Source organism: Hevea brasiliensis, chromosome 13, assembly GCF_030052815.1.
Source record: "Hevea brasiliensis isolate MT/VB/25A 57/8 chromosome 13, ASM3005281v1, whole genome shotgun sequence".
NCBI lineage: Eukaryota > Viridiplantae > Streptophyta > Magnoliopsida > Malpighiales > Euphorbiaceae > Hevea > Hevea brasiliensis.
This window is the reverse complement of record NC_079505.1, coordinates 74,942,051-75,086,229: the sequence shown is the minus strand read 5'-3', so window position 1 is coordinate 75,086,229 and position 144,179 is coordinate 74,942,051. Positions and strand designations below refer to the sequence as shown.

The window sequence follows — 144,179 nt, the reverse complement described above, 5'->3', positions numbered from 1 at the left end:
CACTTTAAATTTTCCCTTTGAAACCAATTTGAGCCTTCATTTATACCACTTATTTCTTCAGTACCCATAATCTACCTAGCCATAAACCTAAACACTTACCTACCATTTATGAGAATAATTTGTTTAAGTGATAGATACTTAAAAAAAAAAAAAGGAGAAAAAGTATAATAATTAAATGGGAGAAGTACTAATGTAAAATTGGCTAGCAATCATATCATGTTGCGAAAAACAAATTATTTACCACCCAAATATATAAAGAAATGAGTTTGGGGATGGATTAAAAAGGGACAATTGCAATGCAAAATTTAATATTATTTATGCAGTCCCTAAAAGAGTTGCAAAAATTATATGCTAGCATTGGTAAATTATTGTAAAGTTCTTCCTCCCATTTGATTCTTAAAAAATAAAAATAAAAAAAATAAATAAATAAAAAATTAAAAAAAAAAGTGTATCTTGATCTTTTTAACAATTTAATTATTCTCATGTTTTGCTTCCCTTTTGCCTTTTCTTTGTTAGCCACATTATTACCCCTTAGCCCCATTACAACCATTAAAAGTCCTTTTGATCTCTTGATTGTGTTTTGCTACATTAGTGGAGATTGGAATAGTTAGTTTGCCTATGGGATTGGCACATTATTCATCCATTTAAACTATTTCCATCATCATTTGAGACGCTTTAGTTTATGGATTGTTTTAGAGCCTCTTTTAGCACGATTTCTCTATGTAATTGATTGGTTTGGGTTTGATGGAATGAATAATTGACCCAAGGCTAAGCAGTGATAACTTTAGTGAGAATTGAATTCCTTACACCTTGAAGGTGGGTATATGATTTGTTGGTGGCTAGAGGTAAGTTTGAAAGATTGAATAAGTGATTTTCATGGATCTAAGAAAAAGGGACCCCAATTGCATATAATTGTTTTTAATTTGCTTGAGGACAAACAAAGATTTGAGTTTGGGAGAATTTAATAAACCCATTTTATATAGATATTTTAGGGTAGTTTTGCATCCATTTTGCTTTTTTTAGTTTACTAATTTTATGCTTTTAATGCTTATTTTAGTTAATTTTAGTTTCATTATATTTGATTTTTGGAATTTTAATGTTTTTGATAGATTTTAATAAGGTTTAAAGGCAAAAAGGTCCATATAGAAGAAATTCAAAGTGATTTGGAAGCTTAAAGTAGAGTGAAAAGTGAAGAAAATTTGCTTAAAGGAGCAGACCAGCCGAGACTTTCAAGGACCTCCACATGCCCCGTGTTGAAGGTTGTGTGAAGATAAGAGTTACGCAGCAGAAATCAACATGAGGCATGTAAATTCACACTGTGTTGTGTAAACAGAGACTTCAGAACAAAACACGCCGAAAGTTTCATGAGCCTCCACATGCCTCGTGTGGCAGGTCGTGTAAACAGAGATTTTGGAGAAAATACGCAGAGACTTTCAGGGACTCCCACATGCCCCGTGTAGCTGGTCGTGCAGAATCTAAAGGTTCCTCCTCTGAATCAACATGAGGCATGTGGAAAACAGCAGAAATCAACATGAGGCATGTGGGATGGCGTTGGCAAATTTGCTGACATAGAAAAATTTTCTCTTTTCACACTTTTTACACCTTTTGTCCTTATCCCTTTAGAGATTATTATTAGGGCAACCCTTGAGGGGATATAAAAGGATCATATTCTCATTTTTACAATAAGGAGAAAGAAAGAGAAAAATCAAAAGAAAGAGGAAGAGGGAATCACACCATTTTTGGAGGAAGAACATCTGCAGAGTGACGTTTTCCAGCTTCCATTTTCAGAGATTTGGATCTTCTTCTTCTGCGTTCTTTTATTTTTAGTTTTATTTTCATGTTTTCTTGCTCTATTTCATATTTTCTACTTGTAAATATAAGCATGAGTGAGTAGATACTTAAGATTTCAGAGTTGGTTGTAATGATTTAAGTTTTATTTGTGGATTTGGACTGGTTTTAATCAGATTTTAGTATATATAAGCTTTGATTCTTATCTTGTGTGCTTATTTACATACCCATTGTTGGTACCCTTTGGGTTTTGTTCTTAATCTTAGATTGAAAGACTGAGAGGTGAAAATCTATGATAGATAATCAAGATAATGAACTTAATCACCTAGTGTTAGAAAAAAACTAGTGGGTTAAGAGGAATTTCAAGTTGATTAAATGCTTAAAGGGTTTTGGGTAATTAAACATCGCATGAGAATGGGATTTAGTTTCCTTTAAACACTCTTTAGTTTGCTTGAAAGAGAAATTAAAGGAAATCAAAATCAACTTCCTTCAAACTTGTATTTCCCTTAATCTTTGCTTTGCCTATCCAAATCCCAATGAAATTTACTTTATGAACCTCAGCTCTAGAATCAATTTTTACCATTAATTAATTAACTCTTTTGTCACGTACTGAAATTTTAGTAAATTAGTATAGTGCTTAGAATTTTAATTGCTTAATTCATTATAATTTCCTTATTTTCCCAATTTAATTTGCTGTACCTCTTACTTTATTTTTGGCACAAATTATCGATAGTCCAAATAATCGTGACTTTTATAGTTTGGTACTCAAATAACAATTCTCTGTGGGACGATGTCTTTTCTTTACTACTTGAACGACCCGTATACTTGCAGAGTACGCAACCATCAACCAATTATAATTTGAGTTTTTGCTTTTAGAGAGGTTGTATGTGTGTATAGGACACTAGACATAATTTCTAGTAGTTTTAATTCAAAGGAATTTGGGCAATTCTCTTTGAATTGATGAGAAAAGATGAAGAAGAGAGGGGAGAGAGGTGTGCCGCAACCTTTAGACAAGAGAGTGTTCTATTTTATTCTTCTTTCTTTTCCCTTTTATAATTAGGTCATTAAGTCACTTAAACCCTTTGTCACATGTCACTACCACATTATATCTTATTTTTAATTGACTTAATCACATTAAGCCAAGTATCAAAACTATACTTAATCTTGACTTTGATCACCTTGCATGATAAAAAGGCAAATGACAAACTTATATGATACCATGTGTCACCATCTCATAGTGCCACATGTCACCATCTCATAGTGCCCCATGTCACCATGTGAAATGACCAAATTACCCTTATTTTGTAATTTTGAGTTCTCAATCCAAAATCATTATTTTTCCTCTTCTAATCAATTTATATCAAATATAAATTAATTAATCTCTATTAATTAATTTCTCATAATTAAATTCATATTTAAATACTTTAAATATAAATTTAACTTATATTATACATCCAATAACCTAGATTTGATTTCAAGTCATGCTAGGGACTTTGCAATCTTATTACAAATCAAACCTATTTAATTAATCAATTAAACTCTTTAATTAATCAATTAAATCATATTTAACTTGGTGATTAACTTGTGTATGTATGTGACTCACTAGGCTCATCACTAATTGACAATGAGATATGATATCAACTCTTAATATCATCAAAACTCTTTCTTACCATGAATGATTTCTCTAAATCATTGTAGACATCTCATAGACCATGGTTGACACCTAGCATAGCGTGCCATGGCCACCCAATCAGTAATAAGGAATACCTTAAATGAACCTTTAATCATATGCTACCATGCACTAAAATCTCTCTATTACAAAATCCCAATTCGAGCTAGAGTCATGGTTTATGTCAAACCCTATTTGCTATGAATATTATATTCTCTTTTAATTCCAGTTCTTGATTAATTAGATTTTCTTGTTAGAAACTCTTTTCTGACTAAATCTATCTGTCCTTGTAACACCCTAGGCAAATCCCACATCGGCAAAACACGGGAGAGATGCTGGGTTTATAAGTTGGCGGTTCGTAACCCCCAATGACGCGTTTTAAAACCGTGAGGGCTTCGGCCCAGAGCAGACAATATCACTAGTGGGCCAAGCCGTTACATTTGTGGTATCAGAGCTGGTCTCCCTCTAGTACAATGTGTGGTGCGAGGACGCACCAAGCGAAAGTTGGTGGGCTTGTCACGACCCAGGGATGGGGTTGGGACGTGCTTGTTCAAGCAGCTACGCATTGGAGTGAGCTTCGTGTCCCACATCGGAAATGGGAAGAAAAGATTTGGGCCATATATGTGGGAGCCTTCCTCACCTGGTCAGCGCGCTTTTGGGAATGAAATCTCCCAAGGGACAAATCCGTGAGGCCTATGGGCCAAAGTGGACAATGCTAATTGGAGAAGGATCAGGCTGTTACAATTTGGTATTAGAGCTACTCCGCGTGCAACCTTGAGTGATGGTGGGGCAAACCTCAGCGAGGACGCTGAGTCCCATAAGGGGGGTGGATTGTAACACCCTAGGCAAATCCCACATCGGCAAAACACGAGAGAGATGCTGGGTTTATAAGTTGGCAGTTCGTAACCCCCAGTGACGCGTTTTAAAACCGTGAGGGCTTCGGCCCAGAGCGAACAATATCAAAGGTCCCTTAGGTAAATCCCATATCGGCAAAGCACGGAGATGGTCTTGGGTTCAAAAAGTAATGATATATAAAATGGGAGAACTAATCACTAGAGGCGCCTTTTGGTGGAATGGCCTGGAGAGTTGAAAGAACTCCAGGGTTAAGCGTGCTCGCTTGTGAGAAATCCTAGGATGGGTGACCTCCTGGGAAGTTCTCCATTCCACCTATGGGACAAAACCGTGAGGCTTAAGGCCAAAGCGGACAATTCCTCTAGTGGTTAGAGCCCGATCGTTACAATTGGTATCAGAGTCGTTCGCGTGTCCTCTTGGGCGATGGTGGGGCAAACCTCAGCGAGGACGCTGAGTCCCGAAAGGGGGGAGAAAGGTCCCTTAGGCAAATCCCACATCGGCAAAGCACGGAGATGGTCTTGGGTTCAAAAAGTAATGATATATAAAATGAGGGAACTAATCACTAGAGGCGCCTTTTGGTGGAATGGCCTGGAGAGTTGGAAGAACTCCAGGGTTAAGCGTGCTCGCTTGAGAGAAATCCTAGGATGGGTGACCTCCTGGGAAGTTCTCCATTCCACCTATGGGACAAAACCGTGAGGCTTAAGGCCAAAGCGGACAATTCCTCTAGTGGTTAGAGCCCGATCGTTATAGTCCTGGCCAGGAACTTGAAACATTAAGAATAATTAAATGAACATAGGATTTTATCTCTATTTAATTAGGGTAATAGATTCTATCTTGATCAACACCTATCTCCATATATAACTAGTAGGAGCCAACACATGCCTATATACCCATACACAGTACAAGTATGAAAGCAGTATCAAACTCAAACCACCTATATACAAGATAATTATGTTATCTCAGGTCTAAAGATTATAGATATGACATATGACAATGCATTAACAAGAGTAAACTCCATGTGCTTGTCATATGCGTCACTGGTTCGGATACTTATCATGTATAAGTGCCTATCATGTTTGTTGTATGGCATGAAACTCACCATTCCATCTTATTTATATCTCACATAAATACCTTGGGAACAAACATGAATACAATCTTTCTGGATAAGTCATGTCTTGTGTGAAGTATCCTCGATTGTGAACCAATTTATGATACTTTGTGCTAGAAATATTATCACTCATATTCTTAACAACTTAAGAATAGAATTTCTAACAAAATATCAATGGATCTTTTCTATTACACATAAATATATTATGTAAATGGAAAAGTGAAATTGCCTTTTATTAATAAAATATGTACAAAATACATACAAAATGATATGCTCTAAGGCATACTACTAATAATCTCCCACTAGCACTAGAGTTATTCATTATAGTATCTCAGACCCTGTAACACCCTCACTGTAGCCATTCCGTACATTCTACTGTTCCGGTGATCGGTGTCAGTCCGGACAGCTAGAATGTCTGAAACTATATCTAGACTAGAGTTAGGAGTCATAAATAACTCAAATAATTGTAAGAAAAATCTAAAAAAAAATTTAAAAATAAAATACAACCAAGTTAAATGAGCCGGTGCCCTAGCGATGGGTAACTTAGTGGGAAGTTGCGGTCCTCGCAGCTAGGAGCCCTAAACCTGGGAGAAAATTCATGAAAAAATTTTTGGGACTCTAGAGAAGAGTCATTGAGGTTTCGATGGCATTAGAATGCTAAGAAAATGCTTAGAAAAATTTTTAGATTGGTAAAGACAGTTTTGGCTCCTTAAGCCAAATTGAGGGCATTTTGGTCATTTTGTCTTCAAATATGAGTTTTGACTAACTTGTCTAATTAAGTAAATAAATTATATGACATAAAATATGAATAAATATTGCTAAAACTTTAATTAAAAATGAGTATAAATGAAAAGGAAAGAAAATGAATTAAATTAGAATTTTGACATCACTATGATGTCATTAAAACACTTTCACCCAATCACATTGTGACACATGTTTATGAACCCAATTAAAAGAGTAAAATAGGCAGAAAATTGAAAAGAAAAACTGCACTCTTCTTCCTCCCATAGCCCAGCCGAAATCCCTCTCCAACCCTAAACCACCAATAAAGCTTCATTAAGCTTTCAACCCCACTCCAATTCACCTTAAAATCTCATCCTCTCTTCATAAAAATTTATCCCTACCACTAGAGCAAGCTTGAGGCAGTAATTAGAAGAAGAAAAAGTGAGGTTTAGCAAGCTTAGAAGTGACTCCATTCAAGGTTAATGTCATTTAACCCTTTAAAATTTTGTGTAGGCATCATTAGGAGTGTAAATTGAGTATGAATTTGAGAAAAATTAAACAAATTGTGCATGTTTGAAATCCTTCAAATTTCGGCAGCCTTGAGATACCATAGGGTTTCAATGATTCAAGTGAATTATAATTGTAAATTGATGCCATTGAACATGAATTTGATGATTAGAACACTTGATTGTATGTTGTTTGAGCAAATTGGAATTGTGGAGTGAGGGTTTCGAGAAAACCTAGGGTTTTGCTCATGTATTAGTGAATGGAAGTTCTAATGGTCAATTAGTGACCATTTGGCTGTGTATGATGAGGAATTGAAGTGAATTATGTCTTTGGATTTGAGGTTGGGTATGCTACCTCATAGGACTTGCAGGGCTGGATGTGAGTCCAGTAAGTTTGGGTAACTTTAACTTGAGTTGTGTAGGTTCAATTGGTGCAAAGCTAATTGGACATGGAATTAGACACATAATGGCACAACTTTGATGAAGGAACCCTGTCCAGAAAACAAATTTAGGATGTCCTAAAAATTGACCAAATCCGGGTAACACACATTCTGCCTGGGTAAAATGACCAAATGAACAGTGTTCATTCATTTGGTCATAATGTTAGTAGTATGCCCTAGAGCATATCATTTAGTATGTATCTTGTACATATTTTATTAATAAAAGGCATTTTCACTTTTTCGTTTACATAATATATTTATGTGTAATAGAAAATGTCCATTGATATTTTGTTACAAATTCTATTCTTAAGTTGTTAAGAATATGAGTGACAATATTTCTAGCACAAAGTATCATAAATTGGTTCACAATCGAGGATACTTCGCACAGGACATGACTTATCCAGAAAGATTGTATTCATGTTTGTTCCCAATGTATTTATATGAGATATAAATAAGATGGAATGGTGAGTCTCATGCCATATAACAAACATGATAGGCACTTATGCATGATAAGTAGGTTGAACCATTGACATTTATGACAAGCACATGGAGTTTACTCTTGTCAATGTATTGTCATAAATTATGTTAGTGCATATAATCTTTAGACCTGAGAAAGCACAATTATCTTGTATATAGGTGGTTTGAGTTTGATACTGCTTTCATACTTGTGCTGTGTATGGGTATATGGGCATTTGTTGGCTCCTACTAGTTATATATGGAGGTAGGTGTTGATCAAGATGGAATCTATTACCCTAAGTAAATAGGGATAAAATCCTATGTTCATTTAATTGTTCTTGATGTTTCAAGTTCCTGGCCATGACAGATAGATTTAATCAGAAAAGAGTTTCTAATGAGAAAATCTTTTAATCAAGAACCGGAATTAAAAGAGAACATAACATTCATAGCAAATGGGGTTTGACATAAACTATGACTCCAGCTCGAATTGAGATTTTGTAACCGAGAGATTTTAGTACATGGTAACATATGATTATAGGTTCATTTAAGGTAAACCTTATTACTAATTGGGTGGCCATGGCATGCTATACTAGGTGTTAACTATGGTCTCTAAGGTACATAAAATGATTTAGAGAAATCATTTATGATAAGAAAGAGTTCTGATGATATTAAGAGTTGATATCATGTCTCATAGTCAATTAAAGATGAGCCTAGTGAGTCACACACATACACAAGTAATCACCAAATTAAATATGATTTAATTAATTAATTAAAGAGTTTAATTGATTAATTAAATAGGTTTAGTTTGCAATTAGATTGCAAAGTCCCTAGCATGGCTTGAAACCAAATCTAGGTTATTGGATGTATAGTATAATTTAAATTTATATTTAAAGTTTTTAAATATGAATTTAATTATGAGAAATTAATTAATTAATTTATATTTGATATAAATTGATTAGAAGAAGAGAAATAATTATTTTGAGTTGAGAACTCAAAATTAAGACACAAGGGTATTTTGGTCATTTCACAAAGTGCCATGTGGCACCATGAGATGGTGACACATGGCACTACACATAAGCTTGCCAATTGTCTTTTAATCATGTAAGATGATCAAAGACAAGATTAAATTTTAGTTTGACACTTGGCACAATGTGATTGGGTCAATTAAACTAAGAGCCAATCAAAAGGTGACATATGGCAAGGGTTTTAAGTGATGACCTAGCTATATAATGTGTTATGAAAGAGTAAAAGAACAAGGCTGTTGTTCTTCTTTGGTGCCGCCACCCAAAGGAGCCTCTCCTTCTCTTCTTCTACATCTCTCACCAATTCAAAGAGAATTGCCAACATTCTCTTGAATTAAAATTGCTAAAAATCGTTTCTAATGTCCTATATACATTTGTAATCTCTCAAAAAGCAAAACCTGAATTTCTAATTGATTGGACAGGCTTAAGAAGCTATTAAAGGGGCTGCTATTGGTGATCTTGGTGTGGACAAGCTAGAGGGACAACATCTGGTGTCCTAGGCGCATCCCAAAGGTGCCAAACACACTACAGTGCATAAAAAAAGTTAGTGCACTTGTTCTTGATCTAATCTAGGATTTTAATGAATTAATCTGTTAATTCTAAAATCTTAAATGGCAAATGTAGATCCTAAAACATATTAAAAGAGTTTTAATATGCTATTTATCATTGAAATCAAATAGATAAAAATGAATCTTGCATGATGCATGTGACCTTAGATGAAAAATTTTTGAATTCAATGATCTAAACTTATGTTTTTCATGCTTCCGCTCCTTCACATAACTCAGTGTAGAATTGTCCAATTAACCTTAAATTTATATCAATAAAAAGCTTAGACAATTTAGAATAACTTTCATGTAGAACACAAACTCAAATTATGGACTTAACCAAATGAAATTGATAGCCAAAATTGAGCTACCAAATCTGGCAGAATGGGATTCTGCCCAGAAATTCTGGGCAGATACCAATCCGGCCATCCTTATTCAAATTAGCATATCTTGAGCTAGAAAACTCTAAATGGAGTGATTCCAAAAAGGTAAATGTAGCTAGACACAATAAGGAACAACTTTGATTAAGAACATTTGGCTAAATTCTCACTGTAGAATTGCCTAATGGAACAATGAACTCTAGCACCAAAAACTGAAATTTTTGATTTATTTCCTATTAGTTGATTGGCAACTAATGCCAACACTTTTGGGAACCAAAATGTGGTAATTTCATGTGATTAGAACTCATGTAACTATTATGTATGGGAAAGTCAATATTTTGACTTAAATGATAAAATGAATAGTAACCTTACATGTTAAACACAAAAATTAATCAAGAACTTTGTAATATGCCCTAGTAGACCTAGTAAGATTGGATTGGATAGGTTGGCATGCTAATAGGGTTCTGATAATAGTACTGCATATGGCATCACGCTATTCTGTAATTTATGGCTAAGTGACCATTCGGTGATTTTATGGCTTTTAGTCATTCTGATATTATTGTGATACTTAGCAATTGTGCCTAATATTTATTACAGTTCATTAGCTATTCTGTTGCACACCGGGAGACACCTTGTGACCGATGGTATGACGGCCCAAGGTACTTGGTACCTAGTGCCAGTTTACTTGTTTATCCAGTCCAGTCATCCAGTATAGGTTACTTGGACAACCAAAAATGGAAGTTGAAAATTTTAATTAAATAATTGATATAAATAGTAACAAATTAATAATACTACAAATAAGTAACAGAAATTGTCCATATGAAAAACCTGTATACACTCTGCATGCTTGTTTCATTTTAGTTTTTTTTATGTTATTATTGGCACCACTAAGCAGTATTGCTTAGCGCGTTGCTTTTGCCACTCATAGGTTCTGGAGAGACTGATAGAGAGCCCAGCAGACTACAGATTGGGTGAGGCCACAGATCTGCATAGAGTCAGAGTCACCTCTCAGGCTACAGTGCATTGGTAGGACACTAGGTCTCATTTTGTATTTTGTGATTTTTGTAAGTTTTGTAATTAAACTCTTATTTTATCATGTATATTTGAAACCTACGTAATATAATTTTGTATTAATATAAATATTTGTAACCTTGTGTTTATAAATAACATATAAGTATTTATTTATGATTTGAGCATGATGATAATGTGAAATGAATGAATGACAAATGGAGGAATTATTAAGAAATTGTTGAAAATTAATGTGATAATTGGAGTTGTGATTTGAAAAACTATTAGAAGTGTTTTCTACATGTTCCAAGGAACTGTTTTCTCCATTTTTAGCAGGCACTCTGCCAGATTTTCTATAAAATTTTCATAACTGCAAATTAATTTATAATTTCAATAAATGATCTAAACAAGATCAATTTCACAAATTTCACTTAATAACTGTAAATAAATAAATTAAGAACGGATAAATATCAATGGGATAAGTTATGGTGTTCCGGCATACTGTGTGGCATATCTTGCTTGGCTACACTGTAGATGGGTAAGGGGTGTCACATTTAGTGGTATCAGAGCATGGTTTAGTGTGTTTCTGGGTCCAGATAGAGTCCATACCATGCATTGCATTTGTAAGAGTCAAGGTGACACTAATGCAGATCTATTTGTTTTTCTTATTTTGATTAGGATATGGACCCTACGTCATAGAGAGTAGTAGATGAGGAAGTGGAGAGTCATGCTCCACCTGCAGGTGAGATTGGAGGCAAGGGAGAACCTGCTCCACCAGCACCAGAAGTGCTTGCACAGCCTCCGCCGGCTATGTTTCAGCACATGGCGAATTTCTTCAGACAAATGGTTGGGGTTATGCCACCACTACCACCTCCACAGAAGAAATCTCACCTGGAAAAACTGAGGAAATTCGGAGCTATGTACTTTTCGGGTAAGAGAGAAGAAGACTCAGTAGTAGCTGAAAATTGGTTAGACAAAACCATCCGGGTATTGAAGCAACTGCATTGCACCCCAGAGCAGAACTTGGAGGGTGCGGTGTCTCTGCTGCGAGACAATGCTTATTAGTGGTGGGACACTGTATCTAGTGAAGTTCGGCCAGAACTGGTAACTTGGGATTTCTTCCTCATTGAGTTTAGGAAGAAGTATGTAGGAAGTGTGTATCTGGAAGATAGAAGAAGAGAGTTTATCAGCTTGAGGCAGAGACAGCTGACTGTAGCAGAATATGAACTGGAATTTGTAAGACTAAGTAGGTATGGGAGAGAGATAGTCCCCACAGAAGCAGAGAGGTGCAGAAGGTTTGAAGAGGGGCTAAGTGACAATATCAAAATAATGATCATTGCCTTGGGGATTACAGACTTCACTAATTTAGTTGAAGCAACATTAAAAGTTGAGAAAGTCAGAATAAATGAGCAGAACAGAAGGGAGAGACAGCAGAAGAGAGGTCCAGGTCAGTCCAGTTCATCCTCTGCACCTGGAAAGAAATTTAAAGGTCCACCTACTCAAAGTTCGGGTTAGCCTCAAGGTCAGGGTTAGTCCCAGGGGCCCAGACCACAGTTCACACCTAGGAGAGGCCAGTCCACACCATCAGTGGGCAGCTCTCCAGGGATGGTACTCAAGGGACCAACCCGGCATCTTACCTTCGCTGCACACCGAAGTGGCATAAGGGGGAGTGTTGGAGAGTGACGGGTGCTTGTCTAAGGTGTGAGTCTACAGAGCATCAGCTAAGAAACTGTCCACACATAACTACTACAGCTACTCCAGCACAAGCAGACAGGCCTACCCCTGCACCTCAAAGGGGTAGAAGGCCCAGTAAATCTGAAACAGCTGGTCCATCACAGAGACCTACATCTGAGATAGCCGGGAAGCCAGAGGTCAGAGTACCTGCCAGGGATTATGCCATGAGAGCTCATGAGGAGCAAGATGCCCCAGATGTCATCAGGGGTACGTTTTCCCTCTACAACATCTCTGTACATGCATTGGTGGATCCAGGATCTACCCATTCATATATCTGCATCAACCTACCCATAGAAAGGGGGATATTAGCAGAGGAGAGTGATCAAGACATTTTGGTCACTAATCCATTAGGCCACAGTGTGGTGGTGAATAAGATATATAAAGGTTGCCCGTTAAGGATTCAGGGGTACGAATTCTCAGCAGACTTGATCAAATTGTCTTTCCACGAGTTTAACGTGATTTTGGGAATGGACTGGTTGTCACGTCATCAGGCAATGGTTGACTGTAAACTGAAGAGGATTTCTTTAAGAACTCCTAAGGGAAATGAGATTACAGTTGTGGGGGAAAGGACAGATTTCTTGTCTAATGTCATCTTAGCTACTACTGCAAAAAAACTGATGAAAAAGGGCTGTGAAGCCAACCTAGCACACGTGGTTGATACTAGGTAGGCTAAGCCAGATCTGTGTGATATACCCACAGTAAGAGACTTCCAGATGTGTTCCTTGAAGAATTGCCTAGGTTACCACCAGAAAGGGAAGTCGAATTTGCTATTGAGGTACTACCAGGTACAACACCAGTTTCCATTACTCCGTATAGGATGGCACCTACGAAATTAAAGGAGCTGAAAATCCAGTTGCAAGAGTTACTGGACAAGGGGTTTATATGCCCTAGTGTGTTACCATGGGGAGCTCCAGTGCTATTTGTAAAGAAGAAGGATGGGACTTTAAGGCTATGCATTAATTACCGGCAGTTAGATAAAGTGACTGTGAAGAATAAGTATCCGTTGCCTAGAATTGATTATCTGTTTGATCAGTTGAAAGGAGTAGGAGTATTTTCCAAAATTGATCTTAGATCAGAGTATCATCAGCTGAGGGTAAAGGATGCAGATATGCCAAAGACTGCATTCAGGACCTGGTATGGGCATTATGAGTTTCTAGTGATGCCCTTTGGCCTAACAAATGCACCAGCAGCATTCATGGACCTTATGAACCGTATCTTTCATCCATATCTAGATTGGTTTGTAGTGGTCTTTATTGATGAAATTCTTGTGTATTCCAAGACCAGGGCAGAACATGATGAGCATTTAGGATTATTTTGCAAACCCTGAGAGAAAAGAAGCTATATGCTAAGCTATCCAAGTGTGACTTCTGGTTGGGTGAAATTGCATTCCTTAGACACATAGTATTAGCTGATGGGATTAGAGTGGATCCCAAGAAGATAGAAGCAGTAATGGAATGGAAGCCTCCTAGAAATACAACTGAGGTCAGAAGTTTCTTGGGGCTAGCTGGTTACTATAGAAGATTTGTGAAGGGATTTTCTCTTATAGCTGCTCCAATGACCAAGTTGTTACACAAGAATGTTAGATTTGACTGGAATAACAAGTGTCAAGCCGGTTTTGAGAGGCTGAAGGCTATGTTAATAGAGGCACCAGTATTAACACAGCCAGTGTCGCGAAAGGACTTTGTGGTCTATAGTGATGCCTTACATAATGGGTTAGGGTATGTATTGATGCAAGAGGGGAAGGTGGTCGCCTGTGCTTCTAAGCAGCTGAGGCCACATGAACAGAACTACCCCATCCATGATCTGGAACTTGTAGCGATCATCTTCGCATTGAAGATATGGAGGCACTACTTGTATGGTGAAAAGTGTTATATATACACGGACCACAAAAGTCTGAAATATTTGTTAACCCAGAAGGAGATCAACCTTAGACAAAGGTGATGGATTGAGTTCCTGAAAGATTATGACTGTGTAATAGATTATCATCTTGGGAAGGCAAATGTAGTTGCTGATGCCTTGAGCAGAAAGTCCATCACAGCTTTGAAATCAATGAATGCCCATCTATCCTTAGCTCGAGATGGAGCTATTTTGGCTGAGTTACAGGTGAAGCCAAACCTGCTACAGCAGATTCTATATAGGCAAAAGGTAGTTGAGAAGCTAATGGCTATTATGGGCAAAATCCCAGAAGGGAAGGAAATTGACTATCTGATAAAAAGCAAACGGGTGCCTCTACTACAAAGGAAGAGTATGTGTACCAGATGATGGGGAATTAAAAGCCAGTATTCTGAAAGAGGCACACACTATCGTTTATGCTATGCACCCAAGAAGCATAAAAATGTATCATGACTTGAAACTTCATTATTGGTGGCCTGGTATGAAGAAGGACATAGCTAATTATGTGACTAAATGCCTGACAAGTCAGCAAGTCAAGGCAGAATATCAAGTTCCATCGAGTTTGCTACAGCCTATAAGCATACTTGAATGGAAATGGGACCGGGTCACTATGGATTTTGTAAGTGCTCTACCTCTCACCCAGAAAAAACATGATGCAGTATGGGTGATAGTGGATAGATTAACAAAGTCAGCACACTTTCTGCCAGTTAGGACTGACTACTCACTGGAGAAGCTAGCAGAATTGTACATCAGTGAGATAGTTAGACTGCATGAAATTCCACTTTCCATCATATCTGATCGAGAACCAAGATTTACATCGAGATTTTGGAAAAAGTTGCAAGAATCCTTGGGCACACAACTCTACTTTAGTACAACTTTCCATCCTCAGACGGATGGGCAATCAGAAAAAGTAATCCAGGTAAACATTGAAACTTATTGAATTAGTACAAATATTAAACTAAAATGATAATAATAACATGAAACATATGATAGGTCCTTGAGGATATGCTGAGGAGTTGTATCATTGAGTTTGAGGGAAGTTGGGATAGATACATTCCACTGGCAGAATTTGCATATAACAATAGCTATCAATAGGGGTGGCCATGGTCCGATTTTGAACCGGAACTGGTTTGGTCAAAACCGGACCAAAACCGATCAAAACCGAATCAAGCCGACCTGAAACCGTCATGCGGTTTAGTTCAGGTTCATATTTTTTAAGAACCATGAACCGGCGGTTCTAAATCGGATTGAACCGACGATTTCGAACCGGATTAAATCGGCGATTTAAATATAAAAAAATTCAATAAATATGTTACCTCACTCCTAATTCATTTATATATATCATTAATTCTCTACACAATTATTCTCTGCATTTTCTTCAATTCTTAATATTTTTTCAATTTTTTTCAAATTCTCTAAATAATTATTTTCTACACTCATTTTAATTTCCAATACTCTCTCAATTTTCCTACTTTATTATTTTATATACTTACTGAAATTTTCAATACTATCTCAATTACTTTGTTATTACTTTAAATCCTCAATAAAATTTTCAATACCCTCTATTTTAATTTTTTTTCTCTTTTATACTTCTTAATTATCAATTATTATATAATATAAAAAAAAGGCAAGTAATAGAACTAGAAATTTTTATTCCTCTAAATCCTAAAGGGATATTTAGGCAAAATTAAGTTCATACACTTTTTACTAATTTCTTTAAAAAAAAATTAATTTCATCTCTAGTTTTTTAATCAGGTTCAATGCTTTATTTATTAAATTTTTCTTAAAGATAAATTATTTTCTTTCTTTTTTTTTTCTTATTTTATTTTGATTGAAAGATTTCTAAGAAAAATTACAATATTTTTATAAATATAACTTAAATTTTGAATCAATAAAATTTTTCTCTAATTTTTTTGTCTAAGCTACCCTTAAACCATCTCTAAACCGCTTCCAAACTGTCTTCCAAACTTTCTTGAACCGTTCTTTTTTGAACCACCCTTCAAACCGTTTTAAATCGGAGCTCAAATCGGAACCGGCGGTTCAGGAACCGTCTTCTAAACCGTCCCCTGGCAGTTTTGTTCAAGTTCATGATTTCATTGAACCTAAACTGGCGGTTCAGGAACCGTAACTGGCGGTTCCTAAACCGTGGCCACCCCTAGCTATCAAGCTAGCATCCAAATGGCCCCGTTTGAAGCACTGTATGGAAGGAAATGTAGAACCCCAGTGTGTTGGACTGAATTAGGCAAAGCTAACTTGGTAGGGCTAGACCTGGTGAAACAAATTGAGGAGAAAGTAAAGTTAATCAAAGTTAATCTGAAGGTTGCCTCAGACAGACAAAAATCCTATGTCGACTTGAAGAGAAAAGAGATAGAATATGCAGTTGGCAATAAAGTATTCCTCAAGGTGTCACCGTGGAAGAAGGTACTGAGGCTTGGTAGAAAGGGTAAGTTGAGCCCTAGGTTCATTGGCCCATATGAAGTCATTGAGCGTGTGGGTCCAGTGGCCTACAGGCTAGCTTTACCACCAGAGCTGGATAAGATCCACAATGTGTTTCATGTATCTATGCTAAGAATATACATATCAGATCCTTCACATGTCATCTACATGGAAGAAATTGAAATTCAACCAGAATTGACATATGAAGAAGAACCAATACAGATCCTGGCTCAAGAAGTGATAGAACTGAGAAACAAGCAAATTCCACTGGTGAAAGTACTTCGGAGGCACCACAACACTGAGGAGGCAACTTGGGAAAGCGAAGAGACGATGAGGCAATAGTTCCCTCAACTGTTTGCATCAGGTAAATTTCGAGGACGAAATTAAAATTAAAGGGGAAGAATTGTAACACCCTCACTGTAGCCATTATATACATTCTACTATTTCGGTGATCGGTGTCCGTCCAGACAGCCAGAATGTGTGGAACTATATCTAAACTAGAGTAAGGAGTCATAAATAACTCAAATGATAGTAAGAAAAATCTAAGAAAAATTTTAGAAATAAAATACAACCAAGTTAAATGAGCCGATGCCCTAGCGATGGGTAACCCAGTAGAAAGTTGCGGTACTCATAGCTAGGAGCCCTAAACCAGGGAGAAAATTCACGAAAAAAGTTTTTTGGACTCTAGAGAAGAGTCATTGAGGTTTTGATGGCATTAGAATGCCAAGAAAATGCTTAGAAAAATTTTTAGATCAGTACAGACAGTTTTGACTCCTTAAGCCAAACGGAGGGCATTTTGATCATTTCGTCTTCAGAAATGAGTTTTGACCAACTTGTTGTTCAATTAAGTAAATAAATTATATGACATAAAATATGAATAAATATTTCTAAAAATTTAATTGAAAACGAGTAAAAAAGAAAAGGAAAGAAAATGAATTAAATTAGAATTTTGACATCACTATGATGTCATTAAAACACTTCCACCCAATCACATTGTGACACATGTTTGTAAACCTAATTAAAATAGTAAAATGGGCAGAAAATTGAAAAGAAAAACTGCACTCTTCTTCCTCCCATAGCCCAGTCGAAATCCCTCCCCAACCCCAATCCACCATTAAAGCTTCATTAAGCTTTCAACCCCACTCCAATTCACCTTAAAATCTCATCATCTCTTCACAAAAATTTATCCCTACCACTAGAGTAAGCTTGAGGCAGCAATTAGAAGAAGAAAAAGTGAGGTTTAGCAAGCTTAGAAGTGACTCCATTCAAGGTTAGTGTCAATTAACCCTTTAAAATTTTGTGTAGGCATCATTAAAAGTGTAAATTGAGTATGAATTTGACAAAAATTAAACAAATTGTGCATGTTTGAAATCCTTCAAATTTCGGCAGCCTTCAGATACCATAGGGTTTCAATGATTCAAGTGAATTATAATTGTGAATTGATGCCATTGAACATGAATTTGATGATTAGAACACTTGATTGTATGTTATTTGAGCAAATTGGAATTGTGGAGTTAGGGTTTAGAGAAAACCTAGGGTTTTGCTCATGTGTTGGTGAATGAAAGTTCTAATGGTCAATTAGTGACCATTTGGCTATGTATGATGAGGAATTGAAGTGAATTATGGCTTTGGATTTGAGGTTAGGTATGCTACCTCGTAGGACCTACAGGGCTGGATGTGAGTCCAACAAGTTTGGGCAGCTATAACTTGAGTTGTATAGGTTCAATTGATGCAAGGTTAATTGGACATGGAATTAGACATATAATGGCACAACTTTGATGGGGGAACCCTATCCAGAAAACAAACTTAGGATGTCCTAAAAATTGACCAAATCCGGGTAACACACATTCTACCTGGACAAAATGATCAAATGAACAGTGTTTATTCATTTAGTCATAACTCAGTGTAGAAGGGTCCAATTGACCTGAAATTTATATCAATGAAAAGCTTAGACAATTTAGAACAACTTTCATGTAGAACACAAACTCAAATTATGGATTTAACCAAATGAAATTGGTAGCCAAAATTGAGCTATCAAATCTGGCAAAATAGGATTCTGCCCAAAAATTCTAGGCAAATACCAATCCGGCCAGCCTTATTCAAATTAGCATATCTTGAGCTAGAAAACTCTAAATGGAGTGATTCAAAAAGGGAAAAGTAGCTAGACACAATAAGGAACAACTTTGATTTAGAATATTTGACCAAATTCTCACTGTAGAATTGCCTAATGGAACAGTGAACTCTAGCATCTAAAACTGAAATTTTTTATTTATCTCCTATTAGTTTGAAGTATTGATTAGCAACTAATGCCAACACTTTTAAGAACCAAAATGTGGCAATTTCATGTGATTAGAACTCATGTAACTATTATGTATGGGAAAGTCAATATTTTGACTTAAATGATCAAATGAATAGTAACCTTACATGTTAAACACAAAAATTTAATCAAGAACTTTGTAATATGCACTAGTAGACCTAGTAAGATTAGGTTAGATAGGTTGGTATGCCAATAGAGTTCTGATAGCAGTACTGCATATGGCATCACACTATTCTATGATTTATGGCTTAAGTGGCCATTCGGTGATTTTATGGCTTTTAGCCATTCTGATATTATTGTGATACTTGGCCTTGTACCTAATATTTATTACAGCTCATTAGTTGTTCTGTTGCACACCAGGAGGCACCTTGTGACTGATGGTGTGATGGCCCGAGGTACTTGGTACCCAATGCCAGTTTACCCGTTTATCCAGTCCAGTCATCCAGAATAGGTTACTTGGGCAACCAAAAATGGAAGTGGATAAATTTAATTAAATAATTGATATAAATAGTAACAAATTAATAATACTACAAATAAGTACCAGAAATTGTCCGTATGGAAAACCTGCATACACTCTGCATGCTTGTTTCATTTTAGTTCTTTTTATGTTATTATTGGCACCACTAAGCAGTATTGCTTAGCACGTTGCTTTTGTCACTTCTGGAGAGATTGATAGAGAGCCCAGCAAACCACAGACTGGGTGAGGTCACAGATCTGCATAGAGTCAGAGTCACCTCTCAGGCTACAGTGCATTGGTAGGACATTAGGTCCCATTTTGTATTTTGTAATTTTTATAAGTTTTGTAATTAAACTCTTATTTTATCATGTATATTTGAAACCTATGTAATATAATTTTATACTAATGTAAGTATTTATAACCTTGTGTTTATAAATAACATATGAGTATTTATTTATGATTTGAGCATGATGATAATGTGAAATGAATGAATGACAAATGGAGGAATTATTGAGAAATTGTTGAAAATTGATGTGATAATTGGAGTTGTGATTTAAACAACTATTGGAAGTATTTTCTACAGGTTCCGAAGAACCATTTTTTCCATTTTTAGCCGGTACTCTGCCGAATTTTCTATAAAATTTTCGGAATTACAAATTAATTTATAATTTCAATAAATGATCTAAACGAGATCAATTTCATAAATTTCACTTAATAACTATAAATAATTAAATTAAGAATGGATAAATATCAATGGGATAAGTTATAGTGTTCCGATATACTGTGTGGCATATCTTGCTCGGCTACACTATAGACGGGTAAGGGGTGTTACAGACCCATCTTCTCAAGATGTCGATCTAACTGAGCTTGTGACATAGCCTTAGTGAATGGATCAGCTGGATTTTCAGCTGATGCTATATCTGTATGGCTACATCACCTCGCCCAACTATCTCTCTAATAATATGGTAGTGCCTTTCTATGTGTTTGGTTTTCTGGTGAGACCGGAGTTCTGTGACGAACTTCTTTATCCAAACAGCCTCTTTTGTAGCATCTGATGCAAAAATATACTCGGCCTTTGTAGTGGAATCAGCAGTTGTACTTTGTTTGAAACTCTTCCAACTAACTGCACCTCCATTACAAATGAACACAAACCCAGAGATAGACTTTCTATCATCGATATCTGATTGGAAATTAGAATCAGTATAACCATCCAATTGCAAGTCACCACCTCCATAAATCAAGAATAAATCCTTAGTTCTTCTCAAGTACTTAAGGATATTCTTGACAGCTATCCAGTATTTCAAACCTGGATTAGACTGAAACTTGCTAGTCAAACTAACAGCATGTGTGATGTTCGGGCTAGTACATATCATTGCATACATCGAACTTCCAATAACTGAAGCATATGGAATCTTGTCCATTTTATCTCTTTCTTCAGGTGTCTTTGGACACATCTCTTTAGAAAGATGTATACCATGTCTCATTGGTAACAATCCTCTCTTGGAATCAAGCATGTTAAACCTCTTCAACACCTTTTCCAAGTATAGACTTTGGGATAAACCAATTATTCTTTTCACTTTATCTCTATAGATGCGAATTCCAAGAATATAGGTTACCTCCCCTAAGTCTTTCATGGAGAATGTATTTGACAACCATACCTTGACAGTTGTTAACATACCTATGTCATTACCTATTAACAGAATGTCATCCACATATAAGATAAGGAAAGTGATAGCACTATCACTAACCTTCTTATATACACATGGTTCATTCACATTTTTTATAAAACCAAATGATTTAATGGCTTCATCAAAACGGATGCTCCAACTCCTCGAAGCTTATTTCAACTCATAAATGGATCACTTTAGCTTGCATATGTTAGAACCATATTGGGATTCAAAACCCCTATGTTGTTCCATGAAAATGTTTTTCTTCAATGTATCCATTGAGAAAAGCTATTTTGACATCCATCTGCTAAATCTCATAATCATAGTATGCAGCTATTGTTAATAGAATCCTTGTCACACCTTACCCCTCTGTAAGGCATAACATGATCCCGTAGAATACCTAATGAACTACCGAACTTCACCTATCGATAACTCATTAAGTACCCTACAAGGGATTTTAAAATAATTTTCTTATTTTTTGATAAGTGGAGAGCATTTTCTAATAAGTACTTAAAACATTTAGTTAAAATTAAAACTAGTTAATATTTTTGGCCCATTTTATTTTTACGCAAATTTTATAAAAATTTTGACAGAGTTCCCTCTGTATTTTGAGAAAATAGTTCTTCAAATACCTGTAAAAAGCACTTCTAAAAATTTTTCTCAACCACTACTTCAATTTCACAATTAAACTCAATCAATTTCACAATCATTTCAATAAATTTCTCAAATTCAAAATTCAATAATCCTCAGCATACTAGCGATACATTTCATTTAAATTAAATAAAATAGTTGTACTCATATTTCATTAGAGACAAAATAATTTATATACATTCTTACAAAATTTACATAAAAAAAAAACAAACTAAACTTTATTATAAACTTCATACAAATTTTTGTACAAGCTGCTCAAGACCCATTTGCATGTCCATACATTTATATGCAATACATACATGAAAAGGAATATTTACAATTAGGGTATAAATTATACCCGATGACTTTAAGCTGATAGCTCTTCACCTCAGCAGCTCAGTCTGCTGCTCCTCTAGTCTCTGTATCTGCGACAGCAATAGAAGCCATCGCTGAGTACTAGGACTCAGTGGTGCACAACATACTAAAATAATCTTTATGCAGAATATAATCACATTTATTCAAAAATTTGACTAAACATAATCATTAAACACAAAACATGAATTATGAAATTTTAATGCAAAGCAAGTTCATTTCGAAGTATCAAAACACATTTCATAAAACCCACAGTTAGATCATGCCATTCGAAACAAATAGAATCTCAATAGCCAGAGGCTAAAGAGAAATCACATCACAAGGCTAGCTAGCTCAAAAATATGGATATCCATTCACATCCTCTTCTACTGGCACACCTCAACACTTCTCCAGAGAAGGAATCAAAATTCGAAACTAATTACCCCCACTAGTCGTGCTAGTGAGGTGTTCAAATATATGGTCATGACACTGTGGTTTCAAAACTTATCTTAACAATTTGCTAAATATTGTCATTTCAATATACATAATAACTTTCAACAATTTAAATCAAAACATCATAAGAATGCCATAATTCAATATTTCACATTATTCAAAACAGTATGCAAAAGATGATTATAAAAAGTATACGTTGTGCACAAACCTCAACTTAAAGCTTCAAATCTTCAATTGTTCTCTTTCTTTCTTCCTTCTTTCTTGTTCTTAAGTTGAGATGGCAAGGTCTAGTGAGGTTTTTAGGGGAGTTATATAAATTGGGTGAAGAAATTTAAGCTTAGATGCAAGCTTAGATGAAGAATTCTCATGGGAGTTATGGAGGAAGATGGGGCGGCAAGATAGAAGGAAGAAGAAGACCTTTTTGTTTTCTTTTTTTTTTCTTTTCTTTTATCTTTATCCCTTTTAGAAGACCAAAAATCCAATTTAGTAAATAATTTAATTAATTTGTTATGGCATCATGCATGAGGTCATGCATGATGTCATCACCTTTTTACTTTTTGATTTTCCTCTTTTTTTTTCTATTAATTCCTTAATTTAATTCCCGACTCTGAAATTTTCTTTTCTCCGATTTTATTTGACAGTTAGGTCAGGAGTCAGCTCTCGGGGTCAATTGACCAAATTGCCCCTCGCCGGTTCACCCCGGTTTGCAATTAATTCTATATTTCTTCTGGCTCCCTGACCTAATTATTTGACTGGCTTAACAGTTCTTTTTCGTGATTTTCTCTTTTCCACTATGTTTATAAGGGTCCTAAGGACCGCAGCGTCACTTTTTATGGTTTGAAATTTGAGTTTAAAATGACTTCGCAGTCATTCCCGAGAAGGTCACCCATCGCTGTGACTCTCGGCTCGTTTAACTTCTTCTGTTTTGTTTTTCTCATTTATACTTAACTAATTGAACACTACTAATTATTTGTTTTTTTGGCTTCTCTAGTTGTCTTAAGTGTGGTTCTAATCTCCTTAATTGTCCGGACCGACACCGGTCACCGGAACAGTGAAATCTACCAGGCTATGCAAACGGGGGTGTTACAATCCTAACTGATTTAAGCATGGCAACAGGTGACAAAGTCTCCTCATAGTTGATTCCTTGCCTTTGGCGAAATCCTTTCGCTATTAGCCTTGCTTTATAGGTCTCTACCTTTCCATCAGAACCAATTTTCTTTTTGAAAATCTATTTATTCCCCATAGGTACAATACCTTCAGGTGGGTCAACAAGATCCCAAACTTGATTCTTATACATGAAATCAATTTCGGATTTCATAGCTTCAATCCATTTTTAAAGAGTCTATATTTAATATAGCTTCTTCATAGGTAAGTGGATCATCTCCATGATCTACTTCTTCATGAGTAAACAACTCCCGTTCATCTTCATGAAGAAAACCATATCTCACTAGTGGGTGAGATATCCTGGTTGACTTGCTAGGAATTACTGTAGATGTTTCATCAATAGGTGTAGGTTGACTAGATGAACCTATATCCATTTGATCTGTTGGTTGGTCAGAATTCTCCAATTCTAACTCTATTTGCCTTTCTTTGCCACCTTCTTGAATAAACTGTTGTTCAAGAAATATGGCATCTCTGCTTACCACAACCTTTTGTGATGTAGGCAAATAAAAATAATATCCAAAACTTTCTTTTGGATATCCAACAAATCGACTTTTTCTGATCTGATTTCCAATTTATCAGTGTTCAGCTTTTTGATATAAGCTGGACAATCCCAAATCTTAACATGCTTAAGACTTAGTTTTCTTCCATGCCATATCTCATAAGGTGTGGAAAATAATGATTTTGATGGAATCCTATTCAGAATATGCAAAGCTGATTCTAATGCAAATCCCCAAAAGAAGATTGGCATATCAGTATAGCTCATCATACTACGTACCATATCTAATAGGGTACAATTTCTCCTTTCAGATACACCATTCAGCTGTGGCGTTCTTGGAGTAGTCAGCTGGGAAACAATACCATGCTCTTTCAAGTATTCATTAAATTCAGTACTTAAGTATTCACCTCTACAATCTGATCAAAGAGTTTTAATACTTTTTCTGTTTGATTTTCTACTTCAGATTTAAATTCTTTGAACTTTTCAAAGGATTCATGTTTGTATTTCATCAAATACAAATACCCAAATCTTGATTTTCATCAGTAAAGGTAATAAAGTAATGAAAACCGCCTCTAGCCATTTCCTTAAATGGACCACATACATCACTATGTATTAGCTCCAAAATATTTTCAGCTCTTAGTCCTTGTCCAACAAAGGGTGATCTAGTCATTTTGCCCTAAAGGCAGGATTCACAAGTTGGATTAGGTTCAGAACATAATGAGGATAAAATCTCCATTTTCTCCAGCTTTGCAATCCTATCTTCTACAACATGACCTAATCTTAAGTGCCAAAAATGTTTTAAACTAGATTTGATTTTCATAATGGAATTACATTCATTTAGATTGCTTGCATTCAATTTGTATTTATCATTATTATCCAAATAATAAAGACCATCATGCATATAACCCGAGCCAACATATTTATTTCCAAAATAAATATTGCAAACATCATTTGTGAACTGAAATTCATAACCATTTCTAGTCAAACTAGATATAGAAATGATGTTCTTAAAAGCATCAGGTACATACAAAATATTATTTAAACACAAAACATGTCCACACATGTAAAAAGATTTAGATCCTATGGCTAAAGCTTCAAAAGTTGAGCCATCGCCAATCTGGAGTCTAACATCTCGAGCATGTAAGCTGCTACTGTTTGCTAGTTCCTGCATATCATAAGAAATGTGAGAACTTGCACCAGTATCTAAAACCCAAGCTGTAGATGAACTATGAGCATCATCAGCATCTAAATAACAAGATATAGACATACCTTCTGAAAGTGTGTCCTTCTTGTCCTTCAGAGAAGCAAGATACTCTAGGCAGTTCCTTTTCTAGTGCCCATCCTTCTGGCAGTGGAAACACTTTCCTTTGCCTCCATCAGCTTTGGTCTTCTCTTTCTGTTCGGTTATCTTCTTGGAAGGTCCTAGAACTTGAGGTTTCTTTTTCTTATTGTCCTTCTTCTTGTTGGACTTTCCAGTAGAAGAAGATGCAATCAAAGCTACCTCTTTTCCTTTATTGCTGGCATATTCTTTTGGGCAATAACAAGCATGTTAAGTAAACCATCCAAGGTGTATTCCTACTTAGTCATATGGAAATTTGTCACAAAATTCCCAAATGACTCAGGTAGGGACTGAAGGATCAAATCTGTCTACAATTGAAAATCCATGTTAAAGTCAAGATGTTCCAGTTGCTCTATAAGTCGAAGAATCTTATGGACATGATCCCCAACATTCTGTCCCTCAGACATCCTCATTCGAAATAGCTGCCTAGATATCTCATATCTAGCATTCCTGCTATGCTCACCATACAACTCTTGCAGGTGAAGGAGGATCTCACTTGCACTTTGCATATTTTCATACTGCTTTTGTAACTCATTACTCATAGAAGCAAGCATGTAATATTGGGCTCTTATATCATGCTCTTTCCACTTGTCCAAAGTTTCATGTTCCTCTTGAGTGGCCTCTGGAGGTAAGGGACTAGGAACCTTTGAGTCTAAAACATATCCAATACGTTCTAGGTTCAGGACAAGTTTTAAATTTCTTAGCCAATCAGAAAGATTAGGTCCCGTTAACCTATTGTGATCAAGTATGCTCGCAAGGATATTGGATGGTGGTGGTTGTTGTGTACTCATTATTATCAGAAAATTAACTGCAGAAAATAACTAGATTAATTAGTAAATATATCAAGTAATTAACCAAAATGATCATGGACTTTTAATCAAATTGGTCCTCCCACTAACTTGGCAAATCCTACACTTCCAAAGTAGGAAACGGAAATTCTAATTGGATGGATTTCTAGTGGGTGATTGAATTCTTATAGTCTTATTGATCACCCTCAGGCACATCCAATATTGGAATTACAATAAACTATAAGTGAGCAACTCCTTGCCCATCATATCTTATGTGAGGTTCAATCATTTATCTAGCCCCTAATGCTCAAAATCTCAGGCACATCCATTATTGATTCATCTTGCATTAGTTAAGTTGATCCCATTAAGCCAGTAAACATGCAAATAATTTTAATATCCTCAAGCACATCCATTATTGGCCATCAACTATTTACATATTTACAACATCTCATGCTTAATAATTATTCTTAAGAAAATCTCTTAAATTAAATGCATCACATGTAAGTATTTAAAATTTTTTAAAATAATTGCCTCAATGGAGGGCTCATGATATAATTACTTTAATTATACCATTTTTAACTTAGTCATTTGTTTAGAAAATTTAGTGGTTGGCTTAATTACTATTATGATCTCACTTTGCACATTATCCAATTGGCATACATATATTATATACTTGCATACATTCCCATACATATCATGCATACATAGATAAACAAATAATATGGTATGATCATGGACTTTTTAAGGGATTCAATTCTGAGCCACCAAGATTTGAATCAGGGCATTCCTAGGTGTATTTTATTCGTTCATTTTATAAGAGTTATTGAAGGAGTATATAACCAACACCTGATTTTGTTTCCTCCCACTGGTCCCACCAATGCTCTTGACCACCTTGATCTTCTTGCAATCCAATTACATTATAATCCTTGGCATACCAAGGTGAATTTACAAGAATATGGACTTTAAAATCCTCAAATAAATGAAATTACAACCCAAATTATTACAACACTTATAATACATGCCACCAAAATAAAATTAATTATTTTACAACCCAAAGAAAAATAAAAGAAATAAATCCATTCACATTGGTCTTGTATTGTCCATGATCATCCATCATGCATATTAAAATTTAACAATTAAATAAAATATACATACTAAAAATTAAATTGAATATCACATATTTAACCAAAAAATTCAGATTTGAATCTCATTCAAACAAATTTAAATTTAGAAACTCTTTCCAAATTTAACACTTTAAAAACAATTTTCAAAAAAATTAATTGTGTGATTAAAATTCTTAATTAAACAATTTAATTAGGTATGGGCCTAAGTATAGGCTTTAAAGTATACAACAATTGTATAATTAGGCCCAAAACCATGCGCCCCATCTTTACTCTCTTGATGCTGCCACCATGCTGCACTCGAACATGTATGCTGCCACACATATGGCACCCAAACAGCTTTAGATCAATTCAAATTTGATCCAATCACACAATTAAATCTCATATTCAATCCTAATGGCAAATATAGTGGCTCTGATACAAATTGTAGGAGCGAAAGCATGGTGATTAGTTCATTGGAGCATTGAATTTAAAAATTTTCTTCTAGGGTTTCATGCATCATGCCACATCTCTTATGTGCCTAATTAACTTCAATACTCAATTGTATATTAAAACACTTTTAATATGTATTAGGATCTATGTTTGTCATTCAAGATTGTGAATTAACAAATTAATTCAATTAAACCCTAGTTTAAGAGAGGAGTTTGAGCACTAACCTATTTGATGCACTATGGATGCAATTAGCACCTTTAGGAAGCACCTAGGACCCCAAGTGTTGTCCCTCTAGCTTGTCCAGACCAAGATCACCAATGGGCAACCCCCATATTAGCTTTTCAAGCCTTGCCAACCAATTATAATTTGGTTTTTGCCTTTAGAGAGGTTGTATGTGTGTATAGGACACTAGAAACAATTTCTAGCAATTTTAATTCAAAAGAATTTGGGCAATTCTCTTTGAATTGATGAGAAAAGATGAAGAGGAGAGAGGAGAGAGGTGTGCCGCCACCTTGAGACAAGAGAGTGTTCTATTTTATTCTTCTTTATTTTTCCTTTTTATAATTAGGTCATTAAGTCACTTAAACCCTTTGCCACATGTCACCACCACATTGCCTCTTATTTTTAATTGACTTAATCACATTAAGCCAAATGTCAAAGCTAGACTTAATCTTGACTTTCATCACCTTGCATGATAAGAAGACAAATGACAAACTTATATGATGCCATGTGTCACCATCTCATGGTGCCACATGTCACCATGTGAAATGACCAAATTACCCTTATGTTGTAATTTTGAGTTCTCAATCCAAAATCATTATTTCTCCTCTTCTAATCAATTTATATCAAATATAAATTAATTAATATCTATTAATTAATTTCTCACAATTAAATTTATATTTAAACACTTTAAATATAAATTTAACTTATACTATACATCCAATAACCTAGATTTGGTTTCAAGCCATGTTAGGGACTTTACAATCTTATTGCAAACTAAACCTATTTAATTAATCAATTAAACTCTTTAATTAATCAATTAAACTCTTTAATTAATCAATTAAACTACATTTAACTTGGTCATTAACTTGTATATGTATGTGACTCACTAGGCTCATCACTAATTGGCAATGAGATATGATATCAACTCTTAATATCATCAAAACTCTTTCTTACCATGAATGATTTCTCTAAATCATTTTAGGCATCTCATAGACCATGGTTGACACCTAGCATAGCGTGCCATGGCCACCCAATCAGTAATAAGGAATACCTTAAATGAACATTTAATCATATGTTACCATGCACTAGAATCTCTCTGTTACAAAATCTCAATTCGAGCTGAAGTCATGGTTTATATCAAACCCCATTTGCTATGAATATTATGTTCTCTTTTAATTCCAGTTTTTGATTAATTAGATTTTCTTGTCAGAAACTCTTTCTGACTAAATCTGTCTATCCTGGCCATGAACTTGAAACATCAAGAACAATTAAATGAACATAGGATTTCATTCCTATTTACTTAGGGTAACATATTCCATCTTGATCAATACCTATCTCCATATATAACTAGTAGGAGCCAACACATGCCCATATACCCATACACAGTACAAGTATGAAAGCAGTGTCAAACTCAAACCACCTATATACAAGATAACTGTGTTATCTCAGATCTAAAGATTATATGCAATGATATGATATATGATAATGCATTGACAAGAGTAAACTCCATGTGCTTGTCATATGCGTCACTGGTTCGGCCTACTTATCATGTATAAGTGTCTATCATGTTTGTTATATGGCATGAGACTCACCATTCCATCTTATTTATATCTCATAAAAATACCTTGGGAACAAACATGAATACAATCTTTCTGGATAAGCCATGTCCTGTGTGAAGTATCCTCAATTGTGAACCAATTTATGATACTTTGTGCTAGAAATACTGTCACTCATATTCTTAACAACTTAAGAATAGAATTTCTAACAAAATATCAATGGACCTTTTTTATTACACATAAATATATTATGTAAACGGAAAAATGAAATTACCTTTTATTAATAAAATATATACAAGATATATACAAAATGATATACTTTAGGGCATACTATTAACAATAGGTGCCCTCCTCATCAATAGGTGAGGCTTTGTATAGGTTTGTGGTTTTGGTTACAGGATGAGTGGTTTTGGTGAGGGATTCTTGTGGTCCTACGGTGTGGTTTTATGGTGGAGGAAAACATGTTTGCATGGCTCTATTTCTATTTGGTGCCAATGGTCTCAATTCATTTGAAAGGGTAGGAGATCAATTTGGGAGGAGGCTTCCAAGATGGCGTATCGAGGGTTAGAGCCGATTCTCAACAATTTCTTTGTTGGTTTTCCCATGGTTAGGATGCCATGGCCTTTGCTATCTTCTTCTTCCATGTTGATGGTCCAACGACGATCGGGTGTTCTTGATCTTGAGTATCGACGAATGCAATTTGTGTTGCTTTTAATCATTTTCTCCCTGAATTACTATACCAACTCCGGTTACTATACCAACTCCAACTATAGGAAGTCCAGCGATGCTATGTGGTGGCTATGGCGATTTCTTATTCATGTTGGTAGTATGGTTTGCAGGTTTGGGTGGTTTTGTTGAATTGTTGTTGGTAATCTAGGTTTGGGTTGGATTGCTATATGAGGGAGGTTTTGAGCTATTACTTTTTATGCTTTATGTAATTAGATGATGTTGTATCTGCCCAGTAAGCCTTGTTTAATACAGTGAGGTGCATTTTCAAAGAAAAAAAAATCCACTCAAAATTTCTAGGGTTTTCTTGTATGGGTTATGGGTTGGTTTTTATCTTTTAGGCTTTGGGTGATTTGGGTTACATAGAGGTACATTTCTATAATGAAGCCTTGGGCCTTGGACTTCTATTGCTCTTTTACTGCTTTATACTTAATGAAATCCTTTTATCTTTCAAAAAAAAAAAAAAAAAACTCATAATAATGCAAGTAACAATGCACCCAAAGTTTTGATATAAAAAAAAAAAAAAAAAAAAAAAAAAAATGCACCCAAAGCTCTAAATAATTTCTCCTCTGTAAGATTTTTTTTTTTTTAATTTTTTTCCTTTTTATTGCCTGTCCACAGTATCTGTGTTAGGCTATAAGCTTCAGCCTCCAGGAGCGGAAGGAGGGGACCAAGGCTTGGCCCAACACTGAGAAAAAAAAAAAGAAAAACTTAAATAAATATATAAAAGTCGATAGAAGAAAGACAATAAGGATTAGGAGTTGTGGCCTTTTTATAAAAATTTTAAATAAATGTAATATAGTTTATATAATTTTGTTTAATTAATTTCTAAATTTTTTTTTTGTTTTTTAACGAATTTATAATTTAATTTAATTTAAAGCATTAGATTTATTTACTTATTGATAAATGAGTACCAAACTGTAATTAAAAATTATTTATTCAAATTTTATTTCATAAATTTAAATTTTATTAGTAATTATTATTAAAAGTTAAAAATAAATTAGTTTAATAGTTTTCTGTTATACCATCTCAAATAAAATGAGATTTCTTATCTTATTTATTTAATTTATTATTTTATTAATCTCTAATTTTTTATGAATTTTTAATTTAAGTAAACAGTGATTTTTATTGTTTTAATCTTATACTATTATGCTATCTAGTCTAACCTTCTAGGATTTATATTAATTTTTTTCCTTTTGAATTTGTAAATTATATGTAAGGATTTGATGCAATACCTTGATGTCACATATATAATTTTTATTCCTTTAAATAATAATTATAATAATAAAATTTGCTTCTATTTATTATATATAAAATTTATTATAATTTTTTAAACTACCAAAAAATTTTAAACTTTAATATGTTATGTATATATATAATAACTAAATTTATAATATAAATAAATAATTTACTAATATATTTTTTTTTACCAAATTACATCAGACAAAGCATCAAAATTAATTGATTTTCAAAGAAAGCTTGTCAACTATAGCATTTGAATTAAAAAAAAAAAATCTAAAATGTTAAACAAATTTCGGAAATTCTTGTTTTGTAATTTTTATGAAAGAAAATTAACTTGAATAATAGAATGATCATAAAAAGAAGGAGAAAGCTAAATGTTCATAGAAAAGCATGCATGCAGTAACTAGAAATATTATAAGAATTGTTATGACTATTATTTTTTTTTAATCTAAAATTTTTAAATTTTTTAGCATTTTATATTAAGAAATAAATACTTAACAATTTAGATATTATTTAAAATTTATGAATCTTCTACGCATAATGTGAACCTTGTTGATATAGGAATTTCTGGCCGCCCACAGTTGGTGTTTTAAAACAAAGGAAATTAAGGTTGAAAATGTGGGATTGTCAATGTCAATAAATGGAATGGAATACACAAATAATAAATTGATATAGATAATTCAGAGTGACAATAACATATAGAACTACTGTTATTTTTCGAAAGTAAAGTATTTCTAATCAATTTTTATACATCTAGCATTTCATTATTTTGTATTGTTGAAATTCTTTCATATTTGGTCTTTGAATAAAATCATAACTGATTTGTTACTATCATATAGAGCAGATAGAATTGTCCATGTTACTGTTACTCTAGATTGTATTAATTGTCTATTGGAGTAACAAAATCATGTAAAATTTCAAAATTTAAGGAATTGTATATTATATTTTTAAGCTCAGGACAACTCTATTATAGCCATTAAAATTCATAGACTACTATTGAAATGCATCCGATTCTAGTCTCATTAATTCGATGAAAGTAAAAAGAATTAAAAATTTAAGATTTAATATATTATGTGATTTAATTATTTCAACGAATTAATTTTTTGTTCAATTTTTAAGATATATTCTATTAGATGTATTCTACTAGTCGAGAAAATGAAATGATTAATATTTAAGTAAGAGCTTGAGAGAATGCTCTAAAACTAACCAAATACAATAATTTCAAGTTCTAAAAAAATTTTTATTTATGTTTTCTTTCATTTATAATTAAATAATATAATATCAGATCCCTAAAATCATTTTATTTTCTTAAATTTACTTTCTCAAAAAGGTGATACTGTACTGTTATTTCCATAATTAAAATGTCTAAAAGCCACATCCTTCTAAATAAAATATAATTTTCTTTTTAATTTTTCGGTATTATGGCTTAATTATCCGAAAATTATTTTGTTAATCTTCCCCTGATCTCCCTTAATTCAAACAGGACGATAGTATTATTGGCAAAACTTTCTTTAAACAGGACGATAGTATTATTGGCAAAACTTTCTTTAACTCTCTCTATATAGTATGCTTGATTACTATATTAATGACAGGGCATTGTATATACTAGGCATGAATCCAAGAAACATATCAAGAAAAATACTATCATAAATGCCCTGTAATCTGTTTTTTTCTTTCTTATAAGTAAAATATATATATATATATATATATATATATATATATATATATATATATATATATATATATATAAAGTAGAGTGGTATTTCCAAAGAGATGACAACACGACATTTTTCTTAAAAAATTTGTTATGTGTGCTTTATTTTATACTAATTATTTTTTTTTGTTTCTTTTTAATTATCGTTATTATTTACAATATTATCTTAATATTTATTATTTAAATTATTATTTTCTTTAAAATTTATTTTTTAAAAATTAAGATATTTTATAATTAAATATAATATTTAAAAATTATTTATATTATTTTTTTATAAATTTATTTATGTAAAAAAATTATTTATCACATGTTATCCTCCATAATAATAATAATAATAATAATAATAGTTTAAAATAAATAAATAAATAATAAAAGGTCATTGATGGCCATTAGTTTAAAAAAAATTAACTATTAATTTGTAATATTATAATCAACTATCATATAATTTAATCAATCTTAAATTATTTCATATCTTCACTAATTAATTTTATTATATTATTATATTTTCTATTATTTTTATTATCAAATCTTTATTAAAAATTTTGAGAAATAAAATGTATAGTCTACATAAAATTATAAAAATAAAATATAAAAATTTGACATATTTATAATTGATATGTATTAATTTTTATGTTAATAATTTAATATTTTTTTTTATTTTACTTTCTTAAGATTAATTAATGACCATTTAGTTAAAATGACCATTTAATTTTACTGTTATAAAAATTGAATTTAAATACTTTTCTTACTATTTTTTAATTAAATAATATTTAATTATAAATTAATTTTTTTATTTAAATAGTTTTCATTTGTTTGTCTATACATAATATATTATATGAGACATTTAATACACATTAAGTACTCTACTCTCACCAACTATTTTCATTTCACCTAAATGCTCTCAAATCTTTTTTTGAATTGCATTATTTTTTTATTATTTTTTTCAAAAATTATTAATTATTATTCTCAAAATTTATTTATTTAAATATATTTAATTAATATTTATTTAATTATTAATTTTTTATAAATTTTTTATTTAATATTTCTCAAACTTTTGAATATTTTGTTTCTTTATAATTACATAATGAATGCAAATATAACTAATATTTTGATTATCTATATTTTATTATTATTATTATTATTATTAATTTTAAGCATAATTATTTTTAAATTTTAATTAAGTATATATATTTTTAAGCATAAATTATACATCAACAATATTTTTATATAAAATTAGAATTTCAAAGATAAATTATAAATATGATTGCATAGAAAATTTAACTACAAATAAAGATGGTTTCAAAAACTTAAAATTGCTGTATTGAAATTATAGAATCTGTCTTTTAAAAAATAATATGTATTTTTAATATTTATTATATTAATAAAAAATAATGATATTTTAAAATTTTAATATTTATGAAATGTATTTATTTTATATTATAAATTTATATAAATGATGTGTCCCAACCGCAAGTGTACGGGTCGTTCAAGTAGTATAGAAAAAGATATCGTTCCCACGAGGAGTGGTGTTAATGATTGAATTTTTTATGTAAAATAAAATATGTTAAAATTGTATTTTAATCAAATTAATAAAAGAAATTTAGAAATTTGAAGCATAAGGTATGAAAATGCAAAACTAAATTCAAACAATGACTAATTTAATAATTCGCAAAATAAAGAAATTGATGATAATGAAAATTAATAAAATGAGATTAAACTAAACACTCAAAAGTAAAATTCCAAGCAATAATTGATGAAAGACGATTCTAGAGTTAAGGGTTCATATTTAAATCATTTTGAGATTTTCCCTAGCTAGCCCAATCCATGAAATTTATGGGTTTAAAGGTGATTAATTCTAAAATCCTTTGAAAACTCTTTCGAGTGAGACAAAGAGTGCCTTAATTAACTTAATCCTACTTTCGTGAAGTTAAAATTAACCAAGACCCATTAGGTTCTTTAATCAATCTATTAAAACCCTCTTAACCCTTAGTCTATTTCTATATCTAAGTTAATTAAATCCAATTTCTTGATTAACTATCACTTGGTTTTCTCCTTTCGGTGCTTCAACCAAGGATTAAGAACATAACTTAATGGGGCCCTTCATTAAGCATGTGAATAAGCACACAAGAAATGGATTAAACCTCATAAATTCATTAAATTGGGACTAACCCAGTTCAAATCCACAAAAATAACTAAAATATTACATCCCTTACTCCAGAATCAAAGAAAACTACTCACAATCCATGTTTAACACAAGAAATTCTAAGTAAAAGAGGAAATAAATTATGAAAATAAACTAAAACTAAAGAAACCCGATACAAGAAAGATAGGAAATGTGCAATAAAGGAAAGAAAACTCCAAATCTGTTTGGAAATGGTGGGAGTGACGTTTTTAACTCTTCAGCTGCTGCCCCTTTCCTTTCCTTTTCTTCCTCTCTTTCTTCCTCTCTTTTAAAATGGGATATGGGGCTATTTATAACTTTTTCTGACACGGAGCCCTAAAATTGTGTGTTTGAGGTGAGATTTTCTGAGGGAATCTTCTGCCAGCTCATTAATGAAGTCTTTGTGGGACTACATAAGTCATGCAGTCCCTTATGCAGTTTTCGGCTGGTTTCTGGCTCTCTTATGCGAAACTGCATGACCAAGCGCATAAGTTATGCACAATTCTGTGAGGCTGCATAAGGGAGGCACGAATCTGCATAAGTTATGCGGCAACTTATGCACAATTCGGCAGGTATTGGAACAGTGTTTCTTCTCCTTATGCAGATCTGCATAACTTATGCGGCAAGTTATGCGCAATTTGGCCAATGCATACTTCAACTTTGAAACTTGTTTTTGACATCCTTGGTCAGTAAATCATTCCTCAAAAGTAAAATTTCTTTTTAGTCCTTCAAAAACACCATTTTTCCTACAAAACAAAGTAAAATTTATAAATTAATCCAAAATTGACAATTATGAAAAACTAACTAAATAACTAATGAAATTAGCTAAAAGTGACTAATAATCAAATAAAATTGCTATGAAATTAAACCTAAATGATTATGCAAAATGTATGCATCAAATACCCCCAAACTCAAGCTTTTGCTTGTCCTCAAGCAAACTTTAAAATGTGATGCAATTTTTTTTAGGGATGCCTTATCCAAAGAGCTATGAAAATCACCTATTAAAGTAACTTAACACACCTTTAGCCATATCAGCAATCCATATACCCATCCTTCAAAATGCAAAGAATCTAATACTTATCCAAGCTTTCACCGCTTAGCCATCAAGTTAATTATCATTCAAAATTCCAAAACCAACCAATCAAAAGAGAAAGTCATGCTCAAAAGGAATTCTAGGACAATCAATAGTCAAAGTGTCTTTATATAGAATGATGGAATTAAATGAATGAATGGATAATTTTCCAATCCCATAGGCAAATTCCCTACTCCTATCTCCACTAATGTAGCAAGTACTATCAAGAGATCAAAGGTCTTTTTAGGGATGTAATGGGGCTATGGGGTTCAAAATGAGGCTAAGAAGAAAAAGGGGTAAAAAGGTTTCAAAGCATGAGAATATTTTCAATTTTGAAACATAAGGTACACTTCTTATTTTATTATATTTTTTTTCTTTTTCTCTCTCTTTATATATATATATATATATATATATATATATATATATATGGAGGGGAGAAATACGTAATGAGAATTGTCAAGTACTAGCATATTTTACAAAACATATAAAAATGAGGGACATTTTGATACTTTAAACTTGTATCTTGCATTTTCTTTTGATGATTGTCCCTAAAATTGCCACCCCCAAACTCATTTCTTTTAATACTTTGGGTGGATTTCTTTCAATTTGAATGACAATAATGAAAAGTACATATACTAGCACTTTTACAAGATGACAAGCATTTCTTCTCCCTTTTATTGTATTTTTTTTTCTTTTCTTTTCTTTTTTTTTTTATGTACCTAGTGTTATAAATAATTATTCTCATGAAAAGGGTTGGAGTGTTTGGTTCATTAGCTAGGTAGCAATATTTCAAGAAAAATTATGAATAAAAAGGCTCAAAGGGGTTTGCAAGGGTCAATTTTAATTAGGAAAAGGGCCAAAGGTTTAAAATGAGAAGGTTTAAATCAAAGAATGCCTAATCATCTCTCTTTTCAAGTACAAGCTGGTATTTCGCCTTGAAAGGTTTAGAAAATTTGTTCTAGGATTGGTGAGACATCATTTGACTATCTTATATCCAATAACTCCCTCTAAACACTCCAATCTCTAAAGGACTAGTTGGGTGGCTTTTTGGCTAAGAAGATATAGGTAAGGGATAGACACTTCAAAACTTTACATCTCTTAGGAAACTTTCAATCCACAAACCCAACTAAAGGTAAGTCAAATCACTCTCATAGGCAACTACTCAAGGGATTTGGCAAAAGATTTTAATGCATGATGCATGATTCCTAAAAATGAGCAATGCATTAACTAAATGGAGGAAATCTATTTGTGTGCAATGTGTACAATTTCTAAGTGATGTATAATGTGTGTGTAAATGTGTTATGTATATGTATGTATGGATGTATATGTAAAATATTTATAATATATGTAAATGGAATGGGGTGAGATGTTCCTATACTCAAAATGTGAAAAATGTAGCAAAAATCAAAATGCACAACCCCAAACTCAAAATTAGACATTGTCCTCAATGTCTCAAGCAGTGCATTATCAAAACTCAAAGTAAAGAGGAATGACCAAGATTTGTGAAATTTAAGAGCAAAAAGAAAGAGTTACCTGGTATAGAGCATATGAGAATTCAAGAGATAATGGTGATGCATAAGAAGCTGCATAGGTTATGCATAATAAAATACTGTACAGAGTAGGTGCATAAGGAGGGTGCATAAGCTGTGCGGTTCTGCATGAGTGGCAATAAGGACTACACAAGCTATGCAGAACATTTGCATAAGGGGATTACAGCCTGTGCAGTATATTCAAAAGCTGCTGCATGATGATTAGCAATGAAAAATGTGCAAACACCAGTAGAAGCATGCAAATATATACAGTGTATGGACAACTATGCACAAAAGGGCAGTAAAGGCAATGAGAATCAATGAAAAATTAATGGAATAGCCATCCAATAAAACTTCAAGAAAAACATAATTCAAGGTAAACTAAAATTGTTTTAGCACATCCAAAAAGAAAAAAAAAACTCCTAGAAGTTTGTACAGGATCAAAATAAAAACTAATCTAATTCTATTATTTTGCCCTTGTCCAAAGATGCTGCTAAGGGACTGGTTGGAGCTGGCTGCTGTCGAAGTGATGGTTCTGGAGGAGGTGATGGAGGTGGAGGTGGCATTCCCAGAAAAACCATGAGCTGCTTCATCATCTCCTTTAATTCTTTCTGCTTATCTCTGGTTTCCATGACAAAATCAAAGAGTTGATCATGACGATCCTTAAAGGTATCAAGACCAGATTCAAGCTTTCTATCCACAAAATATATATCATCACTAAGCCTTTCAAGATAGGTGAATAAGGCTTTAGTGTTGAAGGGAGGAGGTGCTGTGAATGAAGAGGGTTCAGCTGCAGAAGGTGTAGGCTGTGCAGAATCTGGCCGATATCCTGTGCGGTGAGTGGGTGGTGTAGGTTCGGTAGAATCTTTGTTGGGTGGTGGAGACATTGTGCCTCTGGTTGTGCAGTGGGTCTTGTGTCAACTGCTGGTTGTGCAGTGTCAGAAGGTGGCAAACTGAATCCAGTTTTGGATAGGTGTGTAGCATCAAAATATAGAGTGTCCAAAGTCTTTGGTAGTGGATGCTCTTAGGATTAAAACCAAAATGCTTAGTCATGTGATTATGAGCCCACCCATTACTATATCACCTATGGATTTGGTGGCAATATGTAACACATGCTCACAAAAGAAGTAACCAGGAGAAACTTTGACTTTGTGAAAAGCACACCATAGCATGAACAATTCAGATTTGCCAACAGCACCAGAACTAGTCCCTTTGCCCAAGATAGTGCTAGTAATAAGCCTATGGATAAATCTAAGTGCAGGGTCTAGTATTTTAGAGGTCTTGGATCTGCCAGCGGAAAAAGTCTGAGGTTGGTTTGTGATAATCCTCCAAAACTGAGCAGCATTCCAAACACCTTTGTTTGCTACCTCTACCCCTGTAAAATTCCAAGCACTAATTGATGAAAGACGATTCTGGAGTTAAGGGTTCATATTTAAGTCATTTTGGGATTTTTCCTAGCTAGCCCAATCCATGAAATTTATGGGTTTAAAGGAGATTAATTCTAAAATCCTTTGAAAACTCTTTCGAGTGAGACAAAGAGTGTCTTAATTAACTTAATCCTACTTTCGTGGAGTTAAAATTAACCAAGACCCATTAGGTTCTTTAATCAATCTATTAAAACCCTCTTAACCCTTAGTCTATTTCTATATCTAAGTTAATTAAGTCCAATTTCTTGATTAACTATTACTTGGTTTTCTCCTTTCGGTGCTTCAACCAAGGATTAAGAACATAACTTAATGGGGCCCTTCATTAAGCATGTGAATAAGCACACAAGAAATGGATTAAACCTCATAAATTCATTAAATTGGGACTAACCCAGTTCAAATCCACAAAAATAACTAAAATATTACATCCCTTACTCCAGAATCAAATAAAACTACTCACAATCCATGTTTAACACAAGAAATTCTAAGTAAAAGAGGAAATAAATCATAAAAATAAACTAAAACTAAAGAAACCCGATACAAGAAAGGTAGGAAATGTGCAATAAAGGAAAGAAAACTCCAAATCTGTTTAGAAATGGTGGGAGTGACGTTTTTGACTCTTCAGCTGCTGCCCCTTTCCTTTCCTTTTCTTCCTCTCTTTCTTCCTCTCTTTTTAAAATGGGATATGGGACTATTTATAACTTTTTCTGACATAGAGCCCTAAAATGGTGTGTTTGAGGTGAGATTTTCTGAGGGAATCTTCTGCCAGCTCATTAATGAAGTCTTTGTGGGACTGCATAAGTGGACTGCATAAGTCATGCAGTCCCTTATACAGTTTTTGGCTGGTTTCTGGCTCTCTTATGCGAAACTGCATGACCAAGTGCATAAGTTATGCACAATTCTGTGAGGCTGCATAAGGGAGGCACGAATCTGCATAAGTTATGCGGCAACTTATGCACAATTCGGCAGGAATTGGAACAGTGTTTCTTCTCCTTATGCAGATCTGCATAACTTATGCAGTAAGTTATGCGCAATTTGGCCAATGCATACTTCAACTTTGAAACTTGTTTTTGACATCTTTGGCTGCAGAAATCATTCCTCAAAAGTAAAATTTCTTTTTAGTCCTTCAAAAACACCATTTTTCCTACAAAACAAAGTAAAATTTACAAATTAATCTAAAATTGACAATTATGAAAAACTAACTAAATAACTAATGAAATTAGCTAAAAGTGACTAATAATCAAATAAAATGGCTATGAAATTAAACCTAAATGATTATGCAAAATGTATGCATCAATAAATTGATAACACTTTTGTCAAAGAATTATTTTATGGAAAATATATCAAATTAATAAAAAAAATTACACTTAAACATAGTATTTTTTTAAAGATAACATAATAAAATGTTATTTTTAACTAATAAATATGTTATATATTTTCATTTTTATTAAAATTAAGTAATTCAATTCATTATTAGTAATTTAATAATTTTATTATATTAATAACAAAATATATTATATTTTTAAAATAATATTATTTTCTAATTAATCTAATGTATTTTCTATAATTTATAAAAAATAAATATTAATTTATATAAATTATGAGATAAAATATAACTATTTTATGAAATTTAAATTATTTTTTGAATAAAGTACTTTTATTACATTTTAAACAAAATAATCATGAAAATTGCTATTAATATATATATAAAAAGATTCAAATAGGTATTTTAATTAATTATATCATAAATTAATAAAAAATTTATTATTATAATAAGTAAAAATTTATTAAATTAAATAAGAGAGAAATTTTAATTTAAAATTAATTTAATAATAATAATTTACCTTATTTAAAATATAATTAAATATTAAATTAAAAAATAAAAATTATAAATTATCCATATATAACATGAGCGTTATACTAGTTATTATTATAAAATGAGAAAAATTTAGCATGTATTCAATTAAATTTGGTCAATAATCTACTCTGATACACCCCACTTAAAATATAAAATGCTAAGTGAAAAGAATAACAATAGAATATTCTATGTACTTTGTATAGATATAACATGCTATGTTAGCATATTATATGAAATGGCCCTAAAATGGCAGTAAAGAAACAAAACAATTGAAGGAAAACAAACAATTATAGACCCTTAAATAGAATTTATAAATTCTTGTAACCTAGAAAACGTTCTTAATCAATTATCAACTTACAAAAAAAAATAATAATAAATAAATATATATATATATATATATATATATATATATATATATATATATATATATATATATATAAAGCTAGAGAAAAGGTTTTTTTTTTTTTTATTCAAAAGGCTATTCCATGTGGAAAAGGCCCATGAATTCATTAAAATTATTAATAAACCTAAAATTTAGCATTTACATGATGAAAATTCAAAAGTAATAAAACAGACAAAATACACTATTTGGAGTTGTGAGTGTCCAATTAGACATATCTTTTCTTGGAATAGATTTCTTTGAAATTGAAACTCTCCCTTAACTTCTTGGAAGGCTATGGAATGTTAGAAACCTAATGAACTAAAATAATTTGATAATGATTAATTAACACAAACTAAATGAATTAAGGTACAGTTGTGCGAATGTGTGGGAAAGATTGTAAGTACAATTGGAGAGGGAAAAAATTCTAATGAGAAGCTCTCTCTCACACACTAATTATGAGCAAAAAATTAACCTAAATTTCTTTAATTTCAGCCACTTTAATCCCCTCTCTAAACCCTGATCATAATGATGAATTTTATAATAGGATTAGGTGATAAGATAAAAACTAACATAATTAAATTAAAAACAATGAATATAAATAAAATTTAAAAAATAAATAAATAAATTATATATATATATACACACACCCTTCTAAGAAACGGGGAGAAGATATGTTTGTTTTTTTTTATTTTTTTTATTTTATTTTATCTTATCTAAATAATAAAATAAAAATTAATTAAAAAAAAACTTGAATTATCCCTGGGTGGAACATGACCAAGAGATAATCTCTTTTTATTTTTTTATTTATTAAAATTCTTGAAAAAGTTGTTTAAAAAAATAATAATTAAACCCAAAAGTCCATTTAAGTTCATTTTTATTAATTTAACCAAAAATTAAAAAATAATGGGCTTGGTTTATTAATTTAACTTATTTAATTATTAAGTAGGCTCATTTGAAGTTCAGAAAATATAAAATTAAATTTAATTAAATAATACACGCTTTAGACTCTCTTTTTAAGCATAAAATTTTTTATTTTTATAAATTAAAACGAATTATTTTCTAAAAAATTATTTTATTTTATTAATTTTCTAATTTTTCCATAGTTTCTAAAATATTTCAAGATTTTTTTTCATTCAATAGTATTTCTAATATAAGGTACTCACTATATCTGCAAAGCATGCATTTATAAGGGTAAAAAATAGGTATCTACTGTTATCATATATATTGAAATTTTGAGAGAAATATTTAGGCTTGGAATTTGGAATTTGAAAGTGATAACTACCAACGGTGCTTTGGCGGTGATAGTTAGGCTTCTTACAAATCCAAAGGCCAAAGGGTAACTAACTAAAACCTGAGAAGAGTCAAACTGTCCAACCAAAACACATGCTTCCTAAAATTAGCATCTCTACATTACAATAAATAAAAGAAACTTCTTTCGTCTGTATTTAATTATATATTTTTCAATATTTAATTTTTTGTTTTTTTTTAAAAAAATATTAAAAAATACTCCCGGTACAAATAAAAATAGTATTATCTCTTTCACAGATAAGTAAATCATTCTTATAATATGAAAGGTGAGTTTCTCCATGATTAATAATTATAATTAAACTGTTGTACGTACAACAGTTACATCAAATAAAAATTTCATATAATTATGAGAAATACTATACAAGTAAATCTAATAATCCCTTTTAAAGCTTCCCTCAAATTTTTTTAACGTAAATTTCATTCATGTAATAGGAATGCTTACTCGCACCATTATACGTAATTGCGAAGTCATGGATTTAATTCCCGATTGAACTGATCAAAAAGAAAATAATATCAATAAAACATTATGAAATACACACGAAATCCTATGGTCTAGATGGGTGCATAGCAAACTTTTATTTCTCAATTTACAAATTCTACATATGCATTTTTATTCTTTTTTAATTTTTTGACATCAAATTTTATTAGATTATGCATGAAACCTAATTCCATTCAAAGAATCGCATAGCAATTATTAACCTACACATGGATGTCCAATAGAGAACACGAACATCCTTATTAGGCTGCTCAACCTTATATGATCCTTCTTCTTCATCATGATGATCAAGCTGAGAAAGGTGGGATGCTTTGTTCGTTTCTGAAGAAATTAGAAGGATCAACTTGGGTCTTGACATGGACCAACCTGTCAAAGTTACTCTTGAAATACTTGATACCCCAAATGCTTGCTTGCTTGTAACTTGTGTTTCCCTGGTTATTGATCCCAATGTCAAGATCCCTGTAGTTGATGTATGCTAATCTTGGATTTTTTGAAACATAGGGAGCCAGGAAACTGTAAAGCCTTCTGATCCAACTTATGTGCCTATTTGATTCCTCAATTCCTTCTTCATCCCAATAAGCCAAGTGCTGAATTTTGTATAAATTCCCAGCTCTATGTGGAAATGGAATGCTGGACTCTGAAATTTCACTCATTCTTCCTCCATAAGGACTAAAGATCAACTGACCTGAACCCACTTCTAATTGGAACAGACTTTCCCATATGCCTTCCAATGCAACCTCAGGCATAGGTTCCTTCACATAGTCAGATTTTGCTTTGAAAAACCTCACTGATGGTTGAGTCCTGTTAAGCAAAATCTCCAGGGATGTATTTCTTGAGAATCCAGCGAAGTAGAGGGTGGATTCGATCCAGCTCATTTCAGTGCAATCGTCTTTCGCCAAACCCAGTTCAGGAAAGCTCTCTTGCATCAGTGGAAGAAGTCTATCGACTCCACCAAGAAACAAAGAATTAAATGCGGCTCTTATTGTTGTTTTTCCTTGTTGATTGCTAGAATTAACCCTTTCTAGGATAACTCGGATGAACAAATCTTCATGAAGCTTATCTGCCACATACTGCCACCGATTGACAAGTTGGGTTGCATTCTGTTCCAAGGTTTTTTCCACTGTGAACACAGTCACGGTAGCTGGAACTGGAACCAAGTTTACTTTCCATGCAACAACAATTCCAAAGGTATTTCCTCCACCTCCTCTAATGGCCCAGAAAAGATCTTCACCCATTGAAGCTCTATCGAGGATTCTACCATTAACATCAATCAACTGGGCGTCAATTACATTATCTGCTGCAAGGCCATATTTACGCAACAACAAGCCATATCCTCCACCGCTAATGTGCCCTCCAAGACCTACGGTAGGGCAAACGCCTGCCGGAAATCCAAGAGTTCTACTTTTCTGAGCAATTGAATAGTAAAGTTTGCCATTAGTTGCACCAGCTTCAACCCATGCAGTGTTGTTGGTTGCATCAACAGTGACAGACTGAAGATTGATGAGATCAATAATGACAAATGGGAGTACAGAAACGTAGGAAAGACCTTCATAGTCATGGCCACCGCTTCGAACTCTAATGTGCATACCATGCTTCTGAGAACAAGAGACGGCAGCTTGGACGTGGGAAACATTCAAAGGGGTGACAATAACAAGAGGTTTTGGGGTTGTGGTCGTGTTGAACCTACGGTTTTGGATTGAGAACTGCAAGACAGACAAATAGGAGGAATTGATTGGAGTGTAAATGAGCTTGGAAATAGACGCAGAGTCTTCAGATTGAAGACGAAGACATTCAAGAAAATCTTCATGGGTATGAGCTGAAGTTGCCCATGAGAAAGACAACAGAAGAACAAAAAGAAATGGAAACATTGAAGGAAATCTTGAACAGGAAAAACCCATGATATCTCTCTCTAGATGATTGATTTCTTTGTGGGTGTGAGTGCTCATGGAGGGGCTCTCCCCTATTTATAGTATGTGAAGAGATGGAAGGATGGATGTGAATGCATGAAGGTAGAAAACTTTTTCATGTCCGATGGTGGGAGGGAGCAGGTCAAGCATATCTAGATGGAGTTTCTTGAAATTATGAGTTGGAGACGTAGAAAGATCAATTCAAGAAAATACGAACTAACTTACATGGCAAGAACTAGAAAATTGATGTTTCGACAAAATTTTATTAATTTCTTCATCTACATTAATTTTTATAAGCAAACGACTTTTTATCATAAAATGAATTAACTATGAATTAATTTTAGGAACATATGTAGCCCTCAAAAAAAAAAAAAAAAACGTGCTGTGAATTTGATTCCAAAATTCAGTGTTTAACCAGAATGGTTATGAGTCTAAATATATGGCTTGTCTAATAAAATATTGATGGGTTTAGAAAGTATGGAAAGTTTGGTCCAAAGTCTATTAGACCTAATTTGAAAAAAAAGTATTAGACCTAATTAAAAAAATTAATTAGATTGAGTTCCCCAGCCTTATAAAATTTTTATTTGATAGAACTGTTGTACATACAATGATTTAATAAAATCATTGATTATGGTGAGATCTACATCATAATCAATAATTACAATAAAACTATTATGCATATATTAATTTTATTGTACAATTTTTTAACAAAATGAGTGGATTGAAGCTTAAAATAGGTTTTTTTTTTTCTTATTTGTATAACTAAATTTAAGAATTAAAATATTACTTTTATAAAAAAAATTAATTTTATTTATTTAATCACTAAGTTAAATTTTCTGTTTATAATCTTTAATTTTATAGATACCGCGTTGCATAGATTTTTTTTTAATTTAATAACATAATTTATTAGTTTTATATTTCATATTTTCATAATTATATTAAGAAATATTAATAATAAAATTCTTATTTAATTATAATTTTGTTTCAATTATTAATAAATAAATAAATAAATTGATCAATATATTATTTTTAAATTATTTAATATATATCAATAAAAGAATAAATAAAGTAAAAAAAAACTCACATGACAGTGACAATTTTTTTAATATCATTATTAATATTTATAAATTTTAAATATAATAAGAAATGTTTTAAAATTAAATGCTTAAATTTTGTAAATAATCTTTTAGTGAATAGTTATTTAAATATAAATATGCATATATTAATATAATTTTTTTAAAAAAATAATTTACTCTTTCTTTAATTTAATAAAAATGTAGTTAAAATGTTAATTTTTAAAGATATTCTAATCCATAGAAATTTAAAAATTTTAAACTTTTCAAAAATATAGTAAAAAGAATTTTAAATAACTAGTAATATATTTTTGTACGAGATAAGATTTTAATAGTTGAAATTTAAAAATTTTTAGATAAAAAAAAAGTTAATTTTTAATGTGATAATTAATTATTATATAAAAAATATAAAAATAAAAATAAAAATTGTGTTATATGACAATTTTTTTAATATATTCGTATTTAATTTGGCGGCACACTCTTATAAAGTTATTTTAAAAATTAAACCAAATTAATTGGTTTGACCAATAAAACTATGAACAAATAACTAAGCTTAATTTGGACAGGCTTGCATTTGAAACTATTAGAGATTTTGAATTGTGTGAAATGATAAGTTATAAAATTTCAATAAAATACCAAATTCAAATAATCATTATTAAAATTTACACCTATACACAAGAAGCTTCTTAATATTCCAATAAAACTTAGGACAAGGTTGATCATTGATATTGTTATTTGAGCTATTATTCAAAATAGTAGTGTATATCATTAAAATTTAGTTTAAAGTGAAGTTTTATATATTTTAATTATAATAATTATAAAATAATTAAACAAAATTTTTAAATAGCATTTAAAATAGTGAACCAGAAAAACTACAACGGTTAAAATCATTTTTAAAAATAAAATGAAACAATTTTATTGATTGCTTTACCAACTTCTTACACTAACTATTAAATGTACTCTGAATATTAAAAAATAATATTTTTCCTTTCATAGAAAAATAAATTTCTTTTATGATACAAAAAATAAATCTTATATAATTATAAAAAATGATACCTATATACCTAATAACTTCTTCAACTTCTTAATGATTGTATTGATGCGTTCGAAATTGATTTTAGATTTTTGTATTGTGTCCTTAATTTTATATATTTTATTTTTTATAAATAAAATAAAATTATACTTGTGACATGCCATGATATCAAGGTGATGTCATATTTTTATCTAACCAATCGAATTGACGGGAATGATCAAAAAATCCAATTACTAAAGTCATTCAATCTGAACTTTTCTAAGTCAAGGCCTTTTTATTTGAGAATTGTACGAATAGCAATAATAATTGAAAAAAAAGGTCAATATTCCAAGTTTTTCTTAGAAATTCCTTCTATTTATATTTGTCTTGTGTTTCTGTTTATGAAAGTTGAAAAGTCAAAAAATAACGACAATTTTTCAGGTGGATTTTCATAAAAATTTTAGATGAACTCATTTTGTTAAATTCTATGTACTTCAGCACTACAATGAATTTTATTTAATTTATAAATAAATTTTATCATAAAATTTATTTATAAATAATTATATTTATTTAATATATTTTATATTAAATATAAAATTCATTTTAAATAAAATAAATTTTATGTTGAATATAAATTAAGAATTTAATTTAAAATGTTATTTTTTGTAAAATATCTTTTTTTATATATTATTACATACTTTTTCTTCTCTCTTTTTTAATTAAAAATATGACCATTTAAAATAGTTATAATGTCATTTGCTTATGATGTGTCTATTTATCTATGATTATGTTTGTGTTTATCTATGTCTATAATTATGTTTGTATCTATCTGTTTATATTTGTATATATCTACGTCAATTTATGTCTGTATCTATATTTGTGTCTGTGTCTATCTATAGATGTTTGTATGTGTCTCTCTCTCTCTTTCTCTCTCTCTATACATATATAACTATTATTGTCTATCTGTTTATGTTAACTTATATCTATGTTTGTGTTTATATTTGTGTCTGTTTCTATTTGTCTACGCCTTTATATGTCTATGTCTATATTTGTATTTGCGTCTATATTTCTGCATGTGTCAGTCAGTCTATGTCTATATATGTCTGTATCTATCTGTCTTTATATTTATTTCTATATTTATGTCTATTCATGTATGTTTGTTTATGTTTATATTTATGTTTGTGTTTATATGTGTCTATATCTATTTGTTTCTTTTTTTTTATTTATATTTGTGATGCAAGTCTATTTATGTCAGATTTGTGCTTGTCTCAGTCTGTGTTTGTTTGCATATATTTGCGTTTGTCTATGTCTGTATTTATGTTTGTCTGTCTATATTTGTGCATATTTGTGTTTATATCTATTTGTGTGTGTATTTATCTATCTATATTTGTGCATGTTTATATTTATATCTATTTGCGTCTATCTTTTTATCGATATCTATGTTTGTATTTGTTTGTCTTTATTCTTGTCACTATCTATGTCTGCTTAATTTGTGTCAATATCTATGCCTGTCTGTGTGTGTGTTTATGTATGTGCCTATTTTTGTCAAAGTCTATGTATATGTCTGTCTGTATATTTGTGTATATCTATATTTGTCTTTATGTCTATCCATATTTGTGTCCGTGATCATGTCTATATATATATATCTTTTAGTGTTTGTGCTTGTGTCTCTATGTATCCATGTTTGTATCTTTGTCTGCTTGTGTTAATGTCTATATCAACGTCTATTCAAACTAAATATGTTCTACTATATAAATAAAATGAGAGAAAGTAAATTAAAAGAAAAAATAAAATAGAATAATATCTAATAAGATAGTGTAATTTTATCATTTAAAATATACATAAATTTAAGTTTGAAATTTATTTATAAATTTTATCAATTTTAATAAAATTTAATTTATTTATAAGAAAATTTATTGAATTAATTATTAAGAATTGTAAATGAAGTTTCATTTAAATTAAATATTTTAATTTTATATTTATAAATTAATTTCACAAAATTTTATAAAATCCATTTATGCTAAACCACACCTTAATCTGGTAAATTCATTTAAAATTTGAAAATTTGGTTGCCAAGCTTTTGAGTTTGGGAATCCAATGGAAGAATTTTGATTTGGTAATAAGGAATCCAATGGAATATTGTTAACTGTAATTGGAAGTATTAAATCAATTGAAAAAAAAAAAAACTCTTTATTATTTACTTTTCATTTTCATTTGTTTTAATTTAAAAAAAAATATTTGTCTTAAATTATAGATCACTTTTTTTTTAAATAATAATTTATTTATTAACTTGTTAATATATTTCTATTTAATATGTATTTAAAAATTAAAATTTATTGACTTATATTTGGATAATAGAATTTGAAATTGTCAAGACCCAAAATTCTGTGTCGCGACCGGCGCATAATTTAAGTATTATTAAATCATGCAAGCCTTATCAGAGTATCTTAAATAAATATATTGTCACTTACTAATCCCAAAAAAATAAATAAAATCTAAATAAATAAAATACTGAATAAACATCATAAATATCCCATAAGTAAACTGCGGAGTCTCTACAGATTTTAAATGAAAACTTAAACTATTCAATAAACTAAACTAATTATTAGCTCGAAGAAACATGAATTCGGCATACCATGAGAACAAATCAAAGATTGTCTTTCTCTAGAAAATGGACTGAAAATTTGAATCAGCTACAGAATTCTACTGATCTGAAATAGATAACAAACAGAGAAAAAGTGGTTTGAGCTAATACTCAGTGAATGATAATTATAGCACACAACATAACAGGAATAGACAGACGCTTGATTAATTTCACAATAAATTTTCTATTCAATAAAATCATGCTCATTCTATCAAAATCATTAATAAAATAATTTCATAAAAAATATATATAAAAGAAATTCATTCAATAAAATTTTATGGTACAGTATACCAGGGTGATGATACCCTACATCACCAAAGGCCAGATGGTAAGCGCGTTACCAGATATTAGATACCTTTCTCCTCTTTCACAGATATCAATGCATATGATACTCATGCAAACCATAAATTGTAATGATGCATGACTCAATAATGCAACCTAATACCGTGATAGTCCACACGGTGGGCGGATAATGATATAGAATCGGGCACAAAGCCAATTCAAAATGTAAAATCAATTTGTACAAATCGATCAAAATCAACAAAAAAATTCAGAGAGCAAATAATAACTGATAGTGCAATTCCAATAGTTTATTTCAATAATTTCAGAGAGTCAATAAGATCAAATTAATCTCGAATAAATTCAATGTGACGCATCGGTAAATTTTATAGTCAGATATCAATCAATATAAAGATATAAAAGGCCTGTTTCCGGAATCCTAATGGCTCTAATGCAGAGATAATTGACAAAATCAATTATTTAATTAAATCGGAATAAAATTCAATAATAAAGTAAAACCCTAGAAAATTACATATAAAATAATTGTTAAAATATTGATTTAAAATTTCATTTAATAAAAAATTTAATGCTAAAAAATTTTAAAAGGGACTAAAACGGTGTTATGTACTATAATTACCACTCACCTGGAACCTCCAAGATAATAGTTATTTTCAATGGAAGGGAGATAATTTCAACTGACAGATTGAATATTTATATCTCCTACACACTCAAAATATTAAAGAAAATATCAAATAATAATAATAAAATAAAATAACATATATATATATATATGGACGAACAGGGACGTGGGGTTGGTTTCGGTGCATTCGGTGCGATAGGGACGTGGAGCCAACTCTTTTGTGTGTGTGTGTGTGTGTGTGTGTGTGTGTGTGTGTGTGTGTGTATTACAAGCATCAGCAAAGAGGAAACGTTTTATATATTCTTTTTTTTTTAATAAAAATAAGCTATTATTCAACAGTAATCATGATTAGCCCAATTCAATACCAATGATCAAAGAAAAAAAATGAATTTCTAGAGTAGTTGTAACAGATCAAAGAAAGAAAATAAAATCAAATTCACCCATTATTGAACAAAGAAAGAGAATTTTTACCTTGAAAATAGAATCCAAGGTGATGAATAGAGAAGTAAGAATTTATGAATTCTCTGCGCACATCAGATTATAAATTGTAAATTTTATATATATATATATATATATATATAACAATAAATAAATGATGATAAAAATATCTGTTGAGAGTATTTGGTAGAAAAATGAGGTGATAAACAGGCTTGAGAGCAAAGTTTAGCAGAAAGAGATGATTAGAGTATATATATTTGAAAAGTTCTATTAGCTATATAATGGGATAAGAATTATTATTGAACTGGGTTGTTCAGATTGCAGATATATATTTAATTTCAAAAATAATATATATATATATATGTATATATATATATATATATAAGCAGGCCATTCAATAAAATATTTTTTTTATAAATATATTAAATTATTGTTAGCTAATTAAAATAAAATAATAATAAATATATATGGGTTTCCACAAAAATATGAGATTTATATTTAATAAAATATATATTTTATTTAATTAATTAGAGCCATGAATATATATTAAAATTATAAATAAGGAAAGCATATATATATATAGATTCACTAATATCTTTTATAATGTATCTATTTATAGAAATATATATTTTTAAAGAGTGCATTTAATATAAGTTTAAACTCATATGAGAATGAGTATAATAATTATTAAATTAAATATTTATATCGGGATATATATAAAATTAATTAAAGTGTATATAAATAGTGCATGTGTCACGACCCAACCTATGGGTCAGACCGGCACTAAAACCTGGGCCAGCCTAAAGCCCCCGAGACCTGTAGTAAGCCTAACTATTCCTCAACCCAACTCTAAGGCCCATTTGGGCCTAATTTCAAGAATTCAACTGGACAGAGTCCGGCCATAACATGGACCATTTAACGGGGAGTTTTTGACTCGCCCGACCTGTAAACACAATATATATATAATAAACTGGGGAGCTCAGCTCACCCTCCACATAATCAAATGTCATTAAAATAAATGGGAGTCAGCTCCCTCATCCAATCCAACATACATGCATTTAATAAGTTTACAGGTCCAACATGGCAAATATATTACAAACCCAAATCAAATAAATATTTCTAACACATGCGGAATTCTAGGAGTAAATAAAAATTATATAATATCATAACATAAACAGGCAACCTGTGAGGGATGGGAACAGGTTAAAACTCAAAAATAAACCTCCTGCATCCTGAAAAAAATAAGTGAACAGGAGTGAGCGTTCGACTCAGAGAGTAAAATATCAATTTTTAATAATAATTTCTATAGCTATCTAAAGCTAATGCACCCTGTGAAGTGAAATGCAACATCGTCATAATTTTCAGATCATAACAACAAAAAAGTAATTTGGAGCACTCACACACCCGATAATGTCAAACAATACATATATGAGAGATGATCGCCTATACAACCCTCTTAATCCAACCTCTGCCAGCGAAGATCTCAAGCCAGACTTTCGCTTAATAAACCAAATACGGGGTCCCAGCGAATCTCTCAAGCCGTGTCTACCCCGAAGGACCGGGTCCCAGCAAGTATCCCTCAAGCCGTGTCTACCCGTCCTGTCTATATCCAACACCACCACAAGCACGCCAATGCACGCACACTGCTCCAAATTATCACAAACAACACCCATGGAAATTCATCAATTAAGAATGTAATATAAAATGTGCCTAGTGTTTAACTACATAGATATATACATATATGTCACGACCCAACCTATGGGTCGGACTGGCACTAGGACCTGGGCCAGCCTAAAGCCCCCAAGGCCCGTAGTAAGCCTAACTATTCCTCAACCCATGAGTAGGCCCATAATTTAGGCCCAATATCATATAAAATAATTTAAATTAAACTGTTATAATTTTATTTCGGGCCAACTTAGCCCAGTAATTATCAGAAACTAAAATTAGGGGAGCCCAACTCAACCCTGTTACATCATTTACAAATTATTTAAAACTCATAAAAATTTTCATTTATTAATACAAAAACTAAAATTCATGCAGTCCCTGATAGAATTAATGCTACTACTAGTACATGCGGAGTTCTAAACTACAAATTAGATAATAATAATACAATTAAGTAATCTTTTCATAACCTGCGAGGAAAGGGACAGGTTATTCTGAAAAATGTCTCCTCCTGTAACCTGGAAAAATATGGTGAACAGGAGTGAGCGTTCGACTCAGAGAGTAAAGTATCAATTTTAACCATAATCTCTATACCTATCTAAAGCTAATGCACCCTGTAGAGTGAAATGCAACATCATCATAAATTTCATACAAATCACATCAAAAAGGCAATTTGGAGCACTCACACACCCGATAAGGTCAAACAATACATATATGGGAGCTGATCCCCTATACAGCCCTCTTAATCCAACCTGTGCCAGCGAAGAACTCAAGCCGTACTTTCGCTTAATAAACCAAATCGGGGTCCCAGCGAAGAACTCAAGCCGTGTCTACCCCAAAGGACTGGGTCCCAGCGAAGATCTCAAGCCGTGTCTACCCATCCTGTCCATAGCCAACACCATACCATACGCACGCTAACTCACGCACACTGCTCCAAATTACCACAACAACATCCATGGCACTTTAACAATTATGAATGCAACATAAAACGTGTCTAGTGTTTAACTACATAAATACATATTTATAAGTGATGCATGGGCATGCTTGAACATATAATAATATCGAAATTACAATTAAAATTAATATTTTACTCACAGTACACCGAGGACTATTGTGGCTGCTGGATGGAGGAAAATAGCTGATCTCGATCACCTAATAATTAAATTATAAATTTATTAGTACTAAGTTAGAATAAAACTCTAAAGAGGCAATATACAGCCTAATTTATGCCGAAAATCCGGCAGAGTTTCCCCTATACCTGAGACCTACCCAACCTACAAAAAGATTCAAATAACACTTCTAAATTCTCAATTTCTACAATCACATCTCATCAACATCACCTGGCCCCTCCTGGGCCCTCCAAATAAGACAATAGTTATAAACTTGAAAAATTACACTTTAGTCCCTATAATTAGCCCTTTTGCAAAAACTACCAAAATGTGCTCTAAAAATTTTAAAATTTTGCCCCGCGGTCCTTAATAATATTATAAGGCTATTGCAAAATAAATTGTAATTTTCTAATCACCCATGAATATTTTATTCAAGAATTTTACTCATTTCCATAAGTTTCCAACAACTAATATATTCTTAATTTAACCCAATTCAATATTCACATATTTAAACCTCCATCCTCAAGCTTCAACCAATCATATAAAATTTAAATATCTTAATTTCAAATAATCTTATATGCCCATATGCTAAAAATCTAACTAAAATCCATCTATATTTTTCAAAAATATTCTACAATCACTCAAAAAGTCAACAAACACCATAGAATATCTCCAAATAATTTTACTTTCATCATATATTTTTCTTAGAATTTTTCTCCAATTTTTCCTGTTTAAGAAACACTGTATTTATGCTTCACAGACAGAGAAATAATGAAAATAGTCTTACCCGAAGTTTATCTGTGTCTCAAAAATTTCAAAAATTTATGAGAAAGCCTCTGGAAGTTGAATCATCTCCAAAGCCCACGAGCTATCACGGAACCATCACAGCACGGCGGTTTGGCCCCGTCGCCGGCGACATTTGTCGGATCTGATCATACCATCATGTTCCTCTCCTCTTCCTCAGTCCATAGGTGGTCTTGGATCGTCGATCCAACGGTCGAATCGTCCTAGATCTGACGAAAAAGCTTGAAAAACCCGAAATTTCTCTCCTCCATATCTCACTCATCTAACCTCCATTTGCCGCAAAATTGGTATCAAAAGAAAAGTCTCGGAACAAGCTTTCCAACGCCACCGACCGCCTCGATTGACGCTTGATGAAGCCGAATCGCACGGAAAGCCATCGCCATCAGCGGCGCGTTTTCTCTCTCTTCTCCCTCTCTTGCCACCGTTTCTGGTGTCTGGCCGTCGTCGGAGGGTCGCCGGCTAGGTGGGGAGCCACTTGGGAGGTTGCCGGCCGGTCACCGGAGAAGGAAAGAAGAAGAAGAGAGGGGAGGAGAGGAGAGAAGAGAAATTAGGGGGGGGGGGGGTCCTCCTCCTGATTTTTGACCCCCACTTTTTTTTTTTTTAAAAAAAAAAAAGCTGGCAGTGACAGTGGAAATCCACTATCACACACCAAAGTCCCATCTTTTTTTTTTCTGATTGTTACATTCTTCCCCCCTTAAGAAAAATTCGTCCTCAAATTTTCGAATAAACAAAGAAATAAGGAAAAGAAGATTATTAGAACAAGTGCAATCATTACTCCTCCAGCTATGCCGAGATTGGTAAAATATTTATTCTTCAAACTCTTCGTATATTATATATGACATTCTACCGCTCTCTGATTCTACTATAGTGTCCTATTTGTCATCATCTCTTTCTAGAGGGCTTTTATCTTGTAACTATTCATTAACCATTTTTCTAACATTTTAAGTATTCGCTATACCTCACTGTTCTTGACTTGATGTCTCATAACTTCAATCAACTTTGGTGCTTACCTCACTTTTATTACGTCCCAACATGTCTCTTGGTGACTTCAGTCCTCATTCCTTTGTTTCAATAATCTCTGTTTCCCCAATGACATAACTTATGTTCCTTATTCCATGGTATCCTATGAGTAGCTTTCCTGTAGCACCTAATCTAGGCATCTTGTTTGAGATCTTCACTCTTCTTATGACCTCAGTGGTCAATATCTATAAATCTTCTCACTCCCATGATACTTCAAATTTCTAATCTATTTGTGTCATTACTAAGGTACTTAGACTAACCTCTGTCCATCTTATGTAACTAGTTAGGTAGAGTTCCCTCTAAGGACTAAGTGTACCATTTATCAATATTAGAAAGTGAACTGGGTCTCTTCTCTTATATAACAAAAGTGTTTATATTCCCTGACAACTCAATCCATGCGACTTTATCAATTGTCACTCCTCCTCTGGAATGAGAATATCTAGACTTCTTTCTAAAGCTTCTTAGTATGTGGCCTATTTCTGACACATTGGCACTTAGATCGAGGCTCTACTACTTCTTTAATCTATCATCTCATAATAACTTGTTTTAAACATCTCTTAGTGTGTTCCTAGCATACTTATCCCTTCTTATCCTCATCATTATAACTAGCTCTACCGAGCTTTCTTCCTGTCCTTTGGATCTTATCCACTTCCTTTTTCCTATTTCTGGTATTGTTGATATCTTTTCAACCTGCTGTACTTATTCATTAATCTTAGTCCTATTTCACCCTTATACCTTTTTCCTTCAAGGATATCCATCCCATCATCAACTTTAACTTTCATTTTATTTCTTAGTCTTATCTTGATTACTAGTTCCATTACTTCGGGAATTCTAACCTTACGGTTTACTGCTACCAGTACATTCTTCACCTGTTGTAACACTTATAATTAACCATAGAAAATTCTTTTTGTATCCCCTTTCCCAACTTAACTATCAGAACATTATCATTCCCCACCAGCCTCAGTAGGAAATTGCTCATTCTGGATGGATAGGAACCCTTGAAACTATAAGTTCCATCTGAACAGAAACAAGGAGAAATGATTCAACAATTAACTTCAAGGATAGACCAGCTTGCCACTCATAACAGGATGTTGGAAAACCAAATAGCTCAACAAGCAAGCTCTTCCAGCAAAGCACAAGGAAAACTTCCAAGTCAACCAGAGAATCCTAGAGAACATTGCAAGGCAGTGATCCTAAGGAGTGGGAAAATTTTGGGAGAAAAAGAGAAAGATAAGGTAGAAGAGGAAAAGAAGAAAGAAGATGAAGACAAAAATGAATCTATTATGAATCATGATGAAGTTAATGAGGAAGCAAACAAGAAGAAGGAAATTGAAAAAGAAGAAGAGGAAAAGTATGTGCCTCCACCACCATACAAGCCACCATTGCCATATCCTCAGAGGTTTCAGAAAGCAAAGCTAGATAAGCAGTTCGGGAAATTTTTGGAAGTTTTGAAGAAGTTATACATCAACATTCCATTTACATATGCAATTTCTCAAATGCCCTCATATGCTAAATTCCTGAAAGAAATTTTATTAAACAAGAGGAGATTAGAAGATTATGAAACTGTGGCATTAACAGAGGAGTGTAGTGCTCTCTTACAAAATAAACTTCCACCAAAATTGAAGGATCCAGGGAGTTTCTCTATTCCTTGTCACATTGGGGATACTAGTATTGAAAAGGCATTGTGTGATCTTGGAGCTAGTGTAAGCTTGATGCCACTCTCCATTTGTGAAAAGCTGAAGGTAGGAGATTTGAAGCCCACCACCATTTCTTTGCAACTAGCTAATAGATCTATCAAATATCCAGTGGGAATTTTGGAGAATGTGCCATTGGAGGTTGGAAAATTTTTTATTCCTGTGGATTTTGTGGTTCTTGAAATGGAAGAGGATATTCGCATACCTCTTATTTTATCATGTATACTTGAAACCTATGTAATATAATTTTATATTAATGTAAGTATTTATAACCTTGTGTTTATAAATAACATATGAGTATTTATTTATGATTTGAGCATGATGATAATGTGAAATGAATGAATGAATGACAAATGGAGGAATTATTGAGAAATTGTTGAAAATTGATGTGATAATTGGAGTTATGATTTGAACAACTATTGGAAGTGTTTTCTACAGGTTCCGAAGAACTTTTTTCTCCATTTTTAGTCGGTACTCTGCCGGATTATCTATAAAATTTTCGGAATCGCAAATTAATTTATAATTTCAATAAATGATCTAAATGAGATCAATTTCATAAATTTCACTTAATAACTATAAATAATTAAATTAAGTATGGATAAATATCAATGGGATAAGTTATGGTGTTCCAGTATACTATGTGGCATATCTTGCTCAGCTACACTGTAGACGGGTAAGGGGTGTCACAGACCATCTTCTCAATATGTCGGTCTAACTGAGCTTGTGATAGCCTTAGTGAATGGATCAGCTGGATTTTCAGCTGATGCTATTTTCTGCATGGCTACATCGCCTCGCCCAACTATCTCTCTAATAATATGGTAGTGCCTTTCTATGTGTTTAGATTTCTGGTGAGACCGGAGTTTTGTCACGAACTTCTTTATCCAAACAGCCTCTTTTGCAGCATCTGATGCAGCAATATACTCGACCTTTATAGTGGAATCAGCAGTTGTACTCTGTTTGAAACTCTTCCAACTAACTGCACCTCCATTACAAATGAACACAAACCCAGAAATAGACTTTCTATCATCGATATTTGATTGGAAATCAAAATTAGTATAACCATCCAATTGCAAGTCACCACCTCCATAAATCAAGAATAAATCCTTATTTCTTTTCAAGTACTTAAGGATATTCTTGACAGCTATCCAGTGTTCCAAACCTGGATTAGATTGAAACTTGCTAATCAAACTAACAGCATGTGCGATGTCCGGCCTAGTACACATCATTGCATACATCAAACTTCCAATAGCCGAAGCATATGGAATCCTAGCCATTTTATCTCTTTCTTCAGGTGTCTTTGGAGACATCTCTTTAGAAAGATGTATACCATGTCTCATTGGTAACAATCCTCTCTTGTAATCAAGCATGTTAAACCTCTTTAACACCTTTTCCAAGTATAGACTTTGGAATAAACCAATTATTCTTTTCGCTCTATCTCTATAGATGCAAATTTCAAGAATATAGGTTACCTCCCCTAAGTCTTTCATGGAGAATGTATTTGACAATCATACCTTGACAGTTGTCAACATACCTATGTCATTACCTATTAACAGAATGTCATCCACATATAAGACAAGGAAAGTGATAGCACTATCACTAACCTTCTTATATACACATGGTTCATCCACATTTTTTATAAAACCAAATGATTTAATGGCTTCATCAAAACGGATGTTCCAACTTCTTGAAGCTTATTTCAACTCATAAATGGATTGCTTTAGCTTGCATACCTTAGAACCATCTTGGGATTCAAAATCCCTAGGTTGTTCCATGAAAATGTTTTCTTCAATGTATCCATTGAGAAAAGTTGTTTTGACATCTATCTGCCAAATCTCATAATCATAGTATGCAGCTATTGCTAATAGAATCCTAACTGATTTAAGCATGGCAATAGGCGAGAAAGTCTCCTCATAGTCGATTCCTTGCCTTTGGCGAAATCCTTTCGCTACTAGCCTTACTTTATAAGTCTCTACCTTTCCATCAAAACCAATTTTCTTCTTGAAAATCCATTTATTCCCTATAGGTACAATACCTTCAGGTGGGTCAACAAGATCCCAAACTTGACTCTTATACATGGAATCAATTTCGGATTTCATAGCTTCAATCCATTTTTGAAGAGTCTATATCTAATATAGCTTCTTCATAGGTAAGTGGATCATATAGCTTCTTCATAGGTAAGTGGATCATCTCCATGATCTACTTCTTCATGAGTAAACAACTCTTGTTCATCTTCATGAAGAAAACCATATCTCACTGGTGGGTGAGATATCCTGGTTGACCTGCCAGGAATTACTGTAGATGTTTCATCAATAGGTGTAGGTTGACTAAATGAATCTATATCCATTTGATCTGTTGGTTGGTCAGAATTCTCCAATTCTAACTCTATTTGCCTTCCTTTGCCACCTTCTTGAATAAACTGTTGTTCAAGAAATATGGCATCTCTGCTTACCACAACCTTTTGTGATGTAGGCAAATAAAAATAATATCTAAAACTTTCTTTTGGATATCCAACAAATCGACCTTTTTCTGATCTGATTTCCAATTTATCAGTGTTCAACTTTTTGATATAAGTTGGACAACCCTAAATCTTAATATGCTTAAGACTTGATTTTCTTCCATGCCATATCTCATAAGGTGTGGAAAATACTGATTTTGATGGAATCCTATTCAGAATATGCAAAGTCGATTCTAATGCAAATCCCCAAAAAAAGATTGGCATATCAGTATAGCTCATCATACTACGTACCATATCTAATAGGGTACGATTTCTCCTTTCAGATACACCATTCAGCTGTGGCATTCCTGGAGGAGTCAACTAGGAAACAATGCCATACTCTTTCAAGTCTTCATTAAATTTAGTACTTAAGTATTCACCTCCACAATCTGATCGAAGAGTTTTAATACTTTTTTCTGTTTGATTTTCTACTTCAGATTTAAATTCTTTGAACTTTTCAAAGGATTCATGTTTGTATTTCATCAAATACAAATACCCAAACCTTGATTTATCATCAGTAAAGGTAATAAAGTAATGAAAACCGCCTCTAGCCATTTCCCTAAATGAACCATATACATCACTATGTATTAGCTCCAAAATATTTTCAGCTCTTAGTTCTTGTCCAACAAAGGGTGATCTAGTCATTTTGCCCTGAAAGCAGGATTCACAAGTTGGATTAGGTTCAGAACCTAATGAGGATAAAATCTCTATTTTCTCCAGCTTTGCAATCCTATCTTCTGCAACATGACCTAATCTTAAGTGCCAAAGATGTTTTAAACTAGATTTGATTTTCATAATGGCATTACATTCATTTAGATTGCTTGCATTCAATTTGTGTTTATCATTATTATCCAAATAATAAAGACCATCATACATATAACCCGAGCCAACATATTTATTTCCAAAATAAATATTGCAAACATCATTTGTGAACTGAAATTCATAACCATTTTTAGTCAAAATAGATATAGAAATGATGTTCTTAAATGCATCAGGTACATACAAAATATTATTTAAACACAAAATATGTCCACACATATAAAAAGATTTAGATCCTATGGCTAAAGCTTCAAAAGTTGAGCCATCGCCAATTCGGAGTCTAACATCTCGAGCATGTAAGCTGCTACTGTTTGCTAGTTCCTGTATATCATAAGAAATGTGAGAACTTGCATCAGTATCTAAAACCCAAGCTGTAGATGAACTATGAGCATCATCAGTATCTAAATAACAAGATATAGACATACCTTCTGAAGGTGTGTCCTTCTTGTCCTTCAGAGAAGCAAGATACTCTAAGCAGTTTCTTTTCCAGTGCCCATCCTTCTAGCAGTGGAAACACTTTCCTTTGCCTCCATCAGCTTTGGTCTTCACTTTCTGTTTAGCTATCTTCTTGGAAGGTCCTGGAACTTGAGGTTTCTTTTTCTTATTGTGCTTCTTCTTGTTGGACTTTCCAGCAGAAGAAGATGCAATCAAAGTTAAATCTTTTCCTTTATTGCTGGCATATTCTTTTGGGCAATAACAAGCATGTTAAGTAAACCAGCCAAGGTGTATTCCTGCTTAGTCATATGGAAATTTGTCACAAAATTCCCAAATGACTCGTAGGATCAAGGATCAAATCATTCAGCTTAGAAATCCATGTTAAAGTCAAGATGTTCCAGCTGCTCTATAAGCCGAATCATCTTGTGGACATGATCCCCAACATTCTATCCCTCAGCCATCCTCATTCGAAATAGCTACCTAGATATCTCATACCTAGCATTCCTGCTATGCTCACCATACAACTCTTGCAGGTGAAGGAGGATCTCACTTGCACTTTGCATATTTTCATACTGCTTTTGTAACTCATTACTCATAGAAGCAAGCATGTAATATTTGGCCCTCATATCATGCTCTTTCCACTTGTCCAAAGTTTCATATTCCTCTTGAGTGGCCTCTGGAGGTAAGAGACCAGGAACCTTTGAGTCTAAAACATATCCAATACGTCTTAGGTTCAGGACAAGTTTTAAATTTCTTAGCCAATCAGAAAGATTAGGTCTCGTCAACCTATTGTGATCATGTAATGGCCCGGCCCACTAGTGATATTGTCCGCTCTGGGCCGAAGCCCTCACGGTTTTAAAACGCGTCACTAGGAGTAACAAACCAACAAATTATAAACCCAGCATCTCTCCCGTGTTTTGCCGATGTGGGATTTGCCTAGGGTGTTACAATCCACCCCCCTTATGGGACTCAGCGTCCTCACTGAGGTTTGCCCCACCATCGTTCAAGGTTGCACGCGGAGCGGCTCTGATACCACAAATGTAATGGCCCGAACCACTACTGATATTATCCGCTCTGGGCCGAAGCCCTCACGGTTTTAAAACCCGTCACTAGGAGTTACAAACCAACAACTTATAAACCCAGCATCTCTCCCGTGTTTTGCCGATGTGGGATTTGCCTAGGGTGTTACAGATCAAGTATGCTCGCAAGGATGTTGGATGGTGGTGGTTGTTATGTACTCATTATTATCAGAAAATTAACTGCAAAAAATAACTAGATTAATTAGTAAATGTATCAAGTAATTAACCAAAATGATCATGGTCTTTTAATCAAAGTGGTCCTCCCACTAACTTGGCGAATCCTACACTTCCAAAATAGGAAACGAAAATCCTAGTTGGATGGATTTCTAGTGGGTGATTGAATTCTTATAGTTTTATTGATCCTCCTCAGACACATCCATTATTGGAATTACAATAAACTATAAGTGAGCAACTCCTTGCCCATCATATCTTATGTGAGGTTCAATCATTTATCTAGCCTCTAATGCTCAAAATCTCAGGCACATCCATTATTGATTCATCTTTGCATTAGTTAAGTTGATCCTATTAAGCCAGTAAATATGCAAATAATTTTAATGTCCTCAGGCACATCCATTATTGGCCATTAACTATTTACATATTTACAACATCTCATGCTTAATAATTATTCTTAAGAAAATCTCTTAAATTAAATACATCACATGCAAGTATTTAAAATTTCTTAAAATAATTGCCTCAATGGAGGGCTCATGATATAATTACTTTAATTATACCATTTTTAACTTAATCATTTGTTTGGAAAATTTAGTGGTTGGCTTAATTACTATTATGATCTCACTTTGCACATTATCCAATTGGCATGCATATATCATATACTTGCATACATTCCCATACATATCATGCATACATAGATAAACAAATAATATGGTATGATCATGGACTTTCTAAGGGATTCAATTCTGAGCCACCAAGAATTGAATCAGGGAATTCTTAGGTGTATTTTATTCATTCATTTTACAAGAGTTGCTGAAGGAGAACATAACCAACACTTGATTTTGATTTCCTCCCACTGGTCCCACTAATGCTCTTGACCACCTAGATCTTCTTGCAATCCAATTACATTGTAATCTTTAGCATACCAAGGTAAATTTACAAGAATATGGACTTTAAAGTCCTCAAATAAATGAAATTACAACCCAAATTATTACAACATTTATAATACATGCCACCAAAAAAAAATTAATTATTTTACAACCCAAAGAAAAATAAAAGAAATAAATCCAATCACATTGGTCTTTTATTGTCTATGATCAACCATCATGCATATTAAAATTTAACAATTAAATAAAATATACATACTAAAAAATTAAATTAAATATCACATATTCAACCAAAAAATTTATATTTGAATCTCATTCAAACAAATTTAAATTTAGAAACTCTTTCCAAATTTAATACCTTAAAAACAATTTTCAGAAATTAATTGTGTGATTAAAATTCCTAATTAAAAAATTTAATTAGGTATGGACCTTAAAGTATACAACAATTGTACAATTAGGCCCAAAACCATGCGCCCCATCTTCACTCTCGTGATGCCACCACCATGGTGCACTCCAACATGTATGCCGCCACACATACGGCACCCAAACAGCTTTAGCTCAATTCAAATTTGATCCAATCAGACAATTAAATCTCATATTCAATCCTAATGGCAAATATGGTGACTCTGATACCAATTGAAGGAGCAGAAGCATGGTGATTAGTTCATTGGAGCATTGAATTTAAAATTTTTCTTTTAGGGTTACATGCATCATGCCACATCTCTTATATGCCTAATTAATTTCAATGCTTAATTGCATATTAAAATACTTTTAATATGTATTAGGATCTATGTTTGCTATTCAAGATTGTGAATTAACAAATTAATTCAATTAAACCTTAGTTTAAAAGAGGAGTTTGAGCACTAACCTCTTTGATGCACTATGGATGCAATTGGCACCTTTAGGAAGCACATAGGACCCTAAGTGTTGTCCCTCTAGCTTGTCCACACCAATATCACCAATGGGCAACCCCCAAATCAGCTTCTCAAGCCTTGCCAACCAATTATCATTTGGGTTTTTGCTTTTAGAGAGGTTGTATGTGTGTATAGGATACTGGAAACAATTTCTTGCAGTTTTAATTCAACAGAATTTGGGCAATTCTCTTTGAATTGATGAGAAAAGATGAAGAGGAGAGGGAAGAGAGGTGTGCCGCCACCTTTAGACAAGAGAGTGTTCTATTTTATTCTTCTTTATTTTCCCTTTTTATAATTAGGTCATTAAGTCACTTAAACCCTTTGCCACATGTCACCACCACATTGCATCTTATTTTTAATTGACTTAATCACATTAAGCCAAGTGTCAAAGCTAGACTTAATCTTGACTTTGATCACCTTGCATAATAAGAAGACAAATGACAAACTTATCATGTCACCATGTGAAATGATCAAATTACCCTTATGTTGTAATTTTGAGTTCTCAACCCAAAATCATTATTTCTCCTCTTCTAATCAATTTATATCAAATATAAATTAATTAATATCTATTAATTAATTTCTCACAATTAAATTCATATTTAAACACTTTAAATATAAATTTAACTTATACTATACATCCAACAACCTAGATTTGGTTTCAAGCCATGCTAGGGACTTTACAATTTTATTGCAAACTAAACATATTTAATTAATCAATTAAACTCTTTAATTAATCAATTAAATCACATTTAACTTGGTCATTAACTTGTGTATGTATGTGACTCACTAGGCTCATCACTAATTGGTAATGAGATATGATATCAACTCTTAATATCATCAAAACTCTTTCTTACTATGAATTATTTCTCTAAATCATTTTAGGCATCTCATAGACCATGGTTGACACCTAGCATAGCGTGCCATGGCCACCTAATCAGTAATAAGGAATACCTTAAATGAACCTTTAATCATATGTTACCATGCACTAGAATCTCTCTGTTACAAAATTCCAATTCAAGCTGGAGTCATGGTTTATATCAAACCCCATTTGCTATGAATATTATGTTCTCTTTTAATTCCAGTTCTTGATTAATTAGATTTTCTTGTCAGAAACTCTTTTCTGACTAAATCTGTCTATCCTGGCCATGAACTTGAAACATCAAGAACAATTAAATGAACATAGGATTTTATCCCTATTTACTTAGGGTAACAGATTCCATCTTCATCAATACCTATCTCCATATATAATTAGTAGGAGCCAACACATGCCCATATACCCATACACAGTACAAGTCTGAAAGCAGTATCAAACTCAAATCACCTATATACAAGATAACTGTGTTATCTCAGGTCTAAAGATTATATGCACTGATATGATATATGACAATGCATTGACAAGAGTAAACTCCATGTGCTTGTCATATGCGTCACTGGTTCGGCCTACTTATCATGTATAAGTGCCTATCATGTTTGTTATATGGCATGAGACTCACCATTCCATCTTATTTATATCTTATAAAAATACCTTGGGAACAAACATGAATACAATCTTTCTGGATAAGTCATGTCCTATGTGAAAGTATCCTCGATTGTGAACTAATTTATGATACTTTGTGCTAGAAATACTGTCACTCATATTCTTAATAACTTAAGAATAGAATTTCTAACAAAATATCAATGGACCTTTTTTATTACACATAAATATATTATGTAAACGGAAAAGTAAAATTACCTTTTATTAATAAAATATATACAAGATACATACAAAATGATATACTTTAGGGCATACTACTAACAATAGGTGCCCTCCTCATCAATAGGTGAGGCTTTGTATAGGTTTGTGATTTTGGTTACAGGATGAGTGGTTTTGGTGAGGGATTCTTGTGGTCCTACGATGTGGTTTTATGGTGGAGGAAAACATGTTTGCATGGCTCTATTTCTATTTGGTGCCAATGGTCTCAATTCATTTGAAAGGGTAGGTGATCAATTTGGGAGGAGGCTTCCAGGATGGCGTATCGAGGGTTAGAGCCGATTCTCAACAATTTCTTTGCTAGTTTTCCCATGGTTAGGATGCCATGGCCTTTGCTATCTTCTTCTCCCATATTGATGGTCCAACGGCGATGGGGTGTTCTTGATCTTAATTATCGACGAATGCAATTTGTGTTGCTTTTAATCATTTTCTCCCTGAATTACTATACCAACTCCGGTTACTATACCAACTCCAACTATAGGAAGTCCAGCGATGCTATGTGGTGGCTATGGCGATTTTTTATTCGTGTTGGTAGTATGGTTTGCAGGTTTGGGTGGTTTTGTTGGGTTGTTGTTGGTAATTTGGGTTTGTGTTGGATTGCTATATGAGGGAGGTTTTGAGCTATTACCTTTTATGCTTTATGTAATTAGATGATATTGTATCTGCCCAGTGGGCCTTGTTTAATACAGTGAGGTGCATTTTCAAAGAAAAAAAAATCCACTCAAAATTTCTAGGTTTTTCTTGTATGGGTTATGGGTTCGTTCTTATCTTTTAGGCTTTGGGTGATTTGAGTTACATAGGGGTACATTTCTATAATGAAGCCTTGGGCCTTGGACTTCTATTGCTCATTTACTGCTTTATACTTAATGAAATCCTTTTATCTTTCAAAAATAAAAAAAAAAAGACACTCATAATAATGCAAGTAACAATGCACCCAAAGTTTTGATATAAAAAAAAAAACACAAAAAAAACAATGCACCCAAAGCTCTAAATAATTTCTCCTCTGTAAGATTTTTTTTTTTTAATTTTTTTTTTCTTTTTATTGCCTGTCCACAGTATCTGTGTTAGGCTATAAGCTCCAGCCTCCAGGAGCGGAGGGAGGGGACCAAGGCTTAGCCCAACACTGAGAAAAAAAAAAAACTTAAATAAATATATAAAAGTCGATAGAAGAAAGACAATAAGGATTAGGAGTTGTGGCCTTTCAAATATTTATAAAAATTTTAAATAAATGTAATATAGTTTATATAATTTTGTTTAATTAATTTCTCAATTTTTTTTTTGTTTTTTAACGAATTTATAATTTAATTTAATTTAAAGCATTAGATTTATTTACTTATTGATAAATGAGTACCAAAGTGTAATTAAAATTTATTTATTCAAATTTTATTTCATAAATTGAAATTTTATTAGTAATTATTATTAAAAGTTAAAAATAAATTAGCTTAATAGTTTTCTGTTATACCATCTCAAATTAAATGAGATTTATTATCTTATTTATTTAATTTATTATTTTATTAATCTCTAATTTTCTATGAATTTTTAATTTAAGTAAACAGTGATTTTTATTGTTTTAATCTTATACTATTATGCTATCTAGTCTAACCTTCTAGGATTTATATTAATTTTTTTCCTTTTGAATTTGTAAATTATATGTAAGGATTTGATGCAATACCTTGATGTCACATATATAATTTTTATTCCTTTAAATAATTATTATAATAATAAAATTTGCTTCTATTTATTATATATAAAATTTATTATAATTTTTTAAACTAGCAAAAAATTGTATACTTTAATATGTTATGTATATATATAATAACTAAATTTATAATATAAATAAATATTTTACTAATATATTTTTTTTTACCAAATTACATCAGACAAAGCATCAAAATTAATTGATTTTCAAAGAAAGCTTATCAACTATAGCATTTGAATTAAAAAAAATAATCTAAAATGTTAAAACAAATTTCGGAAATTCTTGTTTTGTAATTTTTATGAAAGAAAATTAACTTGAATAATAGAATGATCATAAAAAGAAGGAGAAAGCTAAATGTTCATAGAAAAGCATGCATGCAGTAACTAGAAATATTATAAGAATTGTTATGATTATTATTTTTTTTTAATCTAAAATTTTTAAATTTTTTAGCATTTTATATTAAGATATAAATACTTAACAATTTAGATATTATTTAAAATTTATGAATCTTCTACGCATAATGTGAACCTTGTTGATATAGGAATTTCTGGCCGCCCACAGTTGGTGTTTTAAAACAAAGGAAATTAAGGTTGAAAATGTGGGATTGTCAATGTCAATAAATGGAATGGAATACACAAATAATAAATTGATATAGATAATTCAGAGTGATAATAATATATAGAACTACTGTTATTTTTTGAAGGCAAAGTATTTCTAATCAATTGTTATACATCTAGCATTTTATTATTTTTTTTTTTGCTGAAATTTTTTCATATTTGATATGTGAAGAAAATCATAACTGATTTGTTACTATCATATAGAGCAGATAGAATTGTCCATGTTACCGTTACTCTAGATTGTATTAACTGTCTATTGGAGTAACAAAATAATGTAAAATTTTAAAATTTAAGGAATTATATGCTATATTTTTAAGTTAAGGACAACTCTATTACAACCATTGAAATTCATAGACTACTATTGAAATTCATCCAATTCTAATCTCATTAATTCGGTGAAGTAAAAAGAATTAAAAATTTAAGATTTAATATATTATGTGATTTAATTATTTCAACGAATTAATTTTTTGTTCAATTTTTAAGATATATTCTATTAGATACATTCCACTAGTCGAGAAAATGAAATGATTAATATTTAAATAACAGCTTGAGAGAATGCTCTAAAACTAAACAAATACAATAATTTCAAGTTCTAAACAAATTTTTATTTATGTTTCTTTCATTTATAATTAAATAATATGATATCAGATCCCTCAAATCATTTTATTTTCTTAAATTTATTTTCTCAAAAAGGTGATACTGTACTGTTATTTCCATAAATAAAATGTCTAAAAGCCACATCCTGCTAAATAAAAATAATTTTTTTTTTAATTTTTTGGCATTATGGCTTAATTATCCGAAAATTATTTTGTTAATCTTCCCCTGATATCCCTTAATTCAAACAGGACGATAGTATGCTTGATTACTATATTAATGACAGGGCATTGTACATTCTAGGCATGAATCCAAGAAACATATCAAGAAAAATACTATCATAAATGCCCTGTAATCTGTTTTTTTCTTTCTTATAAGTAAAATTTTTATTATTATAAAATAGGAAAAATTTAGCACTTATTCAATAAAAATTTAGTCAGTAATTTATTCAAATACACCCAACCTAAGATATAGCATGCTAAGTGAAAAGAATAACAATAAAATATCCTATCGAAATGATATAGAATGGCATAATAATAGAATATCCTATTAACTTAGCATGGATATAACATGCTGTGTTAGCATATTACATGAAATAAAACAATAGAATGTAAGTAAATATTTATAAATACAATTACTATATATATATATTAACCGCTTATTTATCATTTCACGTAGAGAGTCTCCGTGTACTATTTTCCTAAAATGGCAGTAAAGAAACAAAACAAGCGGCTCCGATAAGAATCCAACAGGCAGCCAATATCATAAATGCCATATCATACAATTAAATATCACCAACTCAGCATAACAGATTTCGGTTGCTCCTTGCCTACAAGTACAAGTTAAAAGATGAAGTGTAAGCAGGAAGAAAATAATCATCACCCTCAAATCAAAAATGAAGGTTTCAATATGTTTTATCATTTTTATTATTTCAGTTTCTTTAGCAGCTTGCGATGATTCAACCTTGGAAAGCTTTCTCCAATGCCTTCCTACTCATGTTAACTCCTCTAACCCAATAGCTAAAGCCATACATAAGCCTTCGGATCCCTCTTTTCAGTCCACCCTAGAAGCCTATGTGAAAAACCTGAGATTTCTGACCCCTACAACCCCAAAGCCTCTTGCTATTATAGCCGCCGCACATGAATCCCATGTCCAAGCAACTGTTATTTGTGCCAAGTCTCATGGCTTGCAGATCAGGATTCGGAGTGGTGGCCATGATTTCGAGGGTCTTTCCTACACATCAAAAGTCCCATTTATCATCCTTGACATGTTCAATTTTCGCAAAATTGTTGTTCAGCCTTACCAGGAAGCTGCATGGGTTGAAGCAGGAGCAACCCTTGGTGAACTTTACTACCAGATTGCCAACCAAAGCAGCATCCATGCTTTTCCTGCTGGGATCTGCCCTACTCTAGGCACTGGAGGTCACTTTAGTGGAGGAGGATATGGGAACTTGATGAGAAAATTTGGTCTCTCTGTGGACAATATCGATGATGCACGAATAGTTGATGCCAATGGTAGAATTCTCGACAGACGAACCATGGGAGAAGATCTATTTTGGGCACTTAGAGGTGGTGGTGGAGCAAGCTTTGGGGTCATTCTTTCTTGGAGGATCAAATTGGTTAGAATTCCTGAAAAAGTAACCGTGTTCAGGGTGGGCAGGACCTTAGAACAAGGTGCAACTGACATCGTTTATCGGTGGCAGGAAGTTGCTCCTGAGCTAGATAATGATCTTTTCATAAGAGCAATGCCAACAATTGCGAACGGTACACGCAAGGGTGAGAAGACGATTCAAGTACTTTTCATTGGCATGTTTCTTGGAAAAACTGACAGACTTCTTCCATTGATAAATAAGAGCTTTCCTGAGCTGGGTTTGCAGCGAAAGGAATGCGAAGAAGTAAGCTGGATAGAATCAACACTTTTCTGGGCAGAGTTTCCCAAAGGAACACCGATTGATGTTCTGCTCCAGAGACCTAACACAACACTATTCCTTTCCAAAGCTAAGTCTGATTATGTAAAAGATGTGATTCCAAAGTCTGGTCTAGAGGCAATTTGGAAGTCGATGCTTAAAGTGGGGCGGATGTTTATGCAATTTAACCCTTACGGAGGAAGAATGAGTGAACTTGAAGAAACTAGCAGCCCATTCCCTCATAGAGCTGGATACAGGTTCTTGATTCAATATTCTACGAATTGGGAAGAAAAAGATGGGATTAATACAGAAAAGCAGGTAAATTTGTTAAGAGAAATGTATGATGCAACGGCTCCATACATGACCAAGGAACCAAGAGAGGCTTTTCTCAACTATAGAGATCTTGATATTGGTAGCAATCCAAGCAACCATACAGACTTTAAGACAGCTAAAGTTTATGGGCTCAAGTATTTCAAGAACAACTTCTTCAGGTTGACAGAGGTGAAAGCCAGAGTTGACCCTGATAATTTCTTCAGTCATGAACAAAGTATTCCACCTCGACATGCTAATCATAATTAATTGAGTAATTAACTTATTGTTATGTTCATGTATTACTTATAATGATACAATTATCAAATATATAGAATAACATCCGTTGCTTTGTTCATGAATGGCATCAATGAAAACTTTTTTACTTTCTTTTCATACAATTAACTTCTATTGAATTCGGGACTTTACAGCTTAGAAATGATTCCATAGCATTAAGTTAAGGCACAATAATCTTTTTCTTTTTTTTTTTAGGAATACAAGGTCCTATTTTTAAAACTCATTTCCTTGTTTTTTTTTTTACTTTTATATTCCATAGGTATTTATCTAGTCTAATGATCAGGACTAATTGTTAAAGTGCTCCCAATGGGTATTTTCTCCATCCACGAAAATAAAAAACTTGCCCTCGCTTAAATAATAAGAGTGTCGAACCACTCATACTAAACACCTGTTGGTTTCAAAATCCATTTTTAATAAACCATTAATTAATTTTTTTTAAATACCTAAAATTTATCATAACTAATCCAAATTAACATTTTATATTACTATGTAACATATACTTCCATATTTATAGAAATATGCATAATCTATCATATTTAAATACTCTCCACAGTTCAATTCGAGTTGAGTAATTGAGATTTTATAAAAGTTTAATTTAAATTTTCAGAAAATGATAATTTTTATTGAGAAGTGAAATCTCAATCAGTAATAATAAATTCTATAATTAAAATTATACTAATATGAGTCTTAATTTTTAATTCTCTATGTAACGTTAGTCGCATGGTAATGATTTTATTATCCCTATAAAGTCTTTATATCATCAAGTATGATAATGGCAATTTTTAATGCAAGGGGATTTTATTCTCAATTCCAATTTTAATGAAAGATTATTATATTACTGCTTGATATTTTTATGTCTCCAACAATATTATTGCATGTCTTGATGAAATGTTGATTTCTTTTTCATCTTCAGATGATATTATTTTACATTTTTAAAGTGATAATTATATATTAAAAAGTTTTTTTAATTCTCTTTTGGGTGTTTTTGTTGCATATTATAAATTTTCGTTTAGAATATAATAAGATAAACTAAAAATCTTATTTTAAGAAGTAATTCTAGCAAAATCCTATTTTATAAAAGTTTTTATTCTAAAAATAATATCTATATATGCAACTTAATTAGTTTCATGCTTATATATGCTAAATGATTTTTTTTTTATTATTAAATTTCATTCACAATAAGAAAAAAATTAATTCAAGGCATTATTCATTGACAACATTCGCTAGTTTCATGGTATTGCATGCTTTTGCAATATAACTAAATCAATGATTTTTCAAAATATAAATAAAAATATTGAAGGACAAACAATAATCTTTTAAAAAAATTATAAGAAAATTTTTAATTTTGAAAATTTTTAAGGGATAAATAATAATTTCAAAAAAAATATTAAAATTAATGAGTAAAATTTTAATTTTAAAAACTCTTGGCCCTCAAGCCTCTACCTAGTTTCACGCTTACATATGTATTAATTTTTACATAACTCAAAAAATAATAATAATTTATCCAAAAGATTTTTTTATAAATTTTTCGTCATTGTTTTCAAGAAATTATAAATCAAGGTTAATCAATAACTGCAATAAGAAATATTATTGGCACATTATTAACACAGAGCAATTACTTCATTTAATGCTTAAATGGAAATGACACTATTTATTATTAAATTTAAGAATAATTAATTGCATTCTATATTTAAAATATAATACTAAATTGATTTAGTTTCCTTGTTTGGAACTAACTTCCATGTAAAAAAGAGATTTTTAACTCTAGACAAAATCTATTATTAAACAATTTTACACTAAGTGGAATTAGTAAGTACTATTCATTATACAAGGACACCTTGTTTGGCCTTCGATCCCTCAAATGGCTACAAGAGATTGAGATTGCCAAATGAGCTTTGTCGCCTCCTTGAAGAGTCTTGAACTTAGTTTCCTTTTTGACCTTGTAGATGGCCGAGATGATGGTTGTTATTAGGGGATCTTCTTTGTTCGATTGGGCTACGATAGCTTGCGTGCTTTCTAGTGGCCAGTTTTCCTTTGCTTTGCTTCTATGATTGATGTCTTTTGGCTACTAATACCTAGGCGCTACAGGCGATTCTACATTCGTCTCTCTATTGTTTGACTTATGATACATCAGTCAAATCCACTCATATAGAGACTTTCCTCTCTCTAACTTATTTAGAGTGAGATTTTCCTTTCAAAGGTTGGGTTTTCTTAAGGGTATCAGATCTTCATTTTCTCAGTTGTTTAGTGCCATCCCTTCCCTTTTGGGGTAGGGGATGGTTTTCATCTCCTTCCTAGAGCATAGGTGAAGGAGCGGAAGCATGGTGATTAGTTCATTGGAGCATTGAATTTAAAATTTTTCTTCTAGGGTTACATGTATCATGCCACATCTCTTATGTGCCTAATTAATTTCAATATTCAATTACATATTAAAACACTTTTAATATATATTAGGATCTATGTTTGCCATTCAAGATTGTGAATTAACAAATTAATTCAATTAAACCCTAGTTTAAAAGAGGAGTTTGAGCACTAACCTCTTTGATGCACTATGAATGCAATTGGCACGTTTAGGAAGCACCTAGGACCCCAAGTGTTGTCCCTCTAGCTTGTCCACATCAAGATCACCAATAGGCAGCCCCCAAATAAGCTTCTCAAGTCTTGTCAACTGATAAACCCAATTTATATAGATATTTTAGAGTAGTTTTGCATCCATTTTGCCTTTTTAGTTTATTAATTTTATGCTTTTAATGGTTATTTTAGTTAATTTGTTAATTTTAGTTTCATTATATTTGATTTTCGAAATTTTAATGTTTTTGATAGGTTTTAATAAGGTTTAAAGGAAAAAAGGTCCATATAGAAGAAATTCAAAGTGATTTTGAAGCTTAAAGTAGAGTGAAAAGTAAAGAAAATTTGCTTAAAGGAGAAGATCAGCCGAGACTTTCAAGGACCTCCACATGCCCCGTGTTGAAGGTCATGTGAAGATAAGAGTTACCCAGCAGAAATCAACATGAGGCATGTAAATTCACATTGGGTCGTGTAAACAGAGACTTCGGAACAAAACATGCTGAAAGTTTCATGGGCCTCCACATGCCCCGTGTGGCGGGTCGTGTAAACAGAGATTTTGGAGAAAATACGCCGAGACTTTCAGGGACTCCCACATGCCCCTTGTAGCTGGTCGTACAGAATCTAAAGGCTCCTCCTCTGAATCAACATGAGGCATGTGAAAAACAACAGAAATCAACATGAGGCATGTGGGATGGCGCTGGCAGATTTGTTGATATGGAAAAATTTTCGCTTTTCACATATTTTACACCTTTTGTCCTTATCCCTTTAGAGACTATTTTTAGGGCAATCCTTGAGGGGATATAAAAGCATCATATTCTCATTTTTACCATAAGGAGAAAGAGAGAGAAAAATCAAAAGAGAGAGGAAGAGGGAATCACGCCATTTTTGGAGGAAGAACACCTGCAGAGTGACGTTTTCCAGCTTCCATTTTCAGAGATTTGGATCTTCTTCTTCTGGGTTCTTTTATTTTTAGTTTTATTTTCATGTTTTCTTGCTCTATTTCATATTTTCTACTTGTAAATATAAGCATGAGTGAGTAGATACTTAAGATTTCATAGTTGGTGTAATGATTTAAGTTTTATTTGTGGATTTGGACTGGTTTTAATCAGATTTTAGTATATATAAACTTGGATTCTTATCTTGTGTGCTTATTTACATACCCATTGTTGGTACCTTTTGGGTTTTGTTCTTAATCTTAGATTGAAAGACCGAGAGGTGAAAATCTATGATAGATAATCAAGATAATGAACTTAATCACCTAGTGTTAGAATAAACTAGTGGGTTAAGAGGAATTTCAAGTTGATTAAAATGCTTAAAGGGTTTTGGGTAATTAAACATCGCATGAGAATGGGGTTTAGTTTCCTTTAAAACACTCTTTAGTTTGCTTGAAAGAGAAATTAAAGGAAATCAGAATCAACTTCCTTCAAACTTGTATTTCCCTTAATCTTGGCTTTGCCTATCCAAATCCCAATGAAATTTACTTCATGAACCTTAACTCTGGAATCAATTTTTACCATTAATTAATTAAATCTTTTGTCACTTGCTGAAATTTTAGTAAATTAGTATAGTGCTTAGAATTTTAATTGCTTAATTCATTATAATTTCCTTATTTTTTTCAATTTAATTTGCTGCACCTCTTACTCTATTTTTGGCATAAATTATCGATAGGCCAAATAATCGTGACTTTTATAGTTTGGTACTCAAACAACAATTCTTTGTGGGATGATATATTTTCTTTACTACTTGAACGACCCGTATACTTTCGGAGTACGCAACCAAGTTTTTGGCACCGTTGCCGGGGAATTGTTTTGTTTGATATTAGACGATTGATTGTTTGGTTAATTTGGGCATTTTATTTCTTATTTTAATTTCTCTTCTTTATCATTTTACTTTGAGATTTTCTTATTTTGGTTTTTCAGGTACATATCTTTTATATGAGAAGAACAAAAAGTGCAGAAATTGATTTAATTTTTGATCCTGAGATTGAAAAGACAGCTAAAGCTTTAAGAGCAGAGTCAAAAAGAAGAAAAACTGAACTCAAAATTCAAAGATAGCAAGAGCAACATCAAAAGCAACAAGTGATAGAAGCTATGACAAACAACAACCGATAAATTAAGGATCATGCTTTTCCTAATTTTGGAGAATTTAGACCAAGTATTACAAGGCCTAGAGTGGAAGCAAACAACTTTGAGTTGAAGCTCTCACTTTGTCAAATGGTTCAACAATCACATTTTGGGGGAGGTCCTACTAAGAGTCCACATGTTCACCTTGCACATTTTCTTGAAATTAGTGACATTCTGAAGATAAATGGAGTATTAGATGATGCCATCCGACTGAGATTATTTCCTTTTTCTTTGCAGGATCGTGCTAAGGAGTGGTTGCATTCATTACCTCTGGGTTCAATAACTACTTGGGATGAATTGTCACAAGCTTTCTTTGCTCAATACTTTCCTCCTAGCAAGACTGCAAAATTGAGAAATGAATTAACTTCTTTCAGACCAAGGGATAATGAGAGTCTCTATGAAGCTTGGGAGAGATATAAGGATCTTCAAAGGAGATGTCCACATCATGGAATCCCTAGATGGATGCTGGTTCAACATTTCTACAATGGTGTTTCTCCAGCAATTAGAAGTATAATTGATGCATCTTCAGGAGGTGATCTTATGGAGAAGTCAGAAGATGAAGCCTATTCAGCATTGGATAAAATTGCTTACAACAATTATTAATGGAGCTGTGAAAGAAATGAAATGAAGAAGTCACCAGCTGGTGTATATGAATTAGATGCCATGAGTATGTTCAATGCCAAATTTGATGCTTTGACGAGAAAAATGGATAAGTTAAGCATGAAGGTTGACTCATCAATTGGAGGATCTAGTCATACAGAAGATGTTGGTACGGGAAATATGCATTGTATCAATGATTTTCCTCCCCATGGGCAAGAGATTGGAAATGAGCAAGTTAATTTTGTTGGGAATTACAATCAGAAACCAGTTGGTAATCCTTTTTCTGCTACATATAATCCAACATGGAGGAACCATCCTAATTTTTCTTGGGGAGGTCGACAAGGGCAGCAACAGAATTATCAACAACCTCCTAATTTTCAGTAACAACAGCAAAATTTTCAGCAAAACAGAGTACCACCTAGATTTCCACCACAAAGGAATCAAAATGCACCTATTCCACAACCACCAGTTCAGTCTTCAGACCAAGATTCAATTTTTAAATCTATGATGGAGAATTTCTTAATCGCCAATGAAACAAGGAGAAATGATTCAACAATTAACTTCAAGGATAGACCAGCTTGCCACTCATAACAGGATGTTGGAAAACCAAATAGCTCAACAAGCAAGCTCTTCCAGCAAAGCACAAGGAAAACTGTAACACCCTAGGCAAATCCCACATCGGCAAAACACGGGAGAGATGCTGGGTTTATAAGTTGGTGGTTCATAACCCCTAGTGACGCGTTGTAAAGCCGTGAGGGCTTCGGCTCAGAGCGGACAATATCACTAGTGGGCCGGGCCATTACATTTGTGGTATCAGAGCCGCTCCGCTTGCAACCTTGAGCGATGGTGGGGCAAACCTCAGCGGGGACGCTGAGTCCCATAAGGGGGGTGGATTGTAACACCCTAGGCAAATCCCACATAGGCAAAACACGGGAGAGATGCTGGTGTCGACACCATATTTTGGCCGATCCCCAGAATCAACAAACTTCGAAACCGATTCCTAGCACTAAGTCTCTCCTTGCCTCCTAATCGCAGTTTCGATCTCTCTTCATAGAGAGTTCAGTCAATGCTAAGCTCTCGTGTCCGTTAAAGCCTTACCGGTCTCTTAAATCATTCACCGATCTCTCAAGTCAATTGTCAAATATCCTGATCAGTTAACTATATTCCCGATCTCTCTTGTCAGAATTGAACTAACACTAGATCTTTGCTGCCAGTATTCGTGGTCGACCTCCTTTTAAAAAGTTTAGGAATAATCAAGCTAAGGTTCCAATCCGGTTTAATGAAGATCCCGATCTTAGATGTTCAAGCCAAATTTTCAATTAAGTTCCTTTTAGCGTTGGTTCCTTACCAATCTCATGCATGTTGTGTTTTCCGATCTCTCACACTTAGGATAATAATCGCTTTCATTTATTTCAATATACTCAGACAATCAAGTGCTTAGAAATTTTTCGATCACAACCATTCATTGAACAAAAGAGGCATTCCATTTCATTTCAAAATTTGTACAAGTTATTCAGCTGGAGGATCACCCCCAGCCTGATCTACATTTTGCTCACTCTCTCTCTCACCCTCGGCCTCCTCCTCACTATCCTCACCCTCGCCCCCGGGAGCCAGGTCGGCCATCCAAGAGAAGTCCTCCTCTGGGTAACGCTTCTGGAGCTCGGCTAAGAGATCCTGGTGAGCATTCACATAGGCACCGGCTATTCCCGTCACCATCTCTTCGTCTTTCGCCTTAAGCTCCTCGATAAGTTGAGCGACCTGAGCAGCTTCGTTGGCATGAAGCGCCTGGACTTCCCCGAGAGCACGATCCCTTTCAGCCAGAACATGATTCTGTTCGGCCAGCTTGTCTTCATAGAACTTCGCCCGCCCCTCAACTTGAGAGATGTAATCCTGAGTGGATAAGAGTTGGGATCGGAGGGAAGCCACTTCCTGACTCTTCTTCTCGACTTCCTTACCCAGGCGATGAGCCTTTTCCCGAACTATGGTCTGGTTCACCAGGCACTCCACGTTCAGGCTCATGGATCGAGTCAAGATGTCATCGAGGCTGTCCGGGGATAGCCTGTCCCGATCCTCTCGGAGGCAGATGGAAGACCCCAAGACTTTGGCAAAACCGGGGTTCTCCCGAACAGTCCGGTTATTCTTCAGGGAGTCGATCAGCGTTTGAGCGCCACGAGAAGAGGCCCTCCCAGAAGATTGAGAAGGACCCCTTTCTGTGCTTGGAGCAACTGAAGGAGGTGGAGGCTGCTCTTCTCGTTGAGGAGGAGATCGGACAGCTTCTGTGATCGGCGGTCCTGAAGGTCGAGGCGGGTCCCCTTGTATCTCCCCAGGTTCATGGCCGGGTGTTTGAAGTCGTGCCGAACGCTTCATCTCTTTTACTTTCCGGTAAATCTCCTTTTCCTTCTTCCGCTTTCTGGAACCCTCACCACCCGCCATACCTGCACAAAGAAGAGGTCAGTGAGATCGCTAAGGTCCTGAGATCTGAGATGTAGAAATTACCAATGCCAAGGTCAGAGAGCGGAGTTCGCGATCTTGGCCGGTGATCAGCTGTATGGTCCAATGGTGCAGCTCGGCAGTCACCGCATTTAAACAGGAGAACTTTTGAGTGGCCGCCTGACTCTTTAGTTCCATCACTATTAGGTCTTCTTCCTTGTTCAGGGTGATGCGCTTCGGAATCAAGGGTCCCTGGTGCCACCAGCTACGGGGGAAGTCCTCAAAGCAGCTCGGATCTTTGCTCCTCAGAATGAAGAAACGATTCTTCCAATTCTTAAGGGAGGAGGGCAGATCGGTAAAGAGCCCACAATGAGGCTTCGCCTGAAAGAACCAGTGTTCGTCATCCTTTCGGCGAGTTAGCCTGTGCAGTTCAGCGAACACCTTAGCAGTAGGATTGATTCCCTTAGCTCGGCACAGGCCTCGAAAAGCTACTAAGATCCGCTAGGAGTTGGGGTGAACTTGAGCAATACATACTCGGTGAAATTTCAAGACCTCCTTGAAGAAATCGTCTAGAGGGAACCGCAGACCGGCCTTTAACTGTTCCTCGTATACCATAACCCTATCATTCTCTTTAAAGAAGTAATCGGCTCGGTGATAGCCGTGACACTGGATGAGTTCATACGAATCAGGACGAATATTGTACTCCTGGCTAAACGATTGCAGATCGGATTCTCGCAAGATCGATGGCAGCTCGTCCATAGGAAGATTCTCCCTCCCTGAAGAAGGTGCATGCCTTGATGGTGCGATCCGTCCCCGAGCTGGAACGGAGACCCTAGGAGGTTCTGGTTGTGCGCTTGGCTCGACCACCTCTTCTTCGTCAGATGACCACGAGAACTGAATGAAAGGAGGGCTCGCTGCTCTCTGACCTTCGGCACCGCTCATTTTCAAAAGAAATAAAGAACTTAAACTAAAAAGAAGATCAAAGCCCTTACCGGAGTCTGATCGGCGTCGGAAGAACTTGAGAAAATGAGAGAACTTTGAAGTTGTGAGCAAGAGGTTGAAAATGACATACAGGAGCGAATGACTAACCCCCCACCCCTATTTATACTCGTCCGAGCATTTAATGCTCACGAGGTTCCAGGCAGCGCATCGGATAGCGGGACTCGCCAGCTGTTCTGACACGTCTCACGAATATTCCCAAGATTCCATAAAGAGATCGGTTAACTATAGAGCGGCGGATCCAGGTGTTTCGAACTACAGATCGGATAAGTGTCATTCAGGTAAAGAATCAGATCGGATAATTATATTAGAGCTCGAAAAATAATTAATAAGATAATAATTGACAAAATAAAATCTTTATTTCCAAAAGATCGGATTACATCATTTGGGCGATCTCAAGAGATCGGAATACATTTCCAAAAGTCAGATTACATCATTTGGGCGATCTCAAGATCGGATTACATCTGATTACATCAAAAGGCCGATCTCTAAAGACCAGCGGAACATCCTATCTAAAGAGGCCCATGTCAATAGTCAACATTGTGACTGATCCACAGGGTGTCGCCGACCGGAGCTTAACCCGCTGTCGGAACACCCAATGTGGAGGGAAACCGCTGTCGGAACACCCAATGTGGTGAGAAGCCGAATAAGCTCGGAAGAGCGATCGCCAGGGGTCGGCCGAACATTAGCAATTTGCTCAGATCGGTTCGCCATCGGCGCGATCGAGGTCCGCCATCCAGATCGGTCAATTGATTCAGTTCTCTCACCATCATCAGTTAAGGTTTTTACGATTATTCGATCACCGGGATCGTAAATTTTCAGCCGGTGGGTAAAGAAGTCCATCGGAAAGGGATCAAAAACCACAATCATGGCCGGAACGACCGCCGGAGCAGCTAGAACTGGAAAATAAGAAGGAAGAGAGGAAAATCGGGTGAAGGGAAGTCTCTTTCGTCAGGGGTATATATAGGGGAAAAATAGGGCATTTATTGTCGAAGCGTAAAGCGGGCTTTCCGGGAATCGAGGGGAAATTAATGCTTTGACCGGACCGGACCTGAGAAAGAGAAAGATCGGAATAATAGATCGGAAGATGGGAAACCAGCATGAGAGATCGGAATAGGAGCGTGGGAGAGGTCGGAAGGCAAAAAGAATAAGACAAATCCCAAATAACCGTCGTCGAATCGTAGAGGTAGTTAAAGCGTGGCGGCGAGATCTCCACCGCACGCCTAAGAATCGCCCGCAATGCTAACAGGTGCCAGGGTATGTCATGACAGTCCTGTACATCCCAATTTCCACCGTTGATTTCACTTGTAAGGACGAGCCCGGAACCCTTGGATCAAGAGAGAAGACGACAAGACCAGCGTCTTTCGCTCTTAGCCCTCAGATCGTTCCGGACAAGAAGATTTGGGACCGTCAGATTGGAGGAAGAAAAGGACAAATGTTCTGAAGAGTGATCTCCACCATTCATTTTGATTCTCTTTAGTTCCTGAACATCCGATCATGTCCTTCGAAATCTTGACCCTCCATCTCCCTCAAAATAAATCCTGACCCTTCATGGGGAGCACCCGATTCCTATAAATACCTGCATGAAAAACTGTTCAGGGGACGGGCAAAAAAAGGAGGTAGTTATTATAGCGAAAGAACTCTGAAAATTCATTCAGTTTGTTACTTTGCTACTTAGAAGGGTTGATTAGAAAGACTTTTGAAACAAGTTTTCTGAAGTGTTTTCTTGAAAAGGATTCTGAATACTGGAACTCTACATTTCCAGTTTGTTCAGTATCTGGTCATACTCTCACTTTCAGCCCTTTATCATCTCTGTTTTCATTTCTGTTGTCCAAGCTCAACTTTACTCCACTCGTTTTTTTTTTTTTATCTTAATCTGATTGCATTTTAGCTAAGCACCCTTCAGTTCACGACGAACATCAGCCCTCAGACTAATCAATCCGATGCCTTATCACTATTTGCCACCCCGTAGTTATTTCAATAGATTTGGCTCCTTACAGGTAAGAGCTCATATTGCTGTTTTATTAAGTGTTTACGTTTACTTTTCGCACTTACTTTGTTCTTCTTACGTATGCGATTTGCTCCAAGTTCATTTTGTGCAAAAGGACCCCAAAGAATGTTACTCTCGAGTTATCTCCTTAGTGATTAGTCTATCATTTTATTAATCTTCGTCATTTCTGAATGCAAGTTTTCTAGCTCCTAGCGGCGTGTGAGTGGTTGGGTAAAACGTGGGTAACTGCAACTTAAGGGTCTCTTTTAAAAAAAAAGAGAGTCTGAATGACACGTTAGGAAAATAGCCAAACTATTAGGCTGACGTAAACGGCAATTCGGCAAGATGCCATAAAGTGGAATAAAACCAAAATAAACGGAACAGAATAGATTAGACATTAATAGGTATTGGTAAGATGAATACATGGAAGGTCGGCAAATCCAGTCTAGTATTCCCCGTTTAGTCACAAGGAATCTAGAAGCCTTATCCCCAGCACCTTTGAATGCCAGAATCCTTAGCTTTAAGCTCTTGTAACATGTAGCTGAAATTAAAATTCGGGAGATTGGAAAAGTCCCTTTCAGGCTCCTGTTAATCTAAAAGAGATCGGAGGAGAGTTCTTATCCGGTCTCAACTCGAAATTTTAATAAACATTAAATAGAGATCGGAGGAGAGTTCTTATCCAGTCTCAACTCAAAATTCTAATAAACATTAAATAGAGATCGGAGGAGAGTTCTTATCCGGTCTCAACTCAAAATTTTAATAAATATTAAATAAAGATCAGAGGAGAGTTCTTATCCTATCTCAACTCAAAATTTTAATAAATATCAAATAGAGATCGGAGGAGAGTTCTTATCCGGTCTCAACTCAAATTTTAATAAATATTAAAGAGTTCGAAAAAAGGTTCTTATCCAATTCTTAAATTAAATTTTAATAAGATGTTTCTTTAAAATAAAATTAACATACAACAGTAACTCACTAAGGTTGTCTCATTTACTTATGTATCTGGGTGATCCAATTTAGTGAAAAATTAAAAATTTCCTTTTGACAAAAGGATTAACATGTCCGTTCAAGCCCTCCTAACTAATGCAAAGTTAAATCTACTTACCCTTATTAAGGGATGAGGTGGGGTGCCTAACACCTTCCCCACCCGTTTACGGACCCCGAACCTAGAATCTCTGTCTTGAAGTGGTTTCGTTTTTTAATTTATCTTCCCAAATGGTTTTCTTTAGTTTCCCTCAAAACTAAAGTGGCGACTCCTCACTCTTTTCCACTTCGGTGAGTGATCGTCCAGGCGACCGCAAAATCCCTTGCGACAGCTTGGCGACTCCACTGGGGATCTGATAAAGACTGACTTAACCCCGGTCTAGTGGTCCAAAAGTAGATTTAATTTTGTCAGATCAAATTATAGTTAGATGGGCTCATTCAGCGATGTTTTATACGTTAATTATTGTTATTGCTGCTAACTATTTTGTTTGTTTTGCCTGTTCTATTTCCTACAGTGCTCTTCATTTCAAAAAAAAGGGGAAAAAGAAAAAATGGGAAGAATAAAATCCCCCTGAATTGGGAAGAGGTAAAGGTGTCCCTTCACACACTGAACACTCACACAATGTCCTCACACACTTTGGTCCTATACCCGGGCTTTCTTACCCTTTTAGGAAAGTAGGAGGGGGTCATGTAGCGGTACCCGTGGGTTTTACCCCGTTAGTATCCGTGAAGGCTTCTGCTCAAATTGAAACTCGTTCTATTCACCGTGATACCCGTGGAATTTTCCCGACAATATCATGGCGGTAGAATGGGGCTCTACTGTTTACAGTAGGGGCAATTTGGGAACCTGTGGCTTTTAGAAAATTAGATCCTGAGCTAAACTATCACAATAGCTGAAAGCCGTAGTAAACTACCTTATAAGATAGAACTATCCAAATAGGTAGCGCTCATCCGGTATTAGGAGTCTCCCTATTATAGGACAAAAAAGGGGCATACTTACTCTTACCCTGTTCTGCTTTAATTTCCTTTTGTTCATTTTTGTGAGGGTAATCTTGAATTCTACTAAAACGCCTACACATTTTCCTACTTTGATAAATGTGTACGTATCACCCTGTCAACAGTATGATTCAAAATTACCCTAATTTATCTCGCTAACGAGTTTTCCCGCAGGCATTACCAAACCAAGAGTCTGTAAAAGGATAGGCATCATTTTTATCATGGCATCCTCGAGTCAGTCGGCAGAAAAGGTTCAGAATGCTAAACTTTGGTCCAAATCAGCTCATAGTCCGGTACCCTCGCAAAATGATGTTTCCAAGGCACATGCTAGCTCACTACCTTCATTAGATCTGAATAAAATAGAGGTCAGAATGAACGGTCTCGAGGGTCTGTCTAATGGATGGAGGTCGCTTCCCGATCAGGTCAAGGCACGATTTGAAGAGAAGTACGGGAGGATTGCAACCTTAATGCGAGTCAAGGTCCAAATCCCGGCATTAAAGGCCATGCTGTCGGTTTGGAATCCTAAGTACGGGGTATTCTCTTTCAATGACATTGATACGGTTCCCACTATGGAAGAATATCAGGCATTACTAGGGATTCCTTACTCATTGCAGAACCGGATCTACCTACACCTCGAACATAGGCAGACCTGGAAACGATTAACACATTTGTTGGGTATTCCTTCGAAGGAGGCGAAGTCAAAAGAAACAGTCAAAGAGAACACGCATGGATGGTATTAGACATACCTCGAGAAGCGGTTAGATCAGTACCTCCAAGAGAAACAGTGGGATCAAGCTTCAGTGGCACTCGCCTTGGGAATCTATGGTCTGATTTTGTTCCCGGGGCCATTGGGAATCATCACTTGCAGCGCGGTGGAGGTATTTTGGACGGTAGAAAGGCAGGGGATCAATCCGATACCGGCAATTCTTGCGGAGACCCTGTTAACCCTTACATACTGCAGAAAACAGGGCAAAGGGTCCATTAAGTGTTGTTCTCAATTGTTATACCTCTGGATTATCAGTCACATGTGTCCCGTGGAGACAAAGGGATTGACTTGGTACCTTGACCAGCCTCCCATCGAGAGAATGACCCGGTTAGTAATCAGTCTGAAGAATGAACAGCAGTGGTGGGAACGGATTTTGAGTTTCAATAGCCATAATTACTGTTGGAGGAAGCTGTGGACGTCAGGCCAACCCGTTCTGATCGGTACGGGGGGTAATCAGTCGGTGTCCCTAATCGGAGTAACCGGATACACAAGTTACACTCCGGCATTGGTAATGAGGCAGTTTGGCTCAACACAGTCCGTGATCAACATTGAAGAATACCACCAAGGTCACTTCTACCATGAGCTCAAGGAAGAGGAAGGGTTGAAAATGGCTCGCAAGTCTTGGGAAAACATCACTCTGATGGAGAGATCACCTAAAGGCCCAAGTGCCTCGGGCGATTATCTTAAATGGAGAGCTGACAGGGACCGAGAACACTCAACTGTAGAATTCGAGGACAGCAACCCTCGCCAAAGCGTCCTATTAGAAGAAGCTGATGATCGCCTGGATGACTCACTACAAAAAGCAAACACCGAGAACTCACAACTGCAAGAACAAATAAAACAGTTGGAAGACCAACAGCAGAAACTTAAAAGAAAAGTGAGAAGACTCAAGGAAGAGGCAAGGGCCGAAAGGATGGGGTTCGAAGAGCAAGAGGTACACTGGGAGAAGGAAAGAGACTCTCTTCAAGCTGAGGTCAAAGAAATGAAAGTACAGAATAGTAAGCTTCAGGAAAAGATGAAATACCAAGAGGTGCTCGTTGAAGAGTACAAACAAGAAAACAAAAAGAAGAAGCTCGAATTGAAAGAACAGGCACTACTCATCAACGATATCTTGAAAGAGTGTGCTAAGGAAAGGAAAGGGAAGGAAAGACAAGTTGCTCTCTATCAAGAGTTGAAAGAAAATGTTGACCAGCTAGAAAGAACGGTAGCACAAGGAAAACAAGAATTATTACCTGAATCCGAATACGCTCTGAAAGCATTCGACCCTGCCAAACAAGAAGAAAGGTTATATGAGTATCTCAGAAAATGTCATCTCATTATAAAGAATCTCCCAGAGCCTAGGCCGATGTAAAGAATATGGTGTACACATTATTCAGTTAATGAAATGATTTTTGGACCATTGTTTAGCAAATTTGTGAATGAATAATATGACTCCCGTAGGAACTTCCTCGCTAGGGTTATGTGAAAAATTGAGTGCGCTATATGGACAGGTATCATAAATGCGCATTCAATCCAGTCATTCACAGTCAGACTATCGAACGATGCCATAATAAAGTTGATGCAATTATCCTTTCCCAGATTTCATTTCGGCTCCCAAATGCCATTGTATCCTTCGTCCAGACCAGGACTTTTAGTTTCTTCGCAAAATTCAAAATTCATTTAAAATTTTCTTTTATCCCCTTACAGGAAATCAACATTGCTTCAAACAAGGCAAGTCCGACCAAGCACACGGTTCAACCCAAGCGAGTGTACTTAACAAGATCTCGAACAAAGAAGATAATGGAAGATCAGGAACAAGTACAGAACCTACAGGGGCAGGTTTCCGAATTGAAGGATCAGGTCTCAGAACTTATGAGATTAATGAGGGAAATGTCCCAGAATAAACCCACAGCAGAGCCTAACTTACCATTGCCTCCACCACCACCTACGACAAATGATCCGCACCAAGCTTCAACTTCTTTCACCTTTCAATCACCTATCCCAGACCCGACAGTCACTGTCAATCCGGTCACCATGAATAATGACCTGCCTTTCTCTTATTACCCGGCTGTCTCAAATACCGAGCCTCACCCTCCAATCCTAATCCCTCCAGTTTACTCCACCCCTCAGCTCCCGGCCGGAGGAGCATATCATGCAGTAGGAGGGGAAAATAAGATGAAAGAAAACGAGAAACTATCTGCTCTAGAAGAGAGACTGAGAGCAATAGAGGGGCTGAACATGTATGGTTCGGTCGACGTGGCATCACTAAGATTAGTGCCAGATGTGGTGGTGCCACCTAAGTTCAAGGTCCCTGATTTCGACAAGTACACAGGGAATTCAGATCCTCGTATTCACTTGGCCACCTATATCGCTAAGATGTCTGCTCTGACAGAGGATGATAGGCTGTTGGTCCACTTCTTTCATGAGAGCCTCTCCGGGGCGGCCCTGAGGTGGTGTATTCAGTTGGACAGGAGCAAACTGCGCTCCTGGAAGGATTTAGCTGATGCCTTCTTAAAGCAGTACAAATTTAACTGCGATGTGGCCCCCACAAGGAGGGATCTTCAAAACCTGGTGCAGAAGGACAGGGAAAGCTTCAAGGAGTACGCCCAGAGATGGAGAGAAAAGGCGGCGGAAGTACACCCTCCGGTGACCGATAATGAGCTATGCTCTCTGTTCATCGAGACTTTGAAAGCCCCCTATTTCAATTTGATGATTGGGAACACTTCCAACAGTTTCTCTGACATTATACAGGCTGGTGAAAGAATAGAGGCCAACTTAAGAATGGGACGACTGCAGGAGTTGGCTGAAAACCCTGCAAAGAAGGCTGCCAGCTTTGGCAAGAAAAAGGAGGGTGATGTGCATTCTGTCACCCGTCAAAACAATTATTCCCCATCCCCTCAAAACAATTATCGGCCATATCCTCCCCCTCACGGCCAAACAATCGCAAATATCCCACCTCCTTTCCCAAATTATCCACACCCGCGCCCACAATATCCCCCACCTACAAATTATCAACCAAGACCGCCTCCTCCTCCTGCTCAACCAAGACCACCACAGAACAACCCAAGACCCCCAAGAAACCCGGATCCACCTCTTCCCCTCCCACTCAGTGAAATATACCGATACCTTGTCGGTATAAACCAAATTGTACCAGTTCCCCTAGACCCGATCCAGCCTCCATACCCCAGGTGGTATGATACCACTGCTCGTTGTGAGTATCATGGAGGGGCACAGGGGCACTCAACCGACAACTGCGGAGCACTCAGGGGAAGAGTGCATGCCTTAATCCGGAACGGGTGGCTGAAAATTGAGGGGAATGGTTCCCTCCCTAATGTTACCTCAAACCCACTGCCTAACCATAATGTGGGCAGTGGTGTAAACAAGATAGAGCCTGATGGAGAAGGATCAATGCTGGAAGTAGACAAGCTGGTTCCTTACTTTAAGGAAATTTTTGCTATGGCAATGAGGGAAGGCTACCTTTGCCCTCAAGAAACGGGATCGGAAGAAGGTACGGGGTGTCCTTACCATGGAGGGGCAGCTGATCATGAGCTGCAGGGTTGTGAGGAATTCAGGCAAGAGGTTCGGAACTTGTTATCTCTCAAAGTTCTGAGATGCCAGACAAGGTTGAAGACGGAAGAGGGAGTGAACACGACTAGATACAGCCAGAATGCTTCTACCTCTAAACCCAGAATCACCTTCTCACCCCCAGTAACCTCGCCGCCAATAACAGTTATCCGAGCCCCATCTCAGCTCCCTATAACCAACACCCATGCCATACCTTGGAACTATAATTTCCAAGTCTTTACCTAAGGAGCATCAAGCAGTACATCAGCTCCTAATCTGGTCTCACCTCCAGCACCACCAAAACCATGTTTCACTCCTCATGCACACTTTCAGATGACTTATGCTGGACCTGCCACCAGTGCTACTCCCCAAGTTGATCCCCGACCCGTCACTACCACAAAGCCCTCCTCCCTTGAGCAAGAGGTCGAGTTCATAACTCGAAGTGGGAGGTGTTACAGTAACGAAGAAAGAGAAAAGAGAAAAGGGAAAGTAAAAATGGGAGAGTCACTGAAGAACACTGAAGAGGAGGTTGAAAAGACAGAAAAAGTAGAGTCTGCTGAGCACAAAGAAGAGGAGGAGCTGCTGCTCCAAATAATGAAACAAAGTGAATATGATGTGGTGGAGCAGTTGAGAAAAATGCCTGCCCGAATTTCGCTGTTATCGCTGATCTTGAGTTCAGAAGTACACCGACAAGCCTTGCAGAGAATCCTGGATCAGGCCTTTGTAAACCCCGACATTACTCCGGGGCAGTTTGAGAAAATAGTGGGACAAATACAGGCATCCAGTTTTGTTACTTTCTCGGAGGACGAGATAGACCCTGCGGGTTTAAGGCACACTAAGGCTCTGCATGTAACAGTGAAGTGTAAAGGTTGTATAGTAGCCAAGGTACTTATTGATAACGGGTCAGCTCTTAATGTACTGCCTAATACCACCTTGGCTAGGCTGCCGGTTGACCAATCTGATATACGTCAGAGTGCTATGGTGGTGAGAGCCTTCGATGGTATGAGGAGAGAAGTGCTGGGAGACATTGACTTGCCAATCCAAGTCGGTGCATGTACTTTCAATGTCACGTTTCAGGTGATGAACATTGAGCCGGCCTACACTATGCTATTGGGAAGACCTTGGATCCATTCTGCGAATGCCGTTCCTTCAACTTTGCACCAAAAGATCAAATATATTATGGACGGCAAAATCATCATAGTAAAAGGAGAGGAGGCCTTACTAGTCACCAAGCCACAATCACTTCCCTATGTGGAGGCAGCTGAGGAGTCATTGGAAAGCTCCTTCCAAGCCCTCGAATTACAAGAGACCATCTCAAGAAGTGAAGGGGCTATGGCTATGGTAGCCAAGGTGATGTTAAAGAATGGGTACGAAGAAGGCAAGGGGCTAGGCACTGCATTACAAGGGATTGTTGAACCTATACCGGCTATCCAGAAGGTAGGCCGCTGCGGTTTGGGTTATGAGGAAGACGCCCTCATGGATGGGCGATTCTGGATGAGGAACAGACTTCGGGATCAGAGGTTCGACCAGGAAGTGGGAATAAGGAAGGTAGTCCCTAGAATCACGGAAGTCTTCACTAAGACGGTCATTGAAAATCCGGCAGAGGTAGAAGAATCGCCCGATGAACCATCCATTGGTGTCATCCATTCCGATTCCTTGTATGAAGCTCTAGTCTCACCGATAGCTGAGGGGCAAGAACTAGACAACTGGACGGCAGAGGACATCCCTGTACTCAATTTCGAGTAAAGTACCTTTGGTTATCAACACTTGATCATTTTGTCCATGGTGACAAGTGTAAAACTGTAAATGGACCTTTTTCTTATGGCATAAACGTTAATGAATTAATAGCGCATTTTAAATCCAATTCTCTTTTTCGTTCCTTTTGAATTCCATCCTTATAATATATTCTATTTTTATTCATTCAGGACCATCCATCAATCAACACCTAATAATCCAATAGACTCAGAAATTCCTCTGGTTAATTTTGAAATCCCCATAACTGCCATTACTTCAAGTGATTCTGAGGAAGACCTTGCACAAGAAAGCAGTGAAAAGGATGAACCCTCCCTAGTGCCCTGTGGAGATGAAACACATACCGTAAACTTAGGCACAGAAGAAGTAAAAAGGGAACTCAAGGTAGTGGAGAGTGAAGAATTGGGAGATATGATCAGTTTGCTGAGAGAATTCCTCGACGTATTTTCCTGGAGCTATGATGATATGGTCGGTTTGGACCCCCAAATAGTAACGCACAAAATTCCCCTAATTCCGGGGACAGTCCCTGTGAAGCAGAAGTTAAGGAGAATGAATCTCGACACACTGCTCAAAGTTCGGGATGAAGTCAAGAAACAGTATGACGCTGGGTTCCTGGAAGTGGTCAAATATCCCCAATGGGTGGCTAACGTCGTCCCGGTAATGAAGAAGGACGGGAGAGTCAGAGTGTGCGTTGACTACAGGGATCTTAATAAAGCAAGCTTGAAAGACGATTTCCCTCTCCCTCACATTGATGTGTTAGTTGACAATGCTGCGGGATTGGGCAGTTGTTCGTGTATTGATGGGGCATCAGGGTGTAATCAGATCCCGATGGACGAGGAAGACAAGGATAAGACTGCTTTCATCACTCAATGGGGAGTGTTTTGCTATCGGGTTATGCCTTTCGGGTTGAAGAATGCTGGTGCTACCTACCAGCGTGCAATGGTCACATTATTCCATGATATGATGCATAAAGAGGTGGAAGTGTATGTGGATGATATGATCATTAAATCCAAAGGAAAAGAAAGCCATGTACAGGTAATGAGGAGGGTATTCGAAAGGCTCAGGAAATACCAGCTGAAATTGAACCCTGCTAAATGCATATTCGGAGCTAGATCGGGAAAGTTGTTGGGATTTATAGTAAGCGAAAGAGGAATAGAGGTAGATCCAGACAAAGTTCGGGCTATTCAAGAAATGCCATCCCCAAAAACAGAAAGGGAGGTGCGCAGTTTTCTGGGAAAGTTGAACTACATTTCAAGATTTATTTCCAATCTCACCGCTAAGGCCGAGCCTATTTTTAGACTGCTCCGAAAGAACAACACCACTCAATGGGATTCAGGTTGCCAAGAGGCTTTTGAGAAAATTAAGCAATACTTGACCAACCCACCAGTGTTGGTTCCACCCGTGGCAGGGAGGCCTCTGATCCTGTATATGGCAGTCCAACAGAATTCGATGGGATGTGTTTTGGGACAACATGATGATACCGGCCAAAAAGAGAGGGCTATTTATTACCTAAGCAAGAAGTTCAATGATTGTGAGTCAAGATACTCTTTCTTAGAAAAGACTTGTTGCGCGTTAGCTTGGACAGCAAATCGCCTCAAGCACTATATGTTGAATCACAAGACATGGCTCATCTCCAGGATGGATCCTATCAAATACGTATTCGAAAGCCCATTCGTGCCAGGAAGGATAGCCAAGTGGCAGGTTATACTCTCCCAATATGATATAGTCTATATGACCCGGAAAGCGGTGAAAGGTAGCGTGATTGCTGATCTCCTAGCAAAAAATCCTATTCAGGATTACGAAGCTCTGGATTTTGAGTTCCCTGATGAGCACATTAATGAAGTAGACTGCGAAGAAGGGGGGCCAGCCGATGTGTGGAAAATGTATTTCGACGGAGCTGTCAATTTATCCGGAAATGGAATCGGAGCTGTATTGGTATCCCCGGATGGAAAACACTTTCCGATAGCTGTCAAGTTGAGGTTTGACTGTACCAACAATGTCGCAGAGTATGAAGCTTGTGTAATGGGTCTACAAGCTGCTATCGAGATGAAAATCAGAAAGCTGGAAGTGTATGGAGACTCAGCTCTGATAATTTATCAAGTCAAAGGAGAATGGCAAACCAAAGATCCGAAGCTGATCCCATACCAGAAGTACTTACTGGAGCTGACTGAAAAATTCGAAGAGATCTCTTTCACTCACCTTAGTCGGGACAAGAATCAATTTGCTGATGCCTTAGCCACTCTAGCCGTTATGGCTCAAATCGATGAAGGGCAGACAACTCAAGTATTGAGGATTAAAGCAAGAAGTGAGCCAGCTTATTGCTTCATGATTGAAGAAGAGCCCGATGGAAAACCTTGGTATCATGACATCCTGGTCTACTGCAGAACCAGAGAATTCCCTTCAGGGGCAAACCGAAACGAAAAGAGGATGATTCAAAGATTAGCATTGGGATGCTTCCCCAGTGGGGAAGTCCTATACAAGAGAGGGTCCAACGGTGAACTGTTGAGATGAAGGGAGGCAAAGGAGGCAAGGAAAATCCTTTTCGAGACTCATGAGGGAAATTGTGCAACCCATGCCAATGGGCACATGATGGCTAAGCAAATTATGCGACGAGGGTATTTTTGGACCACCATGGAAAAGGATTGCATCGAGTATTTCCGAAAATGCCATAAGTGTCAGATCTATGCCGATCCAATAAATGTGCCACCTCACAAGTTGTTCAACCTCGTCTCACCATGGCCTTTTGCAATGTGGGGCATCGATGTGATCGGTCCCATCAATCCCAAGGCGTCTAATGGGCACAGATTCATCCTTGTAGCCATCGACTACTTCTCCAAGTGGGTCGAGGCGACGTCTTATGCTCACATCACATAGAATACATTTCTTAAATTCCTCAAGAACAACATCATCTGCCGGCACGGTCTCCCGAATGAAATTGTCACTGATAATGCTAAGAACTTGAATGGTCCAAAGATTCGGGAATTATGTGATCAATACAGAATCCGACATCTCAATTCCTCCCCATACCGTCCCCAGATGAATGGAGCTGTGGAAGCTGCAAACAAAAATCTCAAGAGGATAATCCGGAAAATGACAGTCACATATAGGGATTGGCATGATATGCTTCCCTACGCTCTTCACGCATACCGAACTTCCGTGAGAACCTCAACCGGGGCAACTCCATACTCGCTGGTTTATGGGATGGAAGCAGTATTGCCTATTGAAGTTGAAATTCCTTCCCTAAGGATTCTGAGAGAATCAGAGATTGATGAGTCAGAATGGATCCAGTCAAGATTGGATCAGTTAAACTTGCTGGATGAGAAAAGGTTAGCAGCAGCATGTCATGGGCAGTTATACCAGAGGAGAATGGCTAGAGCATTTGACAAAAGCGTTCGCCCACGCGAGTTCCAATCCGGGGATCTAGTTTTAAAGAAAGTGCTGCCGAATCAAAACGATCCCCGGGGCAAATGGTCACCAACCTACGAGGGACCCTATGTGGTTAAGAAGGCATTTTCTGGAGGAGCCTTGATCTTGACCCACATGGACGGTGAAGAGTTTCCAAGACCTGTGAACGCTGACACCGTCAAGAGATACTATGCCTGAAAAAAAAAAAAAAAAAAAAAAAGAGTAGGAGTGAAAACCCGAAAGGGCGCTCCTAGCAAAATGTGTGGAAGAAAGCGAAAACCCCGAACAGGCGCTTTCTGTAAAATGAGTGAAGGATGAAAACCCGAAAGGGCATCTTAAAATAGCAAAAAATAAAAAAAATAAAAAAAATCCAGGGGTGAAAACCCGAAAGGGCATCCCAAGAACCAAAAAGGAGAAATAAGGAAAGAAGCATGAGACCGAGAGGGGAATAAACCATCGTGACATGAGGCTTCAGAGAACTTGAAATAATGGCAGTTAAGGGATTTCAAAGCCAACCGCAAGGAATAAGTGAGATCTATCCTTGTACTCTTCCTCTTTGAGACTCTATCTTTGTTTTCATTAAAACCGCAATAAAGTCATACTCCATTCCTTATGCTTCTATCTTTCTCTCATATTTATTCTTTAACATTATTCCTCTGCATTCTCGTTATTTAATGTGCTATTAATCAATTAAATTTTTGCCCTAAGATTAAGATTTGACAATTGATAACCTCACGTACTTTACTATGAGATTTGCAGGGAATGACCGGGAAAAGGCCAAAAAAAAAAAAAAAAAAAGCTAGAAGTGAAAACCCGGAAGGGCGCATCTAGTCAAATGAATGAAAAGGAAAGTGAAAACCCGCAAGGAAGCTTTTCGTAAAATAAGAAGAAAGGAAAACAGAAGAGGGGCATTTGAAGAAATGGGGTCATAGGTCAAGTCTTGCAACTCCTTTTCCGTTAATCATCGGCCTTCGGTATCTTGTTAAGTACACTTCATCGGGGAAGAACTTCATGTGTCAGGGTTAGACTTGCTTTGTAAGTTGATTTTAATTTCCTGCATTTACATTTCCTGTCATCAACCTCTGGTTCCTTGATCTAAGTTGATTTTAATTTCCAGCAATTTACATTTTCTGCTATCAACCTCTGGTTCCTTGATCTAAGTTGATTTTAATTTCCTGCAATTTACATTTCTTGTTATCAACCTCTGGTTCCTTGATCTAAGTTGATTTTAATTTCCTGCAATTTACATTTCTTGTTATCAACCTCTGGTTCCTTGATCTAAGTTGATTTTAATTTCCTGCAATTTACATTTCCTGCTATCAACCTCTGGTTCCTTGATCTAAGTTGATTTTAATTTCCTGCCTTTACATTTCTGTTATCAACCTCTGGTTCCTTGATCTAAGTTGATTTTAATTTCCTGCATTTACATTTCCTGTTATCAACCTCTGGTTCCTTGATCTAAGTTGATTTTAATTTCCTGCAATTTACATTTCCTGCTATCAACCTCTGGTTCCTTGATCTAAGTTGATTTTAATTTCCTGCCTTTACATTTCTTGTTATCAACCTCTGGTTCCTTGATCTAAGTTGATTTTAATTTCCTGCATTTACATTTCCTGTTATCGACCTCTGGTTCCTTGATCTAAGTCGATTTTAATTTCCTGCATTTACATTTCCTGTTATCGACCTCTGGTTCCTTGATCTAAGTCGATTTTAATTTCTAGCAATTTACATTTCTTGTTGTCGACCTCTGGTTCTTTGATCCAAGTTGATTTTTAATTTCCTAGTCTTTTAACTTCTGTTGCCTATCTCTAAGTCACTGATTTAGGTATGATTTGGTTCCCTAACTTCGAGCACCTAATCGTCCAAAATATGGGTCTGAATCTTTACATAATTCTTACATGGGAAATTCTTTTCCCTTTGATAAAAATTATGTAAAGAGGGGCAGCTGTCGACACCATATTTTGGCCGATCCCCAGAATCAACAAACTTCGAAACCGATTCCTAGCACTAAGTCTCTCCTTGCCTCCTAATCGCAGTTCCGATCTCTCTTCACAGAGAGTTCAGTCAATGCTAAGCTCTCGTGTCCGTTAAAGCCTTACCGGTCTCTCAAATCATTCACCGATCTCTCAAGCCAATTGTCAAATATCCTGACCAGTTAACTATATTCCCGATCTCTCTTGTCAGACGAAATTGAACTAACACTAGATCTTTGCTGCCAGTATTCGTGGTCGACCTCTTTTTAAAAAGTTTAGGAATAATCAAGCTAAGGTTCCAATCCGGTTTAATGAAGATCCCGATCTTAGATGTTCAAGCCAAATTTTCAATTAAGTTCCTTTTAGCGTTGGTTCCTTACCAATCTCATGCATGTTGTGTTTTCCGATCTCTCACACTTAGGATAATAATCGCTTTCATTTATTTCAATATACTCAGACAATCAAGTGCTTAGAAATTTTCCGATCACAACCATTCATTGAACAAAAGAGGCATTCCATTTCATTTCAAAATTTGTACAAGTTATTCAGCTGGAGGATCACCCCCAGTCTGATCTACATTTTGCTCACTCTCTCTCTCACCCTCGGCCTCCTCCTCACTATCCTCACCCTCACCCCCGGGAGCCAGGTCGGCCATCCAAGAGAAGTCCTCCTCTGGGTAACGCTTCTGGAGCTCGGCTAAGAGATCCTGGTGAGCATTCACATAGGCACCGGCTATTCCCGTCACCATCTCTTCGTCTTTCGCCTTAAGCTCCTCGATAAGTTGAGCGACCTGAGCGACTTCGTTGGCATGAAGCGCCTGGACTTCCCCGAGAGCACGATCATTTTCAGCCAGAACATGATTCTCTGGCGGCTTGTCTTCATAGAACTTCGCCCGCCCCTCAACTTGAGAGATGTAATCCTGAGTGGATAAGAGTTGGGATCGGAGGGAAGCCACTTCCTGACTCTTCTTCTCGACTTCCTTACCCAGGCGATGAGCCTTTTCCCGAACTATGGTCTGGTTCACCAGGCACTCCACGTTCAGGCTCATGGATCGAGTCAAGATGTCATCGAGGCTGTCCGGGGATAGCCTGTCCCGATCCTCTCGGAGACAGATGGAAGACCCCAAGACTTTGGCAAAACCGGGGTTCTCCCGAACAGTCCGGTTATTCTTCAGGGAGTCGATCAGCGTTTGAGCGCCACGAGAAGAGGCCCTCCCAGAAGATTGAGAAGGACCCCTTTCTGTGCTTGGAGCAACTGAAGGAGGTGGAGGCTGCTCTTCTCGTTGAGGAGGAGATCGGACAGCTTCTGTGATCGGCGGTCCTGAAGGTCGAGGCGGGTCCCCTTGTATCTCCCCAGGTTCATGACCGGGTGTTTGAAGTCGTGCCGAACGCTTCATCTCTTTTACTTTCCGGTAAATCTCCTTTTCCTTCTTCCGCTTTCTGGAACCCTCACCACCCGCCATACCTGCACAAAGAAGAGGTCAGTGAGATCGCTAAGGTCCTGAGATCTGAGATGTAGAAATTACCAATGCCGAGGTCAGAGAGCGGGAGTTCGCGATCTTGGCCAGTGATCAGCTGTATGGTCCAATGGTGCAGCTCGGCAGTCATCGCATTTAAACAGGAGAACTTTTGAGTGGCCGCCTGACTCTTTAGTTCCATCACTATTAGGTCTTCTTCCTTGTTCAGGGTGATGCGCTTCGGAATCAAGGGTCCCTGGTGCCACCAGCTACGGGGGAAGTCCTCAAAGCAGCTCGGATCTTTGCTCCTCAGAATGAAGAAACGGTTCTTCCAGTTCTTAAGGGAGGAGGGCAGATCGGTAAAGAGCCCACAATGAGGCTTCGCCTGAAAGAACCAGTGTTCGTCATCCTTTCTACGAAGTTAGCCTGCAGTTCAAATGAACACCTTAGCAGTAGGATTGATTCCCTTAGCTCGGCACAGGCCTCGGAAAGCTACTAAGATCCGCCAGGAGTTGGGGTGAACTTAAGCAATACATACTCGGTGAAATTTCAAGACCTCCTTGAAGAAATCGTCTAGAGGGAACCGCAGACCGGCCTTTAACTGTTCCTCGTATACCATAACCCTATCATTCTCTTCAAAGAAGTAATCGGCTCGGTGATAGCCGTGACACTGGATGAGTTCATACGAATCAGGACGAATATTGTACTCCTGGCTAAACGATTGCAGATCGGATTCTCGCAAGATCGATGGCAGCTCGTCCATAGGAAGATTCTCCCTCCCTGAAGAAGGTGCATGCCTTGATGGTGCGATCCGCCCCCGAGCTGGAACGGAGACCCTAGGAGGTTCTGGTTGTGCGCTTGGCCCGACCACCTCTTCTTCGTCAGACGACCACGAGAACTGAATGGAAGGAGGGCTCGCCGCTCTCTGACCTTCGGCACCGCTCATTTTCAAAAGAAATAAAGAACTTAAACTAAAAAGAAGATCAAAGCCCTTACCGGAGTCTGATCGGCGTCGGAAGAACTTGAGAAAATGAGAGAACTTTGAAGTTGTGAGCAAGAGGTTGAAAATGACATACAGGAGCGAATGACTAACCCCCCACCCCTATTTATACTCGTCCGAGCATTTAATGCTCACGAGGTTCCAGGCAGCGCATCGGATAGCGGGACTCGCCAGCTGTTCTAACACGTCTCACGAATATTCCCAAGATTCCATAAAGAGATCGGTTAATTATAGAGCGGCGGATCCAAATGTTTCGAACTACAGATCGGATAAGTGTCATTCAGGTAAAGAATCAGATCGGATAATTATATTAGAGCTCGAAAAATAATTAATAAGATAATAATTGACAAAATAAAATCTTTATTTCCAAAAGATCGGATTACATCATTTGGGCGATCTCAAGAGATTGGAATACATTTCCAAAAGTCAGATTACATCATTTGGGCGATCTCAAGATCGGATTATATCTGATTACATCAAAAGGCCGATCTCTAAAGACCAGCGGAACATCCTATCTAAAGAGGCCCATGTCAATAGTCAACATTGTGACTGATCCACAGGGTGTCGCCGACCGGAGCTTAACCCGCTGTCGGAACACCCAATGTGGAGGGAAACCGCTGTCGGAACACCCAATGTGGTGAGAAGCCAAATAAGCTCGGAAGAGCGATTGCCAGGGGTCGGCCGAACATTAGCAATTTGCTCAGCCGAAATCGGTTCGCCATCGGCACGATCGAGGTCCGCAATCCAGATCGGTCAATTGATTCAGTTCTCTCACCATCATCAGTTAAGGTTTTCACGATTATTCGATCACCAGGATCGTAAATTTTCAGCCGGTGGGTAAAGAAGTTCATCGGAAAGGGATCAAAAACAACAATCATGGCCGGAACGACCGCCGGAGCAGCTAGAACTGGAAAGTAAGGAGGAAGAGAGGAAAATCGGGTGAAGGGAAGTCTCTTTCGTCAGGGGTATATATAGGGGAAAAATCGGGCATTTATTGCTGAGCAGAAAACGAAGCGGACGCTTCGGGAATCGAGGGGAAATTAATGCTTTGACCGGACCGGACCTGAGAAAGAGAAAGATCGGAATAATAAATCGGAAGATAGGAGATCAGCATGAGAGATCGGAATAGGAGCGTAGGAGGGATCGGAAGACAAAAACAATAAGACAAATCCCAAGTAACCGTCGTCAGAATCAGAGCCGAGGTAGTTAAAGCGTGGCAGACGAGATCTCCACCGCACGCCTAAGAATCGCCTTAATCTTGACAGGTGCCAGGGTATGTCATGATAGTCCTGTACATCCCAATCTCCACCGTTGATCTCACTTGTAAGGACGAACCCGGAACCCTTGGATCAAGAGAGAAGACGACAAGACCAGCGTCTTTCGCTCTTAGCCCTCAGATCGTTCCGGACAAGAAGATTTGGGACCGTCAGATTGAAAGAAGAAAAGGACAAATATTCTGAAGAGTGATCTCAGCCATTCATTTTGATTCTCTTTAATTCCTGAACATCCGATCATGTCCTTCGAAATCTTGACCCTCCATCTCCCTCAAAATAAATCCTGACCCTTCACGGGGAGCACCCGATTCCTATAAATACCTGCATGAAAAACTGTTCAAGGGACGGGCAAAAAAAAAAGGGTAGTTATTATAGCGGAAGAACTCTGAAACTTCATTCAGTTTGTTACTCTGCTACTTAGAAGTGTTGATTAGAAAGACTTTTGAAACTAGTTTTCTGAAGTGTTTTCTTGAAAAGGATTCTGAATACTGGAACTCTACATTTTCAGTTTGTTCAGTATCTGGTCATACTCTCACTTTCAGCCCTTTATCATCTCTGTTTTCATTCCCGTTGTCCAAGCTCAACTTCACTCCACTCGGTTTTTTTTTTATCTTAATCTGATTGCATTTTAGCTAAGCACCCTTCAGTTCACGACGAACTTCAGCCCTCAGGCTAATCAGTCCGCCATCTTATCACTATTTGCCACCCTGTAGTTATTTCAATAGATTTGGCTCCTTACAGGTAAGAGCTCATATTGCTGTTTTATTAAGTGTTTACGTTTACTTTTCGCACTTACTTTGCTCTTCTTACGTATGCGATTTTCTCCAAGTTCATTTTGTGCAAAAGGACCCCAAAGAATGTTAATCTCGAGTTATCTCCTTAGTGATTAGTCTATCATTTTATTAATCTTCGTCATTTCTGAATGCAAGTTTTCTAGCTCCTAGCGGCGTGTGAGTGGTTGGGTAAAACGTGGGTAACTGCAACTTAAGGGTCTCTTTTAAAAAAAAAGAGAGTCTGAATGACATGTCAGGAAAATAGCCAAACTATTAGGCTGACGTAAACGGCAATTCGGCAAGATGCCATAAAGTGGAATAAAACCAAAATAAATGGAACAGAATAGATCGGACATTAATAGGTATTGGTAAGATGACTACATGGAAGGTCGGCAAATCCAGTCTAGTATTCCCCGTTTAGTCACAAGGAATCTAGAAGCCTTATCCCCAGCACCTTTGAATGCCAGAATCCTTAGCTTTAGGCTCTTGTAACATGTAGCTGAAATTAAAATTCGGGAGATTGGAAAAGTCCCTTTCAGGCTCCTGTTAATCTAAAGGAGATTGGAGGAGAGTTCTTATCCGGTCTCAACTCGAAATTTTAATAAACATTAAATAGAGATCAGAGGAGAGTTCTTATCCGGTCTCAACTCAAAATTCTAATAAACATTAAATAGAGATCGGAGGAGAGTTCTTATCCGGTCTCAACTCAAAATTTTAATAAATATTAAATAAAGATCAGAGGAGAGTTCTTATCCTATCTCAACTCAAAATTTTAATAAATATCAAATAGAGATCGGAGGAGAGTTCTTATCCGGTCTCAACTCAAATTTTAATAAATATTAAAGAGTTCGAAAAAAGGTTCTTATCCAATTCTTAAATTAAATTTTAATAAGATGTTTCTTTAAAATAAAATTAACATACAACAGTAACTCACTAAGGTTGTCTCATTTACTTATGTATCTGGGTGATCCAATTTAGTGAAAAATTAAAAATTTCCTTTTGACAAAAGGATTAACATGTCCGTTCAAGCCCTCCTAACTAATGCAAAGTTAAATCTACTTACCCTTATTAAGGGACGAGGTGGGGTGCCTAACACCTTCCCCACCCGTTTACAGACCCCGAACCTAGAATCTCTGTCTTGAAATGGTTTCATTTTTTAATTTATCTTCCCAAATGGTTTTCTTTAGTTTCCCTCAAAACTAAAGTGGAGACTCCTCACTCTTTTCCACTTCGGTGAGTGATCGTCCAAGCAACCGCAAAATCCCTTGCGACAGCTGGGTTTATAAGTTGGTGGTTCGTAACCCCTAGTGACGCGTTTTAAAGCCGTGAGGGCTTCGGCTCAGAGCGGACAATATCACTAGTGGGCCGGGCCATTACATATCTAATCATAATGATTCTGAATGAGATTGAGTTTAAGAAATTTTGAGAAACTGATGAGATATTATAGAGATAAATTGAGCTATGAATTTAAATATGTTGTGAATTATCTTTGGCAGGTTCAGAAGAACTGTTAGTCCAAATTACAGCCGATACTTTGTCGGATTATCTTTAAAATTTTTGAAATTTCCAAATTAGTTACATTTTGATAAAAGTAAAAATAGCCTAAACCTTAAATAAAGTTTTTGAATAAATAAATCAAGAACTGTAATGAAATCAGATAAGATCAGGTGCTCCGGCACGCCATGTAGCACGCCTTGCTCGGCTACACTGAAGACGGGTGAGGGGTGTTACAAAAACTTCCAAGTCAACTAGAGAATCCTAGAGAACAATGCAAGGCAGTGATCCTAAGGAGTGGGAAAATTTTGGGAGAAAAAGAGAAAGATAAGGTAGAAGAGGAAAAGAAGAAAGAAGATGAAGACAAAAATGAATCTATTCTGAATCATGATGAAGTTAATGAGGAAGCAAACAAGAAGAAGGAAATTGAAAAAGAAGAAGAGGAAAAGTATGTGCCTCCACCACCATACAAGCCACCATTGCCATATCCTCAGAGGTTTCAGAAAGCAAAGCTAGATAAGCAGTTCGGGAAATTTTTGGAAGTTTTGAAGAAGTTATACATCAACATTCCATTTACAGATGCAATTTCTCAAATGCCCTCATATGCTAAATTCCTGAAAGAAATTTTGTCAAACAAGAGGAGATTAGAAGATTATGAAACTGTGGCATTAACAGAGGAGTGTAGTGCTCTCTTACAGAATAAACTTCCACCAAAATTGAAGGATCCAGGAAGTTTCTCTATTCCTTGTCACATTAGGGATACTAGTATTGAAAAGGCATTGTGTGATCTTGGAGCTAGTGTAAGCTTGATGCCACTCTCCATTTGTGAAAAGTTGAAGGTAGGAGATTTGAAGCCCACCACCATTTCTTTGCAACTAGCTGATAGATATATCAAATATCCAGTGGGAATTTTGGAGAATGTGCCATTGGAGGTTGGAAAATTTTTTATTCCTATGGATTTTGTGGTTCTTGAAATGGAAGAGGATATTCACATACCTCTTATTTTATTATGTATATTTGAAACCTATGTAATATAATTTTATATTAATGTAAGTATTTATAACCTTGTGTTTATAAATAACATATGAGTATTTATTTATGATTTGAGCATGATGATAATGTGAAATAAATGAATGACAAATGGAGGAATTATTGAGAAATTGTTGAAAATTGATGTGATAATTGGAGTTGTGATTTGAACAACTGTTGGAAGTGTTTTCTACAGGTTCCGAAGAACTTTTTTCTCCATTTTTAGTCGGTACTCTGCCAGATTTTCTATAAAATTTTCGGAATCGCAAATTAATTTATAATTTCAATAAATGATCTTAATGAGATCAATTTCATAAATTTCACTTAATAACTATAAATAATTAAATTAAGAATGGATAAATATCAATGGGATAAGTTATGGTGTTCCAGTATACTGTGTGGCATATCTTGCTCAGCTACACTGTAGATGGGTAAGGGGTGTCACAGACCATCTTCTCAAGATGTCGGTCTAACTAAGCTTGTGACATAGCCTTAGTGAATGGATCAGCTAGATTTTCAGCTGATGCTATTTTCTGCATGGCTACATCTCCTCGCCCAACTATTTTTCTAATAATATGGTAGTGCCTTTCTATGTGTTTGGATTTCTGGTGAGACCGGAGTTCTGTCACGAACTTCTTTATCCAAATAGCCTCTTTTGCAGCATCTGATGCAGCAATATACTCGGCCTTTGTAGTGGAATCAGCAGTTGTACTCTGTTTGAAACTCTTCCAACTAACTACACCTCCATTACAAATGAACATAAACCTAGAGATAGACTTTCTATCATCGATATTTGATTGGAAATTAGAATCAGTATAACCATCCAATTGCAAGTAACCACCTTCATAAATCAAGAATAAATCCTTAGTTCTTCTCAAGTACTTAAGGATATTCTTGACAGCTATCCAGTGTTCCAAACCTGGATTAGATTGAAACTTGCTAGTCAAACTAACAGCATGTGCGATGTCCGGCCTAGTACACATCATTGCATACATCAAACTTCCAATAGCCGAAGCATATGGAATTCTAGCCATTTTATCTCTTTCTTCAGGTGTCTTTGGAGACATCTCTTTAGAAAGATGTATACCATGTCTCATTGGTAACAATCCTCTCTTGTAATCAAGCATGTTAAACCTCTTTAATACCTTTTCCAAGTATAGACTTTGGGATAAACCAATTATTCTTTTTGCTCTATCTCTATAGATGCGAATTTCAAGAATATAGGTTACCTCCCCTAAGTCTTTCATGGAGAATGTATTTGACAATCATACCTTGACAGTTGTCAACATACCTATGTCATTACCTATTAACAGAATGTCAAGACAAGGAAAGTGATAGCACTATCACCAACCTTCTTATATACACATGGTTCATCTACATTTTTTATAAAGCCAAATGATTTAATGGCTTCATCAAAATGGATGTTCCAACTCCTCGAAGCTTGTTTCAACTCATAAATGGATCGCTTTAGCTTGCATACCTTGGAACCATCTTGGGATTCAAAACCCCTAGGTTGTTCCATGAAAATGTTTTCTTCAATGTATCCATTGAGAAAAGATGTTTTGACATCCATCTACCAAATCTCATAATCATAGTATGCAGCTATTACTAATAGAGTCCTAACTGATTTAAGCATGGCAACAGGCAAGAAAGTCTCCTCATAGTCAATTCCTTGCCTTTAGTGAAACCCTTTCGCTACTAGCCTTACTTTATAGGTCTCTACCTTTCCATCAGAACCAATTTTCTTCTTAAAAATCCATTTTTTCCCTATAGGTACAATACCTTCAAGTGGGTCAACAAAATCCCAAACTTGATTCTTATACATGGAATCAATTTTGAATTTCATAGCTTCAATCCATTTTTGAAGAGTCTATATCTGATATAGCTTCTTCATAGGTAAGTGGATTATCTCCATGATCTACTTCTTCATGAGTAAACAACTCTTGTTCATCTTCATGAAGAAAACCATATCTCACTGGTGGGTGAGATATCCTGGTTGATCTGCGAGGAATTACTATAGATGTTTCATCAATAGGTGTAGGTTGACTAGATGAATCTATATCCATTTGATTTGTTGGTCGGTCAGAATTATCCAATTCTAACTCTATTTGCTTTCCTTTGCCACCTTCTTGAATAAACTGTTGTTCAAGAAATATGGCATCTCTGCTTACCACAACCTTTTGTGATGTAGGCAAATAAAAATAATATCCAAAACTTTCTTTTGGATATCCAACAAATCGACCTTTTTCTGATCTAGTTTCTAATTTATCAGGGTTCAACTTTTTGATATAAGCTGGACAACCCCAAATCTTAACATACTTGAGACTTGGTTTTCTTCCATGCCATATCTCATAAGGTGTGGAAGATACTGATTTTGATGGAATCCTATTCAGAATATGCAAAGCTGATTCTAATGCAAATCCCCAAAAGAAGATTGGCATATTAGTATAGCTCATCATACTACGTACCATATCTAATAGGGTACGATTTCTCCTTTCAGATACACCATTCAGCTGTGGCGTTCCTAGAGGAGTCAGCTAGGAAACAATGCCATGCTCTTTCAAGTCTTCATTAAATTTAGTACTTAAGTATTCACCTCCACAATCTAATCGAAGAGTTTTAATACTTTTTTCTGTTTGATTTTCTACTTCAGATTTAAATTCTTTGAACTTTTCAAAGGATTCATGTTTGTATTTCATCAAATACAAATACCCAAACTTTGATTTATCATCAGTAAAGGTAATAAAGTAATGAAAACCGCCTCTAGCCATTTCCTTAAATGGACCATATACATCACTATGTATTAGCTCCAAAATATTTTCAGCTCTTAGTCCTTGTCCAACAAAGGGTGATCTAGTCATTTTGCCCTGAAAGCAGGATTCACAAGTTGGATTAGGTTCAGAACCTAATGAGGATAAAATCTCCATTTTCTCCAGCTTTGCAATCCTATCTTCTGCAACATGACCTAATCTTAAGGGCCAAAGATGTTTTAAACTAGATTTGATTTTCATAATGGCATTACATTCATTTAGATTGCTTGCATTCAATTTGTGTTTATCATTATTATCCAAATAATAAAGACCATCATGCATATAACCCGAGCCAACATATTTATTTCCAAAATAAATATTGCAAACATCATTTGTGAACTGAAATTCATAACCATTTCTAGTCAAAATAGATATAGAAATAATGTTCTTAAATGCATCAGGTACATACAAAATATTATTTAAACACAAAACATGTCCACACATGTAAAAAGATTTAGATCCTATGGCTAAAGCTTCAAAAGTTGAGCCATCGCCAATCCGGAGTCTAACATCTCGAGCATGTAAGCTGCTACTGTTTGCTAGTTCCTGTATATCATAAGAAATGTGAGAACTTGCACCAGTATCTAAAACCCCAGCTATAGATGAACTATGAGCATCATCAGTATCTAAATAACAAGATATAGACATACCTTCTGAAGGTGTGTCCTTCTTGTCCTTCAGAGAAGTAAGATACTCTAGGCAATTCCTTTTCCAGTGCCCATTCTTCTGGCAGTGGAAAGACTTTCCTTTACCTCCATCAGCTTTGGTCTTCGCTTTCTGTTTGGCTATCTTCTTGGAAGGTCCTGGAATTTGAGGTTTCTTTTTCTTATTGTGCTTCTTCTTGTTGGACTTTCCAGCAGAAGAATATGCAATCAAAGCTACCTCTTTTCCTTTATTGCTGGCATATTCTTTTGGGCAATAACAAGCATGTTAAGTAAACCAGCCAAGGTGTATTCCTGCTTAGTCATATGGAAATTTGTCACAAAATTCCCAAATGACTCAGGTAGGGACTGAAGGATCAAATATGTCTGCAGTTGGAAATCCATGTTAAAGTCAAGATGTTCCAGCTGCTCTATAAGCCGAATCATCTTGTGGATATGATCCCCAACATTCTGTCCCTCAGACATCCTCATTCGAAATAGCTACCTAGATATCTCATACCTAGCATTCCTGCTATGCTCACCATACGACTCTTGTAGATGAAGGAGGATCTCACTTGCACTTTGCATATTTTCATACTGCTTTTGTAACTCATTACTCATAGAAGCAAGCATGTAATATTTGGCTCTCATATCATGCTCTTTCCACTTGTCCAAAGTTTCATATTCCTCTTGAGTGGCCTCTGGAGGTAAGGGACCAGGAACCTTTGAGTCTAAAACATATCCAATACGTCCTAGGTTCAAGACAAGTTTTAAATTTCTTAGCCAATCAAAAAGATTAGGTCCCGTCAACCTATTGTGATCAAGTATGCTCGCAAGGATGTTGGATGGTGGTGGTTGTTGTGTACTCATTATTATCAGAAAATTAACTGCAGAAAATAACTAGATTAATTAGTAAATGTATCAAGTAATTAACCAAAATGATCATGGTCTTTTAATCAAATTGGTCCTCCCACTAACTTGGCGAATCCTACACTTCCAAAGTAGGAAACGAAAATCCTAGTTGGATGGATTTCTAGTGGGTGATTGAATTCTTATAGTTTTATTGATCATCCTCAGGCACATCCATTATTGGAATTACAATAAACTATAAGTGAGCAACTCCTTGCCCATCATATCTTATGTGAGGTTCAATCATTTATCTAGCCTCTAATGCTCAAAATCTCAGGCACATCCATTATTGATTCATCTTTGCATTAGTTAAGTTGATCCTATTAAGCCAGTAAATATGCAAACAATTTTAATGTCCTCAGGCACATCCATTATTGGCCATCAACTATTTACATATTTACAACATCTCATGCTTAATAATTATTCTTAAGAAAATCTCTTAAATTAAATGCATCACATGCAAGTATTTAAAATTTCTTAAAATAATTGCCTCAATGGAGGGCTCATGATATAATTACTTTAATTATACCATTTTTAACTTAATCATTTGTTTGGAAAATTTAGTGGTTGGCTTAATTACTATTATGATCTCACTTTGCACATTATCCAATTGGCATGCATATATCATATACTTGCATACATTCCCATACATATCATGCATACATAGATAAACAAATAATATGGTATGATCATGGACTTTCTAAGGTATTCAATTCTGAGCCACCAAGAATTGAATCAGGGCATTCCTAGGTGTATTTTATTCATTCATTTTACAAGAGTTGCTGAAGGAGTACATAACCAACACTTGATTTTGATTTCCTCCCACTGGTCCCACCAATGCTCTTGACCACCTAGATCTTCTTGCAATCCAATTACATTGTAATCTTTGGCATACCAAGGTAAATTTACAAGAATATGGATTTTAAAGTCCTCAAATAAATGAAATTATAACCCAAATTATTACAACATTTATAATACATTCCACAAAAAAAAATATATATTTTACAACCCAAAGAAAAAAAAAAGAAATAAATCCAATCACATTGGTCTTTTATTGTCTATGATCAACCATCATGCATATTAAAATTTAACAATTAAATAAAATATACATACTAAAAATTAAATTGAATATCACATATTCAACCAAAAAATTTAGATTTGAATCTCATTCAAACAAATTTAAATTTAGAAGCTCTTTCCAAATTTAATACCTTAAAAATAATTTTCAGAAATTAATTGTGTGATTAAAATTCCTAATTAAACAATTTAATTAGGTATGGGCCTAAGTATGGGCCTTAAAGTATACAACAATTGTACAATTAGGCCCAAAACCATGCACCCCATCTTCACTCTCATGATGCCACCACCCCACTCCAACATGTATGCCGCCACACATATGGCACCCGAACAGCTTTAGCTCAATTCAAATTTGATCCAATCAGACAATTAAATCTCATATTCAATCCTAATGGCAAATATGGTGACTCTGATACCAATTGAAGGAGCAGAAGCATGGTGATTAGTTCATTGGAGCATTGAATTTAAAATTTTTCTTTTAGGGTTACATGCATCATGCCACATCTCTTATATGCCTAATTAATTTCAATGCTCAATTGCATATTAAAACACTTTTAATATGTATTAGGATCTATGTTTGCCATTCAAGATTGTGAATTAACAAATTAATTCAATTAAACCTTAGTTTAAAAGAGGAGTTTGAGCACTAACCTCTTTGATGCACTATGGATGCAATTGGCACCTTTAGGAAGCACCTAGGACCCTAAGTGTTGTCCCTCTAGCTTGTCCACACCAATATCACCAATGGGCAACCCCCAAATCAGCTTCTCAAGCCTTGCCAACCAATTATCATTTGGGTTTTTGCTTTTAGAGATGTTGTATGTGTGTATAGGATACTAGAAACAATTTCTTACAGTTTTAATTCAACAGAATTTGGGCAATTCTCTTTGAATTGATGAGAAAAGATGAAGAGGGGAATGAAGAGAGGTGTGCCGCCACCTTTAGACAAGAGAGTGTTCTATTTTATTCTTCTTTATTTTCCCTTTTTATAATTAGGTCATTAAGTCACTTAAACCCTTTGCCACATGTCACCACCACATTGCATTTTATTTTTAATTGACTTAATCACATTAAGCCAAGTGTCAAAGCTAGACTTAATCTTGACTTTGATCACCTTGCATAATAAGAAGACAAATGACAAACTTATATGATGCCATGTGTCACCATCTCATGGTGCCACATGTCACCATGTGAAATGATCAAATTACCCTTATGTTGTAATTTTGAGTTCTCAACCCAAAATCATTATTTCTTCTCTTCTAATCAATTTATATCAAATTTAAATTAATTAATATCTATTAATTAATTTCTCACAATTAAATTCATATTTAAACATTTTAAATATAAATTTAACTTATACTATACATCCAACAACTAAATTTGGTTTCAAGCCATGCTAGGGACTTTACAATCTTATTGCAAACTAAACCTATTTAATTAATCAATTAAACTCTTTAATTAATCAATTAAATCACATTTAACTTGGTCATTAACTTGTGTATGTATGTGACTCACTAGGCTCATCACTAATTAGCAATGAGATATGATATCAACTCTTAATATCATCAGAACTCTTTCTTACCATGAATTATTTCTCTAAATCATTTTAGGCATCTCATAGACCATGGTTGACACCTAGCATAGGGTGCCATGGCCACCTAATCAGTAATAAGGAATACCTTAAATGAACCTTTAATCATATGTTACCATGCACTAGAATCTCTCTGTTATAAAATTCCAATTCGAGCTGGAGTCATGGTTTATATCAAACCCCATTTGCTATGAATATTATGTTCTCTTTTAATTCCAGTTCTTGATTAATTAGATTTTCTTGTCAGAAACTCTTTTCTGACTAAATCTGTCTATCTTGGCCATGAACTTGAAACATCAAGAACAATTAAATGAACATAGGATTTTATCCCTATTTACTTAGGGTAACAGATTCCATCTTGATCAATACCTATCTCCATATATAATTAGTAGGAGCCAACACATGCCCATATACCCATACACAGTACAAGTATGAAAGCAGTATCAAACTCAAATCACCTATATACAAGATAACTGTGTTATCTCAGGTCTAAAGATTATATGCACTGATATGATATATGACAATGCATTGACAAGAGTAAACTCCATATGCTTGTCATATGCGTCACTAGTTCAGCCTACTTATCATGTATAAGTGCCTATCATGTTTGTTATATGGCATAAGACTCACCATTCCATCTTATTTATATCTTATAAAAATACCTTGGGAACAAACATGAATACAATCTTTCTGGATAAGTCATGTCCTATGTGAAAGTATCCTCGATTATGAACTAATTTATGATACTTTGTGCTAGAAATACTGTCACTCATACTCTTAACAACTTAATAATAGAATTTCTAATAAAATATCAATGGACCTTTTTTATTACACATAAATATATTATGTAAACGAAAAAGTAAAATTACCTTTTATTAATAAAATATATACAAGATACATACAAAATGATATACTTTAGGGCATACTACTAACAATAGGTGCCCTCCTCATCAATAGGTGAGGCTTTGTATAGGTTTGTGGTTTTGGTTACAGGATGAGTGGTTTTGGTGAGGGATTCTTGTGGTCCTACGATGTGGTTTTATGGTGGAGGAAAACATGTTTGCATGGCTCTATTTCTATTTGGTGCCAATGGTCTCAATTCATTTGAAAGGGTAGGTGATCAATTTGGGAGGAGGCTTCCAGGATGGCGTATCGAGGGTTAGAGCCGATTCTCAACAATTTCTTTGCTAGTTTTCCCATGGTTAGGATGCCATGGCCTTTGCTATCTTCTTCTCCCATATTGATGGTCCAACGGCGATGGGGTGTTCTTGATCTTGAGTATTGACGAATGCAATTTGTGTTGCTTTTAATCATTTTCTCCCTGAATTACTATACCAACTCATATTACTATACCAACTCCAACTATAGGAAGTCCAGCGATGCTATGTGGTGGCTATGGCGATTTCTTATTCGTGTTGGTAGTATGGTTTGCAGGTTTGGGTGGTTTTGTTGGGTTGTTGTTGGTAATCTGGGTTTGGGTTGGATTGCTATATGAGAGAGGTTTTGAGCTATTTCCTTTTATGCTTTATGTAATTAGATGATGTTGTATTTGCCCAGTGGGCCTTGTTTAATACAGTGAGGTACATTTTCAAAGAAAAAAAAATCCACTCAAAATTTCTAGGGTTTTCTTGTATGGGTTATGGGTTCGTTCTTATCTTTTAGGCTTTGGGTGATTTGGGTTATATAGGGGTACATTTCTATAATGAAGCCTTGGGCCTTGGACTTCTATTGCTCTTTTACTGCTTTATACTTAATGAAATCCTTTTATCTTTCAAAAATTAAAAAAAAAAAAAACTCATAATAATGCAAGTAACAATGCACCCAAAGTTTTGATATAAAAAAAAAAAAAAAAAAAAAACAATGCACCCAAAGCTCTAAATAATTTCTCCTCTGTAAGATTTTTTTTGCTATAAGCTCCAGCCTCCAGGAGCGGAGGGAGGGGACCAAGGCTTGGCCCAACACTGAGAAAAAAAAAAACTTAAATAAATATATAAAAGTCGATAGAAGAAAGACAATAAGGATTAGGAGTTGTGGCCTTTCAAATATTTATAAAAATTTTAAATAAATGTAATATAGTTTATATAATTTTGTTTAATTAATTTCTCAATTTTCTTTTTGTTTTTTAACGAATTTATAATTTAATTTAATTTAAAGCATTAGATTTATTTACTTATTGATAAATGAGTACCAAAGTGTAATTAAAAATTATTTATTCAAATTTTATTTCATAAATTGAAATTTTATTAGTAATTATTATTAAAAGTTAAAAATAAATTAGCTAAATAGTTTTCTGTTATACCATCTCAAATTAAATGAGATTTATTATCTTATTTATTTAATTTATTATTTTATTAATCTCTAATTTTCTATGAATTTTTAATTTAAGTAAATAGTGATTTTTATTGTTTTAATCTTATACTATTATGCTATCTAGTCTAACCTTCTAGGATTTATATTAATTTTTTTCCTTTTGAATTTGTAAATTATATGTAAGGATTTGATGCAATACCTTGATGTCACATATATAATTTTTATTCCTTTAAATAATTATTATAATAATAAAATTTGCTTCTATTTATTATATATAAAATTTATTATAATTTTTTAAAGTAGCAAAAAATTTTATACTTTAATATGTTATGTATATATATAATAACTAAATTTATAATATAAATAAATATTTTACTAATATATTTTTTTTACCGAATTACATCAGACAAAGCATCAAAATTAATTGATTTTCAAAGAAAGCTTATCAACTATAGCATTTGAATTAAAAAAAATAATCTAAAATGTTGAAACAAATTTCGGAAATTCTTGTTTTGTAATTTTTATGAAAGAAAATTAACTTGAATAATAGAATGATCATAAAAAGAAGGAGAAAGCTAAATGTTCATAGAAAAGCATGCATGCAGTAACTAGAAATATTATAAGAATTGTTATGATTATTATTGTTTTTTAATCTAAAATTTTTAAATTTTTTAGCATTTTATATTAAGAAATAAATACTTAACAATTTAGATATTATTTAAAATTTATGAATCTTCTACGCATAATGTGAACCTTGTTGATATAGGAATTTCTGGCCGCCCACAGTTGGTGTTTTAAAACAAAGGAAATTAAGGTTGAAAATGTGGGATTGTTAATGTCAATAAATGGAATGGAATGCACAAATAATAAATTGATAAAGATAATTCAGAGTGACAATAACAAATAGAACTACTGTTATTTTTTGAAGGTAAAGTATTTCTAATCAGTTGTTATACATCTAGCATTTCATTATTTTGTATTGCTGAAATTCTTTCATATTTGATATGTGAAAAAAATTATAACTGTTTTGTTACCGTTACTCTAAATTGTATTAACTGTCTATTAGAGTAACAAAATCATGTAAAATTTTAAAATTTAAGGAATTATATGTTATATTTTTAAGTTCAGGACAACTCTATTACAATCATTGAAATTCATAGGCTACTATTGAAATGCATCCAATTCTAATTTCATTAATTCGGTTAAAGTAAAAAGAACTAAAAATTTAAGATTTAATATATTATGTGATTTAATTATTTCAACGAATTAATTTTTTGTTCAATTTTTAACATATATTCTATTAGATGTATTCTACTAGGCGAGAAAATGAAATGATTAATATTTAAGTAAGAGCTTGAGAGAATGCTCTAAAACTAACCAAATACAATAATTTCAAGTTCTAAAAAAATTTTTATTTATGTTTTCTTTCATTTATAATTAAATAATATAATATCAGATCCCTAAAATCATTTTATTTTCTTAAATTTACTTTCTCAAAAAGGTGATACTGTACTATTATTTTCATAATTAAAATGTCTAAAAGCCACATCCTGATAAATGAAATATAATTTTCTTTTTAATTTTTCGGTATTATGGCTTAATTATCCGAAAATTATTTTGTTAATCTTCCCCTGATCTCCCTTAATTCAAACAGGACGATAGTATTTGTCACGACCCAACCTATGGGCCGGACCGGCACTAGGACCTGGGCCAGCCTAAAGCTCCCGAGGCCCGTAGTAAGCCTAACTATTCCTTAACCCAACTCTAAGGCCCATTGGGCCCAATTTCAAGAATTCAACCGGACAGAGTTCGGCCATAAAATGGATCTTTCAACGGGGAGTTTTTGACTCACCCGACCTATAAACACAATATATAATCAATTGGGGAGCTCAGCTCACCCTCCACATACTCATATCAACATGAAAATAAATGGGAGCTCAGCTCCTTCATCCAGTCCATCAACATGCATAAAATAATAAGTTTACAGGTTCAAAATTACAATTTATATTACAGACCCAATTTAAATAAATATTTCTAACACATGCGGAAATTCTAGAGTTAACAGGTTTATACAAAAATTAATAAACGACTTGCGAGGGAGAAAAGTAGGTTAACCTCAAAAATATCCTCCTGTAGCCTGGAAAAATATTGAACAGGAGTGAGCGTTCGACTCAGAGAGTAAAATATCAATTTTAACCATAATCTCTATAACTATCTGAAACTAATGTACCCTGTAGAGTGAAATGCAACATCAGTAATATTTTCACATCATAAAAGCAAAAAGGTAATTTGGAGCACTCACACACCCAGTAATATCAATCATAAGATATGGGAGCTGATCCCCTATACAGCTCTCTTAAATCCAACATGTGCCAGCGAAGAACTCAAGCCGGACTTTCGCTTAATAAACCAAATCGGGGCCCCAGCGAAGAACTCAAGCTGTGACTACCCCGAAGGACCGGGTCCCAGCAAAGATCTCAAGCCGTGACTACCCGTCCTATCCATAGCCAACATCACATCACATCACACGCACGCCAACGCACGCACACTGCTCCAAATTACCACAAAAACATCCATGGCACTTTAACAGTTGTGAATGCAACATAAAATGTGCCTAGAGTTTAACTACATAGATATATACATATAAGTGATGCATGGGCATGCTTGAACATATAATAATAGTGAAATTACACTTAAAATTAATATTTTACTCACAGACTTGACAGCGGTCACTGTATCGGCTGGGCGAAGGAAGAAGACTGTCCCGGCTCACCTGACAATTTTATTACAATTATTTAGTAAATTTGACTCAATACAAACTAAGAAAAGACCAAATACGTCCTAAGTCGTGCCGAAAATCCGGCAGAGTCTCCCCTATACCTAGGACCTACCCAACCTACAAAAGGGCTCAAGACGCACTTCTATATTCACAAATAAGCTCTAAAAATTCTAAAACTTTGCCCTGCGGTCCTTAGCAATATTACTAGGCTATTGCAAAAAAAATCATAATTTTCTGAGCTACCACGAATATTTTATGAATTTTTAATCCCATTTAAGCACTAGAAAATTACGAAAAAGTAAATTTCGGGTTTATCTATGTCGATTCTGACTCCGGGACGCGCTCGGGACGTCTGATAATGGTGGGGTAGCCAAAACCTCGATCCAATTCGGAGACTTTTTCGATAGCCGGTCTGTCTGGCCGGAAATTCACGGACCTGGATAACTGTCAAATTTCTGCTAATTGAAGATACCTACACGAAGCCCACAACACGGGGGTTAGTACATAAATTTTATGGAATTTTCTAAGCTCATGTAATGCTCGGAAAAACACTGCGAAGTTCCGTGGGACCCACCGAAAAATGGTGTCAGAAAATTTTGAAATTTATATTGCTGCTAAGCTCTCGACGAGTGGAGCGTTCTAGTACTCTTGGTTTTCTTGTGGGGTTCACGGTTTGCGAGAAATCTAGCCCAAAAGTCAAAATAGGCTAAAACTTCCCGGACAAAAATTGGACAAACTACTCGATGGATTTTGGTGTTCTTGGTGTCTATGGAAAGCTCTCGAGGTGTAGATAGGTTTAGACACAAGACTCGGCCCAAATGGTGGCCTGATAGGCCAAATTTCGGCTGGGAAGACTAGGCGGCGTGCTGCGCGTCGCGTCACTTCGCGCGATATTTCCTTGTGTTTCAGGTGGCAGCCAGCGAGCTGGGGAGGCGCGCCGGCGAGGTGGGGAGGCGCGCCGGCGAGGTGGGGAGGCTGGGGAGGTGGCTGGCCGGCGAGGAGAGGTGAGAGGAGAGAGAAAACGGGAGAGAGAGAGAGAGAGAGAGAGAGAGAGAGAGGGAGGAGAACGCGTGCGGGAAGAGGAGAAGAAGAAAAAGAAAAAGGAGCCGGCCCGATTCGGCTGGTCCGATCCGGTCCGGTTCGATTTGACCGGTTCAATTCAGGATACAAAATTTTAAATTTTTACTCTGCATTGAGACCGAAAATGAGGCCCAAAAATTCCGAAAAAATTCTAGAAAACTCAGAAAAATTCGTAGACTCTAAATATATTTTTAGTTTTGCCACTTGGTCTTTAAATTAATTTTTAAAAATCATCAAAGTTTTTGTTTTCGGAAAAATCGAACCTGATTTCTAAAATCCGAAAAATTTTAAATAATTTCCTAAAATTCAAATAAAATAAAATATCAATATTTATCCAAAAATAATAAATTTAAAAATTAGGGGTGTTACAGTATTATTAGCAAAACTTTCTTTAAACAGGACGATAGTATTATTGGCAAAACTTTCTTTAACTCTCTCTATATAGTATGCTTGCTTACTGTATTAATGACAGGGCATTGTATATACTAGGCATGAATCCAAGAAACATATCAAGAAAAATACTATCATAAATGCCCTGTAATCTGTTTTTTTCTTTCTTATAAGTATAATATATATATATATATATATATATATATAAAGTGGAGTGGTATTTTCAAAGAGATGACATTTTTCTAAAAAAACCTGTGTGTTTTATTTTATACTAATTATTATTATTTTTATTTCTCTTTTAATTATCGTTATTATTTACAATACTGCCTTAATATTTATTATTTAGATTTTTATTTTCTTTAAAATTTATTTTTTAAAAATTAAGATATTTTATAATTAAATATAATATTTAAAAATTATTTATATTATTTTTTTATAAATTTATTTATTCAAAAATATTATTTATCACATGTTATCCTTCATAATAATAATAATGATAATAGTTTAAAATAAATAATAATAATAATAATAATAATAATAATAATAATAATAATAAAAGGTCATTGACGACCATTAGTTTAAAAAAAATTAACTATTAATTTATAATATTATAATCAACTATCATATAATTTAATTAATATTAAATTATTTCATATCTTCAATAAATAATTTTATTATATTATTATATTTTCTATTATTTTTATTATGAAATCTTTATTAAAAAATTTGAGAGATAAAATGTATAGTCTACATAAAATTATTTTAATTTAATAAGTAAAAATTTATTATAATAAGTAAAAATTTATTAAATTAAATTAAATAAGAGATAAATTTTAATTTAAAATTAATTTAATAGTAATAATTTACCTTATTTAAAATATAATTAAAAATTAAATTAAAAAATATAAAAATAAAATATAAATTATCCATATATAACATGCGCATTACTAGTTTTTATTATAAAATGGGAAAAATTTAGCATGTATTCAACTAAATTTGATCAATAATCTACTCTGATACACCCCACTTAAAATATAAAATGCTAAGTGAAAAGAATAACAATAGAATACTCTATGTACTTAGTATAGATATAACATGCTATGTCAGCATATTATATGAAATGGCCCTAAAATGGCAGTAAAGAAACAAAACAAGCGGCTGGTCCTGATAAGAATCCAACAGGCAGCCAATATCATAAATGCCGTACATACAATTGAATATCAGCAACTGAGCAAAACAGATTTGGGTTGCTCCTTGCCTACAAATACAAGTTAAAAGAAGAAGCGTAAGCAGGAAGAAAATAATCATCTCCCTCAAATATGAAGGTTTCAATATGTTTTATCATTTTTATTATTTCAGTTTTTTTGGCAGCTTGTGATGATTCAACCTTGGAAAGCTTTCTCCAGTGCCTTCCCACTCATGTTAATTCCTCTAGTCCAATAGCTAAAGCCATACATAAGCCTTCTGATCCCTCTTTTCAATCCACCTTGGAAGCCTATGTGAAAAACCTGAGATTTCTGACCCCTGCAACCCCAAAGCCTCGGGTTTTTAGCAATGCGGTGTAATAAAAAAAATATATAAAAAAAAAAGAGTAAGTTTGAATTTAATTATAAAAAAAATAGTGAATTATACTGAAGTGGAATATATGGAAACGGGATTCTATTTGAGGTCCGGATGCTATTTGAGTGGAATTAAATAAAAAAATTAAAATATAAAATATTATTAAAATAAAATAATTAAAAAAAAATCATACTTATAATAGTGTTGAATTTTTTTTTTAATTTTTTAATTATTTTATTTTATATTTTAAATAAAATATAAATATTATTTTGATAAAAATATTATAATAATTTTTTATTTAATTATAAATTAAAAAATAATTTTTTATAATAAAAATATTATAATATATAATATTAATTATTATAATAATTTTATTAAAATAATATTTATATTTTATTTAAAATATAAAATAAAATAATTAAATCAAAAGTTGTACCGTTATTTTCAACTTTTCTTTTAATTTTTAATTATTTTATTTTAATAATATTTTATATTTTAATTTTTTATTTAATTCAAATTTAATTTAATTTTAAATTAAAAAATAATTTTTTATAATAAAAATATTACTATATATATAATATTAATTATTATAATATTATTTATTAAAATAATATTTATATTTTATTTAAAATATAAAATAAAATCATTAAAAAATTAAAATGAAAACTGAGCGTCCTGTTTTCTTTATTTTGTTTAAATTTTATACGATATTTATAATAACATCCGGATCTTAATATGCTATTATGATTAGCGTTTCATTCTCATATATTTTACTTCAGTATAATCCACTTATTTTTTATAATTAAATTAAAATCCACTGTTTCTTAGTAATTTTTTTTTATTACACGGCATTGGTAAAAAACCCCAAAACCTCTTGCTCTTATAGCCGCCACACATGAATCCCATGTCCAAGCAACTGTTATTTGTGCCAAGTCTCATGGCTTGCAGATCAGGATTCGGAGTGGTGGCCATGATTTCGAGGGTCTTTCCTACACATCAAAAGTGCCATTTATCATCCTTGACATGTTCAATTTTCGCAAAATTTTTGTTCAGCCTTACCAGAAGCTGCATGGGTTGAAGCAGGAGCAACTGTTGGTGAACTTTACTACCAGATTGCCAACCAAAGCAGCATCCATGCTTTTCCTACTGGGATCTGCCCTACTCTAGGCACTGGAGGTCACTTTAGTGGAGGAGGATATGGGAACTTGATGAGAAAATTTGGTCTCTCTGTGGACAATATCGATGATGCACAAATAGTTGATGCCAATGGTAGAATTCTCGACAGACGAACCATGGGAGAAGATCTATTTTGGGCACTTAGAGGTGGTGGCGGGGCAAGCTTTGGGGTCATTCTTTCTTGGAGGATCAAATTGGTTAGAATTCCTGAAAAAGTCACCGTATTCAGGGTGGGCAGGACCTTAGAACAAGGAGCAACTGACATCGTTTATCGGTGGCAGGAAGTTGCTTCTGAGCTAGACAATGATCTTTTCATAAGAGCAATGCCAACAATTGCGGACGGTACACGCAAGTGTGAGAAGACGATTCAAGTACTTTTCATCGGCATGTTTCTTGGAAAAACTGACAGACTTCTTCCATTGGTAAAAAAGAGCTTTCCTGAACTGCGCTTGCAGCGAAAGGATTGCGAAGAAGTAAGCTGGATAAAATCAACACTTTTCTGGGGAGAGTTTCCCAAAGGAACACCCATTGATGTTCTGCTCCAGAGACCTAACACAACACTATTCCTTTCCAAAGCTAAGTCTGATTATGTGAAAGATGTGATTCCAAAGTCTGGTCTAGAGGCAATTTGGAAGTCGATACTTAAAGTGGGGCGGATGTTATGGAGGAAGAATAAGTGAACTTGCAGAAACTAACAGTCCATTCCCTCATAGAGCTGGATACAGATTCTTGATTCAATATTCTACGAATTGGAAAGAAAAAGATGGGATTGATACAGAAAAGCAGGTAAATTTGTTAAGAGAAATGTATGATGCAACGGCTCCGCACATGACCATGACCAAGGAACCAAAAGAGGCTTTTCTCAACTATAGAGATCTTGATATTGGTAGCAATCCAAGCAACCATACAGACTTTAAGACATCTAAAGTTTATGGGCTCAAGTATTTCAAGAACAACCTCTTCAGGTTGACAGAGGTGAAAGCCAGAGTTGATCCTGATAATTTCTTCAATCATGAACAAAGTATTCCACCTCGATATGCTAATCATACTTAATCGAGTCATTAACTTATCGTTAAGTTCATGCATTACTTATAATGATACAATTATCAAATATATAGAATAACATCCGTTACTTTGCTCATGAATGACATCAATGAAAACTTTTTTCCTTTCTTTTCATACAATTAACTTCTATTAAATTCGAGACTTTTACAGTTTAGAACTGATTTCATACCATCAAGTTAAGGCACAATGAATTTCCTTTTTTAAGAATACACTCATTTTTTTTTTATTTTTTTATGCTGTAGGTATATTTCTAGTCCAATTATCATGACTAATGGGTAAAGTGTTATCAATGCGTATTTTTTCTCTATACGAAAATAGAACATTAGACCCCGCTTAAAGAATAAGAGTATCGAACCACTAATACTAAACACTCTTTGATTTTTTAGGTTTGGATTGGGTTGTTGTATGGGGCTAATTAATTTTGAGCCTTTGCCTTTATGCTTTATGTAATTAGATGATGTTATATCTGTCTAATTGGTCTTGTTTAATACAATGAAGTGCATTTTGAAAAAAAAAAAAAAAAAGAAAAATTCACTCAAAATTTCTAGGGTTTTCTTGTAATTCACTTAAAATTTCTAGGGTTTTCTTGTATGAGTTACGGGTTAGTTTTTGTCTTTTAGGCTTTGGGTGATTTGGGTTACACAGGGGTACATTTCTATAATGAGGCCTTGGGCCTTGGATTTCTATTGCTCTTTTACTTCTTTATACTTAATGAAACCCTTTTATCTTTCAAAAACAAGAAAGACTTATAATAATGCGAGTAACAATGCACCTAAAGCTCTCAATAATTTCTCCTCCGTAAGATTTTTTTAATTTTTTCTTTTTATTGCCTATCCACAGTCTCTGTGTTAAGCTATAAGCTCCAGCCTCCAAGAGCGGAGGGAGGGAGCCAAGGCTTGGCCCAGCACTGAAAAATAAAATCTTTTGTGGAATGGAATACACAAACAAAGCCCCACTTCTGGAAGTACCAATTTTTTAGTTTTGACACAAAAATAAATGTCAAATACATTATCTTTGATAATTCTATACCACATCTGCCATTCCAGTGATCAAAATTGTCAAATTCAACGATTGGTTGATGATGGATAAGTGTGTGCGCGTCAACCACTCATAAAATTCAGCCATTCTTATCACGAGTAAGGTTTTCAAATTCCGATCGGATAAATTTCAAGAGTTGTGATAAAAATATTTTTGAACTTAAAAATGTAATATGTAAAATTTCTAAACTTTAAAATTCTACATAGTAAAATCCTTCAAAACTTCAATAGTTGATTTATAAGTAATAAGTTGATGTGAACAATTTAGAGTGGTGATAATGTGCATAATTATTGTTATTTTTCATAGGTAAAAAGTGGTGATAATGTGTCACGACCCAACCTATGGGCCAGACCGGCACTAGGACCTGGACCAGCCTAAAGCCCCCGAGGCCCGTAGTAAGCCTAACTATTTTTCAACACAAATCTAAAGCCCATTTGGACCCAATTTTAAGGATTCAATCGGACAGAGTCCGGCCATAAAATAGACCTTTCAACGGGGAGTTTTTGACTCACCCAACCTGTAAACACAATATATAGTCAATTGGGGAGCTCAGCTCACCCTCCACATACTCATACAACATAAAAATAAATGGGAGCTCAGCTCCCTCATCCAGTCCATCAACATGCATAAAATAATAAGTTTACAGATCCAAAATAACAATTTATATTACAGACCCAATTCAAATAAATATTTCTAACACATGCGAAAATTCTAAGAGTTAACAGGTTTATACAAAAATTAATAAACGACCTGCGAGAGAGAAAAGCAGGTTAACCTCAAAAATATCCTCCTGTAGCCTGGAAAAATATTGAACAGGAGTGAGCGTTCGACTCAGAGAGTAAAATATCAATTTTAACCATAATCTCTATAACTATCTAAAGCTAATGCACCCTGTAGAGTGAAATGCAACATCAGCAATATTTTCACATCATAACAGCAAAAAGGTAATTTGGAGCACTCACACACCCAGTAATGTCAAATCATAAATATATGGGAGCTGATCCCCTATACAGCTCTCTTAGATCCAACATGTGCCAGCGAAGAACTCAAGCCGGACTTTCGCTTAATAGACCCAATCGGGGCCCCAACGAAGAACTCAAGCCGTGACTACCCCGAAGGACCGGGTCCCAGCGAAGATCTCAAGCTGTGACTACCCGTCCTATCCATAGCCAACACCACATCACACGCACGCCAACGCACGCACACTGCTCCAAATTACCACAACAACATCCATGGCACTTTAACAGTTGTGAATGCAACATAAAACGTGCCTAGAGTTTAACTACATAGATATATACATATAAGTGATGCATGGGCATGCTTGAACATATAATAATATCGAAATTATAATTAAAATTAATATTTTACTCACAGACTTGACAGCAGTCACTGTGGCGGCTGGGCGGAGGAAGAAGGCTGTCCCGGCTCACCTGACAATTTTATTACAATTGTTTAATACAATTGACTCAATACAAACCAAGAAAAGACCAAATACGTCCTAAGTCGTGCCGAAAATCCGGCAGAGTCTCCCCTATACCTAGGACCTACCTAACCTGCAAAAGGGCTCAAATGCACTTCTATATTCACAAATCATACACTCACAACTCAATCACATCACACAGCCCCTCCTGGGCCCATCCAAACAGTTCTCAATCGCAATATGTAAATTTACAGTTTAGTCCTTATAATTAATCATTTTTGCAAAAACTGCCCAAATAAGCTCTAAAAATTCTAAAACTTTGCCCCGCGGTCCTTAGCAATATTACTAGGCTATTGCAAAAAGAATCATAATTTTCTGAACTATCACGAATATTTTATGGATTTTTAATCCCATTTAAGCACTAGAAAATTACGAAAAGTAAAGTTCGGGTTTACCTATGCCGATTCCAACTCCGGGGACGCGCTTGGGACGTCTGACAATAGTGGTGTAGCCAAAACCTCGATCCAATTCGGAGACTTTTTCGGTAGCCGATCTGTCAGGTCGGAAATTCACAAACCCAGACAACTGTCAAATTTTCGTGAATTGAAGATACCTATACGAAGCCCACAACACGGGGGTTAGTACATAAATTTTACGGAATTTTCTAAGCTCATTTAATGCTCGAAAAAACACTGCGAAGTTCCGTGTGACCTACCAAAAACGGTGTCGAAAAATTTTGAAATTTATATTGCCGTGAAGCTCTCAACGAGTGGAGCGCTCTGGTACTCTCGATTTTCTCGTGGGATTCACGGTTTGCGAGAAATCTAGCACAAAAGTCAAAATGGGCTAAAATTTCTCAGACAAAAATTGGACAAACCGCTCAATGGATTTTGGTGTTCTTGGTGTCTATGGAAAGCTCTCGAGGTGTAGATGGGTTTAGACACAAGACCCGGCCCAAATGGTGGCCGACCGCGATTTCGACCGAAGACAAAGCGGCGTTGCAGGCCGTTGCCGCCAGCTGACGCTTCCCGGCGTTCAAGCGGCGCCGACGAAATGGGTGGCTGGGGAGGCACGCCGGCGAGATGGGGAGGCTGGGGAGGAGGCTGGCCTGCGAGGGGAGGAGGGAGGAGAGAGAAAACGGGAGAGAGAGAGAGAGAGAGAGAGAGAGAGAGAGAGGGAGGAGAACGCGCGCGGGAAGAGGAGAAGAAGAAGAAAAAGGAGCCGGCCCGATTCGGCCGGTCCGATCCGGTCTGGTTCGTTTCGGCCGGTTTGATTCAGGATACAAAATTTTGAATTTTTACTCTGTCTTGGAACTGAAAACGAGGCTCAAAAATTCTGAAAAATTTCTAGAAAACTCAGAAAAATTCGTAGACTCCAAATATATTTTTAATTTTGCCACGTGGTCTTTAAATTAATTTAAAAAAAATCATCAAAGTTTTGTTTTCGAAAAATCGAACCCGATTTCTAAAATCTAAAAAATTTCAAATAATTTTCTAAAATTCAAATAAAATAAAATATCAATATTTACCCAAAAATAATAAATTTAAAAATTAGGGGTGTTACATAATGTGCATAATTATTGTTGTTTTTCATAGGTAAAATCTTTCTAATCAACTGTTATACGTCTAGGGTTTTATTATCTCATATGACTAAAATTCTTTCATAGTTGATTTATAAAAAAAATCATAATCGGTTTTGCTACTATCACGTAGAGAAAAGAAAATTGTCCACGTCATTGTTACTCTGGACTGTATAAACTAGATACTGGGAGTAAAAAAGATGTTACTATACAAAATTTCAAAATTTAAGGAGTTTGATGTTATATTTTTAAGTTTAGGACATCTTTATTATAATCCCCAAAATTTAGGGACGGCTATTGAAATTTATCCAATTTTGATCTCATCAATGAATCAGTGAAAAGAAAAAAAAAATTAAAAATTTAAGATTTAATCAAAATTATATGATTTAGTTTATGTGTTTTAATTATGTCAATGAATTAGTTTTTCTTCAATTTTTAAGATATATTCTTGTAGTCGACAACATCAATTAAAAAGACTAATTTATTAACGAAACTAAACAACATAGATTAATTAATATAATTCTGAAAATAAAAAGAATTTATTAATGAATAATGGCAAGCCTTATAGAATAAAGTGTTATTCCCTTGAAAATTGTAAGAGTATACATCACTTGCCCTTAATTTTATCAAGATGACAACGCCCCATGAGAAAAGTCTGGTTAGATTTAGCACAAACAATTTACTTAAACAAATTAATAAGTATGTAGTATTTGAATTGAATAATATATATATCTAGTTAATCAAATATGTTGTGCATATTGATAACACCACGACTCTAAAATTTACTCTTGATTAGCTTAGCAGTCGAAAATACAAATTTTAGCGTTATATTGTCGCCTTAACATTTCATATACCCCCTTAAACTTATTTCTATTTTTAAATAATTTAATAAAATATAATTAATATAATTGAAACAATAAATCAATTAAAAATTAAATAATTTGTACTCCTTCCGTCCTATAAATTTGAGCTTATTTCTATTTTTACATAATTTAAGTAAATATAGATAATATAATTAAGTCATTATCTAATATACCCTCTACTTATATTGCTCTATTAAAATTAAATAACTCATGTTACTAAATTATTTTTAAAATTAATGAATTTTATTTTATCAATACATATTAAATAGGGGCATATTAGTAAATAAATAAATGAATTCTATTATTTCAAAATAAAAAATATCTATAATTTAAGACAAATGAAAAAAAAAAAGTAAGTTTACCTTTGCGTAACGGAGGGAATATTACTAAATTATTTTTGAAACTAATGAATTTTATTTTTTAATGCACATTAAATAGGAGTATATTAGTTAATAACAATAATTAATATCTAAATTTTTTTTATCATTTTGATTTGCAATTTTTCTATTATTGGATTGATAAATAATCAATCTTCTGATTATTGTATTGTTTACTATTCTAATTATTGATGGTCCATTTAAATTTTATTTACTTGTACATATTATTTAGTTTACTATTCTAATTATTGATGGTCCATTTAAATTTTATTTACTTGTACATATTATTTAATTTACTATTTATATAAAATTGACATGCTATCTTGGCGAGTAATTTAGAAAATTTAAAGGGTATTTGGTATAAATATCTAGTATTTATCAGTTAATTTGTACTTATAAGTATTTATAATTTTAAACAGTTATGTGTTTAATTAAAATATTTATAAGTAATTAATAAGTAATTAATACATTTGATAAAAAAATGATTTGTAGGTACATTTATTATTAAAATGATTAAAAAGAATACTAAATTATTTCCTTAAAAAATAAATTATATTAACTCAATATTTTATTATAATATTATCAAAATATATTTCAATCACACTACAATATAATTTAATTTTAAATTAAATGTATAAATATTTTTATAGGCAAATATTTTATTAAAATTAATAAAAATAATTTTCAATTCATTAAAATTAATGTAAATAATTTATTCAAATTATTGCAGAAAAATAAATTTTTTAACATGAACATAGGAATAAATACAATAAGGATATATTGTGGAATTATAAAATTTGATGAGGGTAATACAGTAAAATATTTTATTAAACTAATTTATAAGCATCCAGTTTATAAGCACTAAAATGAAAAATTTCTCTAGCAGCTTAATATTTTGGTTTATAAGCTTTAAAAATATCTTAAACAAATAGGTCAACTTAAAATTATAGCTTCTAAACTTGTTTGACCTATTATAAGTTAAGACAAACACCTTATTAGAGAGAAACCTTGGGATGGCTTATGTGGAGAAGCTAATAATATATATAGTGAATTTACAACAATTAAAAAAAAAAATCCTTATTGTTACCTAAATTTGGTCAAAATTAATTAGATGAATATTATTGGGGGACGCTCAAATTTGGTTTAATATTGTCTTCTTATAACACTACCATGATATTTGGATATTAATGCCATGAAGGTAGAGTAAAGGAGTCACCACTTGGGTAATAACGGGGACAAAATTATAGAACAGATGTGGGTGACAACTCACTCCTTCCACTAATCTTCTTTTACCATTAACCCAATAGCCTAGTTCGGGATAATGAGTACAATAAAAGGAAAGTGTTAGGTACTCTTTCTGTGGGACTTACCTTATAATAAGGGACAACCTTTATTTTTTATTCTTAAAGCTCGTCTTATTATCTCTTTTATTAATTCCTTAATCATGCATTTATGCAAGCTAAGGTTAAACACACATTTAAATTCAACCATTCTAAATAATAAGTAAATACATGGGCATAGAAAATCATATCATGTGATGTTTCTAAATAAAATGAATTACCTCATTTACCAACTTATCCTACATGTATATTTAACTAGGTTAATTATATGCACATCATTTTTCATGTCATACATAACATATAAAAGAAATAATTCTAAGCATTTCCATAAGAGGAAGAGGAGGGACCTAAACGTTTTAATATTTATAGGTTATGTATTTAGGCCCATTAATTATCATGTTCTCCTATATACATTTTTACTAAGCCCAATTACATGTCAAATGTTCATTTGAAAATATTCAAAATAATTAAAAAAATAATTAAAGCCCTAAACTAAAGAAATAGGGGGAGAGGGAAGAATAGAAGTTAAAATCTTAAAATGACCTTTACAACTTATAATAAAAAAAATAAAATTAATCCTAAAATTATTATAAGGCCTTAAGCCTGTTAACATCATGCAAGAGGCCTTGACATTTCTTCTTGAATTGTGCCAAATCCATCAAAGGGTCCACTTTACTCTTCGGATTGTACACAAGCCATGAATTGGCTTATTGTGCTTAATGGACTTTTATTAAATAAATAAATTAAAGACTAAAAAAAATAAAATTACTAATGAAAATCCCAATAAAATAAAAAATATTGCTTAAATAAACAAAATTAATAATAATAATAATAAATACAGAAATTAAATTAAAATCTTAAAAGAAATAAAACTCTTAATAGAATAGGAAAAATTCTTCCTCTTCAATTTCAATATGACTAGGAGTTTGTCCCTTAGACAAATTCTAAGTTTTCCATCTTAATCTTACTTTCTTTAGGTCTCTCAACTGATTCAAAACACGAGAAAACATATTAGAATACAATTAAATAATAAAAGAGAATAATTTACACTAAAATACTAAATCTACCAAAATTGATAGATTTGCATCCCAAACATGTAAAATTCGGTTCACCTAATTAAACATGCCTAGAATTAGGACAAAAATTAACCTCGACTCCTAGGATAATGAATTAAAAAATAGAAAAAAGAAACTAAAAAAATGTGCATTATTGTGACATGCTAAAAATAGCTAAAGCTAATTGACATGCAGAAAACACAGATTTCCACATAAAACTTGTAAAAATAAGGAAAAAATAGCAAAATTTCATAGCAAATTATGAAATTTTATCATAAGATAGCTAAGACACCAAATTAAAACATGAAAATACCAAATTAAATTATAGCTTCTAAACTTGTTTGAGCTATTATAAGTTAAGACAAACACCTTATTAGAGAGAAACCTTAGGGTGGCTTATGTGGAGAAGCTAATAATATATATAGTGAATTTACAAGAATTAAAATAAAAAAAAACTCCTTATTGTTACCTAAATCTAGTCAAAATTAATTAGATGAATATTATTGGGAAACGCTCAAATTTGGTTTAGCATCGTCTTCTTATAACATTACTACGATATTTAGATATTAATGCCATGAAGGTAGAGTAAAGGAGTCATCACCTGGGTAATAACGGGGACAAAATTATAGAAGGGATATGAGTGACAACTCACTCCTTCCACTAATCTTCTTTTACCATGAACCCAATAGCCTAGTTCGGGATAGTGAGCACAATAAAAGGAAGGTGTTAGGCACCTTCTCTGCGGGACTTATCTTAGAATAAGAGATAACCTCTATTATTGATTCTTAAAGCTTGTCTTATTGTCTCTTTTATTAAATTCCTTAATCATGCATTCATGCAAGCCAAAGTTATACACACATTTAAATTCAACCATTCTAAATAACAAGTAATTACATGAGCATAGAAAATCTTATCATGTGATATTTCTAAATTAAATGAATTACCTTATTTACCATCTTACCGTACATTTATATTTAACTAGGTTAATTATATGCAGGTCATTTTTCATGTCATAGATAACATATAAAAGAAATAATTCTAAGCATTTCCATAAGAGGAAGAGGGGGGGACCTAAACATTTTAATAGTTATAGGTTATGTATTTAGGTTCATTAATTACCATATTTTCCTATATACATTTTTACTAAGCCCAATTATATGTCAAATTTTCATTTGAAAATATTCAAAATAATTAAAAAATAATTAAAGCCCTAAACTAAAGAAAGAGGGGGAGAGGGAAGAATAGAAGTTAAAATCTTAAAATGACCTTTACAACTCATAATCAAAAATAAAATTAATCCTAAAATTATTACAAGGCCTTAAGCCTGTTAATATCATGCAAGAGGCCTTGAAATTTCATCTTGAATTGTGCCAAATCCATCGAAGGGTCCAATTTACTCTTTGGATTGTGCACGAGCCATGAATTGTCTTATTGTGCTAAATGAACTTTTATTAAATAAATAAATTAAAGACTAAAAAAAATAAAAATACTAATGAAAATCCCAATAAAATAAAAAAATGTTGCTTAAATAAACAAAATTAATAATAATAATAACAACAATAATAATAATATACTAATAATAATAAATACAGAAATTAAATTAAAATCTTAAAAGAAATAAAACTCTTAATAGGATAGGAAAAATTCTTCCTCTTCAATTTCAATATGACTAGGTGTTTGTCCCTTAGATTAATTCCAAGTTTTCCATCTTAATCTTACTTTCTTTAGGTCTCCCAACTCATTCAAAACACGAGAAAATATATTAGAATACAATTAAATAATAAAAGAGAATAATTTACACTAAAGTACTAAATCTACCAAAATTGATAGATTTGCGTTCAAAACATGTAAAATTCGGTTCACTGATTAAACAGGCCTAAAATTAGGACAAAAATTAATCTAGACTATTAAGACAAAAAATTAAAAAATAGAAACAAGAAACTAAAAAAATGTGTATCATTGTGACATGCTAAAAATAGCTAAAGCTAACTTACATGCAGAAAACACAGATTTTTACATAAAACTTATAAAAATAAGGAAAAATAGTAAAACTTCATAGCAAATTATGAAATTTTATCATAAGATAGCTAAGGCATCAAATTAAAAAATGAAAAAATAAATCCCCCAAATCTCAAATAGATAATATGCAATTAAGATGCAAGCCACCTTTCATGCATTCTAGATAGATTCAAAACTCAAAATTTCAAATATTATTTCTAATTTTCTATAAAGAATTTTACAAAACTGAAATACACAAATTTAGAGGACAAGTTAAAGTACTTCCAGAAAAAAATTGAAGGAAAACAAACAATTATAGACCCTTAAATAGAATTTACAAGTTCTTGTAACCTAGAAAACGTTCTTAATCAATTATCAACTTACAAAAAAATATATATATATATCTAAAGCTAGAGAAAAGGTTTTTTTTTATTATTTTTACTCAAAACGCTATTCCACGTGGAAAAGGCCTATGAATTCATTAAAATTATTAATAAACCTAAAATTTAACATTTACGTGATGAAAATTCAGAAGTAATAAACACAGACAAAATACACTATTTGGAGTTGTGAGTGCCCAATTAGACATATCTTTTCTTGGAATAGATTTCTTTGAAATTAAAAGGCTCCCTTAACTTCTTGGAAGGCTATGGAATGTTAGAAACCTAATGAACTAAAATAATTTGATAATGATTAATTAACACAAACTAAATGAATTAAGGTACAGTTGTGCGAATGTGTGGGAAAGATTGTAAGTACAATTGGAGAGGGAAAAAATTCTAATGAGAAGCTCTCTCTCACACACTAGTTATGAGCAAAAAATTAACCTAAATTTCTTTAATTTCAGCCACTTTAATCCCCTCTCTAAACCCTGATCATAATGATGAATTTTATAATAGGATTAGGCGATAAGATAAAAATTAACATATTTAAATTAAAAAAAATGAATATAAATAAAATTTAAAAAATAAATAAATAAATAAATAAATTTTATATATATATATATATATATATATATATATATATATATATATGCACACACACACCCTTCTAAGAAACGGGCAGAAGATATGTTTGTTTTTTTTTTATTTTTTTATTTTTATCTTATCTAAATAATAAAATAAAAATTAATTGAAAAAAAAAAACTTGAATTATCCCTTGGTGGAACATGACCAAGAGATAATCTCTTTTTATTTTTTTATTTATTAAAATTCTTGAAAAAGTTATTTAAAAAAATAATAATTAAACCCAAAAGTCCATTTAAGTTCATTTTTATTAATTTAACCAAAAATTAAAAAATAATGGGCTTGGTTTATTAATTTAACTTATTTAATAATTAAGTAGGCTCATTTGAAGTCTAGAAAATATAAAATTAAATTTAATTAAATAATACACGCTTTAGACTCTCTTTTTAAGCATAAAATTTTTTATTTTTATAAATTAAAACGAATTATTTTCTGAAAAATTGTTTTATTTTATTAATTTTCTAATTTTTCCATAGTTTCTAAAATATTTCAAGATCTTTTTCATTCAATAGTATTTTTAATATAAGGTTCTCGCTATATCTGCAAAGCATGCATTTAAAGGGTAAAAAATAGGTATCTACTGTTGTCATATATATTGAAATTTTAAGGGTAAAAAATAGGTATCTACTGTTATCATATATATTGAAATTTTGAGAGAAATATTTAGGCTTGGAATTTGGAATTGGAAAGTGATAACTACCAACGGTGCTTTGGCGGTGATAGTTAGGCTTCTTACAAATCCAAAGGCCAAAGGGCAACTAACTAAAACCTGAGAAGAGTCAAACTGTCCAACCAAAACACATGCTTCCTAAAATTAGCATCTCTACATTACAATAAACAAAAGAAACTTCTTTCGTCTGTATCTAATTATATATTTTTCAATATTTAATTTTTTATTTTTTTAAAAAGAAATATTAAAAAATACTCCCATACAAATAAAAATAGCATTATCTCTTTCACAGATAAGTAAATCATTCTTATAATATGAAAGGTGAGTTTCTCAATGATTAATAATTATAATTAAACTGTTGTACGTACAACAGTTACACTAAATAAAAATTTCACGTAATTCTGAGAAATACTATACAAGTAAATCTAATAATCCCTTTTAAAGCTTCCCTCAAATTTTTTTAACGTAAATTTCATTCATGTAATAGGAATGCATACTCGCACCATTATACGTAATTGCGAAGTCATGGATTTAATTCCCGATTGAACTGATCAAAAAGAAAATAATATCAATAAAACATTATGAAATACACACGAAATCCTATGGTCTAGATGGGTGCATAGCAAACTTTTATTTCTCAATTTACAAATTCTACATATGCATTTTTATTCTTTTTTAATTTTTTGACATCAAATTTTATTAGATTATTCATGAAACCTAATTCCATTCAAAGAATCGCATAGCAATTATTAACCTACACATGGATGTCCAATAGAGAACACTAACATCCTTATTAGGCTGCTCAACCTTATATGATCCTTCTTCTTCATCATGATGATCAAGCTGAGAAAGGTGGGATGCTTTGTTCGTTTCTGAAGAAATTAGAAGGATCAACTTGGGTCTTGACATGGACCAACCTGTCAAAGTTACTCTTGAAATACTTGCTACCCCAAATGCTTGCTTGCTTGTAACTTGTGTTTCCCTGGTTATTGATCCCAATGTCAAGATCCCTGTAGTTGATGTATGCTAATCTTGGATTTTTTGAAACATAGGGAGCCAGGAAACTGTAAAGCCTTCTGATCCAACTTATGTGCCTATTTGATTCCTCAATTCCTTCTTCATCCCAATAAGCCAAGTGCTGAATTTTGTATAAATTCCCAGCTCTATGTGGAAATGGAATGCTGGACTCTGAAATTTCACTCATTCTTCCTCCATAAGGACTAAAGATCAACTGACCTGAACCCACTTCTAATTGGAACAGACTTTCCCATATGCCTTCCAATGCAACCTCAGGCATAGGTTCCTTCACATAGTCAGATTTTGCTTTGAAAAACCTCACTGATGGTTGAGTCCTGTTAAGCAAAATCTCCAGGGATGTATTTCTTGAGAATCCAGCGAAGTAGAGGGTGGATTCGATCCAGCTCATTTCAGTGCAATCGTCTTTCCCTAAACCCAGTTCAGGAAAGCTCTCTTGCATCAGTGGAAGAAGTCTATCGACTCCACCAAGAAACAAAGAATTAAATGCGGCTCTTATTGTTGTTTTTCCTTGTTGATTGCTAGAATTAACCCTTTCTAGGATAACTCGGATGAACAAATCTTCATGAAGCTTATCTGCCACATACTGCCACCGATTGACAAGTTGGGTTGCATTCTGTTCCAAGGTTTTTTCCACTGTGAACACAGTCACGGTAGCTGGAACTGGAACCAAGTTTACTTTCCATGCAACAACAATTCCAAAGGTATTTCCTCCACCTCCTCTAATGGCCCAGAAAAGATCTTCACCCATTGAAGCTCTATCGAGGATTCTACCATTAACATCAATCAACTGGGCGTCAATTACATTATCTGCTGCAAGGCCATATTTACGCAACAACAAGCCATATCCTCCGCCGCTAATGTGCCCTCCAAGACCTACGGTAGGGCAAACGCCTGCCGGAAATCCAAGAGTTCTACTTTTCTGAGCAATTGAATAGTAAAGTTTGCCATTAGTTGCACCAGCTTCAACCCATGCAGTGTTGTTGGTTGCATCAACAGTGACAGACTGAAGATTGATGAGATCAATAATGACAAATGGGAGTACAGAAACGTAGGAAAGACCTTCATAGTCATGGCCACCGCTTCGAACTCTAATGTGCATGCCATGCTTCTGAGAACAAGAGACGGCAGCTTGGACGTGGGAAACATTCAAAGGGGTGACAATAACAAGAGGTTTTGGCGTTGTGGTCGTGTTGAACCGACGGTTTTGGATTGAGAACTGCAAGACAGACAAATAGGAGGAATTGATTGGAGTGTAAATGAGCTTGGAAATAGACGCAGAGTCTTCAGATTGAAGACGAAGACATTCAAGAAAATCTTCATGGGTATGAGCTGAAGTTGCCCATGAGAAAGACAACAGAAGAACAAAAAGAAATGGAAACATTGAAGGAAATCTTGAACAGGAAAAACCCATGATATCTCTCTCTAGATGATTGATTTCTTTGTGGAAGTGAGTGCTCATGGATGGGCTCTCCCCTATTTATAGTATGTGAAGAGATGGAAGGATGGATGTGAATGCATGAAGGTAGAAAACTTTTTCATGTCCGATGGTGGGAGAGAGCAGGTCAAGCTTATCTAGATGGAGTTTCTTGAAATTATGAGTTGGAGACGTAGAAAGATCAATTCAAGAAAATACGAACTAACTTGCATGGCAAGAACTAGAAAATTGATGTTTCGACAAAATTTTATTAATTTCTTCATCTACATTAATTTTTATAAGCAAACGACTTTTTATCATAACTATGAATTAATTTTAGGAACATATGTAGCCCTCAAAAAAAAAAAAAAAACGTGCTGTGAATTTGATTCCAAAATTCAGTGTTTAACCGGAATGGTTATGAGTCTAAATATATGGCTTGTCTAATAAAATACTGATGGGTTTAGAAAGTATGGTCCAAAGTCTATTAGACCTAATTTGAAAAAAAAGTATTAGACCTAATTAAAAAAATTAATTAGATTGAGTTCCCCAGCCTTATAAAATTTTTATTTGATAGAACTGTTGTACATACAATGATTTAATAAAATCATTGATTATGGGGAGATCTACATCATAACTAATAATTACAATAAAATTATTATGCATATATTAATTTTATTGTATAATTTTTTAACAAAATGAGCGGATTGAAGCTTAAAATAGGTTTTTTTCTTATTTGTATAACTAGATTTAAGAATTAAAATGTTACTTTTTAAAAAAAATTAATTTTATTTATTTAATCACTAAGTTAAATTTTCTGTTTATAATCTTTAATTTTATAGATACCGCGTTGCATAGATTTTTTTTTTAATTTAATAACATAATTTATTACTTTTATATTTCATATTTTCATAATTATATTAAGAAATATTAATAATAAAATTCTTATTTAATTTTAATTTTGTTTCAATTATTAATAAATAAATAAATAAATTGATCAATATATTATTTTTAAATTATTTAATATATATCAATAAAAGAATAAATAAAGTAAAAAAAACTCACATGACAGGTGACAATTTTTTTAATATCATTATTAATATTTTTAAATTTTAAATATAATAAGAAATGTTTTAAAATTAAATGCTTAAATTTTGTAAATAATCTTATAGTGAATAGTTATTTAAATATAAATATGCATATGTTAATATAATTTTTTTAAAAAAATAATTTACTCTTTCTTTAATTTAATAAAAATGTAGTTAAAATGTTAATTTTTAAAGATATTATAATCCATAGAAATTTAAAAATTTTAAACTTTTCAAAAATATAGTAAAAAGAATTTTAAATAGCTAGTAATATATTTTTGTACGATATAAGATTTTAATAGTTGAAATTTAAAAATTTTTAGATAAAAAAATTAATTTTTAATGAGATAATTAATTATTATATAAAATATATAAAAATAAAAATTGTGTTATATGACATTTTTTTAATATATCCGTATTTAATTAGGCGGCACACTCTTATAAAGTTATTTTAAAAATTAAACCAAATTAATTGGTTTGACCAATAAAACTATGAACAAATAACTAAGCTTAATTTGGACAGGCTTGCATTTGAAACTATTAGAGATTTTGAATTGTGTGAAATGATTAAGTTACAAAATTTCAATACAATACCAAATTCAAATAATCATTATTAAAATTTACACCTATACACAAGAAGCTTCTTAATATTCCAATTCAACTTAGTACAAGGTTGATCATTGATATTGTTATTTGAGCTATTATTCAAAATAGTAGTGTATATCATTAAAATTTAGTTTAAAGTGAAATTTTATATATTTTAATTATAATAATTGTAAAATAATTAAACAAAATTTTTAAATAGCATTTAAAATAGTGAACCAGAAAAACTACAAAGGTTAAAATCATTTTTAAAAATAAAATGAAACAGCTTTGTTGATTGCTTTATCAACTTTTTACATTGACTATTAGATGCTGTCTGAATATTAAAAAATAATTTTTATTTTTTTATAAAAAAATAATTTATTTTAATATAAAAAATAAATTTTATATAATTATAAAAAATAATATATATATATATATATATACACACCGATTACACTTAATAACTTCATCAACTTCTTGTCGTTGATTGTACTGATGCGTTGAAAATTAATTTTAGAATTTTATATTATATCTCTAATTTTATATATTTTATTTTTTATAAATAAAATAAAATTATACTCGTGACATGCCATGATATCAAGGCGATGTCATACTTTTATCTAATCAATCGAATTGACGGGAATGATCAAACAATCCAATTAATAAAGTCATTCAATCTGAACGTTTCTAAGTCAAGTACTTTTTATTTGAGAATTGTACGAATAGCAATAATAATTGAAAAAAAAAAGTCAATATTCCAAGTTTTTCTTAGAAATTCCTTCAATTTATGTTTGTCTTTTGTTTCTGTTTATGAAAGTTGAAAAGTCAAAAAAAAAGGACAATTTTTCAGGTAGATTTTCATAAAAATTTTAGATGAACTCATTTTGTTAAATTCTATGTAGTTCAGCACTACAATAAAATTTATTTAATTTATAAATAAAATTTATCATTAAATTTATTTATAAATAATTTTATTTATTTAATATATTTTATATTAAATATAAATTTTATTTTAAATAAAATAAATTTTATGTTGAATATAAATTAAGAATTTAATTTAAAATGTTATTTTTTGTAAAATATCTTTTTTTTATATATTATTACATACTTTTTCTTCTCTCTTTTTTAATTAAAAATATGACCATTTAAAATAATTATAATGTCATTTGTTTCTGATGTGTCTATTTATCTATGTTTATGTTTGTGTTTATCTATGTCTATAATAGTGTTTGTGTCTATCTGTTTACATTTGTATATATCTACGTCAATTTATGTCTGTATCTATATTTGTGTCTTTATCTATCTATAGATGTTTATATGTGTCTCTCTCTTTCTCTCTCTCTATACATATATAATTATTATTGTCTATCTATTTATGTTAATTTATATCTATGTTTGTGTTTATATTTGTGTTTGTATCTATTTGTCTACGCCTTTATATGTCTATGTCTATATTTGTATTTGCACCTATATTTCTGTGTCAATCAGTCTATGTCTATATATGTCTGTATCTATCTTTCTTTATATTTATTTCTATTATGTCTATTGATGTATGTTTGTTTATGTTTATATTTATATTTGTGTTTGTATGTGTATGTATCTATTTGTTTCTTTTTTTTTTTTTATATTTGTGATGCAAGTCTATTTATGTCAGATTTGTGCTTGTCTCAGTCTGTGTTTGTTTGCATATGTTTGCATCTGTCTATGTCTGTATTTATGTTTGTCTGTCTATATTTGTGCGTATCTGTGTTTATATCTATTTGTGTGTGTATTTATCTATCTATATTTGTGCATGTTTGTATTTATATCTATTTGCGTCTATCTTTTTATCGATATCTATATTTGTATTTGTTTGTCTTTATTCTTGTCTCTATCTATGTCTGCTTAATTTGTGTCAATATCTATGCTTGTCTGTGTGTGTGTTTATGTATGTGCCTATTTTTGTCAAAGTTTATGTATATGTCTATCTGTATATTTGTGTATATCTATATTTATCTTTATGTCTATCTAGATTTGTGTCTGTGATCATGTCTATATATATATCTTTTTGTGTTTATGCTTGTGTCTGTATGTATCCATATTTGTATCTTTGTCTGCTTGTGTTAATGTCCATATCAACGTCTATTCATACTAAATATGTTCTATTATATAAATAAAATGAGAGAAAATAAATTGAAAGAAAAAATAAAATAGAATAATATCTAATAAGATAGTGTAATTTTATCATTTAAAATATACATAAATTTAAGTTTGAAATTTATTTATAAATTTTTATCAATTTTAATAAAATTTAATTTGTTTATAAGAAAATTTATTGAATTAATTATTAAGAATTGTAAATGAAGTTTCATTTAAATTAAATATTTTAATTTTATATTTATAAATTAATTTCACAAAATTTTATAAAATCCATTTATGCTAAACCACACCTTAATCTGGTAAATTCATTTAAAATTTGAAAATTTGGTTGCCAAGCTTTTGAGTTTGTGAATCCAATGGAAGAATTTTGTTTTGGTAATAAGGAATCCAATGGAATATTGTTAACTGTAATTGGAAGTATTAAATCAATTGAAAAAAAAATACTCTTTATTATTCACTTTTCATTTTCATTTGTTTTAATTTAAAAAAAAATATTTGACTTTTTTTTAAATAATAATTTATTTATTAACTTGTTAATATATTTCTATTTAATATGTATTTAAAAATTAAAATTTATTGACTTATATTTGGATAATAGAATTTGAAATTGTCAAGACCCAAAATTCTATGTCGCGATCGGCGCATAATTTAAGTATTATTAAATCATGCAAGCCTTATCAGAGTATCTTGAATAAATATATTGTCACTTACTAATCCAAAAAAAATAAATAAAATCTAAATAAACAAAATACTGAATAAACATCATAAATATCCCATAAGTAAACTGCGGAATCTATACAGATTTTAAATGAAAACTTAAACTGTTCAATAAACTAAACTAATTATTAGCTCGAAGAAACATGAATTCGGCATACCATGAGAATAAATCAAAGATTGTCTTTCTCTAGAAAATGGACTGAATATTTGAATCAGCTACAGAATTCTACTGATCTGAAACAGATAACAAATAGAGAAAACGTGGTTTGAGCTAATGCTCAGTGAATAATAATTATCGCACATAACAGAACATGAACAGGCGAACGCTTGATTAATTTCACAATAAATTTTCTATTCAATAAAATCATGCTCATGCTATCAAAATCATTAATAAAATAATTTCATAAAAAATATATATAAAAGAAATTCATTCAATAAAATTTTATAGTACAGTACACCAGGGTGATGATACCCCACATCACCAAATGCCATATGGTAAGCGCGCTACCAGATATTAGATACCTTCCTCCTCCTTCACAGATATCAATGCATATGATACTCATGCAAATCATAAATTGTAATGATGCATGACTCAATAATGCAACCTAATACCGTCATAGTCTGCACGGTGGGGCCAAATAAAAGATACAGATACTGGACACAGGTACCAATTCAAAACAGAAAATCAATTTGTACAAATCGATCAAAATCAACAAAAAAATTTCAGATAGCAAATAATAACTGATAGCGCAATTCTAATAGTTTATTTCAATAATTTCAGAGAGTCAATAAGATCAAATTAATCTCAAATAAATTCAATATAACACATCAATAAATTTTATAGTCAGATATCAATCAATATAAAGATATCAAAGGCCTGTTTCCGGAATCCTAATGGCTCTAATGCAGAGATAATTAACAAAATCAATTATTTAATTAAATCGGAATAAAATTCAATAATAAAGTAAAACTCTAGAAAATTACATATAAAGTAATTGTTAAAATATTGATTTAAAATTTCATTTAATAACAAATTTAATGCTAAAAAATTTTAGAAGGAACTAAAACGGTGCCATGTACTATAATTATCATTCACCTGAAACCTCCAAGACAATAGTTATTTTCAATGGAAGGGAGATCATTTCAACTGACATATTGAATATTTAAATCTCGTACACACTCAAAATATTAAAAAAAATATCAAATAATAATAATAATAAAATAAAATAACACACACACACACATATATATATATATATATGGACGAACAGGGACGTGGGGTTGGTTTCGGTGCGTTCGATGCGATAGGGACGTGGAGCCAACTCTTTTGTGTGTGTGTGTGTGTGTGTGTGTGTGTGTATATATATATCACAAGTATTGGCGAAGAGGAAACGTTTTATATATTCTTTTTTTTTTAATAAAAATCAGCTATTGTTCAACAGTAATCATGATCAGCCCAATTCAATACCAATGATAAAAAAAAATGAATTTCTGGAGTAGTTATAACAGATCAAAGAAAGAAAATTAAATTAAATTCACCCATTATTGAACAAAGAAAGATAATTTTTACCTTGAAAATAGAATCCAAGGTAATGAATAGAGAAGTAAGAATTTATAAATTCTCTTCGCACATCAGATTATAAATTGTAAATTATATATATATATATATATATATATAACAATAAATAAACGATGATAAAAATATCTGTTGAGAGTATTTGGTAGAAAAATGAGGTGATAAACAGGCTTGAGAGCAAAGTTTAGCAGAAAGAGATGATTAGAGTATATATATTTGAAAAGTTCTATTACGTATAGAATGGGATAAGAATTATTATTGAATTGGGTTGTTCAGATTGCAGATATATATTTAATTTCAAAAATAATATATATATATATAAATAAGCAAGCCATCCAATAAAATATTTTTTTATTAATATATTAAATTATTATTAGCTAATTAAAATAAAATAATAATAAATAATAAATATATATGGGTTTCCACAGAAATATGAGATTTAAATTTAATAAAATATATATTTTATTTAATTAATTAGAGCCATGAATATATATTAAAATTATAAATAAGGAAAGCATATATATATATATAGATTCACTAATATCTTTTATAATGTATCTATTTATAGAAATATATATTTTTAAAGAGTGCATTTATAAGTTTAAACTCATATGAGAATAAGTATAATAATTATTAAATTAAATATTTATATCGGGATATAAATAAAATTAATTAAAGTGTATATAAATAGTGCATGTGTCACGACCCAACCTATGGGCCGGACCGGCACTAGAACCTGGACCAGCCTAAAGCCCCCGAGGCCCGTAGCAAGCCTAACTATTTCTCAACCCAACTCTAAGGCCCATTTGAGCCCAATTTCAAGAATTCAACTGAACAGAGTCCGGCCATAACATAGACCATTTAACGGAGAGTTTTTGACTCGCCCGACTTGTAAACACAATATATATATATATATATATATAATAAACTGGGGAGCTCAGCTCACCCTCCACATAATCAAATGTCATTAAAATAAATGGGAGCTCGGCTCCCTCATCCAATCCAACATACATGCATTTAATAAGTTTACAGGACCAACATGGCAAATATATTACAGACCCAAATCAAATAAATATTTCTAACACATACGAAATTCTAGGAGTAAATAAAAATTATATAATATCATAACATAAACAGGCAACTTGTGAGGGATGGGAACAGGTTCAAACTCAAAAATAAACCTCCTGTATCCTGAAAAAAATAGGTGAACAGAAGTGAGCATTCGACTCAGAGAATAAAATATCAATTTTTAACCATAATTTAAGCTATCTAAAGCTAATGCACCATGTGAAGTGAAATGTAATATCGTCATAATTTTCATATCATAACAGCAAAAAGGTAATTTGAAGCACTCACACACCCGATAATGTCAAACAATATATATATGAGAGATGATCCCCTATACAACCCTCTTAATCCAACCTCTGCCAGCGAAGATCTCAAGCCAGACTTTCACTTAATAAATCAAATATGGGGTCCCAGAGAATCTCTCAAGCCGTGTCTACCCCGAAGGACTGGGTCCCAACAAGTATCCCTCAAGCCGTGTCTACCCGTCCTGTCCATATCCAACACCACCACACGCACGCCAATGCACGCACACTGCTCCAAATTATCACAAATAACACCCATTGAAATTCATCAATTAAGAATGCAATATAAAACGTGCCTAGTGTTTAACTACATAGATATATACATATAAGTGATGCATGAGCATACCTAAACATATAATAATATCGAAATTATAATTAAAAGTAATATTTTACTCATAGACTCAATTGAAGTCACTGTGGCGGCTGAGCGGAGGAGGAAAGCTGTCCCTGCTCACCTGACAATTTTATTGCAATTATTTAATATATTTGACTCAATACAAATTAAGAAAAAGACCAAATATGTTCTAAGTCGTGCCGAAAATCCGGCAGAGTCTCCCCTATACCTAGGATTTACCTAACCTGTAAAAGGGCTTAAAACGCACTTCTATATCCACAAACCATACACCCACAACTCAATCACATCACACAGCCCCTCCTGGGCCCATCCAAACAGTCAACAATCATAATATGAAAAATTATAGTTTAGTCCTTATAATTAATCCTTTTGCAAAAACTACCCAAATGAGCTCTAAAAATTCTAAAACTTCGCCCTGCGGTCCTTAATATTATTACTAAGCTAATGCAAAAGGAATTATAATTTTCTGAACTACCACGAATATTTTATGGATTTTTAAGAAAAAATAAGGTTCGGGTTTACCTATACTAATTACGACCCGGGGAACGCACTTGGGACGTCTGACAATGGTGGGGTAGCTAAAATCTCGACCCAATTTCAAGACTTTTTCGGTAGCCTATCTGTCTAGCCTGATATTCACAGACCCGGGTAACCGTTGAATTTTCACAAATTGAAGGTACCTACACAAAGCCCACAACACGGAGGTCAATATATAATTTTTACAGAATTTTCTAAGCTCATTTAGTGCTCGAAAAAATACTACAAAGTTTCATGGGACCCACCAAAAAACATTGTCGAAAAATTTTGAAATTTATATTCCCGCGAAGCTCTTGACGAGTGGAGCGCTTCGGTACTCTTGGTTTTCTTGTGGGGTTCACGGTTTGAGAGAAATCTAGCCCAAAAATCGAAATGGGCTAAAACTTCCCGGACAAAAATTGAGCAAACCTCTCGATAGATTTTGGTGTTCTTGGTGTCTATGGAAAGCTCTCGAGGTGTAGATGAGGTTTGACACAAGACCCGGTTCGATCGGAGGTGCCTGGAACGTAGGAAAATGGCTCCTGAAGCGACGTGCACGCGCGCGCGATCGTTCATCTTCCCGGCCAAAATCCGGCCGATCCGGCCACCAATCGGACCGGGTTCTGTGTCTAAACTCATATAATCGTCGAGAGCTTTCCATAGAAACCAAGAACACCGAAATCCATTGAGCAGTTTGTCCAATTTTTGCCCAGGAAGTTTTAGCCCATTTTGACTTTTGGGCTAAATTTCTCACAAACCGTAAACCCCACGAGAAAACTGAGAGTACCAGAGCGCTCCACTCGTCGAGAGCTTCGCGGCGACATAAATTTCAAATTTTTCCGACACCGTTTTTCGGTGGGTCCCACGGAACTTTGCAGTGTTTTTCCGAGCATTAAATGAGCTTAGAAAATTCCGTAAAATTTATGTACTAACCCCCGTGTTGTGGGCTTTGTGTAGGTATCCTCAATTCGTGGAAATTCGACAGTTGTCCGAGTCTGTGAATTTCCGGCCAGACAGACCCGTTACCGGAAAAGTCTCCGAATTGGACCGAGGTTTTGGCTACCCCCCCATTGTCAGACGTCCCAAGCGCGTCCCTGATATCGGAATCGGCAAAGGTAAGCCCGAACCTTGTTTTTTTTCGTAATTTTCTAGTGTTTAAACAGGATTAAAAATCCATAAAATATTCGTGGTAGCTCAGAAAATTATGATTCTTTTTGCAATAGCCTAGTAATATTGCTAAGGACCGCGGGGCAAAGTTTTAGAATTTTTAGAGCTTGTTTGGGTAGTTTTTGCAAAAATGATTAATTATAAGGACTAAATTGAAATTTTACATATTGTGATTGATGACTGATTTGATGGGCCCAGGAGGGGCTGTGTGATGTGATTGAATTGTGGATATATGAGTTGCGAATATAGAAGTGTGTTTTGAGCCCTTTTGCAGGTTGGGTAGGTCCTAGGTATAGAGGAGACTTTGCTAGATTTTCGGCACGACTTAGGATGTATTTGGTCTTTTCTTGATTTGTATTGAGTCATTTGTATTAAATAATTGTAATGTAATTGTCAGGTGAGCCGGGACAGCCTTCTTCCTCCCCACCGCCACAAAGGATCGTTGTCAAGTCTGTGAGTAAAATATTAATTTTAATTGTAATTTCACTATTATTATATGTTCAAACATGCCCATGCATCACTTATATGCATATATCTATGTAGATAAACTTTAGGCACGATTTATGTTGCATTCATAACTGTGAAAGT

The 144,179-nt window shown here is 33.9% G+C and overlaps 4 protein-coding genes, 1 non-coding gene and 1 pseudogene across 5 annotated transcripts; 3 read left to right on the top strand and 3 right to left on the bottom strand.

Moving 5' to 3' along the window:
* Positions 1 to 43,469: 43,469 nt before the first annotated feature.
* Positions 43,470 to 45,409, bottom strand: LOC131171925 (tetrahydroberberine oxidase-like). Its single transcript, XM_058132215.1, has one exon. The coding sequence runs from the start codon at positions 45,361 to 45,363 to the stop codon at positions 43,753 to 43,755; it is 1,611 nt and encodes a 536-aa protein (XP_057988198.1). The 5' UTR covers positions 45,364 to 45,409; the 3' UTR covers positions 43,470 to 43,752.
* Positions 45,410 to 57,549: 12,140 nt separating this feature from the next.
* Positions 57,550 to 67,423, top strand: LOC131172198 (uncharacterized). The gene is made up of 3 exons (XM_058133142.1): positions 57,550 to 57,967; positions 66,844 to 66,909; positions 67,353 to 67,423. The coding sequence occupies exons 1-3, from the start codon at positions 57,550 to 57,552 to the stop codon at positions 67,421 to 67,423; spliced, it is 555 nt and encodes a 184-aa protein (XP_057989125.1).
* A 2,678-nt stretch (positions 67,424 to 70,101) lies between these two features.
* On the top strand, positions 70,102 to 71,748 carry LOC110655768 (berberine bridge enzyme-like 7). Its single transcript, XM_021812217.2, has one exon. The coding sequence runs from the start codon at positions 70,102 to 70,104 to the stop codon at positions 71,689 to 71,691; it is 1,590 nt and encodes a 529-aa protein (XP_021667909.2). The 3' UTR covers positions 71,692 to 71,748.
* Positions 71,749 to 76,754: 5,006 nt separating this feature from the next.
* Positions 76,755 to 76,861, bottom strand: LOC131172448 (small nucleolar RNA R71). The gene has a single exon (XR_009142925.1). It is a non-coding gene; the product is annotated as a small nucleolar RNA R71 (small nucleolar RNA).
* A 172-nt stretch (positions 76,862 to 77,033) lies between these two features.
* Positions 77,034 to 120,249, top strand: LOC110655766 (berberine bridge enzyme-like 7; annotated as a pseudogene).
* Positions 120,250 to 132,168: 11,919 nt separating this feature from the next.
* LOC131171924 (tetrahydroberberine oxidase-like) lies at positions 132,169 to 134,121 on the bottom strand. The gene has a single exon (XM_058132214.1). The coding sequence runs from the start codon at positions 134,073 to 134,075 to the stop codon at positions 132,465 to 132,467; it is 1,611 nt and encodes a 536-aa protein (XP_057988197.1). The 5' UTR covers positions 134,076 to 134,121; the 3' UTR covers positions 132,169 to 132,464.
* Positions 134,122 to 144,179: the final 10,058 nt, after the last annotated feature.

Excerpts from the sequence above, each read along its gene's own strand:
- LOC131171925 (XM_058132215.1), bottom strand. The coding sequence starts at position 45,363 with ATGGGTTTTTCCTGTTCAAGATTTCCTTCAATGTTTCCATTTCTTTTT.
- LOC131172198 (XM_058133142.1), top strand. The coding sequence starts at position 57,550 with ATGCCCTCATATGCTAAATTCCTGAAAGAAATTTTATTAAACAAGAGG. Across the intron at positions 57,968-66,843 it reads CATACCTCTTATTTTATCAT|GTTTGGGTGGTTTTGTTGGG; the intron begins GTATACTTGAAA and ends TATGGTTTGCAG. Across the intron at positions 66,910-67,352 it reads TGGATTGCTATATGAGGGAG|TATCTGTGTTAGGCTATAAG; the intron begins GTTTTGAGCTAT and ends GCCTGTCCACAG.
- LOC110655768 (XM_021812217.2), top strand. The coding sequence starts at position 70,102 with ATGAAGGTTTCAATATGTTTTATCATTTTTATTATTTCAGTTTCTTTA.
- LOC131171924 (XM_058132214.1), bottom strand. The coding sequence starts at position 134,075 with ATGGGTTTTTCCTGTTCAAGATTTCCTTCAATGTTTCCATTTCTTTTT.